Source organism: Epinephelus fuscoguttatus, linkage group LG19 (assembly GCF_011397635.1).
Source record: "Epinephelus fuscoguttatus linkage group LG19, E.fuscoguttatus.final_Chr_v1".
NCBI lineage: Eukaryota > Metazoa > Chordata > Actinopteri > Perciformes > Serranidae > Epinephelus > Epinephelus fuscoguttatus.
The window spans coordinates 26,986,487-27,126,360 of NC_064770.1; the positions used below are offsets into that span (position 1 = coordinate 26,986,487).

At 41.7% G+C, this 139,874-nt stretch overlaps 11 protein-coding genes and 2 non-coding genes across 20 annotated transcripts in view; 10 read left to right on the plus strand and 3 right to left on the minus strand.

Moving 5' to 3' along the window:
- Positions 1-479: 479 nt before the first annotated feature.
- On the minus strand, positions 480-8,694 carry LOC125879432 (GTPase IMAP family member 8-like). Its single transcript, XM_049561309.1, has 6 exons — positions 8,474-8,694; positions 5,308-6,030; positions 3,773-4,486; positions 3,569-3,690; positions 2,803-3,469; positions 480-2,725 (listed from the first exon to the last, which is right to left on the minus strand). The coding sequence occupies exons 1-6, from the start codon at positions 8,505-8,507 to the stop codon at positions 2,436-2,438; spliced, it is 2,550 nt and encodes an 849-aa protein (XP_049417266.1). The 5' UTR covers positions 8,508-8,694; the 3' UTR covers positions 480-2,435.
- Positions 8,695-10,252: 1,558 nt separating this feature from the next.
- On the plus strand, positions 10,253-21,953 carry LOC125880082 (far upstream element-binding protein 2-like). 2 transcript variants are annotated; one of them, XM_049562335.1, is made up of 18 exons: positions 10,253-10,555; positions 12,364-12,466; positions 12,595-12,654; positions 12,896-12,932; positions 13,096-13,148; positions 13,263-13,334; positions 13,446-13,503; positions 14,137-14,308; positions 14,456-14,554; positions 14,650-14,748; positions 14,883-14,985; positions 16,421-16,542; positions 16,800-17,093; positions 17,188-17,303; positions 17,680-17,768; positions 18,119-18,325; positions 19,105-19,292; positions 19,416-21,953. In XM_049562335.1, the coding sequence occupies exons 1-18, from the start codon at positions 10,427-10,429 to the stop codon at positions 19,422-19,424; spliced, it is 2,010 nt and encodes a 669-aa protein (XP_049418292.1). In that variant the 5' UTR covers positions 10,253-10,426; the 3' UTR covers positions 19,425-21,953. The 2 variants fall into 2 exon arrangements, with proteins under 2 accessions (XP_049418292.1, XP_049418293.1); XM_049562336.1 differs by lacking the exons at positions 19,105-19,292; positions 19,416-21,953 and having other exon boundaries at positions 18,041-18,257.
- Positions 21,954-24,156: 2,203 nt separating this feature from the next.
- On the minus strand, positions 24,157-40,901 carry rfx1a (regulatory factor X, 1a (influences HLA class II expression)). 3 transcript variants are annotated; one of them, XM_049562330.1, is made up of 18 exons: positions 40,756-40,901; positions 38,175-38,555; positions 36,990-37,099; positions 36,810-36,905; positions 36,018-36,115; positions 35,480-35,903; positions 34,600-34,781; positions 33,844-33,963; positions 33,457-33,590; positions 33,162-33,280; positions 32,746-32,852; positions 32,488-32,639; positions 30,512-30,609; positions 29,273-29,422; positions 28,610-28,818; positions 27,126-27,279; positions 27,002-27,047; positions 24,157-26,912 (listed from the first exon to the last, which is right to left on the minus strand). In XM_049562330.1, exons 2-18 carry the CDS (start codon positions 38,533-38,535, stop codon positions 26,752-26,754), a joined length of 2,721 nt encoding a protein of 906 aa, XP_049418287.1. In that variant the 5' UTR covers positions 38,536-38,555; positions 40,756-40,901; the 3' UTR covers positions 24,157-26,751. The 3 variants fall into 3 exon arrangements, with proteins under 3 accessions (XP_049418287.1, XP_049418288.1, XP_049418289.1); XM_049562331.1 differs by lacking the exon at positions 40,756-40,901 and adding an exon at positions 40,456-40,740; XM_049562332.1 differs by lacking the exon at positions 40,756-40,901 and adding an exon at positions 39,882-40,449.
- A 3,917-nt stretch (positions 40,902-44,818) lies between these two features.
- On the plus strand, positions 44,819-47,371 carry rln3a (relaxin 3a). Of its 2 annotated transcripts, none has more exons than XM_049562337.1 (2): positions 44,819-45,060; positions 46,646-47,371. In XM_049562337.1, the coding sequence occupies exons 1-2, from the start codon at positions 44,901-44,903 to the stop codon at positions 46,930-46,932; spliced, it is 447 nt and encodes a 148-aa protein (XP_049418294.1). In that variant the 5' UTR covers positions 44,819-44,900; the 3' UTR covers positions 46,933-47,371. The 2 variants fall into 2 exon arrangements, with proteins under 2 accessions (XP_049418294.1, XP_049418295.1); XM_049562338.1 differs by having other exon boundaries at positions 46,649-47,371.
- A 2,860-nt stretch (positions 47,372-50,231) lies between these two features.
- Positions 50,232-63,477, plus strand: il12rb2l (interleukin 12 receptor, beta 2a, like). The gene is made up of 15 exons (XM_049562334.1): positions 50,232-50,354; positions 50,779-50,874; positions 54,594-54,741; positions 54,856-55,004; positions 55,138-55,280; positions 55,485-55,620; positions 56,896-56,972; positions 57,075-57,312; positions 57,527-57,721; positions 58,323-58,427; positions 58,537-58,680; positions 61,082-61,243; positions 61,414-61,483; positions 61,877-61,973; positions 62,527-63,477. The coding sequence occupies exons 2-15, from the start codon at positions 50,805-50,807 to the stop codon at positions 62,887-62,889; spliced, it is 2,097 nt and encodes a 698-aa protein (XP_049418291.1). The 5' UTR covers positions 50,232-50,354; positions 50,779-50,804; the 3' UTR covers positions 62,890-63,477.
- Positions 63,478-64,545: 1,068 nt separating this feature from the next.
- Positions 64,546-87,251, plus strand: LOC125880080 (transportin-2-like). The gene is made up of 25 exons (XM_049562333.1): positions 64,546-64,644; positions 66,968-67,067; positions 67,461-67,536; positions 68,604-68,753; positions 69,024-69,130; positions 70,484-70,617; positions 70,971-71,052; positions 71,223-71,345; positions 72,225-72,343; positions 73,170-73,230; positions 73,800-73,971; positions 74,306-74,458; positions 76,356-76,581; positions 76,770-76,941; positions 78,390-78,476; positions 78,759-78,866; positions 78,966-79,124; positions 79,246-79,333; positions 80,128-80,226; positions 81,071-81,166; positions 81,667-81,742; positions 81,937-82,036; positions 82,226-82,300; positions 82,812-82,960; positions 84,353-87,251. Exons 2-24 carry the CDS (start codon positions 66,969-66,971, stop codon positions 82,917-82,919), a joined length of 2,670 nt encoding a protein of 889 aa, XP_049418290.1. The 5' UTR covers positions 64,546-64,644; position 66,968; the 3' UTR covers positions 82,920-82,960; positions 84,353-87,251.
- On the plus strand, positions 66,749-66,819 carry LOC125880216 (small nucleolar RNA SNORD41). The gene has a single exon (XR_007448029.1). It is a non-coding gene; the product is annotated as a small nucleolar RNA SNORD41 (small nucleolar RNA).
- LOC125880217 (small nucleolar RNA SNORD41) lies at positions 70,667-70,733 on the plus strand. Its single transcript, XR_007448030.1, has one exon. It is a non-coding gene; the product is annotated as a small nucleolar RNA SNORD41 (small nucleolar RNA).
- A 7,975-nt stretch (positions 87,252-95,226) lies between the features above and the next one.
- Positions 95,227-109,473, plus strand: LOC125879718 (deoxyhypusine synthase-like). 2 transcript variants are annotated; one of them, XM_049561735.1, is made up of 10 exons: positions 95,227-95,436; positions 97,263-97,459; positions 98,827-98,991; positions 102,216-102,337; positions 103,025-103,121; positions 103,303-103,389; positions 104,409-104,514; positions 105,251-105,354; positions 105,504-105,629; positions 107,565-109,473. In XM_049561735.1, the coding sequence occupies exons 2-10, from the start codon at positions 97,268-97,270 to the stop codon at positions 107,655-107,657; spliced, it is 1,092 nt and encodes a 363-aa protein (XP_049417692.1). In that variant the 5' UTR covers positions 95,227-95,436; positions 97,263-97,267; the 3' UTR covers positions 107,658-109,473. The 2 variants fall into 2 exon arrangements, with proteins under 2 accessions (XP_049417692.1, XP_049417693.1); XM_049561736.1 differs by lacking the exon at positions 95,227-95,436 and adding an exon at positions 97,042-97,138.
- Positions 109,474-113,078: 3,605 nt separating this feature from the next.
- Positions 113,079-123,887, plus strand: LOC125879654 (deoxyhypusine synthase-like). Its single transcript, XM_049561621.1, has 10 exons — positions 113,079-113,304; positions 115,743-115,939; positions 117,030-117,194; positions 117,968-118,089; positions 118,332-118,428; positions 120,743-120,829; positions 120,925-121,030; positions 121,109-121,212; positions 123,263-123,388; positions 123,792-123,887. Exons 2-10 carry the CDS (start codon positions 115,748-115,750, stop codon positions 123,885-123,887), a joined length of 1,095 nt encoding a protein of 364 aa, XP_049417578.1. The 5' UTR covers positions 113,079-113,304; positions 115,743-115,747.
- Positions 123,888-126,176: 2,289 nt separating this feature from the next.
- fbxw9 (F-box and WD repeat domain containing 9) lies at positions 126,177-131,430 on the plus strand. 3 transcript variants are annotated; one of them, XM_049560615.1, is made up of 8 exons: positions 126,177-126,882; positions 126,963-127,110; positions 127,838-128,864; positions 129,063-129,211; positions 129,316-129,519; positions 129,600-129,665; positions 130,080-130,215; positions 130,339-131,430. In XM_049560615.1, exons 1-8 carry the CDS (start codon positions 126,761-126,763, stop codon positions 130,419-130,421), a joined length of 1,935 nt encoding a protein of 644 aa, XP_049416572.1. In that variant the 5' UTR covers positions 126,177-126,760; the 3' UTR covers positions 130,422-131,430. The 3 variants fall into 3 exon arrangements, with proteins under 3 accessions (XP_049416572.1, XP_049416571.1, XP_049416573.1); XM_049560614.1 differs by having other exon boundaries at positions 130,080-131,430; XM_049560616.1 differs by lacking the exon at positions 130,080-130,215.
- A 136-nt stretch (positions 131,431-131,566) lies between these two features.
- Positions 131,567-134,006, minus strand: LOC125879032 (guanine nucleotide-binding protein G(I)/G(S)/G(O) subunit gamma-7-like). The gene is made up of 2 exons (XM_049560618.1): positions 133,551-134,006; positions 131,567-133,360 (listed from the first exon to the last, which is right to left on the minus strand). Exons 1-2 carry the CDS (start codon positions 133,644-133,646, stop codon positions 133,235-133,237), a joined length of 222 nt encoding a protein of 73 aa, XP_049416575.1. The 5' UTR covers positions 133,647-134,006; the 3' UTR covers positions 131,567-133,234.
- A 3,237-nt stretch (positions 134,007-137,243) lies between these two features.
- The window catches only part of LOC125879031 (deoxyhypusine synthase-like), a 10,101-nt gene continuing 7,470 nt past the window's right edge, over positions 137,244-139,874 (plus strand). Inside the window, exons 1-6 of the mRNA XM_049560617.1 lie at positions 137,244-137,392; positions 138,119-138,318; positions 138,681-138,845; positions 138,960-139,081; positions 139,274-139,370; positions 139,523-139,609. Coding sequence (XP_049416574.1) covers positions 138,124-138,318; positions 138,681-138,845; positions 138,960-139,081; positions 139,274-139,370; positions 139,523-139,609 — 666 coding nt within the window. The 5' untranslated portion in view covers positions 137,244-137,392; positions 138,119-138,123. The remainder of the gene's footprint in view (positions 137,393-138,118; positions 138,319-138,680; positions 138,846-138,959; positions 139,082-139,273; positions 139,371-139,522; positions 139,610-139,874) is intronic.

A 139,874-nucleotide genomic window follows, 5' to 3' on the forward strand; every position in this document is an offset into this window, starting at 1 on the left:
AAAAAAGAAGAAAAGAAAATATTAAAAATAAAAATAGCATAGGGGAGACCGTCACACTTTTTACTCTTGTGTGAATTACTCATCATTGAAACATCTTTCAATAGTCACTCCTACATTAAATAAAAGCTTAAGGTCTTGGCTTGAAATAGGCATCACTTCCATTTTTACAACTAATTATAACAAGATGTAATTAAATATTAAAGACACTCTGATACATTGTGACGAAACTATCAATGTTATCAATGTTAACAGTTACCAATTGGGTTCCAGGCAGCTAAAAAAGATTTTATAGTTTATAGTTTTTTAAGATAGATAGACAAAATAAGCTTTGAAATGAATACCACCTTTATAATAGTAACCATCAATGTCCCTTGTGTTTAAACCATGAGTTTAAACCAGGTGATTGTTTGTCTTTTGTAATAAGAAGTAACATGAAGGAATTTACAGTGCTGAAAATAATCAAACTTTTATTTAAGCCATTGTTTCATAACAATTTATTATGAATATAACATTAAATGACACAGTGAGATTGGAATACATCAATCACAATATAATCAGGAACCTTTGTTAAAATGTCAAACAGCCATAGGTTGAAGTATGTAACTGTTTAGTTACCGTTAGTTACTGTTTAGTTAAATGACCAGTGCAAAATGAGCAGGATGTCAGACCAACTGTTTGACATCAACATAATGTCACAGTGCCTTCTAGTGTGGCGGTAATAAGCACTGTGACAATCATCCCCGGTCTTATAACTCACACAAGATTTACTCAACAAGTACCGTAAAATTTCAATTAACAGCCCAGGCGATTATTTGCTTAAATCATTGAAACCAACGGGCCTATATTTGGGACAGGTCTTTAATTCCTTTTACACAAAACCGTTGCTCTGTAAATATAATCAAAGTGTGTATTTTAACCAGTATGAATATTAGTTGTTTAAAAATTAGGCTTCAGATAATAAATCAGTTATGATCATTCTAGCTCCGACAGACATCACATCAGAGAGTAACGGCACTTGGTGATTATGGTACCAGGCATACTGACACAACACCACTTTATCCTCTTAAAACAGTACTCACAACTTGGATTCATTTTTACAAAAATCAGTTTTGATTATTTTGGTCTTTGGACCCTTACGGACTGAAGGAATATGAATAACTTACAGCGTAATCGAGGAATGGATGCATAATGTGAGGTAGCTAATAACCTGGTTTTGTACATCTGACAAGCTTCTACTGAAAAAAAAGAAGAACTGCATGGCAACCAGACCAGGCGTCTAAGTGAGACAGGCCTTTAATTGAAGTTTTATGGTATAAGAGTGAAGTTCAGCGGTATTTCAATGGTATATTAACAGTATTTCAATGGTATTTAATGATGTAACATAAAATAGATGGTAACTTTTTAAAAAAATATATTTTATGAATGTAAAATCTGGCTAAAATAATAAGCAAATTCTTGACATATCGATTGTTCATTGCAAGAAAAATAGCATTATTGAATTTTGATAAATCATATTTGAAGTAAAAATGTCCTCACCAACATATGTTTGAAGATCCAACTGAAAAAAAGGCTCAAAACGTTGTCACATGTAACCTACACACTGAATAAACAAATAACATTACTTTGATTTTGTTGGGCAACAAATACATAGGCATTACTGATCTTGGAATAAGTTTATGATTTTCTGAGGTGTTTTTTTTTTTTTTTTCCAAAGATTGTCTAAATTATACTAGTAATCATACACATAAAAAACCTTGTCATTATATCTGTGGTGGAAGATGTAGGCCTATTTGAAGCTGTTACTTAAGTAAAATTAACAACACCACAGAGTAAAAACACTTCTAAGTCCTGTATTCAAAATCACACTTATGTAAAAGCAGCCTACACAAGTATTCGCATCAAAATATCTGCAAAGAGTACTCATTATGCAAAATGGCCCATTTTAGAATTATACATGTGTGAGTAGTATCACTAATGCAGCTGGTAAAAGTAGAGATCATTTCAGTTATTCTACAAACTACTGGGTTGCTTAATCTATAATAATATATATATATATGAAATGATTTATATTTGGTATTAATCATCTGAATCTACAAAGTAACTAGTGACTCCAATTGTCAAATAAACGTAGTGGAGTGAAGAGCAAAATATTGGCTTCCAAAATGCATATGTATAAATGCAACCTATAAAATGGATATACTTGTAGGCCACCTCATAATTGTACAGTATTTGAGTAAATGTAATTAGTTACATTTCATCACTGGTATTTAGCCTTCCATGAAAGCAATAAAACTTGACTGAAGATTTGTTTTCAGTAATATGTGGTCGGTCTACATAGAATTAGTAACAGCCTATGTTTTCTTATTTAATCACAACTGCAACTACAAATTATTTTTATAATTGATTAATCAGACAATATTTTCTCAGTTAATCGATTAAAGGGAGTGCCTGCGCCAAGCTCCTACAGCTTGTGTGGAGGCCATGCCACGGAGAGCAGTGTCCAACTTCATTTTGTCTTTTTCTGGGAAAAACATCAGTTGTTGATCGTCGTCTGTCAGAATGCTTTCATCCAACTTCTCCACATAACTGGCCGAGGCACTCATGCTGCCAACTCCAGAGGTGACGTCAGAGTGCCCAGCTCTAAAGCTCAGCCATTCAGACACCCTGGCACGTGCTCTGTCGCTCCAAAATGTGCTCCCAACTTCTGAGGGAAGACCTCCGCTCACTGAAAACAGAGGTTGAATGATAAGTCACGACAGCAATGCACATTATTCTAGATTAATGGAGGAATATCAAACTCACTGCTTGGAGTGAAGGCTCCATCGATGCTGGCTGCCATCATCACAGATGGTTCTGTTTCTTCATCGCGTTCTTGTGCTACAGCTCTCAACATCCGGTCGATCAGCTCCTGCTCCCTCTTGTTCCACTCCTCCTGCCAGGACAGCATTAGTTTCTGATTTTTCCCCGGGTAGTCTTCAGCAACGACATAGTTGTCCTTGTTTCGTATTATCATGTCAAAAACTTTCTCAAAGAGTGCAATGACTGGAAAACCATCGCCGAAACGATTGCAGTTGAGAATGTGGTATCTGTATCCACACTTCTCCACAAGCCGCTTCAGGGCTCTGCCCTCTGCAGCAATGTGCTCCTCAATGGACCTGTTGTTGAGCCAGTCTCCCCAGGTGAACAGCACCATGCAGTGTCTCCAGACTCTCTCACCGAATGGCATCAAGAGCTCAACCACTGCTTTGTAGTCAATCTCTGTGAAGGCCTTGGAGATGGGAACCACCAAGAAAAAAGCATGAGGGCCTGGAGCACACATGGAGACGCTGCGCCTAACTTCACTCTTGAGCCAGTCGGGTGTGCTCACATCTATAAACCAGCCTGGTGCCTCAACGACTGAGATGTTGACTCCTGCAACGGTTGTTTCATGTTTTACACACGTCGTGGGTCTACGCTGATCTTTGAATTCCTACGTAAAGGGGACAAACAGATTTGTCAAATCAAATCCTACCAATCCTACCAAAACCTTTTCCTGTAACATATTAGTTTAAGCAGTGTATCAGGTTACCTTCTTCATCCAAGCAGTACCAAACAGCTCTTCAAAAAGGATCCTGTTTCCTGCCATACTCTTCCCTGACTCTTTTCTGCCAAGAAGTACAACCCTCTTGTCAGTGATTGCCTGCTTCTCCCCTGGAAAACATGTTAAGCTTTTGTTTATGAATAGTGATAATGACAAAATGAATCCTAACTTATATGATCACTTTTTGATTACCTCTGAATAACTCTTTCAGTATTCTTGTTTGTCTTTGGGTCGTCCGCCAAATCCTTTTTGCCATCTTGTCTCTAGCCTCTTTCCTTGCCTCAATCTGCTCTGCACGGCCCAGGTCGACTTCATAATGAGGATCCTTGTTCCCTGCCCACATCTCTTCAACTTTCTCGAGGAGCTCCGTTACCTGTGTCTCATCACATTTTTTCGTGTTGTCCAGGACATGATACATGTTCCCACACTTTTCCACGAGCCACTGCAGACCTTCCTCGCTCTCTATACGCTCCTCCACAGTCTTCACTCCCAGCCAGTCACCTCGAGTGAATAGAACAATCGTGTGCTTCCAGATTTCATCCGTGAACAGACTCATGTGCTCCTGGACTGCTCTCTGGTATGATGCGTTGAACGCAGATGCCAGGCCGACCACGAGGAGCACCGCGTGGGGTCCAGGAGGGCACAGGTGCACGCTGTTCTCTATTTCAAGTTTATCCATCTCACAGAGGTCCTGAAGGGTGTTGTTGTAGAACCAGCCAGGAGAATCTATTACTGTGAGCTGCCTGCCTGCCGCCATGCTGTGGCTGATCTCACACTTCTCTGTTGTTCTTCTGTGACGAACAGCAAATGCATTTCTTCTCAGGATGGTGTTACCTGCTGAGCTCTTGGCTGACCACTGTGCTCCAACCATCACCATCCTTAAATGTGTCGGGGGGGCTTTGCCACCTGTGCAGGAAGTGGAACCAACAAATATTCATGCGTGTAGTTTTGTGCATCGTAATGATATTTGTCAGGTCAACTAAGAAGCTTTTCCTTTTGAAACTCACAACTAAATAAATAAGAAGGTGTTTAAGTGGAGTAAGTCACAAAGTTCTTGGTGGGTAAAAGAGCTTTACGTAATCTTTGCGGCTGTATCTGAAGTTATTTGTGTTGTAATGTTGACTTTATTTAAGGTAAGGTTTTATTCTAGTCTGAAGAAAACATAGTTAATTTAAAGGTGTTATAGGAGTCTGGGCCAGGAATGCCTGCACATGACTCTCACGTCTGACGTCACAAGCAAACATGGAGGTGGCTGAGCCAACTTTGCTGCGGCTAGTACTGCTAGCTGCACTAACAGTGCTAACAGCGCTAACAGTGTTAACCTGGGAGGGAACTGCAGGGTGGACGTTTTGCTTCCACAGCATCGGGACGGCATTATCAGCGGTAATTGCCGTATGAGCGCAGTATAGTAAAGACTCAAAAACACTGCAACATATGTGGCCGCTGAAGAATAGGAAAAATTCAGATGACAAGACACACAAAGGGAGTTTGACTTCATTCATTGCTCAAGAACCATTCCTCCACTGTATCTTTACATAGCAAATCAGTGTTTGCTGCTATTTTCATGTTCAAATCTCATGTATAGAACCTTTAAGGAATCCGAATCAAAGCTGAAGTTAATGTTATGTGTTTACACTGTTAAAAAAGTATGCTCGATATGTCATTATCAAATTTTTTGAAACCCCAAAATATCAAAATCAGGATCTGCAAAAAAGTTTGACACTCACCTTCAATCAGTGCTCTCAGTTCCCTTCTTTTGGTCTGCACCTCAGCAAATCTCTTTGATCCTCTTTCAATCACTGCTTCCTTTTTCTCCTTTAGAGCATTTCCATCAGCACTATCAGTAGAACAGTGACTGCCACCATTTTCTGCAATCAGTGCCTCTATTTTCTTGAACAGCACTATGACCTGAGTGCTATCCTGCCTGTCGCTGATGTTCAGAATATGCTTTCGCTTTCCACATCGTTTAAGGATCCACTGAAGTGCTGGCCACAGACTGATTTCATATTCTAAATCTTTATCACTGAACGGAGCATCCACAGTAAACAGCACGATGGTGTGATCCAACAGTCTTTCAGAGAAAAGTTTCAGGTGCTCCTCTAGTGATGGTCTGAAGATGTCAGGAAATGTTAAATCAACAGGAATGACTAGAAGAAAGGCGTGAGGGCCCGGAGGACACAGGTGGACGCTGTTCCTGATTTCTATCTGATCCAGCATTGGGGTGTTTTCTCGTGGGTAGTGCCACCACCAGCCTGGAGTGTCAACCACAGTGACGTGTCTTCCATGTACCTCCTGCTGCCTGGCAACACTCTGGGCAGTTCTTCTGCTGGTGTCAAAAACACTTTGACCCAGTATGATGTTGCCGGCTTCACTCTTGTTACTGGGGCCACCGTTTAGTTCTCTTCCACCTATCAACACAATCCTCAACTCTGAAGGGTGCCGACTTTGCCCTGGAAGAGGGAGGCAGTATTACTTAAAAAAAATCTGAAATTTGTGTCTGAGGACGTCGACTGTTTCACATAAATAGACAGAAATACAAACCAACATTTAACCGAATAATACAACCATACTACAAATGCTACAAATCACATCAGAGATTACAACAAATTAATCATTCCTATTACACTCAGTGTTTCACCCAGGTGCACTGAGGCTACTTAAAAGTCATACTCTGATTTAATAGGCCGACAGAATGAGGAACAAAAGAGTTCCTCAAGTGTGAGAAGGATCAGATGTAATATTTCCTGCCAAATGGTAGTGCATTACAGTATATATCACAGTGCAGTTCAATAAAGGGACCCAAATGCAGAGCAGTAGGCAGGCAGGTGAATTAAACAAACAGCGAGCTCTAATGTAGCCGGTAAAACATCCCCAAACAGGAAGGAAACAAAACTGATGATACAGGCAGACTCAAAGTACAAAACAAAGAAGAACCAAAACTGCTATGTCACGATGAACACAGGGATGAACTCAGCAAAACAATCCATTATGGTGTGTACAACCCCTGCATGCCTATATGCACTCCTGACAACATCTGGATGGCGGTGTTGGATGCACTGATACATAACATCCCATAGGTGCTCAGTTGGATTCAGGTCAGGGGAACAAGAGGGCCAATCAGTGGCATCAATGCCTTCATCATCCAGGAACTGCCTACACACTCTGGCCACATGACGCCGGGCATTGTCCTGCAGCAGGAGAAACTCAGGGCCCACTGCACCAGCGTAAGGTCTGACGGTCACTCTGAGGATTTCATCCTGGTACCTAACAGCAGTCAAGGTACCGTTGGCTATGACATGGAGGTCTGTGCGACGCTCCAAGGATATGCCTCTCCAGACCATCACTGACCCTCTGCCAATCCGGTCATGCTGGATGATGTTACAGGCAGCCTAACGTTCACCACCGTGTCTCCAGACTCTTTCACACCTGTCACATGTGCTCAGTTTGATCCTGCTCTCATCTGTGAAGAGAATGTGGCGCCAATAGTGGACCTGTCAAATCTGGTGTTCTCTGGTGAATGCCAGTCAAGCTGCACAGTGCTGGGCTGTGAGTACAGGTCTCACTTGAGGATGTGGGGCCCTCATGCTACCCTCATGGAGTCTGTTTCTGACAGTTTGGTCAGAAACATGCACACCAGTAGCCTGCTAGAGGTCAGCGCTCCTCCTGTTCCTCCTCACACAAAGGAGCAGATACCGGTCCTGCTGCTGGGTTGATACCCTTCCACGGCCCTGTCCAGCTCTCCTCATGTAATGGCCAGTCTCCTGGTGTCTCCTCCGTGCTCTTGAGACTGTGCTGGGAGACACAGCAAACCTTCTTGCAACTGTACGTATGGATGTGCCATCCTGGAGTAGCTGGACTACCTGTGCAACCTGACTGGGCTGCAGGAACCGCCCCATGTTACCAGCAGTGACAAGGACACTGGCAGAACACAAAACTAGAGAAGAAGGATAAGGAGAGAGCAGCTGTCTGTGGTCACCACATGTAAAACCATTCCCTTTTTGGAGGTTGTCTTGGTTTTGCTTCTCCATTGCACCTGTTGTCACTTTGATTTGCACCAAAGCAGGTGAAACTGATTCACAATCACTTGTGCTTCCTAAATGGACAGATTGATATCCCTGAAGTTTAACTGACTTGGTGTTACACTGAGACCATTAAGCAAACAAGACAGATGTGCAGGGAAAAATCTGGAAACAGAAAAGTACAAACAAAACTGATAGAAATCAGGTATGGGCGGGAAACAGACAAAGGTATGAAGAAACACAAGATGTGACACATAAGGAGTAACTTTCAGAACAAAACAGGAAAGAAAATACGACAAAACCTAAGATCTTGACAATATAAAACTAGAAAATTGTCCTTTATGTAGAATCAACTGATTGACTGATCCGCCTGGTAATTAATCACTAATGAGGATGTGTGCCTGTACGTGCACATGGGTCAAATTTATTGCAGGGCTGTTGTATTAGACCGCATTCATTTTAGTAGGGTGTATCTACTAAACTGGCAACTCAGCGTATGAATAAAAACAACAATGTCCATGCAACCTTATATACACTAACACAAAGAAAGATATCTGATGTCAGGATGCTGCTGTGATTAACTCTTTTATTCCAGCCTGAAGCCTCACAAACCACTGACCTGATTCCACTGACTTACAGCAACATACAGATGATGTTAACTCAGAGAAGCAGAACTTTTTATTCTGTAAAGTTAGATCAGATGAAATACATGACATTTGTTTTAAAATGAATTTTAAAGCCTGAGCAGAAACAGAGGCAAAAAAATAGCTTCATTTAGACACCTACATACATTACTCCTGTGGAAAATAAATGAAATAAACACTGTTGCAGGAGAGCATTGTTGCTCAAGGTTTATGAACAGGAGTCAACTTACCACAGGTGGACACAGCATGTACGTCAACTTCCATCGATGCTGTTGACTTCTCTGCACTCACTGGGATCCTCTACTGATAATAATCCCAACCAATTTACAACAGTCTGCATCAACACCAGATCCACAGTCTGCACATGGGAAAGCAGGTGTGGATTATAAGCTATAAGAACAGGAAACGCGACTTTTCACAACACATGACACCACTACACCCCCCCTTCTGTTTTTCATGGACATGGTTGAAGAGCGTGTAGGGTGTGGCGTGTTACTTTAGACCTGCCTCTATAACCATTTTGAAGAGTTTTGAAGGTGGTGCTTGGAGAGAAGAAATAAGTGTGCCATTGCACAAATAAATACAGATATGGCACTATTAAATCATTAAATTTTTTTTAGGGTGGGGGGGGGGGACTGTGTGTGAGTTTTGATGTGCATGGATGTGAGGAAACTGTGTAGCAGCAGGTTAAACAAACTGTGCACCTAAGTGACACATTAACCTGGTGAAGGAAGAATGTGGAGACAATCTGTGCGCAGGAGAGAATTGTGTATAGCAGATGAAATGTCTATATTTTCTTTTACGTTATTTATTCTTCTCAAATGAGAGATTACAATAACAACAGTGCCATATCTGTTTCTTATTGTGTTGTTGCATACTTTTTTTTCCCTTTCTCCAATCACCACCTTAAAAAAAGAAACACAAACAGTTACAGAGGCAGGTCTAAAGTAACACGCCACACCCTGCCTGTTCTTCAACTATGCTTATGACAGACAGAGGGGGTATAGTGGTATCACATGCTGTGAGTTACGTTTCCTGTTCTTACAGCTTTCATTCCAGACCTACTTCCTAATGTGCAAAGTGTGTATTTAGCATTGCTAGAATATAAATGTGCATAGCTTTTATGTCAACCTAACAATCTGTAATAATGATGATGAAAATTCCAATTTCATGCAGAATTGGGTCCAGCAATGTTGTGGCACTGTCTGATCCCATTCACAAGTTGCAGTTTTGATTCATTATGTCCGATAATAACATGTCCTCGCCATTAAATATCTAATAAATATCAGGCAACAACTAGCTCACAGTATGTGGTGTGCTTTGTAATGGCACTGAAAGTTATATCAGGATTTATGTAGGGGATAATCACTTAAGTTTCATAGTGACATCTACAAGTTCAGTGGTTCTCAAATGGTGCCCTGATGCAAATTGGGATTTTGTGATAACCACACATTATTATTGCAATATTCAACTGGGCCTATATCAGAAGTTATGAATGATTCTGTAATTGTATCAGTATGTTGAGCACACCCATGTCCTAATAAAGAGGCAAACTCTACCTTAAAAAATGTTTTATAATTTAATTTAATTTAATTTAATTTAATTTAATAAAACCTTGATTATAAGGGATTATAAGTGTGTGACACATCACATTATCTTACATTATCCCCCATTTAGGATTTGTTATTGGTGCTTTGATGTAATTTTAAAAAGTTAAAAATGCATTTAGCTGTCAACAATAGTTGGTTGTCAATTGTTTTTTAATATTAGTAAATAAAAACAAATATTTATGTCGTGATAAGTGTGATGACACACGTTATAAACGCTGTTGTGCAAACAAATACAGGCGCCTTGAGAGTTTGGCTTGCACTTTGGTGAGAAAAGCACTATACTAGTTAAAAAATATTTTACCCCAGTGTTTTATTATATTAAAATGTATTTTACAATGCATATCTTTGAAGTTAAATTTTTACCCTACTTACGTGGGGTGTCTCCCTTTGATATGATAACACAGAGTAGAGTGCATGGAGGAGTAAAGAGAAAAACGCGAACGCACCTTCCCGGCCGCCGTCGTGTCTCCGGCGCTTTCCTTGACCCGCTAGTTTCTCTGACTTTCCTTCCCACTCCTGCGCAGCTCCTGATTTTCTTCTCCCTCCCTTCTCCACGCCTGTCTTCTGGTCGACATGTCGGAGTACAACGCGGTGCCGCCACCCGGACCCGGAGCCCCTCTCGGCGGGCAGGCAGCTCTCGGTAATGGAGCGGGAGGCATCAAGAAAGATGCGTTCGCGGACGCGGTGCAGCGGGCCCGGCAGGTGAGGAGGGGATGTGACGGGCAGCAGCATGTCTGGAGGGAGCGCTAGCTAACTGGTTAGCTTCAGAGCTAACATTGTTGACACAGCTTGACAGATAACACGGGGACTTATACTCTGAATTAACGTTAGAGTTACGGGTTAACGGTTGTTCGTGATAGCACAGCTAAGCTAGTTTCGTTATGTCACTGCTTGTTGTGCATTAGCTAGCTAAAATACTGTGCGCGTACCCCAACAAACACAGTGTGAGCTAGGAGAAGACATTATGGGTATGACAGTAACTACCAACAGAAGATGTTTAAAGTAACTGTGGGGTGGTTGATACAGACATAATGTAGGTATGATAGCTAGCAGGTGAATGTATTAGCTACTGCATACAGTCTTACACTATGATATCCATATTGTAACAGTGGATCTCCCAGGCTAGATACATAGATACACTCACCAGCCACTTTATTAGGTACACCTTACTAGTACCAGGTTGGACCCCTTTTGCCTTCAGATCTTAATTCTTGGTGTCATAGATTCAACAAGGTGCTGAAAACATTCCTCAGAGACTTTGGTCCATATTGACATGATAGCATCACACAGTTGCTGCAGATTTGTCGGGTGCATTGAACTCATTGTCATGTTCAAGAAACCAGTTTGAGATGATTTGATCTTTGTGACATGGTGCATTACTCTGCTGGAAGTAGCCATCAGAAGATGGGTACACAGTGGTCATAAAGGGATGGACACGGTCAGCAACAATACTCAGGTAGGCTGTGGTGTTTAAACCATGCTCAGTTGGTACTAAGGGGCCCAAAGTGTGCCAAGAAAATATCCCCCACACCATTACACCACCACCACCACCACCAGCCTGAACCGTTGATACAAGGCAGGATGGATCCATGCTTTCATGTTGTTTACACCAAATTCTGATCCTACCATCTGAATGTGGCAGCAGAAATCCAGACTCATCAGACCAGGCAACATGTTTCCAACCTTCTATTGTCCAGTTTTGCTGAGCCTGTGTGAATTGTAGCCTCAGTTTCCTGTTGTTAGCTGACAGGAGTGGCACCTGGTGTGGTCTTCTGCTGCTGTAGCCCATCTGCTTCAAGGTGGGACGTGTTGTTGGTTCAGAGTTGGTCTTCTGCAGACCTTGGTTGAGTTACTGTTGCCTTTCTATCATCTTGAACCATTCTCCTCTGACCTCTGGCATCAACAAGGCATTTTCACCCAGAGAACTGCTGCTTACTGGATATTATCTCTTTGTGGGACCATCCTCTATAAACCCTAGAGATGGTTGTGTGTGAAAATCCCAGTAGATCAGCAGTTTCTGAAATACTCAGACCAGCCCATCTGGCACCAACAACCAAAGTTGTTCAAAGTCACTTAATTTACATTTCTTCCCCATTCTGATGCTCAGTTTGAACTTCAGCAGGTCGTCTTGACCATGTCTACATGCCTACATACACTGAGTTGCTGCCACGTGATTGGCTGATTAGCTACTTGCGTTAACGAGCAGTTGAACAGGTGTACCTAATAAAGTGGCCGCTAAGTGTAGATAGATAGAAAAGCTAAAAGCACTGATAAGAGACAAAAGATAGGGCCATAATATGAACTTTAATATGTACTGAATACACACTGTACAGTATTAATTATAAAGTATATTCAGGGGTGTAGTGGTAGTTGATGAGCTGGGTGCACTACTAGGTAGATGGGTAGGTTACTGAGGAGGAGGTGGGAATACTCTAATTTATATTACAGTGGCTTTTTGTTGATAGGTTGATAGCTCAGTTGTCATGATGAATTCTTGGCTTGTGTGTCAGATTGCAGCTAAGATCGGAGGTGACGCTGGACCACCCATGAACAACAACACTGCAGCAGATAGCTTTCCATTCACTGCACAGAAACGACAGCTGGAGGATGCAGGTATGATGGCACTACTCAGTGTGCAGTCTCCTTGATATAGTGCTTACAGACATGTCACCACACACACACACACACACACACACACACACACAGTTACAGTAGATATCTCTGGTTTCCTCACCTGACAGATGAACCCGAAAGCAAGAAGCTGGCTGCACAGAGTGACTTGGATTCAGCCAATGCATTGTGTGAGTTCATCCTGCTATTATATGTTCTGTTTACTTTTTGCGTTGTGATGTTTATATCTCACAGCTGACACAATTTAATATAGACTTCCAGCTGCACAGTACTTCTGTTTCAGTAGTTTGCCCATTTGCCCTTGTCTGTCCATGCTTCCCCTCCTCTGTGTCTCACAGTCCATCAGTAATCCAAAACCTCTCCCATGCTCTGTTTTTTCAACCTTTGTTTTCTGTTGTTGTCCCAACTCAGCCATTGGTGCCCAGCTAGCTGCTCTTGCACAACAAAGGTGAGAACTCAGAGCTTTCAGTTGATCGTGTATTATGAAGACGTTTTCGGTCCTTGTATCATGACAGTGGAGAAAAACATGATTGTGGTAAAAATGTGATTATAAATTTTCCTGCCTGATTTGTTGCCTCTTTTTTGTCCTCCTCGCTTGCTGATGGTGTCAGACCCACTTCCAACACAGAGGAATACAGTGTACCAGACAGCATGGTGGGACTCAGTGAGTGCAAATATTGATGCCGAACTGTGTCTGCGATTATATGGCAAGAAAACAGACGCCACTATTGAGAGTGTGACCCACCAACATCACAGTTTGCTCTCTCTTCATCCACAGTTATTGGCCGCGGAGGTGAACAGATCAATAAGATTCAACAGGAGTCAGGCTGCAAGGTTCAGATAGCTCCAGGTACTGTCTGATAAACAGATGTCCACAGTTTTCATTATAGTTTATGACGTTATTTCCCTTTTGGCTTAAACTCTTATGATACATATGTACTGTGTGTGTGTGTGTGTCCAGACAGCGGAGGACTTCCAAACAGGAGCGTGTCTCTCACAGGTTCCCAAGACTCCATAGAGTGAGTATTAGACTTTCTAGAAACAGGTTAAAATATTCCAGGTTTTGCCCTCATTCCAAAAAAGAAACTGTTTATATGGCTGATAAAAATATGAATATTCCACTAATATTGCTGTTTACATGCAGCTGTGCATACTCAGATTAACGTGCTGTGGCATGTCATTTAGTGGAACAGCTGGAGCCGCTTGTCAATTTGCTTCTTTCAATCAAAATGGGATTTTTAAAAGAAAGTTCTCGACCGGTGGTGGACTTGTTGGACCATGTAAACACAGCCTCCCTTTTTTATTCCTCTAACCACCTCCTTGAAAAGGTTGTTGTTGCGATATTAAAAACCTGTCTATGTCCAAGTCTTTCATGATGTTAAAAGTAGGCGTGTTTCTCCTTCCGACTAGAAGTGTGGGCTTTTCTTTTGGGCATGCTTCTCCACCCCGGCCTTGCAAACTGTTGGCAAGAATATATGAGATTTTTTTTAGAGTGATGTTAAGCATAATAAAAAAAATTCTAAATACCAATTCACTCTGTTTGAAGCCCCGTTCTCTCATGACCTATTGCTGAATTGCTCTGTGTCACTTTCCATTTTATCAGCTTCATTACATTTGTGAAATTTATGATGTGTAACATCTTCCTTTTGTAGGAATGCCAAAAGGCTGTTGGATGAGATAGTGTCACGAGGGAGGGGCACACCTCCTTCTTCCTATCATGAGTCCACCAACGGGCAGAACGGCACGGTGCATGAGATGATGATACCAGCTGGCAAGGCTGGGCTAGTCATTGGAAAGGGTGGAGAGACCATCAAACAGCTTCAGGTATTGGAATGTTGCAGTGTGGTACCTTTAGTTTTGTATATGAAAATGTTTCATGAATAGAGCCAGGAACCTATTGATTTTTATGCTGCAGTAGAGTCAATCACAAAGATGCACATTACCATAATCTTTGACTGTGGAACATTTCAGGAACGTGCAGGTGTGAAGATGATCCTGATCCAGGACGCCTCTCAGGGACCCAATGTCGACAAGCCCCTGCGCATTATAGGCGATCCCTACAAAGTCCAGGTGCATTCATAAAAATCATGTCAAGTTCAACATAAATGTGTGTTGCTGAGTTGCCACGTGCTGTAATCATAATGTGTTCCTTTCCTACCTTTCAGCAAGCCCAGGAGATGGTACAGGAGATTCTGAGGGAGAGAGACCACGGTGGCTTCAGTGAAAGAAATGACTTCGGTTCCCGAATGGGGGGAGGCATGGATGTGAGTGTGTGTGTGTGTGTGTGTGTGTGTGTGTGTGTGTGTGTGTGTGTGTGTGTGTGGAGGGGGATTAGTGGTGGGGTTAGTTGTCTTTGAACCAAAACCAAGTCTATAAAAAACTTCTGTTTCCCACTTAGATCCCCGTACAGAGACACTCAGTCGGTGTGGTCATCGGGCGAAACGGAGAGATGATCAAGAAAATCCAGAATGATGCTGGAGTTAGGATACAGTTCAAACAAGGTCGGACCCCTGTGTCTTTTTTAATGGGTGCATTCACACATTTTCCTCGTTTCTTTATGTAATATTTTGCATGAACAGCACATTTGGGTTCTCATTAGTGTCCAGACTTGAAAGTTTAATGTCTGAAGCCAGAGGTGTCTCTGTACCAGACATGTTTTCTGCTGTCCCCTGGACGACAGGACGCCATTAGTCTTGAGCCCTGCTTTTTTACCTACGCTAAAATTGATGTGACACAGCAGAAAAACATGAGCCACTGTCATCATTAAGTGTCGTCTTATTTGCTGATAAACTGATGGCAGTTAATGATGTAAATATCGGCCAATACCTATGCTCAATTGATAAATTAGTGCATCCCTGTATGTCACCAACTGAAACAGTTAGCAAATCCATAAAAAGTGGATTTAAATGACACTATCCTAATTGAAGATTTTGTCCTTCTTTTATAGACTTTTTTTTTGTCTTTTACCAAATGATTAGTGTAAATTAAAGATACCAAACACCAGTGTTAACCGTGTTATCAGTTTTTTTTAAATTTACAGGTAGCAGAATACACTGTTAAGTCTCATTTTGGTGGAAGTTCTCCAAATATGTGAATGCCTTTACACATGAGTTTGTGTGTGCAGAGCAAATGTTCTCTTTTTTACCTTCGAGTGGTATGCCTGCACAAATATTGGGTTCATCCCAATACCTCATCTCGCATCCATGTTTCCCTCACTTGCGTCTCTTCCTCGCGTCTTAGCTCCGCCCTTGTCAGACACGGGGGAGAAATGCAAGGAGAGAAGAAATAAGGAAATATGCCTTAAAAGAAATGACAAGTCTTTTCCTCTGAAACATCACGTGAAGCGATATCCATTTGTGATGACAGCAGCAGATGATTACAGCTTGAGTACAGACTGTGAGTTCGTTACTCAGTAACCCAGAATATGATGATGGTGTCTTTTAAACACTGGAAATGATTTATAAGGCCAAATGTTTCAGCTGCAGCGCTGCGCTGTCCAATCAATAACTTATATCCAATCAGGGGGGAGTGTCGGTCGGTAAAAGACTTCTGCGAAGGCTGCACTTGTTTATCCTCTCTTCCCTCTCCTCTGAAAGCTTCCTCGACTCCTTGACTCCTCCAAGTGCATGTAACGAATTGAGACGTCCTTCAAGATGGGGGGTGTCAATCAATTTCTGGGTCAAGTGATCGAGTATAGAGGAGTCAAGGAGGGATATTGGGATGAACCCCTAGTGTCAAGGACAGACATGACTTCTTCAGTGTGTTAAACTGAGTGATTTGTCACCACTATAAGCAGATAGCCTACACTTGGCGTGTGTGAGGTCTGGAGTTACAGGGTTTGGTGTTGATTCTCGGTACTATAAGTAACGTGATTCAAAATATCAAAACTATAGCTCGTGTGTATAATAATACAGCAGATTTTAATCTTTCTTACAGATGACGGGACTGGTCCAGATAAGATCGCCCACATCAGTGGTCCTCCTGAACGCTGCGAGCACGCTGCCCAGATCATCAATGACCTGCTGCAGAGCATCAGGGTCAGGGAGGAAGGACAGGGGGTATGGATCACTCTTTCTTACATATGCATGGGGTGTCAAAATGTCTAAAGCATGCATATGTTCACTCATAAACCAGTAGACATAATCGCTAGAGTGTAGCACAGTATCATCTTATCTGGTTGTGGAGAACAGTGTGTGGCAGCAGGCCTGGGGCAAATTTTGTAGCTTCTCCACATAGTGTTTGCATCAGCAGTAAGATGAAGTATCATGCTATATATAGACATAGCACTGAGGTGTTCTCTCTCTTCCATCCACAGGGTCCCCCAGGTCCTCCAGGCATGCCTGCAGGCAACAGGGGCCGAGGTGGGGGACAAGGCAGCTGGGGGCCCCCTGGAGGGGAAATGACTTTCTCTATTCCTGCCCACAAGTGCGGACTTGTGATTGGCCGGGGAGGAGAGAACGTCAAGTCCATCAACCAGCAGACGGGGGCCTTTGTGGAAATCTCTCGACAGCCACCTCCCAACGGAGACCCCAACTTCAAGCTGTTTATCATTCGGGGCTCACCGCAACAGATCGACCATGCCAAGCAGCTCATTGAGGAGAAGATTGAGGTATGTAGCACGATTATTTTTTAGTTACATGTAGGAAAATTGACACCTTTTTTCTTTTTCTTCATTTGATATGTGATTATATCATGTCTTACAGGGTCCTCTGTGTCCTGTGGGCCCGGGGCCAGGTGGACCAGGTCCTGCTGGTCCAATGGGTCCCTACAACCCCAACCCATACAACCCCGGACCGCCTGGGGCACCTGGACCACCACAGTGAGTAGCTGCAACTAATGTGCAGCTGTTTGTGTTGCTTTACACTCACATTTAAAGGGACAGTTCACCCCCAAAATCAAACTAGATTATTTTGTTGTGAGTTGCTGGGTGTTAGCTATAGAGATGTCTGCCTTCTCTCCAGTATAATGGAACTAGATGGCACTCAGCTTGTGGTGCTCAAAGTGCCATCTCATCGTCATGACACTCTGCAACTCACACCAAAACAATCCAGATTGATAAATAGCTCTACAGGTAAAAGGGAGAATAATTAGTTTGGATTTTGGGACAACTGTCCCTTTAAGAAGATAAACTTTCTCATCATATCAGGATGATGAATGAGAGGTTTTTGATGATAAACATTTTCTTTTCTCCTCAGCGGTGGTCCTCCAGGTCCTCACCAGTACACCCCTCAGGGCTGGAGCAACACCTACCAGCAGTGGCAACCCCAGGCACCCCACGACCCCAGTGAGTCACCTTTGACCTCACTGCCTCTCCTGGTTTTCTGGGATCAATGTTTATTTTTGCTCATCTTAGCATGTTCACATCCCACGACAGTACTTTCATCCCAGGCTGTAGGTTTTATACGCTCCCAGTCATTTCAGATGAGTAATGGCATTTTTTTTCTAAATCTGTGAAGGTCAGCAGGAGTACTGATGGAAATGTTGTGATTAGATACACTGTCTTCACTTAAAGCAGCTCTGGCTAACCCTGTCTCTGTTTCCCCCCTGGTCTCCAAGCCCGGTCTCCAGGCCAGTAGCAGGGGCTCACCCTCACCCTATGAGGACCTCACCCCCTCCACCCTGCGTCTTTTCTAGGCAAGGCAGCAGCCAATGATCCCAACGCAGCCTGGGCCGCCTACTATGCTCAGTACTACCAGCAGCCGTCGGGGGCTGTGCCAGCCCAGTACCCTGCTAACCCACCTGGAGGTGCCCAAGCATCAGGGGACCAGACTCAGCCTGCACAGACGCCGGGGGGCCAGCCGGACTACACCAAGGCCTGGGAGGAGTACTACAAGAAGATGGGTGAGACACCATCTGTAACTTTACCTGCTGTTAACTAACAAATGTTAGGTTTATTTGTGGCGAGTGAGTGTGTGGGGAAACCCTGGAAAGTCAGGTGGCTACCGTCAGAAGTTCAACACCATGAACTTTGCATAGTGGAGCAAAATCTGTGTCTGTTCACGTGGGTGGCAACCGCTTCATACCCCCACCACCGTGTTGGAAACCGCGTCCCCTCTGCTGCCTTCCACTCATCAAAATAACTTGAGGCTGTGAGTTACTGCACAGCAGGGGCTGCCCCCGACCAAGAATTTTCCTAGTCGACCAATAGTTGTCATTTAGGGCCACTAGTTGCTCGAATGTTTACGATATTAATTTAATTATTGAATTATATACACAATGGTTTGAGTTGAAGGTGTGAGAAAGACACACACTGAGCGAGCCGCCTGTTAATGACATTGTCTGCAAAGCAGTAATGATTGTGCTAAGTGGCTAATGGGCATGTAGCTACTTCCATGTTTCAGATGATGCGTCATGTTTGTAGTCGACCAATGAAGATGAGTTTACATATCACCTTAGGTTCGTCCTTCACCTTCTCAAAATGATCCCACACTTTGGATTTCCTGCCCGACGTGTTATTAACTAGCCTGTGGAATAACCACAGGTACCAGCCCTGGAAATTAGAGGCCGTACACGTGCCGTGTCTTTGACCACCTGGAAAACGTGAGGTCAGGCGCTTGTCTTAAAGTCGAAGTGAAAGCAGTAGTGTGTAGGGTCATGTCTGTTTTGTCTGTCACCTCCAGCCCAGGCAGGTGGCTCTGTCCCCGGGACAGCACCTGCAGCCCCAGGAGCAGCCGGGGGCGCATCATCAACGACAGGGGGTCAGCCGGACTACAGCGCAGCCTGGGCGGAGTACTACAGACAGCAGGCTGCGTACTATGGACAGACAGGACAGGCTCCCGGCCAGCCAGCCACTCCCCAGCAGGGACAGGTTGGTACAGAGGCTGCAGCTAGGTTTTCACCATGTTCCTGTGGTATCATAGAGGTACGACACATTTTAGAGTTTACAATAAGAAGTTGATCCTTCACAAAAGATTCCTTGTTTGTATTTTAGACGCAGTGAGAGTTCATGGCAGAAGGTCTCAGGAGAGAATCCAGGATGAAGAAGGTGACCCTGAACTTCAGGCCAGGATTTAGTCTGATTTATTTTTTTTTTTTCTTCTTCTTTTTAATTTCCTGTGAGGTGAATGAAAGCTGTCCTCAACACCACCTGGATACTTTTTAATAAAAATGTGAACTGAACAAACGTTCTAGTGCTTTGCTGCTGAGGGGAGGGAGAAGACTGATTATCCCGCCATGACAGGTAAACAGCTTCTCGATGCCTCTACATAACATTTATATACGCCATTATAAACATGGAAGCCTCGAAACGCTTTCTGAATTGTGGAGGAGTTGCCAATAAATCTATCTCATCTTCCTTTTATTAACTTCCTCAGACTTCTAAATCCCATTTTTGAAGCTCCTCATACCCCTGTGTTATATTTACTGAACAGCGCATAGCTATTAGGACTATAATCATGTTGTGTATGTGGTACAGGTAATAATAATACGTCAGAGGAATCCTTTTTGAAGCTCATTTGATTTGCTCAGTGTTTTGATTTTTTCTTTTTTATAAATTGTCACATTTCCCTCAGCCGAGGCTTGCATGGTGTTTCAACTTGTGTACACTGGGATTGTTTTTCTTTTTGCTCATGAATGTGTTCACTCGCAGCGTTTTGTAAGAGTGAGAGTTTTTCTACAGTGTTGATTCATGCATGTGGGCTGACTAACTACTGCTGAGAGCTGCTAGAGGTAGATGATACGACACTCAAAAGTAAGGCACCCAATGAAGAGCAGGACCGCCCTTCAGCTGCACAACAGTGTCAGGTTTTGGACTCAGATATTCACAAAAGAGTTCAAAGGTCTCTGTTAAAGTGGAAACAGACAACTTTTTCCCCCCAGTGTTTTTAAGTGGTATTATTGTTAGCGCTGCGGTCGCAAAGACAACCAGATCACAGCCTTTTTTAGAGGGTTTGTTACTTATTGACAGGGTGGAACCATGCCACAAGTAAGTCTCAAGTATTTGCAGCCAAGTCCCAAATCGAGACAGGTAACCTTTTTTGAGTCCCTGACAAGTCATAATGTGCTCTTCACCAAATGTATTGCCATTTTAACAAGAGAGTTATTATAAATAAAAGGTATACTATGCAGGATTTTCCTTAAACAAAACAATGTGTAGACTCTTAGGGAGGTAATCCGTATCATCACTTATGACCCATTAGAAGTGTGTGGAGGTGTGTTTTTCTGCAGAGACTCTGCCCTCTGCCTGTATTTTCTTATTTCAGTAAGGAACACTTTAGTCAAATAAAATTTTATTTCCATTTGCAGTATTATATTTGGTGATATGGCTCTGTTCTGGGGCCTCTCTGCCCTTCCTTGGGGCCTATGCAGAAAGCAAGGCAGAGAGAGCATACCTCTCCGCCCTTCCACATGAGGAAACAAGGAAAGCCTAAGGCGGAGAGCAGACCTCCCTGCCCTTCCATGCGCCTACATGGAGAGCCTAAGGCAGGGAGAGCAGCAGCAAAGCCCCGTGGGAACAGAACAGAGCCAACATCAATGACAGGCAGAATTGACATTGCTAAGTCAGACACAACATGAAAAGGAAGAGCTGGGGTGGAGACAGATTGCAAAGCAGCTTGCAGAGGAAGTAGCAACAGTAGCAGGCAGGTGTATGGGACATTGATGAGCGTGTTCCCCCCAGCACTCATGTAAGGCCAGGGCTTCATTAGAAGATCCAGATTGTAAGCAGTAGGCATCCAAGAGACAAAGTGCGGATAAAATTGTAAATATAGTGAGGCTGAGGTTGACTTGTACTTCAGCTGGTGAGCATGTTTATATACAGTAATTGTCAACCCTGCATAGTATATCTTTACATTTACAAAAGTCATGAAAGCTTTTTGAAATTTGCACTTACTTGTTAAAACAAGTTTGTTGGAAGTTGTGTCTCCATCTGGGCACATTTCACATACTACAGGTTGTTTTTTCTTGACCAGCACATAGTTTTTGTGCGTACACAGATTTGTCTTTATCGTATTTTCCACCTGGCACTCAGTAAAGTTACATTTATTCTTCTGCAACTTGACTCGATGTTGTCAAACTGATTCAAACAAAGTGGATCTGGGGAATCAAGTGTTGACTCGGTGGTTACAAATTGCATTAATGGTATCTGACTCAGGAAATGAAGGGAAATAATTGATTTGTGTTACACTTCTAAATAACTTGCTTTTAATCTTTGGGCTCGGGGGAAGGTGTCAAGTATTTCTAAGGCTAAGGACTGAAGTCCATTCAAAGTCAGGAGTCATTGGAATTGAAGTCCAAGTTGAGTTGCATGTCTTTTTTGGATTTTGTCAAGACTACCGTCATGTCTAGAGTCCAAGTCACGTGGCTTGAGTCCACCTTGACATCGGTTCCTCTCATCCTGCAGCTGTCCATTGAGTCTTTCTGCCAGAGATTTGCTCATTTTACCTCGGCTTTTATCTCTCCTTCTTCGCCTTCTTTGCCTTCTCTGTCAACAGGTCTCTTTTTCTTTTGACACGTAGAGTTTCCACAGTTACTTCAGTTGTCCCACCATCTTCCGTTTCCACTACTGTGCATAGTAACTGCAAAGAACTCACTGATACTCTTTAGTAACTGGCGAAAGCTACTGAGAGCAACCGGGAAAGCAAAGGCTCTATCCTGTTGTGTTTTGGTTGCACGTTTGACGCACTTTCTTTGTGCCATAAATCGAACATTCACTTTGCTGTGAGATCGTACTCAGTGCCAGACAGAATTAGAGTGAAAGCGAGGGGCATAGGGAACCACTCTCGACACAGATGGTGTCATTATTCTAAAGCCATTACATTGTGCAATTAATACTTACTTCACAATACAGCAAAAAACTTCTCCATTTCCACTTTAAACATTTTTTAAGACTTCTCGCAATTTTGTCACACGCCCATCTGCCGTTCAACCTCTTTGACTCCTGAAATGTCCATTCAGGAAACTGTTTTTTCACCTTAAAGTTTTTGTATCTGGGCTAGAAACACACTGACTCACTGTGCGGATGGAAGGCCAAAACAGAAAGAGAAAGGTGCGTTTTCTCTTAAATTTGGTTGGCTAAGTGTGAACAATCCTCGTTATCTCATATTGCTTGAAAAACTCAAAGAGATTGTCAGACCTTTTAAAACCAACACATACTGCTAGTGGGCATTCACCTTGACACAACTGCACATCTCTCTGTGTCATGTTGAGATCATGTCCCCCTCTGTTGTCCATACAATCTCTCCTACAATGGGGACACGTCATGTGAGGCTTCAGCCACCACACATTTGAACCATGCTGCGATTTTGTTTCATCTCAAGGTTGCACGTGATTGCTTTTTACTTTACTTTTTTTATGAATGCCAACGAGAATGTGTTGATCTTTTCTCCTTCCCACAGTCATTGTGTGTAACAGATTGAAAATTTAGTCTTCCAATGTGTCTCACTTTATTATGTACATATAATCAGCAATATAAGGCTGTTGGTTTTGACTTCCAGAGATGTATCAGGTATGAATCTTGTATTCTGAACGGCAGCTGTGAGCCTGCCTTTGGCAGCAGTGTTGATATTGTGAATAGATGACCACCAGCAGCAATACTCTGAATTAAAATGGGGCAAATGTCAATTACTTTAAAATGTGTGTTGAACATTTTGTTGTCTTTCCTGTTCTTTTACAGTGTACATAAAACAACTGTTACCAGATATAACAAAGCACAGTTGAGATAAATCACCAGTAGATGTCACTATAAGTCTTCAGATTAATCAGACAGGACTGCGCAGGTGATCCCCAGTTATTGACAAAAATATTTTTTATAGATGATCCATTTTTAAATGAATAACTGAATCAAAAATCTGAGGATGGTCCTGTGAGTTAAGTCTGAAGTGGCGACTCATGGTGGCTCAACACCCGTTTCACCTCTTGATGGATGTGACATTGAACCTTGATCATAGAAACCTATTACAGGGTTTGTACTGATAGAGACAAGTTAAATTCAAGGACTTTAAAGTACATTTTCAAGAGCTCCCTTTTTTTCCCAAGGATGAAATTGTATTCTCCACAACCGTCTTTCTTACTGTTAAAAAGCAGAAAACCTATACCAACCCATTAGTGCTCCAGGATCATACCACAAGCATTCAACAACAACTGCAAGCATGGGCAATCTCGACTTTCTACTTTAAAGCATTTATCCAATACGTTTCGTAAAATAATTTATGATTCTGTTCTCTGTTTTAATTAAGGACCAATTTTTAAAAAAAATTAAGGTCTGATTAAGGTATTCCAGTACTTTAATTCCAGAGTATCAAATTCAAATAAATTAAGCACCTTGTATAAATGCTGCTAGGTGTGCCTTAACACAGTGGTTCTCAACCAGGGGTCTGCAGACCTTCAGGGGTCCTTGACGGAGTCCCAGGGGATCCCCAGAAAATGAGGAATAGTATGTTTTCACTACTTAATTCACTACAGAGATGAGCCAAGTGTGAGTAAGAGTCGTAATCGTGACTATTTGCATCATATGTGTCACTTCTCCATGGTTATTTCCTCAAGTGTAGTTGACAACTGTAGTCTTTATCATATCTAACGAGAAATCTTTTCACAGAGGTCCCTGAAGTGAAATCTAATCAGATGGCGGTCTCTGACATAATATGTATCAATTTAGTGGTCCATGACATGAGAAAGGTTGAAAACCACTGCCTAAACATAAAAAAAAACAGGCGTACTGCACCCACAGCATGTAAAACATACTGTTCTGTGGTTTTAAACTTGTCTGTAAAGTTACTAGATACATTTAACACTCCGTACTTTTGATACAATCATATAAACTTTTACCTGTTTTTGTGTCGTGCATTCTCAGTTTTCACACTTAAAAGTGACAACACATTTGTTGGGTGACAGTTTACTGCAGAAGCCATCTTTTGGTTTCATAGAATATATGTGAAAGGATTTGTGGTTTCTGTTCCAGTGTCCTACTTTGTACATTGCAGCAGAAGTGATAACAGACAAGTGTGTATGTTTGTGTGCGAGTACAAGCCAGGAAGTCTGTTTGTTAAACCAAAGTGTCAGATTTAGTCAGACTGCGGCTGCACGTCAGACCCACACCCTGTCTATCTGTTTGCCACAATGATTAGGAACACTGATGTGCTGAGTTGTGTGACTGCACTGTTCAAAACAAACATGTCTACAAGAGTGCAATTTTAAAAATTCTTTAATTTATATCTTTAAAATTAAAAACATCTGAATTGCATTCTACCACCTCCAAAGGCACAGTCATACTTATAGTAGACCAAATTCATAAAACACTGCCACTGAACATCTTTTTTCTCAATTTGTTTTGTACATAAGAAACAATGCACTATAAAAATGACTAAACATTTTTTCTTACTGGGTAAACAATGGCCATTCTATATGCTGTAGATCGTTAAAAGACTGGAGTGATATGTACTCAGCTGTGGTAGCGTTAGACTCCATGTAAAGGATGATGTGCTGGTTTGAGGGCTGGCGATGCTTGTTGAAAACGTGTGCATCGCAGCTATTTGAAGACTTTGTATTCAAAAAATCCAAAAAATGACATGTCTACAACAACCAATCTCGACGAACAGTGTTTAAGAATATGGATGTCTGAAGCAAAACAAAGCCATTGGCAGGAGGGCGGAAACGCAGTGAGATGAAAGCACAGTGGAGGGAGATGAGTGTCGGTGGAGGACTGTGCAGAAAGAGCCATCTCGCCTCTCACCACGCAGCGGTGAGCAGGAGATGTTCACACGAAATCTGACACCTGCACCCCCACCGTTACAAAACACACCTAAGACTTCAAAGAAAATGAGAAACATTTCAGATAACTCTGTCGGAGCTTTTAAAGACAATAGTCAGTATGTGCAAAGAGGCAGGGCCTTAGCCTGTTTGTGGAAAAGTCATCAGATATGATATTAGGATTGGTAACCGAACGTACAATCACAAATCAATAATGCACACAAAGGTTGCTTACAATGTGTGACAACACAGCACCATACACTGCACAAGAGGTTCACTTAGTGACAACGAAATTCAAAATAGTGGATAAATATACAGTAGAATATAAGTATATCACGGTTCTTACTCAGGCACAGTCCTCCTTAAAACATAGATAATTTAAAGACAATGGGATCAAAGCAAACAGGTTTGGCACACACATGGAAAAATATACTGAAATAAGGCGAAAAAACGACGTCAAAGGAAAAATGAGGCCACAGAGGATTGGATGGACGGGAATGAAGCACTTTGAACGTAAAAATATGACACATACAGTACCTCCCTCGTGGAACCAGATGTTCAATAAAAGAGAGAGGATTTTTTGCAGCAACTAACGGGAGCCCCAATTCCACAGCCGTAGCTTTATCTTTACAAGTGTGTATAGCAGCTGCGACAGGCACTCCAAGAACACAAGAACGTTTTCTTAACAGGCGAATCCAATAAAACGGGAAAGCTACGCACGTCTCCCAAAATCAAAACCTGAATGCCTTACAAAATATCTACAAGAGGAAAACAGTCAACACTTGGCATGACTCACAAGCACACAACCACACACACACACACACACACTTGTACGCACGCCATCATGGGGAAAAAAAGCATGTTCGGTCAGCCTCCAGGAGTAACAGCAGAGCGGTGTGACCCCCTGTGTTCAGACAGAAAACACACACACACACAAATAAGACAAACCCACACAAAAATCCCGACCGCCTGCTGTCTCTCACAAATGTCTCTCCCCCTCTTAACGACAGTTTCCTACAATGAATTAGTGACAACTAAATCAGCAACTGTTTACTGCTGAAGGTCCACTTTGCACCCTCGTCCTGTTGAAGTTACCTCACACACATGCACGCACGCACACACACACGCACACACATCACAGTATTTTCAAGACCACTTTGATACGGCAGTGACAGTTTTAGGAGGATCGAGGGTGAGCTGAAGTTTCGAGGAGACAGCGAGGCTACAGGTTGCAATGCAATGACACAAAGAAAGAAAATAACATGCCTGGCTTCTTTTTTTTTTTTTTTTTTTACAGATCAATACAACTGAGGGTTAAAATGCTCTGTGTTTCTCTCGGGGGGGTTTCAAGCCACATCCTTCTGCAGCAGTACTCAATGTTTCGACTGTGTGTGCCTGTCAACAGGTGGGACAGTTACAGTATGCAGCGACAGTGCGCGCACACACATTTACAAGATCTATATACATGTGTCGAGTGTATAAATTAGTGTTCTTTGTACATCTGTGTGTGTGTGTGTGTGTGTATTTGTGTTTGTGTGCATAATCGATATAATCAACCCACGTCTAGTAGTGTTACTCTGTGGTTAGTTGTCAGCTGATCCGGTTGTGAAGAGGACTCTCTGGTCCATTCTGGCCAGCTTGGCAGGCGGCTCCAGAGATTCGTCTCCCAGCACGGCAGCGTCCGAGGGAAGGGACAGCTCCTGACCTTCCTCATCGCTCTCCTCCTCTTCTTCCTCTTCCTCTTCTGGTAGAGATGAGGGGTAAAGGGGTTAGTCAGAAACAATGCTTGAAACATGAATGAAGTTAGTTTGAGAAACAGAGTCCAGAGTGTACCTTTGTCAGGATCCAGCTGGTTTAAACCCCGGCCTAAACTGGCAAACTAAGAAGAGAAGGATGTGTTAGTACGGTGGATAGCTCTCCTATGATTTCGTTCATCTATGTGTGTGCGCTTTGGTACCTCTCCCATGACAGCAATGGGGGTCTCTCCTTTGGCCTGGGCCACTCTGTGCTCTATCAGGTAGTACATGTACTCATCGTACAGCAGGCGGATCAGGTGAAAGGAACCAAAACTGGCCGCACTCCTCAGGGTCAGGTCCCTGATCACCATGGAACTGCGGAGCAGAGACGGTGAGAATTAAGCAATCAGTAAACATGTATAGCGAAACTGTAACACTTCTTATTCTTGACCGTAAACAGGAAGTACTGTTTAGTGTTTCACTATGACAGAGGTAAAAGGATTTTGAGTTCTCAACTAATAGAGATTCACTAATACAGTTTCACATCAAGTTCATTATTCATTAAAGGAATACATCCCCCTCCCGATGATCTTTTGTGCATCAACAACAGCAAAACCATATCAAAACAACCGTTTACAAACTCTCACACAACACACGCAGTATAATCCAAGTCTCATTTATCCAGCTGAATGCTCAATACTTCCCAAACACACGCATTTTCACTTACACTGACATTTTTAAAATACTTTTGCATAAACAGTCTCACGTATGGACGAGTAGCACGCCTGGGCAAGCGTGTTTGAGCTCTGCTTAACTGAGAGCATGAAAAGAGCTCAAACACACGCTAGGCGTGCTACTCCACCGTATGTGAGACTGTTTATGCTCAAGTTTTTTAAATATTACAGTTATAGTGAAAATGCATGTGTTTGGGAAGTACTGATCGACTGGATAAATGAAACATGGATTATACTGCATGGGTTCATGGATGTTTTAAACAATTTTGCTGTCGTTACATGTGCCCCCCCTTTACTCCAATTCATCAAGAATTTTCTCCGTTTTTGGATTCTTCGTTCACCATGTGGGCATGTGAGAAAATTAAAGTTCTCCTAATGAATTCAGTGTAACATGGCGTGAATAATCGATATACAAGTGATGATTTTTTTGGGTGAAGTACCCTTTAGAAAGCAAATTCTGCCACCTGTTAAATAATATCTGAGTGAACGGACATAGTAATCTACACAACTGAAATAAAAGCAACTTGAAAGTGAGTGCTGGCCAGTTTATTACTCTGCTCTTTTTATAGACTGATCTGACATCTGGCTCTTTCACAGTGTTTCCTAGTTTATTAAATTGATTTTATCGTCTTTGAATCTTTGCTTGTGGCTTTAGTTCCTTGATGACCTCATGATTCACTTCACTACAGTTGAGATGCTATCTTGTTACTTGTGGTCAGGTTTTCATCACACTGATGCAAGATAACAAATTTCTACTGTTCCGTTTTTAGAATTTTTTGACATTGTTCTTGACCAGCCATGACTTCAAAGCTAAACATGCATCACAACTGTGCATTCACACTCAACAGTGATTCACTATCAGAGCATAGAATGGGCTCATTTACTGAGCAACAAAAGCTTGTAGCTAAATCTCACAGCCTCGACAAAGACAACAACGTAAAAAGGGAATGTCTGAATGTCTCCCGCCACACCTGTAAAAAGACCACTTGAGTAGGAAAAGCTTGGCGGCCTTGGGGAAGGCAGGGCTCTGCTGGTAGGGCTTTAGGACCTGGGAGACCACACCATCCAGCCACGCGGCCCACTGCTCCAGGGAGTTCTGCTGCTGGAGGGTCAGCTTGAAGTCCTGCTCCAGCCGCTGGACAACACGGTCCTCACACCGGCACACCCATGAAGCCTGCTCCTGCAAAGGGTGGACAGGACGTGGGCAACGTGTCAGTAAGAGGCAGTACCAGCAGAAGGCAGCAGTGCAACCTAATATTGAGACAGACAATCCTTCAAACAGCAGAATTAGGTTGAGGTCCCTGTGTAAAAAAAAAAACATACATTCTCTGCCAGCTTGTCTTAGAGCAAGACACTAAATCACCACCAAGTTCATGGCTCTGTATCGAACCACGTGCTCTACACTGGAGGAGAAAGACAATGAGCTTCTGAGAAAAAGAATGAGGGTTTGGTTTACATTTCCTGGGTAGGAAATTTTCAGATAAGACTGAATAACTAACACACATGAAACCTCGTCAAAACCACAAGCTACAGCAGAAATTGCTGCATATGCACAAAACTAAAACCCATGCAAGATTAAGCTGCAAAGACTGAAATTCACATGAGTGGTGCCAGTGTTCAAAGACTAAACCAACCTGGACGTTAGCAAAGTCAACACGGTTGAGGTCGGAGAGCATCTGGTTGATCTGGGCCGTGTTCTGGAGGACAGCGCGGGCTGCCTGGGCAAGGTGATTCAGACTAGTGTAGCGACGCAGTGTCTGGGCAAATGCATTGGCTGATGTTACCTGAGAGACCACAAGGAGAGCAAGATGACAGGACATCAAAAATATATTTTACATAAAGGCACGCATACATACAAATATCTCTACAAGTGACCTCCTGTTACAGAGCAGTGTACGTTCAGCTCTGGCCTTGGCCTTAAGGGGACAGTTCACCCCAAAATAAAAAACCTGTGGTGCTATTTATCAATCTAGATAGTGTTGGAGATATCAGCTGTAGAGATGTTTGCCTTCTCTTGAATATAATGAATCTAGATGGCACTCAGCTTGTGGTGCTCAAAGAAAAACTAAACAGCAATGTCTCTTTGCAGGAATCATGACCTGGTTACTCAAGATAATCCACAGACCTTGTTGTGAGCAGTTTAATGTGGGAACTATTTTATTTCTACTGAACTACACCCACCAACAGTATCACCAAGCAGTAGGTAGCATGCATCTACTGCTAGCTCACCTAGCACCACTGAGCTAGATAACCTTACAGCTCAGCCGAGGAGGACGCCATTAATGCTTCAATCCAGCTCTGTAATGAGCATGAGCCTCTCGTCCATGAGCAGGTGCCGCCTTCCTTCTGCACATTGATACAGTTGGTGGGTGTGGTTCGAAAGAAAGAAAGTAGTGCCTACATGAAACTGCTGACGACAGGGTCTGTGGTTTATCTTGTGTAACCAGGTCAGGATTTCTGGGAAGAGACTTTGCTGTTGAGTTTTTCAGATGTAAGGTCTTGGTACTTTGAACACCAAAAGCCGAGTGCCATCTGGTTTCATTATACTGTAGAGAAGGCAGACACCTCTACAGCCAGTATATCAAACACTGGACAACTCACACCAAAAAAGTCTAGACTGATAAACAGCATGACAGGTAACTGACTTTGGTGTGAACTGTTTCTCTGTTCACACCACCACAGCAAGGATAAGTCCCACAAAGGAAAATGGGTTTTAGTTTTGCAGTACATTCAAAGTATTAAACCAAACAATTTCTAAGCTTGCAGAAAAGTATGATTGTATAATATCTGATCCTGCAAGCCTACAAAGCTTCCTCCATGGCTCAGAACACATGTTTTTCCACCAACTGCAAGTTAATCCAAGGGGAGTGTACCTTGATGCGGACCATTTCCTCCGGGATGTTCATCATGGCATTGGTCAGCCAGCTCTCCAGGCTCTTGGCAAAATTGCGGATGGCTTGAGTTAAGGCACCTGGAAGCAGCAAGGGAAAAAAGGGATGAGAGACTTTAGTATTGGTCACTTGAGATTATGTTATTATTTTCTTATCCCTGACAATGTACCAGGATAAAGGACTATCAAATAACTGGTGAACATAGCTAAGTTTCTGCCAAAGAAACAGATTTCTTAGCTGTGTAGCGTAAATGCATTATCAGATTTCCAATGTGATTCCAATTTACGTGGAAGACAACAACCTAAGGCCCCGGAAAATATTTCTGTGGCAGCAATGCAGCAGAGTGCAAAGAAAGACTCTTTCTCATAGCCGTGTCAAAAATAGTTAAATTCAAAGTCTGACTAAAATTGAAACCTAAAGAAATCAGTCTAAACACCAGTGAGTCAGTTTCCACAGCAGAGCAGTAGGCATGAAACAAGGAAAAGCTTTGTGCTCTCTTACTACAGAGCCAGTTCACCAATCCAAATGTTTCGCCAAGAAAAGACAATTTTCACGGAAATGTGGGATTGTTTGTGAAATATCGAGCAGGCTGATGTTGTCATAGGCTCATTCTAAATAGTTCAATTTGGCACTGAGGTTAAAAAATAGCTCTTAATCTACATGGGCATATAATGTAGGTATGGATAAAGTGGCTTTAATGGCAACTGTAATTATTTTAGAGTAAATGGGCACATTTTAAATCTAAAAAAAATGTCAGACACAAAAAATTATCTATCCATTCATTTTCATCCGCTTGTCAGGGCCGGGTTGTGGGGGCAGCAGGCTGAGCAAGGTGCTCTAGATGTCTCTCTCCCCCAGCAACGTTTTCAAGCGCCTCCTGGGGGATCCTGAAGTGTTCCCAGGCCAGATAAGTTATATAATTAGCGCGTTCTTGGTCTGTCACAGGGCCTTCAACCAGTTGGATGTGCCCAGAACACCTCTTTACACCCTTAACACCCTGATAAGATGCCCAAACCACCTCATCTGGTTCCTTTCAACACGAAGGAGAGGCAGCTCTTTTCCAAGCTCCCTGCGGATGTATGAGCTGCTCACCTATCTCTAAAGAGGCAGACCCTTCACCATGTCAACTACACTGTTGTGAGCATTAATGCTTGTGCGGTGGTGTGTCTGTGTCACTCTGCAGTAACACCTCCAAAACATTAGTCTGTGGCGAGGTTCGTGTGGAGTGCTGTGAAGTTGAGTTGATTCAAAACAGACATTTAACATGACTTAATAGAGACAGTTTCAAACACAAGTACATAAATCAGCTTCACTATAACTCGCAGCATTCACAGACAAAGCACTTGTCTTATCTGGACACATTTTCACCACAAATACAACATGCTAATGTTATTAGCACAAGCATATGGCATTTTACATTGTATAAATTAGCCTAGCAACTAGCAATCTTTTCCTCCTCTCATATAAAACCAGGGACAATAGCAACATTTAATAAAGGTAACTATAGAATTCGGCTCCATTACAACTCACAAGGTTTACTGACAAAACAATTGTCTTATACTGAATACATTTTCCAAACAAATATAAGCCTATGGTTGAGCTCAGCCACCCTACAGAGGAAACTCATTTCAGCTGCTTGTATCCACATTCTTTCAGACACTATCCAAAGCTCATGACTACAGGTGAGGGTTGGGAATGTAGATGGACTGATAAATGGAAAGCTTTGCCTTCTGGCTCAGCTCCTTCTTCACCACAACTTTCCAGCCCAATGCCTTCATCACTGCTGACTTCATGCCAAACCAATAGTCCATCTATTGCTCCATTTTACCCACACTCACACAAGACCCCCCAAAAATATTTTGCATTTACTTTTTTGTTCAGTTTTTTTAATATATATTTTCTTATGCACATATCACTCTCTGCTTTCCTGCTTAATCATATTTCTTGTAGAGTCTTACTGGGGATGGGCCTGAGGACATCAGGGATGAGGATCTCCACCAGGCCCTGGTACAGGCTGTTGTCACAGTCCCGGCTCCAGCGCAGCACCGGATCATACTTGCACAGCAACACCAAGCAGGACTTAGGGAGGCGCTTCTCTGACTCATCATGACTGCCAACACACACACATGCCAGTTTTAACTACTACAAAATAGTGCTGTTATTGCACACAGAGAATTTTCCGACTGAATTTTGAATATCAAGTCTCGACCACTCACACAGCCAACGTGGCATCTCCAGCCTGACTCTGGCTGAACCTCCAGAAGGTCTTCCACAGAGTTTCCACCAGGGTAAACTGCAGGTTGACCATCACATCTAGTATGGCCTGACAGAACACAGAGAGAACATCTGACTTATCAACAATTGAACAGAAACAAAGAGAGGAAAACAAGGACATTATCTAAATAATGGATTTTACTCTCTAATGTTGGCTTGACTTCTTCTGAACCCATCTTCTCCCTCAGCTGTCTAACATGTCTTTTCATTTTTCAGTTAGTATTGTCCTATTCTATACTCAGCGGGTACTTTTATTTAAAGCAGTCTTCCAGTGTCCCACTAACAACTAGATAGAAAAGGGAACCTCATAAATACTGAATGGGTGCCTGCCAGCAAACTGATCCTTGCAGTCGGTTACCTCACAGTGTTCTCTGTACAGCAGCTGAAAGCTCTTTATATGCTCAAGCTCAATTCCCTCTGGCAGAGACTTCCCCTGGAGGTCGATGTCTGGGAACTCTGGGAGAGCTCTGGATGCATCTGGAACACAAGGACACTGGATAGTCAGTGAGAAATCACACTAAATGCAGATTAAATTACCTGTAAATAATATTGCATATTGTATTTTCACAATAATACCATCAGACTCATAAATCTTTTTAGCAAATCCTTCAGCATCACTTTTAAACCTGTAGGTATTTGTTCACTAGTCTCACCTAGGAACTGCTGGTACTGCTGAACCTGGGTGCTGATGTCCACCTGCCCTGACCCCTGCTGCTGTTGCTGCTGCTGACCTGCTCCTGCTGCTGTGCCATTAGTCATGCCCTCTACTTTATGCACAGGCTTCAACCTGATAGGAACAGACATAAAATACACAGGATAACATAGATGAAACATTCAGATCGACACAAAGACGATGAATAAAAAGAGGGCCCAACCGGCAATTCTGTCTTATATAGCAGTCTTATATATCACTTACATACAGTTTCTATATACAAGTGAGGGAAAATAAAAGTAAGTTCAAGCTTAATGTGTTACAGTGGTGTAATGACAAACATTAGGGGTGTGTGTGTGTGTGTGTGGGGATGTTTGTGTGTGTGTACCTCTGCTTCTGTGAGAAAGGCTGCTGCCTCATGGCCAGATGTTGCTGGTCTTCCATCAGACGGAGAAGAGAAGAGCCTGCCTTGATCCTCAGTCCGTAGTAGTGGTATTTAGAGTTACCCCTGTCAGGAGCAGATGACATGTTTTTTTACATAAAATTGTACATGTGTTGGTAAATCTGTCTCTCATAGTAAATCTATAAAGGAGAAAACAAGTAGAAGAGAGGGTTTATGTTGTCTGTATAAACTTGTGGTAAAAAATATATATCTTTCATTTCATATAATACCCTAACTAAACATATGGTATTGTTTAATTAAACCCATATTACCAAACATTTCCAAAAAGTCAATCTCACTTGCAGGCTCTCCCCTCCTTCATCAAACTCACTCACCCACACACATGCTGTCTGTCTTCATCTCTACCCACATTTCTTCCTACACTGGGCAAACGTTTTGCTCTGCTCCGAAGGACTCTATAGATTTTCCTAGAAACATCTCCATTGTTCCCCTGTAAGAAACTGTGCCTGGGTGTTCACTAATTGGGACCTATATGGACAATACTGTGTGTATAAAGAGGGGGTCTGTGCTGCTGATGTGCATCGCTCTGTGGGAGAAAGTGTTGTGTCTTTCTGTTTGCCTGCTCTTTGTGTGATGTCATGGTCGTATCTTATATTCATAAAAATACATTTGAAAACAACTGTGTCGATATACAATCCTGTCATGTAGCTGTAGTGCACCGCTATTGATGACCTGTCTTACCGTGTCCCCAGTCGCCGTGTGCGTAGCCCCATGAACACAGATCTGATGAGTTTTCCAAAAGAGGCAGCATTAACAGGCTCTAGTTTCTGCTCCTGGCAGTGCAGCAGATAATGGCAGTAGAGGGTGGAACGTGGCAGACTCACTCCTTCAGCTGTCTCATAGTTGTCCAGCAACCACTGTACCTGACACGCAGGCAATGAAAAAAGAAAATAGCTGGTGCAGTTAGCAAAGCCAGTAGATACAAGCCGGAAACACACACCTCAACATACAGTATACACACAAAAAAAATATGTTCACTTAATTGCAAACACCACATTTTTCAGTTAGTACATGCACACAATTTTTTTTAATCAATAAATTATAGAAACACAAACAAATCCATTCACATATACAGCCTGTCGATCATTTGGGAATGAAAACACAAATACGTTTGTTTGCGTGCCGTGGCATACAACTTTGGTATGCAATGAATTAATGACTTGCAATACTGATGGGATGTTTGCCAAACAGGTAGGTTGGTTACCATTATCATATGGGGTTCAATAGGATGAATTTGGGATGAACAATAAATATAGTGTTGGGGCATCTCAGGCACATTAAAAAATGCCCCTCGTCACATGCACTGTAATGATATGAAAATGATGAGGCCATGGTTTTGTTTTCTCTCGGGTGGAAACCACAGTTAAAAACACCTTATGCTACAATGAGTTTTATAAGGATCAGTACTCAAAGTGCTGTATTTTCTGGCCGTGAATCTCCACATTTTTAATTGTGCTTTCCACTGGACAAAACTATGACGTCATCAGTGTGCGCCACCAAAGGGGTTGTGTGGATGAGAACAAAACGAGAAGAAATTCCTGCGCTTGGCGCCTCTGCATACCTTCTTGTCTGCCGACGGCACGCTACTCTCCTCGCCCTCTGTAATACTCACAGTGGCTGGGGAGGCGCGGGCGGTGTGTGAGTAGTTCTGACTGTTGCCAGCTGCCCCTCCGCTGCTGCTGCCCAGCATGTAACCCCCCTGGATCACATAGCTGCCTGCTGCGCCACCGTTGGTGCCTGCCCCTTCCCCTGCCCCATTGGTGGTACCACCTGTGGTCACCACTGTGGCCCCTCCCCCTGCTGCACTGGTGGGCTGGGCAACAAACATGGACACCCCCCCCGTTGTGCCAGCAGTTACGGAGACGGTTAGAGGTGTGCCAGGGGTGGAGGGCTGTGAGCCTGAAGTTGGCTGCCCTTCGTAATACTGGGCAGCTGTGGTCTGGGTGTACAGAGGTGTGTCAGTGTAAGGAAAGGTGCTGGAACGGCTGGATGAAAGACATAACACGATGCGTTAGAACCAAAGCAAACTGTTGGAGAAAATAAACTGTAGAAAGGAAAAAGTTCTGTCTGGTGTTAGAAAATGACGGTTTTATTCTCACATGGTGCTGGTGGTGTAGTTGTTGTCTCCTCCTTCCACATACTGCACTTGATTGGTGTACACATGTTGCACTGGCACTGATGTGAGTTGCTGCTGGACCTAACGAGACACACACACACACACACACACACACACACAAATCCAATAAATCCCTGCCTGCCTAGTTAGACCACATCAACTGTATCATCTCCTAAGATCATCTTTCATGTAGTTTCTTTTAAATGATAACATAAGCATTTCTTAGCTACAGACAGACTCTCTGTTCCCTTAACTATATAGCAGCAGTCACCCTTGTGTCCCTGACCTACTTGTAAATCCGTAGTTGTAGCCTGCGGTGGTGGCTGCTCAGGGCCTGAGCTTGTGACTGCAGGGTGGGCAGGCACAGCGAGCGACTGGAGTGATTGGTTATACTGACAGAGATCCAAACAGAGGTAGATGGGCTTGCCGCAGCAGTCTCTTATGTTGTCTGTTGATGCCCAGACCTGGCACTCTGGCTGCCCTATCTCATGTTGCAGCTGGCATTCTTCTAGATTCTTATCCCTGACTAACGTTGTCACCTCAATGGGGAAGAACTGGAAGCCAGCAGTGGTAGTTTTGACCAAAGACTTGATTAGTTGGCTAATACTGTGACACAATGTAAGGCAGTTGGAAAGTTTGGTTGTCATTGTGCTGTGATGACTTGTGTGTATGTTTGTTTTCCACAAATAGGTGTGTTGGTCAGTGGCAGCACACATGACTGTAGACATCATATTTGACCGCCTGTGATGAACTATGTTACAGTGTGTTGACTTACCTCCTGGCTGATATGAACAGGCTGTAGACTGGTGACACTCAGCTGGGTGCCTGGCTCAGTCTTGGCTATCTGAGAGGTGGCCTGCACCACGGACCTCTGCAAAGATATGGATACTGTATGTTTTAACTGTCAAGGAAACATTAACTTCATGTGGTGTTTGTGGGTGGGTGCATACTTTACCTGTTGAGCCGTCTGCACCTGCTGAACAACCTGTGTCGGAACTCCTGTCTGCACCACAGCTGGAGGGGGGCTAGAGTCCGATACGCTGTCACTTGAGTGAAGGGAGCCCTCTGAGGGACAAAGATTGGCATCAGTCTCAAATTTAAGGCCACTGCACACCAAATGTGACATAGTCTGAGTGGGCGGAAGTTTGCTGCAGAGATCAGCTCATTGGGCGGAATGAGCCACCCGCTGAAGTCCCGCCCTACCACCTCCGGTTGTGTAGCAGTTTTCAACCGTTTTCAACACGTCCTTTACTAACTTTTGCGGTGTTTGATCTTGCGGGGATGTAGCCATTTTTCTGCCATGGTTCGCGTCCTGTAGGCGATATTTTTGTGGGCGTGTTACAACAAAACCTGTTCCCCCCTGCAATATTTTTGCAAGCGCACCATTGCTGTGGCACCGCCAAGAACGATTGTGATTGGTTGAAAGAAGTACAAGCAGCTGGGGCGTTTTTTCTCCAATCTCACATTGAGAGTCGGCCCAGCCAGACCTTTCTTTTCTTGAAAAAGGTCTGGTGAGCAAGACTAAATGTGACATAACCTGTGGGACTCTTACAACCGCAACAAGAGAGCGGAACAGAGCGCACAGTAACATTTCCTAACTCAGACAGCCTACTCACAACAGGTCGGAGGCAACTTTAGTTGACAGTGGGGAGCAGATGTGTCTTTCAATTTTGTATTATATTGTGAATTTCCACAATGAAAAGAACAACAAATGCATCAAACTGTGCAAGGTTTCTGTGCGCAACATTTTTTATCGGATGACTGATTTAAAAAACGCATACTTGGTGTGCAAAGGCAATTAGTTATGAAAGTCAATTGAAGGCAAGGAATTGTGTAGTGAGTTAACTCAAGTGTCCATTCATGTGAAAGTACATCTTTGTTTTACAATTACAATTCAGAAAAATGAAGTATCTTAAATAACTGACCTTAAGAACATACAGTGTTGTTACAAACTGATAAAGACAGATCTGACTCATTAAAATAAATGTGTATTAAACCATTTTTGAAAAATGAAAGACATTTAAAAATATCATCTGTAATAACCTGAATATGGATTAAGGAAAGGGCTGGTTCTACCCTAAAATGGGCTGGTCTACATTAGTGCCAGCAGCATTAATGGTACGTAATGTTTAGCCCTTACCTGTGACTGTAACAACAATGTACTGAGGAGTGCTTTGGGCATTTCCAGACTGTGTGGGGGAGCCCTGGATCTCTGCAGTCACATACTGTGTCTGAGCAGGCTGGGCCTGTGCTGTGGACTGGGCTTGACTACCATCTGCAGGCTTCGGAGTGGCAATGGAGGTGGCTTGATCAGTGGGAGTAGTTTGGCCTGTGGGTGTGACGACAGTGGGAGTGGCCACAGTCGTCTGGATCTCAGCCAGAAACTGAGGGGCAGGTGCAGGGGTAGAGCTGGCGTCAGGTTGCCCCGGTGTGACAGTAACACCGGCCCCCTGGGGTTGGGCTGCTGGCTGGATCTCACCTACGTAGCCTGAGGTGGCCATTACAAGAGCTGAGAATCACCCTAGGAAGAAGAAACAAGTGACTAGTAATGCATTTCTGGTAGATATATTAGGGATGCTGTGTATGCTCCAGGATGAACCCTGAAACTGTCTATTCCCAGGTTCAGTTTTGTTAGAATAGCCCAATGCTATTTGATCTTTCAAGCCACTGTAAAATTGTAACCGGTGGACTCCCGTGTTGTCTGCACTGCGTTGACATGAAGAGGCTTAGAGCGTGGATATGTTTGGAGGCGATATCCGTTTATCACTAACAACTCTGACAGTAAGAGGCAAAAACACAATCCTCTGTCAATTATGACCATATAAACGCAGGCCCCTACACAAATTAAGTGACACAGGAATTTGTTAGCATGTTAAACAATAAGTTCAGGCTGAAAAATGACCTTATAAACAGCTTAACAGCACCAAAACACGGAAATTACTACGAGAGCAATGTCACTTACCTCTCCCATGGAGTACAGCAGCAAAAGAGGAGAGGCAAGGCGGGTTACACCCCTTTATAGGTGGGGTACCCCCAAAGGTGAACGTTGGTGTACAGAAACTAAGAAGCAAATGTTCCACATATTGACTATGGAGGCCTAAGCCTGTCAGGTAACAACTGAAACAAATTTTGTGTAATTATAATACTTAATATACACATATTACTGCTGTACAACTGACTCTGTTGCATAATCATGCAGACAGAGAGAGGGCAGGGCATATCTAGTCAAAAGTTGTGAAGATAGAGATACAACTTCCTATTTAGGAGAATGTAGCATCACAAAGTTCAACAAACCACAGCTTCCACTTGTGAAATGACATGAGCAACACTTGGACATGATGCAAATGATGTTTTTTTTCTAATACCATGAATCTGTGGTCAACAGTTCATGTCCAGGGGATACTGGGAATATTTCCACATCCTCATTTGTTGCCTAGATGCAAATTAATAAGCAAGATGGCTGTTTCTGGAAGTACTACTGTAGCTGACCTACTGGTGGTGCAGCTGATGTGGAGGTGGGGGAGGAGCATTGACGGGAACAAGCATTTCGGTGTCTCATTACCTGTAACGTGATCACACACAGTGGCAGTACACAGTTAAGCCCATTGCACAAGTTGGGAAAATCCCCCACCACATTGCTGTGCACTACCACTGCTACGCTTTCTGTCGTAATAGATATGTCATAATCACTAACGAGGAAATTACATGTACACCCTGTCCTTAAATTAAACTTAGGTTAATTGACACAGTACACTTGATATTAAGTTAGAAGCAACGTGCCTTTGTTCATTGTTGTTTAGCTGACTGCAAAATGATAGCACAGAGGAAAGAGTTTATTGTGACTTACATCTGTGTTTGCAAAGCCAGATGAGGATGTTTAATCCTGGCGTTTATGGTCAGTTTAGCCTTATTGCAGATGTATAAACTTTTTCGTGTGGTAAATAGGTGAACAAACACGTTCAACTGAACTCAAAGCACCTGCAAAACGCCCTCCTTCGCCACGCCCCTCAAATATTAAATGTCCGCCACCTGCTTTCAACTTTACATTACCGACAACGATATTTCAGTTGCCGTTTATTGTTCCAACCCCGTTCTTTCCTGTACACTAACCCATACGCTAGCTAATTAGTTACACTTTTAACTTAGCTATCCTTATGTGAGCTCCCTTTTGGGTAGTAACCGTCATGTACTCAGGGACTTGGTTTAGAGCCGCTTGTCGAAAAAACATAACGTTTCAAACCGCCACAGAACGCCCGTTCATTGCCGTTAAAAACAAACAAATGTCCGTTACTGGTAACTCGTTTTGTTAACTGTAAGCACGAGCGAGCACAAGGCTGTCGTGACAACACTGGTGCTAGCTATCTAGCAAGGTAACACGGGCAGCAAGCTAACTGGTCTCTACAACAACCGCCATTTTGTACCTTTTGCATTTGACATCGCCATAACAACGGCCTGCTTGAGTATGCATCTGTGGCTGCGTCGTCATGGCAGGCACAATTCAGTGTCACCCGAATGAGTAGCGGGCAGAAACGACCCCATTCAAAGCGCAGACTGAGGGCTGATTATCAATACGACGGCTAGCTTGCAGGCTAACGTCAGCTAACACTAGGAGGCAGTTGCCTGTTATGGCTACTGGAACAACAAGGGGGAAAAAAGCAATAGCACAATTCAGCTGAAGCATTATTGGACATGAAATATTCCCTATATGTAAAGAGTTTCACCTCTGTATCCACGTATGTATTTCCCACCGGTAAAATGTCTTCTTTTATTTTATGGCGGATTCAGCTGTTGTTGTTGTTGATTCTCGTTGCTGGGTTCTTGTCGCCAGGGCTACCGTGGCTATGGCGCTTCGTCCTCACCAGGGCAACTGTTGCTACCCACCCGCTCCCTTCCCTCCCCCCTCTTCGCTCTGATTGGCTGAGCGCTGCCAAATTGTCTTAAAGTGACAGGAGCAGCGAATTTCTACTACAAAGCCTTCCACGCCCATTTGAGTAACATCCCCATCTATCATACACATACATTTTACAGCTGAGGCGGATGCTATGCCTGTTAGAGTAATAAGTTCATGATAGTGCTTGTCAAAATTCTGCAGTAAGTGATTTGACAGTGTCATAGTAACTATCTAAAATTTAAAACAGGGTGCTATAGACAATACAGTTTGTTTTTGGTGGTGATACATCTGGCTGGTACATCTGGCTCCACTGAAACCAAGCACACTCAGTGGATGCCCTCGAGATAGCAGCTAGTGATTTCATTCTACAAACAGTTTGTGTTCAACTAAGCCTTTACCCTTTACATTGTAGGTTTATTTTTTATAACAGTTACAAAGTGCTGTACAATAAGACTAAACATATAAACAGTAAAAGATAAAATAAGGAAGGCCAAAACTAAAATCAAGATAATAAATGGGAAGTGAAATCACTAAGACAGCAATAAAATAGACAGACAGTTCAGATGAAGTCAGGATATGCTTTCTGATAGAAGTAGGTTTTTAGGAGAGAGTTAACGAAGCCAGTGACTCACACAGCCTTATATCCTTGGGCAGGTTTTTCCAGAGCCTCGGGGCCCTGATTGCAAAACTCCGGAACAAGCAAAAGACCTCTGCCCGAGGATATCAAACTACGCAGAAGTTCATGAGGGACAAACAGGTCTGAAAGGTCTGGAGCCGGGCCATGCAGAGCCTTAAAAGTAATCAATAAGATTTTGAAATCAATCCTAAAACAAACAGTGAGCCAATGTAAAGAGGCTAAAACTGGTGTGATGTGGTGCAAATATGTTGGACACACAGTGAAACGGGAGCACCACCTGAATTAGTTATTTCAACATGTTATTTCCATGCCCTCAGAAAGTTCAATCAGTATTTATGAACATGAGCTACTGTCTATAAATGCCAAAAGAGGGCCACAGTCTCAAAGTTGTGATGTCATCAAGTATAAATTGGGGGCTCCCCCAATTACAATTAATGGGAGTCTAATTTTGTGGACCCACAGAATGTTTATTTTCCTTTTTATATCCAAAAGCTTTACTCCCTTGTAGTGTTCTCAGTTCTGAAACAGAAAATGTGCCCATACAGAGTGCTCCAGGAATGACCTTTCCCTGTAGACTAATGCAGAAGTTGGCCTCGGCCTGGTTCCCTCATCAAAAGGCCTATGGGATTTTTCCATTTGATTTAGATTGTTGCAGATAGTTTTAATATTGATGGTACTTTCATGTTTTGTTCAGAAAGATAATTTTCACAAATGAACACAATTTTTATGATTTTTGAAGCCTGAATGCAATCACCTGGAGTAAAAAGCTAATGTCAGGCTATAAACGAACACTACAGTCATATGATTTAACATCCCTACCACTGCAAGGCTGTAAAGCCGTGCTTGACATGATGTGACGTTAGCATTGGCCTTTTTTAAGACACATAAATGCTTAAAAATTCAAGAGTGGGGTACTTATAGACAAATTTTATGTCGTGGAACAAAACATGAACGTCTGTTAACCTTGTGTTAACCACCTTATTTCAGGCATCTAATTAAAAACCCATTAAAACAACCCGTTGACTTTAAGATGAGGGAACCAGAAGCGCAGAAATTAACTCATTTCAGGGTTTTAGGACTCATTTCTGGGGCACTCCATAGTCAGGACATTTTCCTGGATGCTCTAGGTGTCAGTTCAATGTCTATGAAGTAATTCTACACTTTATACCCTATGATTCCCCATGATATCACAAATTTGAGTTTTATAACTCTACATTTTGGATTTGGAAGAGAGTTGTTCATGTCTACCAATATTTTTGGACTATCTTTAACCATAGGAATAAGATATGAATTTTGAAAATGGCTGTAGTTCCGTTTTCACGTCATCTCACAAGGTTTTGTAGCTCCAGTCCCAATATTACAAAGAATCTAGTTACCAACTATTGCTAGCCCTGGATAACCTCTTGGCAATTTTATAACCCCAAGCCACTTCTTTATAGGTACGCAACAGCCGTACAGTAGAACATGTAAATGACAACATCTGCAGTATTGCAAAATAATTTATTGATAAATTACCCTTAAAACGAATTATACAGTAGGACCAATCTATATACTTTTATTTAGAATATGTCCAAGAATGATTAATTTTTTTAAAATTTTATATACTTTATTAATCCCCAATGGGAAATTCAATTTTTCACTCTGTTTGTCAATTACACACAGGTCCGAAAGACACACACATGCACAAACTGGACCTATACATGCACTAAGTGGAGAGATGTCAGAGTGGGCTGCCCATGACAGGCGCTCCGAGCGGTTGGGGGGTTCAGTGCCTTGCTTAGGGGCACTTAAGCAGTGCCCCTAAGTGGTGAACTGGCACCTCTCCAGCTACCAGTCCACGCTCCATATTTTGGTCCGGACGGGGACTTGAACAGGCAACCTTCCAGTTCCCAACCCAAGTCCCTATGGACTGAGCTACTGCTGCCCCAAACCGCACATTAATAAAAAGTATGGACCATGACACTCTCATATTGCTCCCATGACCTCCTCAGGTCACTTCTGTGACTCCGTGTTAATGAAAGTCAGGGTGGACACCCTCCCGAAAATGCCATTTTGTTTGCTTGTTATCGTCACATTAATTACATATTCATCATCCCCCATTGTAATTTCCTAAACGAGCGACCTTTGACTATGTGGATACACAGATAAAAATGTGTTTTATTTTTGTCTGACTCATAATAGGACTGCTATGTTATCTGCCTTTGAAAATGTCACTGGTCCTGTCTCTGTACTCCCAGTTCACCTTTTGGCAACGAGATGACAGAATAAGCAATTTTCAAGAGAAAAGGGAAGTGATGTATACAGAAGTCATGCAGGGTCTCGTGTGAATTAAAAATGGCAATACTGATGTAAATAATTGCGATGTTGGATACAATGGGCTATATGTCAATGTATATCCCTGTAGTGGTGTCAGTGAATGGTAAATCTTGTTAATGGGGAATTAATGACAAACTGAGTAAAGGGTTAATTTCATATGATCTGGCAATGTTTGCCAAAGGTTTTTATCTTTTTATTTTTGACAGGAATTACCTGTTGTGCAACTCTTCTTTTATTTTAGGGCTGTGTTGAGTATCCCTATACTATTAAATGGTATCAGCTGTCAAATGATAAAGAAAAATTGTTTAAATCTTACTCTTGCATCAATTTGTTTGATTAATTAGGCTAATTTATCCGGTGTAATATTCATGCCTATTACACAATAAACCACCATGGTATCTGTAGGGGACAAGATACCATGACAACCAGTGGTTTAACAATCTCTAGTGCCATATATATCATGCCATAAACCATGCCCTATGAGAAACATATTAATAGACAGAGTTGGAATTGGCCAGTACGCTATAAAAAATGTGTCACATGGTCTCAAACTTTTACCTTTAGTTGACATTATTAATGAAAATATGCTCCTCACATCCACATCCACTACATGATCCATGATTATTGATCGTTTACATATGAAACCTAAGTGGGATCTGATGACGTCATAATGTTGAGGGACATTAAAGGTGACGAAAGTGCTTCTCATGCTGAAACACAATTAGATCATCAGGGCCACTGACAAATTCGTTAATTATGCCACCTTTGGCCTGCTTTTTGTCTCCATAAAGGTCTCTGACTGTATCTCTGTTTCAAATCTGTTCTTCTTCCGGAGAAGGCCTGCGTGTGCGCAATATGCATGTCTCCCTTCCAGGGCTCTGGACCCCTTTATAAACCACGCCTGGGTCACTTACTAAGTCAAAGCGCCTACAAACAGGGAGACAGAAAGCTAAGTGCTGCCCATAGCAAACAATCTCCTGTCATTTAACAGCTTGTATTTTGCTTTATTTCCATTGGGCACTATGTGGAAAGCTGTGGTACTGGCTGTGTGTCTGCTGGTGGCCGGGGTTCAGCCCATGGACAACCCAACATATGGGGTGAAGCTGTGTGGCCGTGAGTTCATCCGGGCAGTCATCTTCACCTGTGGAGGCTCACGATGGAAACGGTCGCTCAGGAGTGCAGGTGAGAGGCTCTACATCTTCATCATTACTGACTTTGTGCTACAATCAGTGTCAGGGTTTCATGTATATGATTTATCCCATCTATTATGTGATGCCAACTTTTTTTCTATTTCTAGTGTTATGATTTCTCTGGATCTGTTGTTTGTATATTGTCTTTACCTTCCTCTGTTCAATTATGATTGTGTGCATATATGGTAATGATAACTTCAATGGAGGTACAAGAAAATCATATGTTATTTTAAGTGCACATAGACAGAAAATATTAATTATTACATTTCTATTGAACTATGGACAATCTATGCTGGAATCAGACAGCTATCATTTACATTGTCATTAGATGTTTTATGTGGAACCATTTGAATAAACAAATAAATGAACATAGCCAAACCAAAAAAGGATGAAATAATATTAATATAAATTTTAATTGTAACATATTGCAAATAAGTATGACTATGATATGATAATAAGTACAATTATCCAGTGTTTCAGGAAATTTGTTAAATATGTCACACTTATTTAGGTGTATGATTGTGTGTGGGGAGAAAGAAATATTAAAAGTAATAATATTAATAATAATAATAACCATAATAATAATACTAACAGAAATTAAATAAATAAAAAAATTTAAAAATAAAAAGTTAAATAAAATTATTACTACCCTAACCCTACTACTACTACTACTGCTACTACTACTACTACTAATGATAATAATAATAATAATAATAATGTAATAATTGTTTAAAGAAACAACTAGGTGGTAATAATATTGAGGAATGACAGATGAATAGTAGAGATATTCTGATGTACCTTTAGTGATGATAACCATGATATTTAAAAATGAAATACTGATATCATGTTAATAATACACATATTATAATATTGTATAAATAATCCAGCGCCTCTTTCCATTCTCACTTTGTCTCCCTCCCCCAACATCGTCCGGTTTTCTTTCCACTATCCATTAAGTATATTCCTCTTTTTAGGACAATTCTGAACAGTCATGGTTACAGACACTCTCCACCTCCCTACACTGGTATTTTAAGTGCAGTTTATTTGCCAAAAAAGAGACAAAATGCACAACAACAAACAGCACATTAAAGATGGATTTGACTGATAGCATTTTTTTTTTCAAAATTTTTATTATAGATATTGCAAGAATGTCATTATCATGTATTAAAATGGGATATGGTGTCAGCCCTAATGAATAGTTTGATATTAGTGTCAGCTATATTAGTATAGAGGACCCTGGCAGGGGTGTGGAGGTGGAGGCAGTGATGTCACCAGCAGTAGGGGGAGGTTGTTACCGGGGTAAGGATGTGTGCGTGTTTGTATGTGTTAAATGTATAATGTGTTGTATGTGTGAAACAGGGAGGGCAAGTGACATTAAAATTGATGAATGCGATGTAACATCTGTGAAATGAACGCTTTATTTAGACAACAGAAGAGGATGCTGAAAGATTATTTTACTGTTTGCATTTTCACCAGAAATGCAATTCTTTCAACGATAATACAGTTAATGGACAGGGACGTGTGTAAGAGGAAAGCATGAGTGCTCTTTCATTCTTCATTTGCCCATTTTACTGCAGCAGATGTGTCAGAGGACCCATTCAGCTCCCATCAGGAGGACTCCTCGGAGGGCTTGAGTCACAATCCTGTGGTAGAGAGTCTCTTTCAAAGGAACGGAGATCTGAGCTTCACAACAAGAGACAACAATGAGGCAGCGTTTAGCAGGCCAGCCCGTTCTTTCATCACTGAGGAAATCCTGGAAGCCCTACGCAAGGCTGACCGCAAGGGCCGGGATGTAGTGGTGGGCCTGTCCAACGCCTGCTGCAAGTGGGGCTGCAGCAAGAGCGAGATCAGCTCCCTTTGCTGAGAGTCAGCCTTCGCCATCTGAGTCAATACACCGGCATACATACTGTATACACGAGTACACAAGCAGACACAAACGGATGCACATCCACTTCTCTTTGTTTCTCTTCCCATTACCTTCATTTTATATGCAGTGTCTTTGAGTTAAACCGTTCTGTAAACTGTTCCTGTCTTTTAGTATCTATGAAGTGTATGAAAAGGGCTGCCATGTGTCAAGAAATGTTTATACATACTTCTTCTAGGCTTTGTAATGAACAGCCTTAATTAGTCTTGAACAAGCTGTTTTGTCCTTCCCAACCATGACCAGCTGAATTGTGTGTCTGACAATTCAAGGGAAATGAATGCTTTGTTAAACTTATTTGACAACAGCTGCATAAAAAGTCACTCACGTCTAATCTTGTTTGTAATTAGAAGTATATTGTTGGTATTTTGCATTTGTTTCACAGCACACAGAGCACTATGAGGTTCAGATACATAATAAAAATGTGTTATAAGACAAATTCTAAGTGAGCTGCATGTTGAAATCTTGTCTTTCCTCAATTGCCAAGGCTTAAAATAGTCTCACTTCACCGGAAATATGCTGTCGGGGCATATTTTGCATTTGGTGATGCATGACCATATTTCCTTAAAAACATTGACATAGTGACATCCTCAGTGATGGACAAAGTATCAAGATCCAGATCCTGCATTTAGCTCAAAGTACTGATACATCAGTGCAAAAATACTCCATTTAAAGTTAAGTACTCCATTTAAAACTGAGTAAGTACAGAAGTAGCTATTATCAACAGCATGGACTTGAAGAATTAAAAGTAAAAGTATCCACATGAAAATCACATCTGTAATACCTGATTTAACTTATATGCTACATTATTAGATATGCATCAGTTTGTATGCAGAATAGGAGACTACTTTATATACATTTTAGTGTCTAGTGTTTCCCAACCTATAGGGCCTCTCCAAAAGGTCACGAGGTAAATTTAAGGAGTCATGAGGTGATTAATGGGATAGGAAATAAGAAGAAAACAGTGTTATGCATTTATTTTGGTGACTTTTTTCTAATTTTAGCTTTGTTCTTGGGAAATAATGATCAATTTAAACTCTTCATGCCATGAAGGATTATTCAAATATGACTGATCATGCAAAAAACTTAGTGTTCAGGTGAAGCTGTTTATTATCACAAAATTGTGTTTGCTCTTTTTAAATCATAATGACAAGTGGAACCACCCAAATGGCCCTGACTAAAAGTTTACATACCCTTGAAGATTTGGGCTGATAATATACACACAAATTGACACATGCAGGTTTAAATGGCTATTAAGGGTAACTGTCCACACCTGTGACCTGTTTGCTTGTAATTAGTGTCTGTGTATAAAAGGTCAGTGAGTCTCTGGGCTCTTGACAGACCCCTGCATATTTCATCCAGTGCTGCACTGACCTTGCTGGATTCTGAGCCATGGGGAAAGCAACAAAACTGTCAAAGGACCTGTGAGAGAAGGTAGTTGAACTCTATAAAACAGGAAAATGACATAAAAAGATATCCAAAGATTTGAGAATGGCAATCAGTAGTGTAGTAACTCTGATAAAGAAGTGGAAAATAAGGTTCTGTTGATACCAAGCCATGGTCAGGTAGACCAACAAAAATTTCAGCCACAACTGCCAGATGCAAAGAAAAACCCACAAATAACTTCAGCTGACACATAGGCCTCTCTACAAAATAGTGGTCTGGTTGTTTCAAGATGAACAATAAGGAGGCACTTGAAGAAAAATGGGCTGAACAGTCGAGTTCCCAGAAGAAAGCCATTACTACGCCACTGCCACAAACCAGCCTGCTTACAATATGCCAAACAGCATCTAGACAAGCTTCAAAACTTCTGGAAAAAAGTCATTTGGAGTGATGAGACCAAAATTGAACTTTATGGTCACAACCATAAATGCTATGTTTGGAGAGGAGTCAACAAGGCCTATGATGAAAAGTACACCATCCCTACTGTGAAGCATGGAGGTGGATCTCTGATGTTTGGGTGTGTGAGCTACAGCGGCACAGGGAATTTGGTCAAAATTGATGGCAAGATGATTGCAGTATGTTATGAGAAAATACTGGAGGAGGGGCGTCAGTGGCTTAGTGGTAGCGCAGGCGCCCCATGCACAAGGCTGTTGCTGCAGCGGCCTGGGTTCAAATCCAGCCTGTGGCCTTTTGCTGCATGCCATCCCCCTTCTCTCTCTCCCCCTTTCATACTTACCTGTCCTGTGCATTTAAGGCAAAAATGACCAAAAAATATCTTTAAAAAAGAAAATACTGGAGGACAATTTGCACCCACCACCCAGAAGCTGTGCATGGGACGCACTTGGACTTTCCAACATGACAATGATCCAAAACACAAGGCCAAGGCGACCAGCCATTGGCTACAGCAGAAAAAAGTGAAGGTTCTGGAGGGGCCATCACAGTCTCCTGACCTCAATATCATTGAGCCACTTTGGGGAGATCTCAAACGTGCAGTTCAAGCAAGACAGCCCAGGAATTTACAGGACCTGGAGGCTTTTTGCCAAGAAGAGTCGGCAGCTTTATCATCAGAGAAAATAAAGTGCCTCATCCACAACTATCACAAAAGACTACAAGCTGTCATTGATGCTTAAGAGGGCAATACGCAGTATTACGAACTAAGGGTATGTAAACTTTTGAACAGGGATCACCTCACTATTTTCTTGATTGTTATGCCTCATAGTTTAATTTGAATCTCATGTGAGTGGTGCACATTTTACAAATTCTGCCAGGGTATGTAAACTTATGAGCACAACTGTATGTATGTGACAATACTATGTTTATAATAATAGTAGAAGTATGACTAACAATGATAGTAACAGCAGTAGTAGGAGGCATCAGGCAGCAACATGGCAGCAGTGTAACCACTGTGTGTGATGACAATAAAGAAATTTTATCTCAGTTTCTTATTGGATGTGACCTAAAACCCTGAATGACTACTATGCCATGAGTCAAAGCACAGATTGAGTGGACAATAAACTACTTTAACCACTAGAATTTAAGATAAATTTAAGTTTATGACCCTTAAAAAACTTCACTAGTCACTGCTTAGTCTTATCAGTAACTGCTGTATCATGTGGGACATTTTGTTTTTATCATAAGAGTCTGCTTAAGATAAAAAAAAAAGTCTGTCTCCTGTGTTGTTTGTATATGCAGATATTTGAGTTTGAACAGGAAATGTTCAAAACCGAGCTGTCTGAGGTGTGAATGTTGGCTGCGTGTGAGCGCGTGCGCCTTTTACGTCACTGGTAATTCCAGAAATGGGCGGGGCCACCCGGCAAAAGCTGTACGATGACTTGAACTCTTCACAACAAACTTTCTTTGAAAATTGTGTTTTACATCGCTGCAGAATGCACCACGGATGTCCCAGTGTGTCTCAAAATGAGGTAAATAATTTAAGGTTATTAGCTATTGATAGTTAGCTTCCACTGGAGAAGAAAAAAGCGTGTTATAAATTAAGACAAAATACTATTAACGTTAAATACGAACTCCGTTTCTTGTTACCGCGGTGCGTTCATGTGCTCTCAACAAACCACATCTGTATTAGCTAATTTACATATGAGTGCCACTAACAGGAAAGTGTGTATGACACAGAGACTGACGGTATTTAGAATATTTATGCGAAATTGCACAACATGACGTTACAGTAGTTGTCGTTTCGATGCACGTGTTGGTGACTCTTATCGCTCCCTACATTTACTGTGTCAAAAACACCATCAAAGTGCGTGAGTTTGAGGAATACAGCTGTTACAGGCTACAACTTCCGTGGTTAATACATTTTCTGTGTGCATGTATGTGTGTTATCCACAGGTACTAGAGGGCTGGGTCCAAATGTAATGGCCACACTTAGGACGAGGTGGCTTCTGTCCATCTTGCTGGTCAACCTGCCCACCTGTTCTGCTTCAGGTAGGCTTATTACTGTAAAGTGTTAGTGCACATGTTACTCAAACACTGTATGAGTTCAGTTCTGCCTTATCTCAGGTGCTTATGCTTTGCTTGTGGGCTTTTGCTTTAGTTTTGTGCTGCTTTATACTTCACCACACTGCATTTATCACCCTTTTTACTCCACCTTAAACAAACTACTTCCTTTGCTGCACAAGATTTTACATAGAAACTCTATGACCTGCTTATGAGAAATGATGTATTGCTAAAGAATAAACTACCACCATAAGCAGGTTATGACACATATGCAGAGGGCCCCACCACTTCTCCATCATAAAAAGAAGACACATGTTTATGGTGATTGTCTATTCATTATTTTGTGGTTTTGTGTCTCCTTGTGGTCATTTTGTGTCTTGGTTAGGTAATGTGTCTCTTTTGAGATAATTTGGCCTTTTCTGGTTGGTTTTTGTTGCATTGCCATCATGTGTCTCCTTCCGGTTGGTTTGTGTCTCTTTGTAGTTGTTTTGTTTCTCCCTGTAGTTGTTTTGTGTCTCTTTGGAGCCATTTTTGTCTCCTTGTGGTTGGTTTTCATCTCTTTGTAGTTGTTTTGTGTCTCTTTGTAGTCATTTTGTGTCTCTTTATAGTTGTTTTGTGTCACTTTGTAGTTGTTTTGTGTCTCTTTGTAGTCATTTTGTGTCTCTTTATAGTTGTTTTGTGTCACTTTGTAGTTGTTTTGTGTCTCCTTGTAGTCATTTTGTGTCTTACCATGGTTGATTTTCATCTCTTTGTAGTTGTTTTGTGTCTCCTTTGGTTGTTTTGTGTCTCTTTGTAGTTGTTTTGTGTCTCTTTGTAGTCATTTTGTGTCTCCCCGTGGTTGAATTGTGTCTCCTTGTAGTCATTTTGTGTCTCCCCATCGTTGTTTTGTGTCTCCTTGTGGTCATTTTGCGTCTCTGGTCGTTTTGTTTCTCTTTGTAGTTGTTTTGTGTCTCTTTGTAGTTGCTTTGTGTCTCCCCGTGGTTGTTTTGTGTCTGTTTGTAGTTGTTGTGTGTCTCACGGTGGTTGTTTTGCTTTACTTCCTTTGCTGCACAAGATCTTACATACAAAATCTATGATCTGCTTGTAAGAAGTTATGTATTGTTAAATAATAAACTACCCAGGGGAAGACATATGTAAAATTAGCTCCATTTCAACCAGCTACCACCATAGGCAGATTTATGACACAATGAGGCCCCTGGGCTCAGATGTGCTAAGGGCCCACCACCTCTCCTTCTTAGGAGCAAGACACATATGTAGTGGTGGTTTTGCATCTCTTTGTTTTCATTATGCATCTTTTTGAGGTTAGTGTCTTTATGTGGTCATTTTGTGTCTTGTTTAGATAATTTTGTGTCTCTTTGAGGTAATTTGGCCTTTTTTGCTTGTTTTATTGTTGCGTTGTAGTCACTTTGTGTCTCCCTGTGGTTGGTTTGTGTCTCCTTGTAGTTGGTTTGTGTCTCACAGTGGTTGTTTTGCCAGTTTTTATAGTTATTTAGTGTCTCTTTGCAGTTTCTTAGCATCTCCCTGTGGTCTTTTTGTGTCTCTTTGCAGTCATTTTGAGTCTCTTCATGTCAGTACGTGTTTATTTGAGTGACATTTTGCAAGTGAAGGTTAGGGGAACCCACTGACACTTTGGGTAATCCATCCATGGATACAACATTCAGGTGTTAATGCAATATAAAGGGCTTTGTCTAAGCTTTGGCATCACTGTTCAAGTAAAAGATCGAGATATAATAAGACATACAGCAGATGTTTCCTGCATTTCTATGACAGGATACTGATACTTACTGGTTATTTTTTTCAAAACTAACTATAATAAAAAATGGGGTGTTTAATGTGCTGCAAATGATTTGCCCACACTGAAGGCATTACATGTTTTTTTATGCAGGTCTCATGCCTGTTAGTTTTTTCACAGACAGACCCTACATTTTCTTGCATTACTGTCTGTATAGAAGAGGAAGTGGTGACAAGGGAGACTGCAGACTGATTATGACGCCTGCTTCCTGTTAATGTTACTGGCTGTGTGCTTCTTTGCAAAAGGCTGTGTGCAGGCATTGGATTGATCACAGTGTAGAGGCTTTCGTGAAATGGGTAAAGGTGACAGTCTTGTGATGAATAGAAAAAAAGGTGTGTGTTTCCTGGTGTGGGCGTATGCACATATGACTAAACTCTGCGTTTTTCTTGTGGCACAGATAGGTCTTCTATCTTTTGCTTCCAGCTCTTTTTTTAATCATTTCTGTCAGATATTCACTGCCTCTCCCTTTGCTTCTATGACAGTAACCTTTATCCATCTAAAGCACTAATGATTGTTAATAAAAATTTATACTTGATTTCCTCGAGTTTCCTTCCAAAGTGGACAGAAAATCACTACTCTGTGGTTTTTCTTTGTTGTTTTTATCAGTTTCCTGTCTGACAAGAATGAGCTTTGGAGAGATTTTAGAGATCACTTGCAGCAAAGTATAATATTTCCTTTGATTTCTTCAGGCCACATGCGTGCATCTGTTTTTATTTTAGCTGTATATTTCTTAAGCAACACGCACACGACTTGCTCTGTCGCCTTTCTAGTGCAGGAAATCAAATCCACCAGAGATTCTCAAAGAAAAAAGTCTTGAGAATTTGAAAGATATGTCCTGATACAGGTATTTGTGACCGAAACTTCAACACTCTTTAAAATAAATCACTGCAGAGGTGATAAGTGTGTGTGTGGGAATGCACGTTGGTCTTTGGTAAGTAGTTTTTGTGACTCAGAGTATCCTGGAAGTTTGTCACATTGGGTCAGTACCTTTGCTTGTTGTGACTCATGGTGGGAGCATTTTGGATTTGACATTTTAGTATGTGCCACTGCCACTGTTGTTTTGGCCGATGCAATAGACACGTAAAGAGCTCCTAATACTGTGTGTCAAATAGTGTTTTTCAAAAATCCAAAGCCGTATGATCTCACTGATGTCGTGGTTGGAAAACTGTGTTGCCAGTGTTCAGTACAGCTACCTAAAACTAACACAGACTAATTCAGCAGCCCTGCAAGAAATCCTGTAGTTGGAACTGTTTTTGTTCTGTGGGCTGAGATCATGCATTTGGTTGTGTGTGTGCATGTGTGTGTCTGTCTGCAGCTAACTTCGTAAAGCTCGTAAACTTTATATTTTTTTGGGCACGTTTATGAATGTAAGCTCAAGGGTTTCTCCTGGCTGCGGTGATTCACAGTTATTGAGAAATCTGTTTTATTGACTGCTCTGTTTTATATCATTATTGACTCCTCACTCCTCTTAGTCTGCCTGTAGGACCTTGAGTGATCAGCAAAATCATGTTGTAAAAGGCATTTCTGGCAATGGGCTAGGCTACAAACAAGCCTTACCTCGTCTGTTGCAGGTTGCATTTTGGCCTTTGGTCGTGGCTCATGAACCTACAATCATAGAAAAGTTTGGTCTTATTTTGAAGCAGAGCATCTGCAGATTAATTTCATACCAGATATGTAATGAGTTCCAACTCTTATATGCATATTGTCTCCCCTTTATTCCATTACTGTCATGCATACACACTGGACACACATCTCACCCTGTACCCCCTGCTCCCTCCTCACATGCCCCCAGACACACCCAGTAGAGACCAGCACTGCACTGAGCTCACTTTTCTAATTTTAAATGAGTTTTGAAGTACTGTGAAGCATTTTCTATCACTTTTGGTTTCATCCCTCGCCCTCTTTGTTTCTCCAGGCCCTCCTGCTGCTCTCTCCCCTCCTGACTGCAATATCCCCTGTGATGAGAAAGACAATTGTGCGGATATCCACTGTAGTTGGGATCCATGGCTGGACCCTCAGATCCCCACAAACTACAGCTTGCACTGGGAGCCAGCAAATAACGAGTAACACAACCAAACTTGTTCCCAGTCATATCTGACAACTTTCTTGATGACAAACATCTGATGACTTTGGGAGAAGCCCCCTGACTTCTTGTACTCCTCTTGTCTTCTCTCCAGAGAGGGGCATGTGATCAGTGGCACCGATTTGAGTGGGATTATCCTTCGTGAACACTTCAGTCATGGAGATCTGCATGTTTGGGTCCAGGCTAAGAACCAGAACGGTTCTGCCAAATCTGAGAAGGCTATGTTCAATACAGAAGATATCAGTGAGTCAGTCCTCCATATTCATGTTCATGAATACAGACACCACAACAACAAACACAACGGCAATAAAACTACTTCAAAACTGAGAACTATTGATTTCAATTGAAGTGAGATTGTTTTTCTGTCTGTTTCTAGAGAAGCCACCCACTCCCAGTGTCACATCGAGCTATCTGGAGTCCTTAGATATTGAATGGACTTTCTCCTGTGATGAGTTGCAGCTCTCTTTTGAACACTGTGATGTCCGACATCGGGCTGAGGAAGACCAAGTCTGGGTTGAGGTATCCGTTTTAGGTTTTGTCTTACACCATTTTCCTTTTCGCTCTCTCTCAGCATAGTCCACACTTTGTAATGGAACATGTTGACATTGAGGAGACAATGCTGATGCATGAATAAATTAATCAGCTGAAAAAAGAAAAGCTGTATGATTAAAGCTTAGCGACTGAATTCATGCTCGAGCTCCTTTTCCCCCCCTTTCTACACAGAACAAGACTGGAGTTCACTATACATTTGACAATCACCAGCCCTACACAGTCTATGAATTTCAAGTTCGATGTGCCTGTGACAAAAGCTTGTCAAGTGACTGGAGTGCAATCCACAGAGTACGAACTCCTGAGATGGGTGGGTCCTCATTTGTTATATGGTCTCCAAGTTTAGAGTTGGCAAAGAACGTGGAGAGGGTTGACAAAAGTTTAGTTTCTTCTGTTTGTTTTTTGCAATTTTCAACATTTACATTACACATTTACAACAGTGCTAACAACAGCAACAGTGCTGAGGTAGGAAGTTGGATGCTACGCTTCCACAACCCCGCTGTTCTGATATCAGTGGTAACCAACATATAAGCACAGTGCAGAGCGGCGGCAATAAGCTAACTCACATACAATAACGTGGACGTACAGCTGGCCCAACAGAGGTTGAGTGATTTTACTCCTCTATATCTTTACATGGTAAAGAGATGTTTGCTGCTATGTGAATGTCCTCAATGTTGTATACAGCTCCTTTAAGGAATCGTGTGACATTTTGGGAAATATACTTATTGCTGTCTTGCTGAAGGTTAGATGAGAAGATCATCTCCTCATGTGATAAATATCAAGCTGCAGCCAGTAGCTGATTAGGCTAGCTTAGCATTAAGACTTAAACTGGGGGAAACAGCCAGCCTGGCTCACTAATGCTGCATTCACATGGAGTCAAGCTAATAATGGTAGGCAGCAATATCATCTTAGTGGACGAGAGTGGGACAGTAAAGTTAGTTGAGACCAGCAGAGAATGCCAGTAACAAAAATGGCAGACAACCATTACTCTTTGCTGTCCTCCGCGATGGAATTTACCACCGGATGTTACGGAGCTCCTTCATTCAAGGTGAAAACAGAAGCTGTTTTCTGGCTGCCATCTAACGTCTGCCTGATTCCATGTGTACGCAGCATAATACACACTCCATCTTGTTTGTTAGCCGTACAAAAAACTAAATGTGGAAAAGACAGTTTGACGTTTTACAGGGGTTAGGTGCGGGACTATTTATTAGCCAGTTCCCAGGCAACCTGTGGATCCTCCAGGAAGTTAACATTCCTGACCATAAACCCTGTGAAAATTTTACACATTTTTTTGAAAGGTTTAGGGGTACTGATAGGTTGATTTTTGGATAGAGCCAGGTTAACAGTTTCCCCGTCCTCTGTCTTTATGCTAAACTGAACTAATGGGCTGCTACCTTTTTCTTTATATTCACCATGCAGATATGAACGGTTTCAACATTTACAGTGTGATAACAGAATGTGTTGTCTCCCCTAGTAAACAAAATAACCAATTTCTCTGCTAAAACTATGAACCACTGAGTTCTGATTTTGCCATTACTTCTCTAGTTTTCTCTCCTTCATGCTAATTTATTCCCCTCTTGTTCAGCCCCTGTTGGAGAGCTAGATCTATGGAGGGACTGTGGGACGTCCCAGGCAACCTCTGACTGTTTTCTGACCTGGAAGGTAGGTAAACAACCATTACTCTCTGACTGAAATAATGAACAAGAGTCTCACTTAATGCACACTCACCCCTCAGTATCCTCTCCTTTTCTCCATCCTATCCAGAGGCTTCCTACATCTCAGGCTCGTGGTCTCATTCGGGGGTATGAAGTCAGACTGACTTACAATAATGGCACTGTGGTGTTGGTGAATATGTCCACAGCGGGGTCAGAGGGCTGGTTGGTGTGTGATGAGATGCAGTGCCACTTCAGTCTCTCTCTGAAGAATGTATCATCAGCCAGTGTGTCTGCCTACAATTCACTTGGTGCCACAGTGCCTTCTTACCTCATTATGCCAATACCAGGTATCAATTGCCAGACTGCTTTGTTGCAAGCGCCGTACTCACAAAACATCCCAAAGCTAAAAGTAGCTCATAACTAGCAGAATTAGGAGAAACTAAGGGCTGCATCAAAATGACACTGCAATACTTCTACATTTGTATTATCTAATTCCTTAATTTGTATTTCTCCGATTCTTGTGGCTCATCAGAACTAACAAAGCATTTGTCTCCTACTAAGGTAAAGAGAAAAACGAGCCAGTTATTCACCTCAAGATGAACGAAGACAACCTCACCGTGTCCTGGGGTCTGCCCTCTCACCTCTCGGATAACTTGAAAGAATATGTAGTGCAATACAATCAAGCAGGGTGTCCTCCTGGCCGACAATTTGATTGGATCAAAGTGAACAAAAGCCAAACAACAGGGTTTTTTAAAGGTACGTTTGAATGCTGTACATTCGTAGCACCACAAGAAGTAAATAGAGAAGATTACTCATATGACAATGCTGCGTCAGGAATCAGGACCCAGATGCAGACTAACAGGCAGGTTGAATTTTTAACAAAACGCAAGCTTTTATGCAGCTGATAAAAGAACACCCAGAACAAGCAGGTAACTAAAACTCCAAATGAAAGCAGAGCTAAAACTAAACTTTAAACCAACCAGGATATGGGGTGTCGGTGTCTTAGTGGTAGAGCCGGCACCTCATGTACAAGGCTGTTGCCACAGGGGCCCGGGTTCGACTCCAGCCTGTGACCATTTCCTGCATGTCACTCCCCTTCTCTCTCCCCCCTTGACACTTGTCTGCCCTGTCAATTAAAGGCTAAAAAATGCCCAAAAAATATGTTAAAAAAAAAGCCCCAGAAGGTGATACAGAACATTAATTTAAAGAAAGCATCACTCAATGATAATGATAAATGAAAATTAACTTGAAGATTGAATAGTTAAAAATCATTGGAAAGGTTTTTATTTTAAGGTTGTATTTGTGCTTGCTGGTTTCAAAATGGCTGTTAAGCTCTGGTGTTTGTCTCCATCTACAGGTCAATATAAAAAATACACACCCTACCAGGTGTCGCTGTTCACTGTATCACACAGCAATGAAGTCCATCACCTCTCATCAGTTATTGGATATTCACTTGAAGGAAGTAAGTATTTATGCTGTTGTTTTTGACCTGTCTTTTTTTCTTCTATTAGCTTATTTAAATGGGATAAACTTGGAGTCATCATGTCTTGTGTGTCCCTGTCCCTCTCCAGCCCCCTCCACAGGGCCATCATTTAAGGTATCGATTGCTGAAACTCACGTGACCCTGTTTTGGGAGCCTGTTCCCCTCTGCATGCAAAATGGGGTGATCCTGTCCTACAAAGTCATAGTAGATGGCGGAGAAAACGGGCAAAAAGGTACGCAACAACAACATGTAACGCAGTTGTAATAAGTTAAGGAAATATTAACATCAGACAAACCCAGTATCAGATGGAAAGACATTTAATTTTGTTGAGAGTCCTACTGATTTTGGTGATCCCCTGAATTTTTCTTGAGCAGGTTAATGTTTTCTTTTAATAGCTGGTTGGCCCAATTTGGCATGGACATTCATGGTTCCCAGAAGTTATATCCTAATGACTCTCTAGAAAGCCTCAATTCCCAAGTCGCCAAATACTGCCGCTTCATCCGGGATTTCAGTGCTGAACACTGACGCAACAAGGCACCTTTTGCAGTGGTATGGCATGCTGCTGGGCAGATGAGTTCATAACTGGTGGCGTATCACACTGCTGAAAAAGGTGCATTAGTTTATAACGCTGCTTGATGCGTCAGTTTGAAATCCCAGCCTTTCACCCTGGAGACCGCTGTTCACTTCTTGTGAGAATATTGAGCCAAACCATGTTTTTACTAAACCTAACCAGCTGCCTTGTTTCCTAAACCTCACAATGTGCTTTTGTTGCACAAGTAAATAAACCATTATCTACTCACCCATATGCCGATGGAGGCTCAGGTGAAGTTTTAGAGTCCTCACATCACTTGCAGAGATCTAAGGGGAGCGGAGGTAGCAACACAACTCCACCTGATGGAGGCTTACGGCACCCCAGATTCAAACGTCCAAAAATTCATAATTGAAACCACAAAATATCTCCATACTGCTCGTCCGTAGTGATCCAAGTGTCCTGAAGCCCCAACATAAAAAGTTGTTTGGAAAAACATCATTTGAACTCTGTTTTCAGCCTCATTGTAGCCTGTAGCTCTGACTGCCTCTCTGTACACCATGCTCACGTGTGCACGCTTGTGCGCGAGACCAGCGAAAGCACGTGAACACACATGAATGCGGTGCCCATGTCTCATGGTCTCGCCCAAGTTTCAATGGCTTCAATTATGTGTTTTTGGATGTTTGAATTTGGGGCGCCTCCAGACAGTGTGGTTTCACGCCAGACTATCTTACTTACTGTTAAACTTAACAGTGGGTTTTTGCCTACATTAGACTGCCTGTATTAAGACGTTTTAACAGTGGTTTAATTTCACAACAGAGACAAAGAATGCCGAGGCTTAGGGCAAACACAGTTGTTACGTGGCTGTCCATGACGGCAGACAAGGGAGACCTGATGCTGCTCTGCAGGGCACTTGATTTGCGCGTTGCTACCACAAGGGAAGTTGAAGAGGGAGGGGCAGGGGCTCGACTCAAATGCCGTTATAGGTCAGACAACACATTTAATTGAGAATTGATATCATGGGCTAAATTTAAAAACTAAAATATAAACTTTTTAAAAAGAAATAGCCACACCACTACTACACGAAGAAAATAAAATGAATTTCTCAACCCAACTTCACCTGAAATAACTTCAGTCTCTGCATCGGAAACGTTTTTCTTTCTGTATCTCTCTCTTCCTTTGTTTGCTCCATGTTCACAGGTGGACAGGATGGACCCATCCATAGTAATTATCATCTATATATACGGTGGTCATTGGCTATTCATGGGCGGGGATGTAAGCTAATAGCTGGCTTGTGAGAGAGCGCTGTCAATTTACAATTGATTTGGCATTCATAAACATACACATGTGCCTATGAGTTTTCCGCAGCGTTCATGAATCTGGTGTAGGTTTTTAGTACCAAGGTTTTTATCTGCATAACATTTTGGAAAACACTGAATGCATCTAATGAGCACAATCTGTACATTTCCTGTGAAAACAGAAGTGTATTTTGAAAAGACACAATACATGTAACAACCGTAAATTGACACGGCATCCTGGAATGTCAACAACAGACGCAGGAGGATACCTACCTAATGCGTCATATGTAGACGTGAAAGTCCACTGACCAAGCAGCGATATTTGATGAGCTGGGATGAGAAGGCGTCAATGTAGATTCTCTAACTTTTCATTTAGTGCCACCATGAGCTTCATACATTCTGTGCACATTTATGTCCCTCGTAGGAACAGGACTAAACTTTGGTAAAAATGTAACTTTTCATCCAGCACCATCCTCAGGTCAGATTTGGTCAATGACTAGGCTACATAGATTGAAAACTAATGACATTCCCACTGCCTTTGGTTGTACTTTGTGTTTGGTGCTAATTAGCATAAGTTAGCATGCTAACATGCTAAAGTAAAATGGTGAAAATGCTAATGCTAAACATCACCATCATTATTGTGAGCATGGTCGTATGTTTATATTGTTATGAAATCGTGATGAATATGTAGAACAAATAAAGATAACTAGTGATAAGCAGATCAGTATACTTAGCTTGGTGTGTCTCTGTCAGCTGTTCTTTCATTACCTCACCTCACTCCACACACTTTCACTTCTCTCCTATAGTGTACAATGTGAGTGCATCCCCCCAGCAGGAAAATATGACTTTTAAGCTGCAGGACCTCAGTCCAGGACAGCAGTATGATGTTTGGATAAGAGCTGTGACTGCAGCTGGGCCTGGAGCAAACACCACCGTGAAGGTCAAAACAAAGCACCCGGAAGATTTTGGTATTGTATAACATCTTAATCAGTTGTTGTTGGATGTGATGAGCTGTGTGACAATGGGTTTTAAGTTTTAAAAGATAATTTTTGATTTCTTACAACCTAGCATGTGGATGAATTACATTACTGGTTATATTAATTTATTCTCTCATCTCTTTTCTCCCCGTCTTTTTCAGCGATCTTAAAACCGTTGCTGCTTGGAATCATTTTTGTGGTTTTTGTGTGTTTTATTGTTGCTTTATACAGGTAAGATGATCATGTTAAACAACATTTCTTATTTATTCTCCCATCACTGTCTGATCTGTGGGCACGGTGCATCACAACTGTTTCAGCCCTTTTTGTTGGTTGATACTTTGAGTCATGTAAGAATTTGGTGTCATGCATCCTCATTAATCTTTACTAACACCTGAAATACTTTCACAAGTAAAATGATATGATTATTCAGTGCTGTGGTGCTGATAAAAAGGATTCAAAATTCAAATTCTCTCTAATCTTGCTGCCTCACAAACTGTTGATGTGAACATTGATGCTGAAAATACATTTACGTACACCTTTTTTTTCTTTAAATATCATTCTGTAAGAGTTTTTGTGAATATGAGGGGTGTCTTGTATATATTTAACTCTTATGTGTCTGCACAGAGTTCATCAAGGAGAATGCCCACTGTTGCCTACATTTTTATATGAGAAAGTGCCAGATGCCCGCAACAGTCACATTTTCCGACACATGAAGCACCAGGTGAGAGTCACTTTGGGTCAGCGTTGCTTGCTTACCATGGTTGTAATATAACTTTCAGCCTGAATTCTGTTTTTTTTTTCATCGGTAATTCACAGAATAAATAAATCTTGATTATTACAGTGGCATTTTCATTGGGTGAATGCAATTACATTTAATGATAATAAATGCAACATTGAGTTTAACCGACTACTATTTCTGATATTGGCTAATGAGGGTAGCAATGTATAATCACCTAATCGACTAATCATGCACATTCCTTGTCATGTTGTGTGTGATTTATGATCATTAGCTGTTTTGGAGCCTCCTCCAGCACTTGATGTCCCACACACAGTCCATAATGTGCATGTTTGTAGAAGCGGCGCTGGTGTACACTGATTGTTGATCCTGATAAATGCCATTTTTTTGCTATTTCACTGGTAACTGCCTATTCTGTTTACTGCTACACACACTGATGTTGTCACGTCTTAGTTTAGTGTTACTGTGTATGACCAAAATCCAAACAAAAAAAGAACCCTAAAGAAAGATCTTGGCTCTATGTGTGATCTCCTTGTAGATTAACGACCCCTTGGCTTGGATCTGTATTCCCGTCTACGAGCCACATCCCATCATCTCTGTGCTGGAGGTTGTGGAAATCCAGCCCAGAGCTGATGGATTAACACAGCCAGTGGACGGAGATCAGTGTTCACAGACGGACTGCCAAGATGATCAGGGGGAGGAAGCTGTCATGGAGGAGTGTCATAGGACAGACCGCAGATATGGAAGAGAGGAATACAGCAGAATGGTTGACTCGGACGAGGAGAGGGACAGGAAGGAGGAACACAGGGAAGATAGCTGGAGCTCAGCAGAGGATGAACAGTCAACGTCAGGTTATGAGAAGCACTTCATGCCCACTGCGTTGGAAGTACTGGAAGTTTGATGTTTTTGTTCGTAATGTGCAGAAAATGTTCAATGTGAAAGTTTTTTTAGACGATGAGTCTCTCCCTGCTGGTAGGGCGGACTCAGAATATTGGAGGAATCAATCCACATAAGCTGATGACAATTATCTGGTCCTCTCTGCCCTGACTTCCACCTTTTGCATTTTTTTATTTTGGTATTTCAATTGTTTTGTTTATTTGAGTAGTATTTGTTTCACCTTGTTTGTTTTTGTATTTTTCCAATTTCAGTCACAACTCATGTGTGGTCCCTCCATTTCTGTCGTATGTTGAGACTGTTTGCAAAATGCATAGACAAAGTGACAGTTTCCTGTGTGTGCAGTAAATTGTATTTTCTTTACAATCCAGATATTGATCCAGACAGGAGCCTCAATATGAAGTAAATCGGGAATTATGTGTTACTGACATTGATAGCTACTTCTCATATTTATGATCATATGTTTGAGTATCTCAGGAAACACACTTTGAAATTGTGGCTAGAATATTAGAAGTATATAGTATGTATATAAGATGTTTAAAAGTATTTCAATCAGGTGTCATCAGGTGAATAAATGCTTTATCTTTGGACTGAAGTGTTTTTGTTGTCATTGTTGTTTTTGCTTCTTTTTTTTAAACTCCCAGATGAATGAATGAATGCGATAATGAGGGTTAGGTGTGTACAGGTGTAAAGCAGACCCTAAATAAATTAAAAAGCTACTAGAGCACTTGCTGATCAGACCGACTGAATGTAACACATCAGGTGCTATTTCATGTATTTCCCCCCTAAATAGGCAAATGATCAAGGTCCATATTTTTTTGTTTATATTGATGCACCTCAATCTTTATCTTTTGATAAATACAATGTATGTTAAGACATAAATGCAATGGTCAAATGTGATTAAATAAACAATTTTGATAATGATTTGGCTACAGAGTTTCTAACTTGATCCATTCAGTGACGACACAGCCATGCTTATGGAATATGGTACTGTAACTGTACAGTTCCCATACAGTCATCCTACAGGAATAACACACGAAGCCACAATTGCACAACATATCACTTTAACCAACAGCATATTGCAAATACAGAACAGCACAACAGCGTCAGATGGTGAACATGGATATTGAATTCATTCCTAGATAAATTGTTGAAGTGCGTACATTTACTTAAGGATCTGCCTGTCTGCTAATTGAACTGACATGATCATTTAAACCTCTTCTAAACCACAGAAATAAAAGGACAGTCTAAGTCTTTGATGATTGTCAGTCTTTCTGTGTCATAAACTACATTTAGCAGATGTCCAATTCCAACTAAAAGTAAAGAAATGCTTTTTAAATTCATGTAGTGAATGATATTGGGATAAACGTTTCAACTGATCTTTCATTTTAAAAACAGACGTGTTGAGATTTATCATATTAATTTACTTAATGAGCAACTGACCACAATGTCCTGATCAAAACCCCACCCACATCCTGTAGACACGACTGTGAGTTATAAATAAAGAAATTGAATCCTTACAATTCTTTATTTATTTGTTTGTGGCCTACTTTATTTGTGTGTTATATTTTGTGCTGAGCACTATTTTAAAAACGTGGAAATAAGGGCGCTCCTGTAATCTCGCGTAGTTAGCGAAATGTGTACTGAACGGAAGCCGCCATAGGTCAATTTCAATCGGCGTGCTCATTTGAACAAGAAGAACCGCTACGAAGCACGGGAGGAAAGCGGCCCAGTACGATAATTCAACTTTCAAGTCAATATTGTACGTATAGTAGCAGTCACTTGTACTTTAACAACACGTTTTAGACATATATTTTATCTGTCAGACCGCCTCATCGGGTAAAGTGTTCCGGTAAAGTAATATCAAAGCCAGTGTCCGTTATGTAGCTTTAGCCTGGCTAAATGCTAAAGCTAGCATTAGCGTTGCCAGTCAGAAAGTATGCTCAGGCGGCTTAGCGGCTAACGCCAGCTTGCAAAACGTGTTCACCAAGTTTGTACCTATTATTGGCTGCTAATGAGGCGTCGACGGCGATGCCTTATGTGGCTATTTATATGTTAGCGTTTTCTAAAAGGATATTTTGGTACAGGGTTGCATTTGGATAACAGATGGCGGTATTTGGCTATTTTCATGCCGGGCACATTGTGACCACCTAGCCCGGAGCTGCCCTGGCGACCAGGCCTGAGTAAGAAGGGCAGCTTTCGTAGCATCAGGTCACCTGTGTATTGGTATTTCAAATGGGACATTAATAGCCGATAAATCGATCGATAATAGACTGTATAATAAGAGGAAACCAAGCAGTGTGGTCAAATGTAGCTGAGGTTGAGGATAACCACACGGATTGCTAGCTAGGCACCGGACATGGCGGCCCTGCTACATAGCTAACTTATTCCCCGACAACTTTTCTCAGTCTGATCAAACAAAGTGACTACAACCCCTCAGGTAAATCTATATTGTGGGGTCCACGTGTACTTACGTTGCAACACGGTGTTGACATTTGATACAGAAATATTGAGACACAAATATTTCTGTAACTTAGACCGGTGGAGCGGGTGGCGTGGGGGTGGGGGGCAGGATTAACTTGGAGCGGCTAAGCCGGGTCACAGAGATTTTAGCTGGTGCTGCTGTCTAATGTCCTCATTTTTTTGTGCTGCAAGCCGATTTCTAATTATAAATTTAGGTGTTGGCATGTTGGCACTCCGAGGGCAGACGCTACTGCGTTTATCTTAATCTCTCTAACTACCCCACTAGTGGGGCCCCTGTCCGCGTTTAACCTCCACCATGTGCACCTTTATCTTCCTACATGGACCCTCAGGCTTACTTCCTTGTCTCCTTCAACCACTTGGTACACTGGTTGATTGAGTAAAAAGATACTAGCTAGTAGTGTCTGCAGAGGTTTATATAACTTAAAAAATGACAAAGCAGGGGCCTTTTTATTAGTGTGTTGCAGTGTATTAGTTGGAAAGGCGCTCAGCATAGGACCATCAAATGATGTGCACCCAGTTATTACTGAAGAAATATAGACTTTGGATCACATCCTGTATTTTTCTCTTATCTGAAGTCTCCTTTTAATCAGATTAGATTGTGAAGGTGTGAGTTGCAGAGTGTTGGAGATGTCTGCCTTCTCTCCAGTGTCATGGAACTAGATGGCGCTCGGCTTGTGATGCTCAAAGTGCCAAAAATACATCTGAAAACCTCAAAAGGCAATATAAGTTTCCAGAATTTATGGCCAGATTCATCAGGATAATCCACAGACCTTATTGTAAGCAGTTTCATTTAGGAACTTCACCCACCAGCTGTATCACTGCATAGAAGGAAGCGTGCATCTGCTCATGGACGAGATGCTCATGCTCATAAATGCCCAAGATGTAAACATTAATGGCATCTTCCTCGGTTGAGCTCTAAGCTAGCTCAGTAGTGCTATGTGAGCTACTGGTAGATTCGTTCTTCCTTCTGTGCAGGGATACAGTTGGTGGGTGTAGTTCAGTTGTAAGAAAATAGTTCCTACATGAAACTGCTCGCAACAAAGTCTGTAAATTATCTTCAGTAACCGGGTCATGATGTCTGGAAAGAGACATTGCTTTTGAGTTATTCAAACGTATTTTTTCGCACTTTGAGCACCGCAAGCCAAGTGCCATCTAGTTCCATTATATTTGAGAGAAGGCAGACATCTCTACAGCTGACACTTAGCAACTCACACCAGAACAATCTGGATTGATAAATAGCACTACGGGGAAGAGGAAAAATAATTTAATTTGCAGTCTTTACAGTGTAAGCACACTCAACTGAGCATCCAATGGAGCATCATATTGTGCTTGGAATATTTGTGTTCTTTTTACATTGCTTCACAATCATATGCTTGTGGACTTTGGAGATGATGCATCATTATAAACATCTGACTACCACTGATGGTGTTTGTATTCATACTGTCTGATCCAGAAGACCACTTGCTTATCCATCAGATCTACTTTAGTAGCCTCAGAATCTGAATCCACTTTTTATATTATAAGAATATACTGGGAAAAAAATATACAGGACTAAATTGATGTGTATTCATTTTTGTTATGCATGTGCATATGTTTTTCAGGATGGAGTGGCAGCCAGATGAGCAGGGACTTCAGCAGGTCCTCCAACTGCTCAAAGACTCACAGTCGCCCAACACAGTCACACAGAGAGCTGTCCAACAAGTATCCTACAACACTGCAGTCTGAGGATGTGCATAACGAAGCTAGTCAATAATATTTTCCCTAAATGAATTGTGCCTCTCTAATTGTCCACATGATTTTGTCCTAGGGAAAAGGGATTTTAATTAGTACCAAATTTTATTGTTTTTACTGCCAATCTGCCGTGTTATCGCTTTGACAATTGCAAATACATACTTTTAAATCTCTTCACACGTTTAACTCTGTTCATGAACAGAATTGTAACAAAGCTACAACAATTTTGGTTGATAGAAAATACATTTGGGTGAGCCACCCATAAATATACATGTGGAAAATACTGGAATATTAGAACAGATATCAAAGGATAGTTACTTTAGTGGAAACTCAAAGTGAAATGTTCCTTAACTGCCATGCTAGAAACTTGAACAACTCAACCAATTCCCCGACTTCAACAACTATCTCATCTTTGTTCTCACACGACTCAAAACTGAAGGTGAGTTGCCTGATTTTTTTTTTTCTCTCTTTCAGTGATTTATAACACGACAAGGTTATAGATCCACAATATTGAAAGTTAAACCTATTCTCCCCATAAACTTAAAAGCTGAATGAACTGTGTGTCACACTTGACTGTCGGTAGAGAAAAAGGTGGGTGTGATGAAGGACCCTCTGATTTAGTTCAGTATGTATGAGTAATACTAGAGCTGCCCCCAACTCAGAATTTCCCTTGTCAACAAACAGTTGTCATTTAGAGCCATTAGACGATTAGTCGCCCACATGTTTACGATATTATTTTGATTATTGAATGATATATTTTGGGCAGGGCAACACAATGGCTTGAGTTGAAGGTGTGAGAAAGAATAGTATCAGTAACATTGTTAACACTGTGCTACATTACAGAGAAATACAAAACCGTACTAATGAACCTTCATTAATATAGGCCTATATTTTATCTACAAGTGCACGTCACACACTGAGCGAGCCGCCTGTTAATGACGCTGTGGGCTAATGGGCATGTAGCTACTTCCATGTTTCAGATGATGCGTCATGTTTGTAGTCGACCAATGAAGATGAGTTTACATATCACCTTGGGTTCGTCCTTCACCTTCTCAAAATGATCCCACACTTTGGATTTCCTGCCCGACATGTTATTAACTAGCCTGTGGAATAACCGCAGGTACCAGCCCTGGAAATTAGGGGCCGAACACATGCCGTGTCTTTAATACATACATCTGTTAAAGAATAAAGCCAAGACAAACACTATTGTGTTGTTAACTCTTTTGTTGAGAGATTGTAGCAGCACAACTTTAGTCTTCTAGATTAATATAATAGATAAATGCACAGGCCTGAAAATACGTTGAATGAATGTCTTCTGTTTTAAAGTAATGCGTAGTTACAGGCTTGCACGACCTTTCTAAGATTATCCCGATCAGTTCCACACAGTGAAAAGATCCAAATCAACAAAATGTTGGATTTGGTGCATTTATACTGGTTATCAGGATTCATTTGTAGAGTGTAAAAAAACTTATTTGTACCTTGCTTCCATCTACTTCCTCTCCCCAGATGAGCCGACTCGCTCTCTGAGCGGTCTGATCCTGAAGAACAATGTTAAGGCCCACTACCAGAACTTCCCCTCAGCTGTGGCTGACTTCATCAAGCAGGAATGTCTCAACAACATCGGTGATCCCTCACCGCTCATCCGTGCCACCATTGGTGAGTCTGTGTGTTTTGTGGGCGTTGTGTTAGCCTGTGGTGATAATTACGTTTGTGGGCTAGTTTCCCTTCACACACCCAATATACCCACCTCCCTTTGTTTTCCTTCCCTCTGGAGATGATGCATATTTAACACCTGAGTGTCCGTGAAGGTCTTTGTATTCATACTGTCTGATCCAGAGCTGCTGTGAAGGCAACTGCTCATGAGCTCGTTAATTATAAATCACTGTCTGAAGTCTGTTATCTTTGTTTCTTCTCTCACTCCTCCAGGCATCCTGATCACTACTATTGCCTCCAAGGGAGAGCTTCAAACATGGCCTGAGCTGCTGCCTCAGCTCTGCAACTTGCTCAACTCAGAGGACTACAACACCTGCGAGGTCTGAACTCACCCTGCTCTTTTCTTTCTATGAGATAAAAGTAGTACTGTCATTACACACCCACACCTTTGCTCAGGTTATAGGTATGTGCAGCCACACTGGGAATTATGAGGTCACTAAACATTTTCATTTTCCTCAGGTTAGATGTGCTGCCCTGTCCAGCTTTGCACTTCACATTATAAACATTGCAGCAAGCGTTGTCTGCTGAGTTTTGGACAAGTGTAACCACACTTCTGAACTGTTTTGGCTAGCTATTGCCCTCTGTGTCTAGACTACAGGCAAATAAGATGCATATTTCACTTGCATGTCTAAAGCAACAGATGTGCTTTTACTTTAATCTGTGCAGCTCTCAGGCCCGCATCTTACCTGCATCTCACGGGAGTAAACACAACCTGAAGTATTTGCTTCAAGTCTAGTTTTTTTTTTTTTTTTTTTTTTGACAATATGTGCGAACTGAAGAAAAATTATATTTATCTACATTTTGTAACCTAGTGAACTGAGCCAAAGAGTAGGACACTGTGCTCGAGACAGACAGACTCAAGACACGTTAATTTCTTCTTGGATATTTAGGAGCCACAGTATTGTAACATACACTGCATTTACAACCACTACAGAACCTCACTGCTTACCATTCCTCCTCTGATCGCCAGCAGCTGTCTGCCTTGAGCACAGCCACTGTGACTCACTCCACCACACACTCGCTACCCACACACGCTGCACTCCCAGGTTCTGAAATTTGGTGCCTGTTGACTTAACATGAATCTCTACACGGTAGCACCGACATAATTCGGTACCCAACCTTGCAAGCAAGGGAGATATCAAATCAAACACACCTGCCTTGAGAAGAGGACTAATCTGAGGAGATAAGCGAAGCATGTGTGAATCTCGAATGTGTGCAGGTCTTTTTAACGAAATGGCAGACATCTATCATCTGTTTTTTATTCATAATGTTCAGCCTTATTAAAACATTTAAGTGGCACTGTATGAAACACTGGTCATTAATTATTTTTCAAACAACATTTGGGAGAACAGCAGTCTCTTGATAAGACTATCTGAAGATGGAGTTGGACTTTAACGCCATCATTAATCTGGACATGATGAAAAACCCAGCTCATTGATTTACAATGATACCTATAGTTCCTATATTTTCTGATCCAGATTTGCCAAAGCTCTGTGCCAGACTGTTGCTTGGTGGTGTTTTTCTCTCACTGTGATGAACCTGTGACGAAATGTGCGCAGTGCACTCAGGATTTTTGCTTCAGTTGAATATCTGATGCAGTCTTGCTCTCTCCTCTGTGTCCCTGTATGTTTGCGTTTGATTTGACAGCCTCTCTGTGTATGTCCGTGTCTCAGGGCTCATTTGGAGCGCTGCAGAAAATCTGCGAGGACTCGTCGGAGCTGCTGGACAGCGACGCTCTGAACAGACCCCTCAACATTATGATACCAAAATTCCTCCAGTTCTTCAAGCACTGCAGCCCCAAGATTAGGTACAGGAGAGAACAGGACTCGTTTTCCATTGTTGTTTATCATTATCGTCTGGATGTGATGCATAGTAACAACTGACTCACAGTGAAGGTGTTTGTATTCATACTGTCTGATCCAGATTACGACTGAATTAAAGAGTTGCATTAATTGCCAATAGGATTTAATTAATGTTCTTTTCACTGCAATGTTTTTCTTTCTTTTCTTGTTTTGCACACTTAGCAAAACAAGGTTGGATCGAGCCAAATGTTGCTATTTATATCTTGTTAAAGTGATACGCTTACATCACTCATCCACCTCTGACTCAGCTGTTTCCACGTTACACCGGCTTTATCAATGTTCCTGTCGGTTCCTGCAGGTCCCATGCCATCGCCTGTGTAAACCAGTTCATCATTGGCAGAGCACAGGCCCTGATGGACAACATTGACACCTTCATAGAGGTGAGCTGTGTGTTTTGAACACTGCAGTAAATCTCACTCTGTTGCTTTGTTTGAATTGAATAATTACTTTTGTCACTCATTTTCTTATTCATCTTAGTCGTGTCTTTTTTTTTTTTTACCTGTCTTATAAATAATTTGTTTCCCGTGTTATTTCTCCTCTCCCTTGTTAGAGCCTGTTTGCGCTGGCAGCAGATGAGGACTCTGAGGTTCGAAAGAACGTGTGCCGAGCCCTGGTCATGTTACTGGAGGTCCGCATTGACCGCCTCATCCCCCACATGCACAGCATCATCCAGGTAAGTGGTGGACATGTGCTCAGTCAGCTGTGGGCCTCTTGTGCGTAATAAGATGTTGATATTTAGACCACGTTCATGAGCCCTTTCCAAACATTGTCAGTGTAGTACCTTAGGAACCAAAAGGAACCTTTCAGATGGTACCTAGACCCGAGGTCTGTTTAGCGTTTCCACTGACTTTCCACTCACTCACTGCTCCATCCAGCACTTGCTGTATTTCCTCTGCCTCTATAAACCACTCCACTCAGAATCCAGTGGGGTTTTAAGTCCGTCTTGCATGTGGACGTGGTGAAACACTCAGCTCACTTGTTTATTTATGATGGGTGTTTTCGGACCAAACAGAGAACCACCCTGAGAGGAACTGCTCACAGGGAAGCTCCCTTGAGAACGACACACCTTCAGGGACATTTGTTTTTGTTGTTTGCATTCACATCGGTTTATTACTATCTGTTGTTTGTGTTTTGTCTTTACAAGTCTGTCTTTTTCTTTGTCTATACATCACTAGTGGGTTTTTAAAAATGGCAGTTGCAGGTGCGTCATTGTCTGTGTTCGACCAGTCACTGCACGCTTGCATCACTTGAGTTTCCTCTTGTGCTGGAAGAGTACCCTCTCTGAAATATAGAAAATAAAATCCCCCGAAATGGCATTCTAGGAGCTACGGTCGTTTCAAGTTCTTGCACAATACAAAAAATAACAAAATTGTAGGTTCCTAGAACTATGAAAATGTTCCTCTGGTCCAAAAATGCCTAATAATATCTGAAGTTCCTCTTTTCAGATCCAGAGTTGCTAAGGCTCTGTGCTAGACTGTTGTACGGTAGTGATGTTTTGATCAGTTCACACTTCCTGGTCTCAAACACGTCCTTCTATTCTTGTCTCCTGCAGTACATGCTGCAGAGAACCCAGGACCCCGATGAGAACGTGGCTCTGGAGGCCTGTGAGTTTTGGCTGACTTTAGCAGAGCAACCCATCTGCAAGGAGATGCTGTCAGGACACCTGGTGCAGTGAGTAGCATGTTGAACACTGTTTCAATGTGTGTTCTGTGTTGATAATGCCATCAGCATGAACCTCTGTAGATGTACTATATCCCTGTGTTTTTATACTGTGAAGATTTGGTTGTCACAGTAAAAGTTACTTGACACTAATAGGATGCTTTGCCCATTTTCAGCCAGCTCTGTATCGTAACAAAGTAGTTAGCACATGTAAATGAACTGTGGTAAACTTCCCGTCATCTTACCAGCGCTCAGATCTCCCCGCTCATGTCTCAGCTCAGATTCAATGGATGGCACATTTTGCTGGCTCTAGGGCTGTTGCTCAAAGTACAGATTGAACTTCCCACCATGCATGCTTGCCACCACAGATGCAAAGAGCATAGAAGGAGATCGAGAGAGAAGTTAGACAGTGCTGATCAAATATAAACCAAGATTCTGTTCGTCTTTCTCTTTGTCTTTCTCATCTAAAATGTTTTAATAAACATATTATAGCGTATGGTTTAACTTTAATTCAAGGTTGTTTACCAGCTGCTCACCATATTGTTTCATGTGGGAAAATGGACAAGTTTGCATTACATCATCCACCAGGGGCAGCATTTATTGGGCCGATGTGGCACGGTGCATTCTGGTAGTTGTAGGTTTTCTAGCTCTTAAGCAAAAGCAAATGCCACAGCCCTTTTCCTCTTTTTTTCCTCTGGACATATAGCACCAGTATTTGCATAGACAGCCTCTTTAAAGACTTAAATTAGAATCTGTCACTTCTTTCCAGCGTGTACATGAGATTTGTTGGCTCTTTTAACCAAGCATGTCGTCTCCTTCTCCCCCCCTTTAAATATAGACTCACCCCTATCTTGGTAAATGGGATGAAGTATTCAGAGATAGACATCATTCTATTAAAGGTAAGCTTTTTCTTTTACTTAAGTTTTAATTCTCTTACAGAAATATGCCCCTTTATTGTGAATTGATGTTTTTTGTTTTGTGAAACATTGGGAAAGTAATCATTTTTAATTTGGGAGGGCAGTCCTTTTAAGTCTGTCTTACATCTGGACATGATGAAAAACCCAGCTCATTGATTTACAATGATACCTATAGTTCCTATATTTTCTGATCCAGATTTGACAAGGCTGTGTGCTAGACTGTCAGCTCACATTTCCCAGGCTGAAACATGAACTTTTCTTACAGCTGCATCCATGTTTGACATATAAAAATACAAATTTAATCTGTCTAAAAATGCGACTGAGAAAGGTTCTGCATTTGTGACAAACATAATTTTTACAACACGTTCTCATATAGAAATACACATTTTGATTGTTCCTGGAGGTCTGTCCTCAAAATCCGAACAATGACGACAACCTTGCACCTACAGAAGAAGGATTATGATTTGGAATTGGCCCTGGGGCTGTTTAAAAAAGTTTCTGAAGACAGTACGTTAAGACGATAAAACTAAAGTCATTTTTGTGTTTTCCAGGGTGATGTGGAGGAGGACGAGGCGGTGCCAGATAGCGATCAGGACATCAAGCCCCGTTTCCACAAGTCGCGCACTGTCACTCTGCAGCACGAAGGCGGGGAGGGTGAGGAGGGCGAGGACATTGAGGAGGACGATGATGACGATGACGACACGTTGTCTGACTGGAACCTGCGTAAGTGATAAAGAAATGCAATTATAGAGACTTGGCTTTAAATGTGGAGAGGGGCAATCTGGTGACTTGAGAGGTTGTTGCACGTTTTGTCAGGCCTTCACTCTAAATCCTAAATCATCTCTAGCCTTCCATGCGTCTCTGTGTAGGTTGTACTCCTGACTCCTCAAATGTAGCATGTTCTTACAAAACAACTTGGAATGGAAACTTAGTTTGTATAGCTCAGATATTAACCACAGTTTTTAGAAATCTAGAATAGCTGCTGCTGTGAACTCACGTGTAAAACAGTGTTTGGAGTTAAGAATTATTGCAATATGTCTTTTCCTTTTTGATGTAGGGAAGTGTTCAGCCGCAGCACTGGACGTACTGGCCAACGTATTCCGGGACGAGCTGCTGCCCCACCTCCTGCCGCTACTGAAAGGCCTGCTCTTCCACCCCGACTGGGTCATCAAGGAGTCTGGCATCCTGGTGCTGGGGGCCATTGCTGAGGGTAAGACTCGCAGGACCACATTTCTGACAGAAACTGCAGATGTAGCTACAGGGTAGCTGTGTCTAATTGTTGCATCTACTTGTTGTGAATCAGGTAGAGCAGCAGTTCATCTCGCATCTGGACATGATGAAAAACCCAGCTCATTGATATACAATGATACCTATAGTTCCTATATTTCTGATCCAGATTTGCATAATTTAAACAAATCCCCACCTTTACCTGAACAAATGTTTCCACTTTGGGAATAAATAGACTTTGGTGAAGCCAGAGGAGGCTCAGTGCAGATGTTGTTGCTGGATGGTGAGTCAGGCCATAATGAGTCATCAGGAGTGACCGCTACATATTCCACTGACCTAGTCAAAACCTATTAATATGATACAGCCTAGCTGGATTAATTTTAGCAAATATAACTTTTTATAAAGCCTGTCTACGTGTGTGGTCCTCAAGGACACAAGAGTAGATGGTTATACATGACGTAAGAATAACTCAAAGCTTCCAAAAGTCAAACTCGTTGGTACTTAGGGTTATGCTCTGAAGGAAGACTAGTTTGTATAGGCAAGGCAAGGCAAGTTTACTTGTAGAGCACAATTCGTACACAAAGTAATTCAAAGTGCTTTACAGAACAAGAAAATGCATTAAAATCACAATACAAAATAAAAACATAATCATTATAAAATGAACTTTAAAAGAGAAGAGTGCAGATAAGATCCTTTCAGTCATATGCACAGTGAAATAGAGCTGTTTTGAGCCTAGATTTGAACATTGTCAGAGTAGAGGCCTGTCTCACATCTTCAGAAAGACTGTTCCAGATTTTAGCTGCATAAAACTGGAATCCTGATTCCCCATGTTTAGTCCTGACTCTGGGCACCAGCAGGAGGCCGGTCCCTGAGGTCCTCAGAGTCCGAGATGGTTCATATGGCACTAACATGTCAGAGATGTACTTTGGTGCTAGGCCGTGGAGAGACTTGTACACAAGCAGAGCTGCTTTAAAGTCTATTCTCTGAGCCACAGGAAGCCAGTGTAGAGACCTGAGCACAGGACTAATGTGCTCGTACTTCCTGGTTCTGGTCAGGACCCGAGCAGCAGCATTCTGGATGTACTGCAGCTGTCTTACAGCCCGTTTGGAGAGGCCAGTGAGCAGGCCGTTACAGTAGTCTAACCTACTAGAGACAAATGCATGGATAAGTCTCTCCAAGTCAGGTTTAGACACTATACCTTTAATTTTGGCAATGTTTTTTAGATGGTAAAAAGCTGCTGATGTTATTGATTTGATGTGGCTGTTAAAGTTCAAGTCTGAGTCCATTATTACCCCGAGATTTCTAACCTGATTTGTAGGTTTTAGAGAGAGAGACTGGAGGTGACTGCTGACACTTTCTCTTTGTTTCTATGGACCAAATACGATGACTTCGGTCTTGTCTGAATTTAGCTGGAGAAAGTGACCTGTTGGATGCAGTGACAGAGTGAATCCACTGGTCCATATTCACCTGCTGTCAGTGAGACATAGATCTGAGTGTCGTCTGCATAGTTGTGGTAGGACACATTATTACTTTGTATTAACTGGCCTAAAGGCAGCATGTAGAGATTGAACAGAAGGGGTCCCAGGATTGACCCTTGGGGCACCCCACAGGTCAAGGCCATGTGGTCTGAGACACAGTTACCAATTTCAACAAAGTACTTCCTGTCTTCTAGATAGGACTTCAACCAATTTAGGGCAGTACCAGAGATGCCCACCCAGTCCTCTAGTCTCTGTGAAAGGATCTCATGATCGACAGTGTCAAAAGCAGCACTCAGATCTAGCAGGACTAAAACTGAGACTTGTATAGTGCCTTGTCCTGTGAATATTATTTTGCAACTTATCCTTTCTTCTTTTTTATTTGCTCCTGTCTCCGTGCCTCAGGCTGCATGCAGGGCATGGTGCCCTACCTGCCAGAGCTGATCCCCCACCTCATCCAGTGTCTATGTGACAAAAAGGCCCTGGTGCGCTCCATTGCCTGCTGGACCCTGAGTCGCTATGCACACTGGGTGGTCTCCCAGCCCCCCGACTCCTACCTCAAACCCCTCATGACGGAGCTTCTTAAACGTATCCTGGATGGCAACAAGCGGGTGCAGGAGGCTGCCTGCAGGTGAGCAGCTTCACACTCCTCCTCTCGTCTGTCTGTGGACATGATGAAAATCCCAGCTTATTGATAAACAATGATACACGTTGTTCCCATATTGTTGTCTGATCCATTTCCTGTGCATGTCATTCATAGACTGGCAGAACTGTGTCTTAAGATGAAATACTGATCTGTCCATTCTGGTTTTGTCTCAGTGCGTTTGCCACCCTGGAGGAGGAGGCGTGCACGGAGCTGGTGCCCTACCTGAGCTTTATCCTCGACACACTGGTGTTCGCCTTTGGGAAGTACCAGCACAAGAATCTCCTCATTCTTTACGATGCCATAGGAACTCTGGCAGACTCAGTGGGCCACCACCTCAACCAGCCTGTAAGGAACTTTGACCTGCACTCTGTTTTACACTACATTCAAGCTCATACTTGTATATAAAGAGTTTTGATGGGGTTTTTTTATTACTCCTAATTGAGCTTTAGCTAATAGACTGATCTTTGCACACATTTAAGTGTAAAGTAATAGGTCAACATTTTTGGAAATCCATTTCTTCCAAAATTATTGATACCATTCTTTATATATATATATATATATATATATATATATAAAATATAGGTTTTTGTGCAGATTAATCAAACAAAATGCAATACTAATAAGTGAGTTTATATGTGCTGTAATGAGGCTTTTGTTAATGCTGGGCAGAACCAGGCTATCGGCTTTCCTCCCCTTTAGTCTTTGTGCTAAGCTAACTGGCTTCAGGATCTAGCTTCATCATGAACAGACAGATGGAGTGGTATTGACCTTCTCATCTCACTCTGCAAGACATTGACTTTGTTTGGTGTTTAAAACTCAAATCATATTCAACATTCAAGAAGAACTTGATTATCATTATGCAAGCCAAACCAAATTGCAAGTGTGTCAACCTCAAATGGATCATATGCTTAAACCTTCCTACATATTTACATGTTGGAATAAGGCACTAATGTAAGAGATACATTTTTAACGATGAAACCTGACCCTTATAAATACAAATTATGAGAAATACTACATATAAAACATATATAAAAGGACAACTATAAAGTGTGCAAACATTAGCAGAAAAGTCCAGTAAAGGTGCAGAACGACACATATGGGCCAGTGTCAGTGATGCTGGTAGCGCCTAAGCCTGGTCAGACTAAGGGGCCGTACACATGTCGCATCTTAACCTGCCTGGAAAACGTGAGGTCAGGCGCTGGATGCTACTCTTGTCTTGTGCCAGCTTTCAAGAGCGCGGCAGCAGGTTGCTTCTGAGGTAGCTAAGCAACCGTAATGAGCGCAGTATCATAGCCTATTTATTTGAAATCCTGAATGCAGAGCTGATCTTCTTCCAGGCGCTGTCTGTGTGTAGGCCTGTCGTCAGTGGGACGGATGTAAGGCTCTGGCAGCCCTGCACTCAAATGATCAGCTTCTCCATATTTTTTTATGGATGAAGGCAAAGATGTCTGTCAGCTGTGATTGGTTGTTACCCATCTAATGACAAGTGGTGTGCGCTGCTGTGTTCCGTAAGGTTGAACTCTGTTTATGTCAGAGTGCATCTGTCGCTCCCTGAAAAATAGGTGGTTGGGAACGTGTGCACACTGCTCTGGTGTCGCTCTGGCGTTTGAGTGTGCTTGCCGTGGGTCTACATAAAAAAACAATGAATTTGAGGGCACAAAAAACACGGCATGTGTACGGCCCCTAAGGAGATATGTCATCTAATCATGTCATCATGTGATAGCATAGGTCTTTGTCAGAGACTTAAAATGGAGAGGGGAAAGTTGATCGTACCAATCTATTTTGTTCATCAGGAGTACATTCAGAAGTTGATGCCCCCTCTTATTGCCAAGTGGAACGAGCTGAAGGATGAGGACAAGGATCTCTTCCCATTACTAGAGGTGAGAAGCTGTTCTTAAAAGCAAACTGCACAATGTGTTTTTCTAGATGAGGGACATTTTCCTGACACATTGAACCATGTTGTGTTTAGATTATGTCTGACCTCTTTCACACTGAAATGACTCAGAAAATAATCGTTGCTATAAGGAGTGTCTTTTCCCATAAATGGATGACATTGACATTGACAAAGGTGTTTGACTGCTTTTATGCTATTTTATTGGGCGTGTACCCTACACAACCAACTGTGCATATCCATTTCTTTAAATCCTCTTTGTTTCTTCCAGTGTCTGTCATCAGTAGCCACCGCCCTGCAGAGTGGGTTTCTGCCTTACTGTGAGCCTGTGTATCAGCGCTGTGTCACACTAGTCCAGAAGACACTAGCTCAGGCTATGGTGAGAATGCAAACACACAGAATAAATGTATTGTGTATTAAGTGATCGATTTTTAAACATAAAGATAAACAATGAAACGTATCTGCCCTGTCTGTTCAGATGTACAACCAGCATCCAGACCAGTATGAGGCTCCTGACAAGGATTTTATGATTGTGGCCTTGGATCTGCTGAGCGGCCTGGCTGAGGGTTTGGGGGGTCATGTGGAACAGCTGGTGGCCCGCTCGAACATCATGACCCTGCTTTTCCAGTGCATGCAGGTATGGGGGAGTGCGTTTGTATTTGTTTCCCCACAAAGAAGTGCAACCAAACATCTATCAGGACAGTTTCCTCTGAACCCTGACACACTTGTTACACTAAGCTGTCTGCTTTGTGCTGCAGGATACTATGCCTGAGGTGAGGCAAAGCTCCTTCGCTCTGCTTGGTGATCTTACCAAGGCGTGCTTCCTCCATGTTAAGCCCTGTATTGGTGAGTGTGCTTTATCAGAGAAAAGATTAAGGCTCATTTATGCCCCCTTCACATGCTAAAATAGAAGTTCATTTCAAACATTGTAACCATCACTGCCCCCATACTTCATGTGTCCCTTATGTCAGCACAGAGACATTCAGTAGTTTTAGTCTCAATGGAGAAAATGACTTCTACTCCTCAGCCCAGGCCACACTACCTGTGTAAGCAGCATGTGTAAAACAGGGAAAAACAGTATTATAATTATCATTTTCTTCCTTTTTTGTTTTCTACAAAATCTAACTTTTTTCTAACTGAAATTTTTGTTACATTTACTGAGTGCCGAGTATCTGGATATGATGAAACACCCAGCTCATTGACACAAAATGATACATTTTGTTCCTATATTTTCTGATCCAGATGAGGCACACTTCATGTTGCACCATGCGGCACAGTTGAGTGTAAATTTTCAGGTGTACATGCGTGCAAGCTCTTAAACCATTCTGCAGGTGTGTGCAAACAGCCTGGCCTTTGTTTTTTTTTCCCTGCAGCATTAGTTGTTCTTTTAGGTTGGAAATTTTCCAGTTGCCTCTTGCCAGGAAATGATGTATGGCTGACAGTTGTCTAAAGCTGTATACATATGTGTCATGTGTACCATGATTTTCATTAATAAATGTTTGTGGTTTGTCTTTTTTTTTGTTATCAGTGCATTGTTTTAACCTAACAAAGAAATTTGAACATAATGAACGACTACAACGTTGTAAAGGAATTATGTAAGTTTGTGTTGTAACCAGTGTGTGTCCGTGTCTTCCCTCCAGCTGAGTTCATGCCCATCCTAGGGCTCAACCTGAACCCAGAGTTTATCTCGGTGTGTAACAACGCCACCTGGGCTATTGGAGAGATCTCCATGCAAATGGGTGAGTGGGGCGCACTTTGGATGGTTTGTTTGTGTGTTTGTTTAATACAAATGGTTGCGTTGACCATGGGAAGCATCACCCCCTGCTAAATAAAATGGAAATCTTAATGAATTGGAGGATATATGCCAATCTTACAAGCTTGGCAGAAGATTTTTACCGCTACTTAAAAATTTGCCACTTCTTTGTACAGGAAATAGGATTCCCTGATTCTGCTAAGCTCTCAAGAATGATTGAGATACTTATATATGCCTATCATTTAAAAAACTGATGTATCTGATAAAGGGAAAAGGAAACTGATAGAGTAATATGGCTTCATGTCTAGAAAACCCAGTCTGTTCCACTTGTTTCGGAGTTGTCTGTAGCTTTAGTAAATCTTTTAACCCCATGACATGCAATTAGGAGTCTGGCAAACAGTCCCTGATTGTGTAAGTAAGTGAAGCAACGTGCTTTTCCACTTTCGTGTGCAGTAACACAGATCCAGCCGTGTGTGTGTGTGTGTGTGTGTGTGTGTGTGTGTGTGTGTGTGTGTGTGTGTGTCCGTCCGTCCGTCCCACAGAATGAGAGTGTGTGCCTGTCTCCTGCGTTGTATCGTTTTGTGTCCCCTCTCTAAATCCTGAGTTTTTTGCGGGGCTGTGGCCGTGGCCGGAGGCATTATGTTTTCAGGTTGTCTGTCCATACTGGTCTTGTGAGCGCGATATCTCAAGAATGCCTCAAGGGAGTTTGTTCAAATTTGTCACAAATGTTGTCAAATGCTTTTGAATCTGTCACGAGGTATTAGCAGTAATGAAGTCAGCATGTGTACTTGAGTATATCTGAACTGAACTGTGTTCTTGACCTTTTCCAGGTGCAGAGATGCAGCCATATGTGGGCATGGTTCTGCCGCACTTAGTGGAGATCATCAATAGACCCAACACCCCCAAGACTTTGCTGGAAAATACAGGTACACATGAGGTCACACACACACAGTATTCGTTGGGGCATGTTTCAAAGAACAGAAAGTGCCTGGGGAGTTAAGCAAAACTTGTTCCAAATGAACTGCGCCACACCTAGATTATAAATAAGATAAGTCAGCAGCAGGAGGCGGCAACAAAAAGCTGCAGTCAGGCTGAACAGTTTCCAACAAAGATGCTTTGTTTTGCGCAGACAGTCACAGAAATATTTACATCTTGTCAAGTCTGTGGGCTACCTGTAGTTCACAGACGATGTACTGTTATCAGCAGCCATGCAAGATATGTGTAACAGATGAAAGCTTCATTTCACATCATGAGACTGATAGCCTACAATCTGGCATTAAAAATTACACTTACACAGAAAATTAAAAAATTCTACAAAGTGCAGTGTTTGTATTACCCAAATGTACATGACATCAGAGGAGGTCGGGATCAAATCAGACAAATCTAACCGTCTTGTAATGTCTGTTTTTTGTCTCCCTGTGTGCAGCCATTACGATTGGCAGATTGGGTTACGTCTGCCCCCAGGAAGTGGCGCCACAGCTTCAGCAATTCATTAGACCATGGTGAGATTATCATGAAAAACCCAGTTTATTGATCTAGAATAAGACATATTGTCTCACTTATACTTTCTGGTTCCATTTCTATTTAGGAATAAACTTTCAGTAGTATAGGAAAGAGAGATTGTCTTTGTGAAAAGAAATCAAATTTTAGCTTTTAATGCTTTCCACTTTTGTGTCCTCATTGTACCTCTGTCTAGGTGCACATCTTTGAGGAACATCAGAGATAACGAGGAGAAGGACTCAGCCTTCAGGGGAATCTGTGTGATGATTGGAGTCAACCCTGCAGGAGTTGTGCAGGTTAGGTCACATGCTTTAAAGCTTACTGTAGTCCAGCAGACCACCTCTCTGGAAGTGATGAAACACCCAGCTCATTGATCTACAGTGATACATTTTGTTCCCAAATGAATTTTCTGATCCAGAATCACACTTTTAACCACATTCATATGAGCTCTGAATTTACAAGTAACAAATCCGCTCTCTGTCCAGGACTTCATTTTCTTCTGTGACGCTGTGGCTTCCTGGGTCAACCCCAAGGACGACCTGAGGGACATGTTTTATAAGGTGAGAGCCTCTTCAGAAGGAATGTCACTGATCCTGTCTTCTCAGACACTCTTTGTATAGTAGTTGTATAGTGCTGGCTTGCCACACTCCGTGATGATCACTCATCAGACATTCGAAATCTGATTACATGGTGCGGATGCTTTTTGAGTCTGAGAAGTGTGTGCAGAGTCAGCTGTTTGGGGAGAGAGAGCGTCTTAAGTAAACAGAAAACTAGGACATTTTCACATTCAGGACAACACAAGTGATAACTCAGCATCTGTCATTTAGGTTGAATGAAACTCATTAAATCGTAACACTGGTGGCGTCTATGCAAGCTAGTAAATGTGTTAACTGGACAGGCCACGGTCAAAAGATTATCTTTACAGTAAAATAAAGAAGCAGAATTCTTCAACACTTTTGTTGCCATACTGTGTGCACACCCTTAGAATCATCATCATTGTTTACACACTGTTAAAGGGTCTACAGAGAGCTTTTTCAGCCTCCATGATGATTCTCTGTTTTCTTTTCCAAGATCCTGCATGGCTTCAAGGACCAGGTCGGGGAAGAGAACTGGCAGCAGTTCTCTGAGCAGTTCCCTCCTCTGCTGAAGGAGCGCCTGTCAGCCTGCTACGGCGTCTAACCCAACCTCCCCTTTGTCCACACAGGATACCAACCTGTTAGGTATGTTCAGCAAACATGCAGCCCACCCCCTCAGACCCCCCTCTGGAGATGATGAAAACCCCAGCTCATTGATATGCAATGATACACTTTGTTCCCAAATTAATGTTCTGATCCAGAATCACACTTAAACCCCTCAACCATTTATATACACAGGCAAAGTCTGTCCCCTTCCAGTGACCCCCGTTGAACCTTATCTCAAGAAAAAAAGTAGTAATTTTAATTGTGCCATGAATCAAACGTATGATGTTTGTCAATTTAAAAGATAATTTTGCAAATCAAGAAAGTCACGGTTTGTCTTAGGTTATTGAGAAAGTTATTGCGTCACGTCACAATTTCATGTGTGTAGTATAAGACGGAATTTATACTTCTGTGTTAAATAAACGCCGTACCTATGGCGTAGGCTCTGTGTTGATGTAGAGTCTACGCCATAGCCTGACGTGCACCTCCCCAGAAATGTAACTGCATGTCGTGGTGACGCAGACCTTTATTTTTGTAAGCTGAAACCGTTTCCCTCAGTGGAAATGAAGCTTTTATTTAGTTTAATTTCACAGATAAGAAACAATAAATTGTGAAGACAATAAAGCCTCCACAAAAATAGCATTTAAGATCTTGTGTGTGATTTATCCTGGCTTCATATGAGCAGAGGAAATCTCCACTCGTTGCTAGGCTAACCTATACAGTGTAAAATGCCATAGGCTCGTGCTAATAACGTTAGCATATTGTATTTGTTTGGAAAACATGTTTAGTATAAGACAGTTGTTTTGTCAGTGAACCGTGTGAGTTGTTATGGAGCCGGATTTCGTAACGTTACCTTTGTTAAATGGTGCTGTTGTTCCTGGCTTCATGTGAGAGGAGGGAAAGTTCGCTAGCTGCTAGGCTAATTTATACAATGTAAAATGCCATAGGCTTGTGCTAATAACGTTAGCATGTTGTTTAATGTGTTTTAGGTGTGTTTGGAATCAACTAAACTCAACAGCACTTCACAGAAACCCTGCTGTCGACTTGTGTTTGAGGTGTAACTGCAGAGTGACACACCACTGCACAAATATAAATACTCACAACGGCGTAGGCTACGGCGTGGGCTTTGCTGCAATCCTGCTTTATTACGCATTTTTGCTGTCTTATCCTTCAGCAGTTTTACGACAAACTGCAGCTTTCTTCACTTGAAAAATTATCTTTTAAATTTAAGAACATGCGTTTGACTCATGGCACAAATAAAATGGGATCAATAAATTGCCTCTCACTGTGACTACTGTACATATTTTCCAAAATAAGGTCCCATGTTGGTCCACTGGAAGTGGAGGGACTCTGCCTCTCTCTGAGCTCTGCATCTACTCACATATTGTGACTTAAATCTTTTTTTTCTCTGTTCCTCTGTTTGTGTTTCCCCAGGTTAATGTAGGGGAGGGTAACTGGGGAACTCATTGCACTGCCCAGATCGTGGGGAGAAACAAGAGCTGGAGGGACGTGACTGGCCTTGAACCTCCACTCAGCGGATGGCCCCCTTTCCCCCCGCGCCCTGTGTGTCTCTCTGAGGGAGGGAGGGGTGGGAGGAGGGTGGTGGGTGTGGGAGGGTAAACTGGGGATATATACATATACCTCTCGGATTAAATGCCTCACTAAATCCAACACACTCTAAAGTGACTTTTCGCCAACAGCACCGCAGGGATCCTAGGTAGGTGAGGCTGGCTTTGACCGCCCCCTCCTCGATTTGATTATTCTGTTAAGATAGGTAACGGCTGGGAGGGGAGGGGGGGGGTGTCAGATAGGTACATAAAAAGGAATTATCTGAACCAGCATAGGGTGCCACAGTCCCAAACTCCACAATGCACCTAGTCCGTAGAATCACACAGGTAGATGTGTTTAAATAGGCTCGTGCCAGAGGCTAAACAACAAAATCAAAAGACGCTTTTACTATGTAACAATGCAGGAAACGTGCACACATTGTTTGCACCTTTTCTGGTGAAACTGCATAAACCATTTGGTGTGCATATCCATGGGTCTTTACTCTTTTCACATGTACATTTAGCTGAATTTAATTTCCTTCCTCTTCCCTCGGTTACTGAATCATCACTTGAGGCAAAAAAAAAGATGCAGTAGGTTTGTCCTCTAAGGTTTTACCACGGCAGTACCAAGTTATTGCATGGCATATGATCACCTCTTAAGTGACGCATGTTTGAGTGAATGTCTGTCTCGTTGCTCACTTGATTTATCGCATTAATTGTCAGTATGGGGAGGCTGCCATAATTTGAAGCTGTCAGGTGCTGGTTCCTTTGTCCTCCCATTCATGCATCTTGTCTAATCAATGTCCCTTTAGTTTAACGGAGGCTGTGTGCGTGAAGACCAACTTTAGGTAGATTAACGCAGGAATCAGCTTTTCGTCTGATCGTCTGGAGAATCACTCTCTGCGACGAGTTCAAATACTGTAGGTTAAGTCAAGAATCCTTTTTGCTGCTGCTGCTTTGTTTTTAGGGACTTTACAAAACGGACTTAACGAGAGCGATAAGACATCACCAAGAATGAATTAGTTCTTACTGATATAAATGCACTTTTTTTTTTCTTTTTGTAAGAAATTTAGAATTTCAAATGTAAGACATACAGTAATAATATACTGATCTTGAGACATAGTTTTTTTTGATAAGTGATTTTAGGACTGTTAATGGCTTGCTAAAGTAAGCATAATGTCTGTGTTAAGCAATGGTAAAATGACTAGGTAAGACTCGAGGCCTCTTAACATAGTTATAATGTAGCCCCTCCTGAAATGGGTTGAAATAGGATTTAAGAGGAGGGAGACACCTTAATTACAGTATTTTGGATCCACGTCCCAGTGCACCCGCCAATCCATATCTGTGTTTGAGTGTCCCCATCTCTCTCGTCGACGCTTCTTTGTGAAACAATGGCTGCCCGAGCCGTCAGGGCTTCTCCTGGTCATGAACATTGCATGCTTTTCAGTGAGTCTTGCTCTTTTTTTTTTTTTTTTAAGTCATTTTATATAACGGGTCCGTTTGGAGGGATCTACCTTATAATAAGAGCTTTGTCAATGGCAATGCAACTCGCTGCTGGACTAATAAGGTACTTCTCCAGCTTCTGATCAAACTAGTGATTGTTGTTGCCATATATTCACCCGTTGATACTGTGTAGGATTTGCCTGGGAATACACTGACTCTGAGTCCTAATAGTTTTCCCCTGACACTGGTTAGCTTACGTGAGAGAGTGGTGGTCTTTATCCAGCTTTATCTTTTAGTCATTGTCCATAGTGGACGGTTGAAATGGAAGTGTGTATGGCTGTTTGCCTGTTGGTGTTTTACTATAAAGGTGTGTACGTGAGTACTGCTTAGATGTTATGTTGCACCAGCCCTACGATAAATTCATGTCCGGGGGTGTAGTTTGACTTATGCCTGAGGTGATGTGGCTGCTGGGAGTATCAACACTTGCCTGCCAGTTTGCTCAAGTCTTCTAAAACAAACATTGTCAAAAACACTGAAATCTGTTCCTTCCTTAATCTCAGCTCACAGATTGTGTATTTTATAGAATAAGAATTCGTGTGAGGAGTTTCCTCAGCACCCCACAGGGTGGATACTGATGGCATCTTGTCCAGTTTTTAACCTGGTAGGCAAGTTTTGAGATTTAAGGCGGCTGCTCGCTGATCACAGGCCGCACAGCTGGTGAAGCATTTATTACATGAATCAATAAATCATTCAGAAGGATGCAGCTCCTGCGCCACAAAGAATTAGTTAAACAAAAAAAAAAAAAGGTTGAGGCTTTACTACTCCTCACCATTTTGTGATACACTAAGCTACATGCAGAAATAAATTTAAATGCAAGTTGTCCACAAGTTGTTTTTAATTATTTTATTTTATTTTTTTATTTTGATGCTCGTGACGGTTTTGTTTTTATTAATTTATTTTGTTTTTTGTTTATTTTTTATTTTTATTTTTTTTTTGTGCTGTAGGGCACAAATTTTGTTTGGACTTTAAAAGTTTTTTTTTTCTTTTTTTATTCTTTTTATTTAAAGAATTATTTGTTTTCGTTGTTTTATAGCGGACCATTTGATTATGTCAAATTTGATGTTGTGGTTGGACTGAAAGAGTCAGTGCTTGGTGCATACCTTGGGGAAGAATGTGGAAAAACAAATTCACACCTTTGTTTCAATCTGATATCAAGGCTGGCAATTGAATTTGATGTAGTACCTTCTTTTTTGCTCAACTGTGGTGCAGGTGGGATGTTATCTGATGTATCCCTTTTTATTTAATTTTTGTGAATAGGGGAAAATAAATTTTTTTTCTATTAAGCTTTCTGTCGTCTGAAAGTTTTGTATTCTGTGTGATCAACACCCATACTAACATACTTTTAAGTGTACTTTTCTATTAGTAGACCAGGCTATTATTTGCTTAAATCACTGAACTCAACAGGCCTATATTTGGGACATGCCTTTAATTCCTTCTACACAAAACTGTGCTTAGCAAAGAAATATGATCAAATTGTTTATTTGAACCAGTGTGAATATCACTTTTTATAAAAAAAAATAGGTTTTGAATAACATCATTTATGGGTTATAACACTTGTTTCATGGCACCTGAAGATAGCTTAGCCCCGGTACTGACTATGGAGAAGTGCCTCATGTCACCCGCTTCAAAAACATCTGAACTTCCCCTTTAAGGACACACATAATTGAATAATTACTCGCCTGTTTGGTACACGTGAAGACAGGTAGGAATTATTTGTCTGGGAAACATTCCCCTCGTCAGTTATGTAAAATATCTTCAGGGGATATCACAACAGGAAACACAACATGGGCACAGTATAATGACCAAGTTGAAGGTATTTTAAAAGCCACAAGTATTCGAGACTGGATCCCCACTCCCACCCCAATGTCCAATGTTCAGACATGTTTCAGTTTCCCTTCGGTAGACTTTTGCTTTCATGTGTTCACGACACAGTAATAAGTCGAGCATCACAACAAGCAGCTTTGTAGAGCTGTTAGAGCCATGCCTAGACCTGCAACGTGATTGTTTCATGCATCAATGCCCAATTTCTTTTTGGCTTAAAAAGGATTTTTTTTTTTTTCTTTTCATTTTTATTTAGAGATGTGTTCAGTGGACCATTTGATGTGGGAGAGTTGGTGCTTGGGTCTTACTAGTGATAACGATACTGAAACTTTTATACAGTGCCTTTTGTTCCCATGAAGAAAAGTTGACCTTAAGAGCATACAATTGATTTTGATTGATTAAAATATAAATAACAAGGCTATAACATGACAACGAAGACTTTTTTGGTTAGTAGCAGAGAACAGCAGAATAACTTTAGTCAACATTAACAATAACATAGTAAGAAAGCATAGCTGGTACTGGTGTACTGATACTACAGAGAAAATGAGCGCTGAACTCCATCCATCCATTTTCATCCGCTTATCCAGAGCTGGGTCGCAGGGGCAGCAGGCCAAGCAAAGCACCCCAGATGTCCCTCTACCCAGCAACGCTTTCCAGCTCCTCCTGGGGGACCTCAAGGTATTTCCAGGCCAGATGAGATATGTAATCCTTCCAGTGTGTTCTGGGGAGGCATCATGATGAGATGCCCGAACCACCTCAACTGACCCCTTTTGACGCGTAGGAGCAGCGGCTCTACTCCGAGCTCCCTTCGGATGTCCGAGCTCCTCACCCTATCTCTAAGGCTGAGCCCAGCCACCCATGGAGGAAACTCATTTTGGCTGCTTGTACCTACGATCTCATTCTTTCAGTCACTACCCAGAGCTCATGACCATAGGTGAGGGTTGGGATGTAGATGGACCAGTAAATCCAAATCTGATCTGTGAAGCACTGATGATAGTCAAGGACTGAAACATTTGCTGCTGTTTTTAATTTACTTTTTGTTATTTTTTTGCCCTTGGAGCACCCTTCTTTTTGTGCACAGGTGTTCTAGATAAATTGACTTTTTCTTTGGCATTAATCTCTGCTTGTGAACCTTTTTGTGGCTGTCCAGCCCAGTTGAATTGGTGTACAGGTATTTCTTCTGCCATCCTTTCTTGGTTGTCCATTGTACCAACACACCCAAGATAAACTTTTTTGTTGCCTTAAGTAGGCACAGTTTCACAGCAGTAAGATTTTACAACAGCTCTGGTGGATGTTCCTACAGTCAGCATGCCCAAGGCACACTCCCTCAAAGCCTGGGACATCTGTGGCATGGTGTTGTGTGATAACACTGCACATTTTAAAGTGGCCTGTGGCTTTTCCAAGGCACGCCTGTGTAGAAGCTGTTTGATCAGAATCCTAATATGCGACACTTGTTGGGTGGATGGATCATCTTGGAAAAGGAGAAGTGCCCACTTACAAATTTGCAACCAAAACTTGTGAGAGATCTAATTATTGAACTTAAACCTGTAAAAAATGGAAGCAAAAAAAAAAAATAATGTTGCGTTTACATTTTCTTTAGTTAAATATGGCAGCATGCCAATTCACATGGTGAAAGTGTACAAATGACACAGAAATTGGCTTGTTGCCTTCTAACTAGTCTAACTTGTTGGGTAGACTTTTAATCAACGCCCCCAGTTTGAGGAAAGTGGCAGGAGTGGTGACATGGAAGCTAAGCACTATACTCCAGTGAACTGGTGAGAACAGCAAATATACTCTAGCCACCTACAAATAAGTCCTACTTAAAAAAACTTTTTACCAGTTTAAGTGCATGCCATACTGAGAATATTTTCACCTCTTTACCTTTCTGTCAGACAGCCCATGTTGACATCTTTATTCCCCATCTATGCTGTCATCAAAGCCACCAGACTCCATTGAGAAAAATAGTAATTTTTGTCTTGCTGACCACGGGAGCTGCTGGTTTACTGCTGCCTCAATCAGTTGGCTAGTTTGTGTTACTGTCTGACTTTGGTGAATCTGAGGTAGCCCTTATAAACCCCCAAAGTCACACAATAACACAAACAAACTAACTAGGCGGTGGGCCTAAGGTCGCTATCTGCTTTTGTTTTTGAAATGATCGATGATCAGCGATAGAGTAGCTGCTTTTTTAAACATTAACTTAATATATTTTTTCTGAACAAGTTTCCGTTTGTTGGCAGTCTCAATTCGATCATATTTTTATGAAAACTAAACTTATGTTTGATAAACTAATCAGGCAAACGCTATGGCGTACTATACCGCAAACCAATCAACAACAAGTTCCAGTGTCACCTGACTTGAAGTGTGCCAATGATATTCGCCCAAATAGGAAGTAAACACGGCTCAGAGGAGTTAACCGTAAAAAGTATGTAGTCTGTGTCTTTATTCATGGTCTTTATGCTATCTAACCGACAGTATTCACCTGGACATTTTCTGCATATCTTCCGTGAGAAGCTGAAGACGTTTCTGACGTTAACTTAGTTGAAGTGTTTTGAACAGTTATTCACGTTGTGTATTAGCTCATTAGCCACCGATGTGTTTTTAGCATTCATCACTAGCAAAGTGAACGGACTTTTAGCCGCAGTACAACCTCTATGAGTACAGCTAACTCAGCTTACTAATGAGGCTGCAGTTCATAGTTTCCGATGAGGAGAACCTGAGGAATAAACGTACTGTGCTGTGGGTAACCCTCAGAGTATCAGAGTATCCTGACTGCACTGCTGTCATGGACGACATCGACGGGCCGTCTTCATCTTCGCCACTGACTGAATGAATGACTGAAAGGCTGTTACACATCGTCTGGACACATGTGTGACATCTTGATCCTCGCCTGCTGGTTCGAGAGACCATGGAGTTGACAGGAAATCAGACGCAAACTATCTAACTTTCAAACTATGTGATGACTATGGTATTAGTACTTTTACTGAAGAAAAGGATCTGAATACTTCACCACTGTATGATATATGAATAACAAAAGGATCTGAATACTTCACCACTGTATGATATATGAATAACAAAAGGATCTGAATACTTCACCACTGTATGATATATGAATATTTATGATAGAAAATTGAAATTGAATGTACTGTCCAAAGTCAAAACCACAATGTTGTACAAACCAATCTGCTGTATTGCCCTCTCTTTACTCTTGCGAGCTCTCTCAATGTTTCTTCTGTTGGCATATTGCATATAACATTCTCGGTGGTAGCCAACATTAGCTGGCACACAAAGACATTTTCCTTTAACTCATATTTTTCTACAGCTATTGCTGCAACTTGGCTTTCTTTAGTATCAAAACTGACCCACTCCAGAGAACTTCTTACAAATGCTGCCCAACTTGTGCTGCCTGCTACGTGCATACAGCACTCCATATTTTCCAGGATGCATCCTTAGCTGCAGATGTGCTAGCTAAGGTAAACATGTGTTTGGGTTGATGCAAATGAGATGACATTTAAAAAAAAAAATCAAATCAAGTGGAGAAAACGACTCAGACTCATCACTTGTTGTATATTGTAGTTTATTAGGTCATTAATTAGACTCTAGAAGCTTATAAACTAGTCAGTTTAGGGTCTATTATTAAGAAATATATACATATATATTAAAATTACTCTTTTGTATAGTATTAGAACAATATGAGAAGCAGATGAAACATGCCTCTTGCATGTTACATTAAATACATCAGTTGAGCTTTAAATGGTCACTATGTCGAATAGCAAAATCTTGTAATATAGAATATAATTTTGCCAGTAATTCTACCTTTATTTAATATTTGTAAGGTGTACATATTTGTGTTATTTTCATATTTTTATGCTGTTACCTTATATTTCAAATTTAATACTTGGCTACACAGTATCCAAGGTAACGATGCAGCTATAAAGCCCATCACTGGGGGAACAAGTCAGACCGGGCTTGTATCCCCCAGGTGAGTGTGTGACTGTTAAATGGAAACCTGTAAATATTAATGTATAGCTGATCTGAGAGAGACTTTATTACTAATTATAACTATATTGACATTCAGAGTGATTATCAATGTGTACTGGTTCATCTGTATCAATAGTGTCTTTTATGTAATTTGTAATAGGCTATAGTAAGTCTTTGACATAGCTGTCAAGTCTCCCGTTTTGGCCAGGAAACTACCGTATTTTACCCCTCTTTCCCGCTGTCCTCCCAAAGTATTTTCCCGTAAATCTCCCGTATTATAATAACATAATAACCCTGTATTATAACGTAGGAATGTTCACAGCATTTCAATGTCAACAAAGGTAGGCCTATCAGATTCTGATCACCTAATTGTAGTTAGTAAGTGGTTGACAAGTGGTTATTTTAGATTTCCTGTACACCTGTCTTAAAATGTAAGGGATACTGGAGCTTGGTTGGGGTGGTGGGACGGCTCGCGGCGGGCGCCGGAAAATTCCCCTTATTTTCAGATCCAAAACTTGACAGGTAGCCTATGATCTTTGATCCTGGTCAAAGTTAGACCGTTGACCATGTAATTTGTTATTTAACGGCTATTAAGCTCCGTCATGTTGACATCATTTATTAGTATTGTAAGTTTCCTTTGATTATGATTTTATTTATATTAAATAGTTTTACTGAGACCGGGCTTGTATCCCCCAGACCCCGACGTGCTTGTAAGCAATAAACAGTCATCATTGAATCGACATCGGAGCATCTGTGTGTCTTAGTTGGAGTCAACTGACGTTACTGTTAGCCGTTCGTCCACCGTCATTATCACAACACAACGCAGAGACTGTAGGCTGTCGCTATTACCAGCAATATAAAGAAACTTAACGGGAGCATACATAGAAAAATAAATCACAACACTGGCCATTTTTAGTACCTGCAAAGGGATTTGTGTAGACCCTAAGATTATGCAATCATGTTACATACATATATTAATGATGATGGTGATTATATACCATATATTTACATTAAATTGTTCATTTTGACACAATAATAAGTCAAAAAAAGACGGAGCTGTCAGTTTTCCCTGTTTACATTTTCGGGTCCTAAGGCCGCCTGCCATTGGTTGATATTCTCTAAACTACAATCTGATTGGTTCATCAGCTAGAGTTATCCCGCAAGTTGCCTGAGCAGAGTGACAATTAAAATACAAGTTTGTGAAAATATATGATCAAACCAGAGCTGCCAACAAAATTTCCCGGACTCTATAGAATTGTTTAATATCACACACAAAAAACTGTGTAGGCTACTCTATCGATGAAGATCGATCAACAACACGAAAAACGCGTTCGGCCCACTGTCTAAACCGTTTGAAGCAGCAGTAGACCAGCGGCTCCTGTGTTCAGTGATGTTAAATCGATGTTTTTCTCAATGAAGTCTGGCTATGAAGAAAACAATATAAGGGCTTTATTTCCCTGCTGTAAAGTAGTGAAAATATTCTAAATATAGGGTACACTTAAACTGACAGAGATTTTTTAAGTGGCTTACATGTGTTGCTGACTCCTCCACAGCAGACAAAAAAAGTGTATAGCCTGAAGTGATCCCGCGAGTTCAAGCTGAAATATGCAAGTTTGACAATGAAAAAAAAAAATCGTGGTTGTAGATTTAAAAAGAAGTGACCTTGCCAGATCTCTGTAGCACGTTCATAATCTTTGCTAGAGGCAGTCTTGTTGCATTGTGGGGCATGTAGGCATCAAGTTTTAAGACGGAGGAAGAATGTGTAACAACTCTGGTTCTGTTGCATCAGTTTTGATCCTTTATTATTTTTAAATGCCCGTCATGAGTGCACTGATCAGGTGAGCACATGGAGGTGTTTTTGGGTCTAATCTAAAGTAATCTGACAACATAAATCTGATGATGAGACACAAAACAGCACAAAGTCTTGCTTTATTCTCCAGAGGTGAAGTGTTTTCAGTCATTAAAAAGGGTTCCTTAAGGTTTTGTGGTTGAAGCAATAATTTTGGCAAGTATGTAATAAGGTTACCACAACAGGGCCCTCTACAAGTCCGTACAGCTCACTAATATTTGTCTGTGTATATCTTTAATCTTTGTACTACAAACTGGTATTTTCTGCTGAAGCCACATGAAGCCGTCAGTGACAACATCTGACCAACAATTGTGAGAAAGTACAAAAAGATTTAAGACCTAAAGATAAGTGACAGATAATAATCATGGTTATCAGAAGGAACGTTGTCTGTGCAGTTTTGTCTGGGAGGGACACTGCATATTCTAAAAACAGTAGTCTTGTGACATGAGAAAGCACCTCCACCCCCCGACACTCTCATATGAGCTGTTAAGCTCTTTTAAGTCTCGCCTTCCCTGGAATTTATTTGCCCATGCTCCATACTTGGTCCGTACGGGGACTTGAATCCTCTGCCGAGGCCGGGTCGCAGGGGCAGCAGGCTGAGCAAAGCACCCAGACATTCTTCTTCCCACCAACACTGCCCCGCTCCTCCTGGGGGACCCCATGGCATTCCCAGGCCAGATGAGATATGTAATCCCTCCAGCATTTTGTGGGTCTGCCCCGGGGCCTCCTACCGAGGGGACATGCCCGGAACACCTCTAACAGGAGGCGCCCACGAGGCATCCTGATCAGATGCCCAAACCACCTCAACTGACCCCTTTCGATGCAAAGGAACAGCAGCTCTACTCCGAGCTCCCTCCGGATGTCCGAACTCCTTACCCTATCTCTAAGGCTGCGCCCAGCCACCCTTCTGAGGAATGTCATTTCGGCCGCTTGTATCCACGACCTCATTCTTTCTGTCACTACCCAGGGCTCATGACCATAGGTGAGGGTTGGGATGTAGATGGACCAGTAAATTGAAAGCTTCGCCTTCCAGCTCAGCTCCCTCTTCACCAGAACGGTCTGGCGCAGTGGCGGCATCACTGCAAGAAGCCGCGCCAAGCCACTGATGCATCTCATGCTCCCGAGAAGTATCTTTGGGTCCAATCCAAAATCCAATGGAAAAAACCTATAGGCTTTTTGTAGAGGGAACCAGGGTGAGGCTAACTTCCGTATTGGCAAGGGTACATAACATCATATTTTTGTGACAAAACTTTCTTTTGTCTTTGCCAGCAAACCGAACAAACAAGGCAGAACATGCAGAGTGTTTCCTCCCCCTCATCCTGCCTTGCTCAACATGCAGTGTTTTGCAGTTGAGCTAGACAGAGAGAGTGATGTGTGGATGCCCTCAGAGCAGACAGCTGCGGGCAGCCGGAGCAGAGAGAAAGTTATGTGGGTGAACCTGCCTGGACGTCCACCTGCTTGCACTACCCTGCCCTCCTCCTATAACACATATAGCTTGCTCTGATACTGCAGCTATTGTCTTAGTGGCAAGGTGAGCTGAGGCACGCAATAACGTTGCCTCTAATTACTCCGTGCAGCAGATGCCATCAAACCGGTTGCAACACAAATGTTGAGGTTCTAGACAACTCAAATGTTACTTAAAGAGGCTGAGCCCAGTTTGACTCTGCTGCTTTGGACCTCCTACCTGCTCATATCACCCCACCTTCCCGATCCTATAAAGGAATGAATATAGCAGATCTCTGTCTCTTTGGTGGAAGGTGCATGGACTAAATCATACAGACCTACATCCTTAAGAGATCCTCTGCCAACAAAGTGTACAGGTAATCTACCTTCACGAAAGAGACCAGGATAGTCAATGCAAAGTGTAGATAGACTTTTCAGTGAAGAGAATCATCTTGTGTCTTCTAGTTAAACTTCCCAAAGGAATAATATTAGTACAGTTATATATTGTGGATTTTTTAATAAGAGAAAAGGAGTATGGAGCATGCATAAAGGGGATCTTAGAGCCTGTTTATACCTGGTATTAATGAGTTCTGGGTGATCAGATCACAAGTAGACAGTTTTTTGTCTGTCTGTTCACACCTCTCCACGTGTCTGTTGTGAACATGTATGACCGGATCTTACCTCCCTGCTCTATATGCAAATAAACATGAGAATCATTTAATTTGCAAAGCCCAAACGTGTTGTTGCTTTTAACTGGTGGCAGGTTTGTAGCACTATTCCCACACTTAAAGCCTTAATTATTGAAAATTAATAAAATTATATTCAATTGTTAAGCTGCACGCAGTGTGGCCCGGGACACATTGGCGTTCACACAGATGAAAAATGTGGCTATATGTGGCCCAGACCACCTTTGAATGTGGGTGATCGGATCATAATGCATCTTGGTGGTCGTTTACACTAAGTGCTGTCCACTTGTGATCAGATCAGCTGCGATGCATGTTAATACTAGTTCTTTTTTCTTGATAAAAAAAGATAACTGACAGATGATAATTGATATCACAAGTATTACAAGGAATGTTGTCTGTGTAGTCTTTGTCTGAAATCATCCAACTTGTTTCACCATTTGTTGTTGCATTTTCTTTATTAATTTATTGTAAACGTGTTACTTGTTGCCTACGCACGTGGCCTACGCCCCTGTGAGCATTTATACTTGTGCAGTGGTGTGTTGGATGGGTTTACCCTATTGGGCCATGCATGGGTAATGCTAAGGCTAACTGGGTACCACATGGGTATATGCTAAACATGGGGATCTTATCTGGAGCCCACTTTGGTAAAATCAACCATGTGAGCAATCGGCATGGGGCGATTATTGAACTCGTGAACAATCCCATATGGGGCCCGTTCTTCAGCCTATTTACAACCCACATGAGCCCCACATAGAAATGTTGGCTGGGAAGGGCCCTGACAAGGGCCTGACCAAGCCAGCCATTGGCCATTGCTCAATGTCGGGCTGTCGGTAAGTGTCAGTTGCCCTAGTTTTTGAGCTGTGTGGCACTAGTTGGCCCTTGCTGGCTGTTTTTTTTTTTTATTAAGAAATGGAAGTGAGAAAAGAAAACCTCCTCCAATCATTTGGTTGTTACCGTGTTAACTGGCTAACTAGTGTCTTCAATCCGCCCTATCAGTCTTCCTGTTTCTCTTCATTGTGGTGTGTTCAAGTGCAATTTTTTGGCCGAGACATGAGGTGAAGCAACAGTGCGTCTTCGTTACCCCTAATTCCTTGATGTTTGTTTGGAGATTTGTGTTTTGTCAGTGCTCTTCTCACGGATTTGATGTGGTTGGAGCTCAGGCGGAAAACATATCAGGTACTTCCACGTAATTATTGTGGCTGTAGGAGCTGACGTCACAGGTTGTTTTAGTTACGCTAGACAGAGCACCCAGAGTGAGTGGGTGGCACCTTTCTTCCAGTCTCTTATCAGGGGTGGCAGGGTCTGTCCTTGGCAGCCGTCCATCTGTCTACAATTCTCTGAAAATTCTCTGAGTTGCATTTATCTCTGTTAGATTCATGTGCTGTGCTGTACTGTAAGTTGTTTCATTTTACCATCTCCTTCATGGAATACAGCTCATTTACATTCAACTACAGTGGATGTTTTATAGTTTTACTTCTAGGACTTATTTTCAACAGTTTATCTTATTGTTCTTTCAGACAGTATGGCACACCATATCCACCCAATAATTGGGGATCTCTACAGACACACTGACCCCGTACCAGAGGATACACCAAAGGTCCATGGCTACGACTTCAACCAAGGAGTGGACCACCGTGCCCTGCTGCAGTCCTATCTCAACACAGGCTTCCAGGCTACTCACTTTGGCTTGGCTATCCAGGAGATCAACAACATGGTGAGACGGGTGCTACACAGGGTGAACTTAGAGAATGATAATGTTCAAATTTTTTTAGACTTTTGAATATGTCTTTAGGACCTTTGCGGCAGGTAGCGTAATTTCTTTAGGCATTGTTATGCTTTATTTGCTGCAGTGCGTGTATGTAGAAAGAGCTCAATTAGTGATCGTTAAAAAGAACCACATATTCTCCTCTGTTTAAACTGTTGAAATGCTTCCACTTGGCTCTATCATTGGTAAACTATCAGTTATCATAGCTATGCAGATGATACTCAACTTTTTGTTTCACTTTCTCTTGAAAAAATGAGCACTTATTCGCTGTTAAACTGTTCACTGCATAAATAGCTGGCTGTTTTGAAATTTCCTGCAGCTCAACAAAATACTGGCATATTACGAATTGGTGTCAAAGCTCAATGGCCACAGGTTTGTGCCTATCTGGACTTCCAATCCCTTCGGACCACTGACCAAGTAAAAAACATTACAGAAATGCTGTTTAGATTTTGCTCCGAGTCTTTAAAGCACCTAATGGTCTGGCACAAGAGTATAATACCTTATATATTTCCATTACGGTTCTCAAGCAGGTTCACTTTAGCAGACAGAAAAGACACAACAGAAAGACACGTCGTAACAGGACAGCTGTCTTCCCCAAATTCACAGAATTCAATATAAATGTCGCAATACGGCCTGACTTTTGATTTCAGTTTTGCACCTACACGATCTTTTTAAGAATAAATTCAAGACATAATTGATAATAATAAAATATATTTGATATGGCCCCTTTCACAGAAATAAAATTCAAAGTTAGAGCAAATATAAGCTACCAAGAACCCAAAAAGAAACACACCAAGAAACAAGCACTAGAAAATTTAGGGTGGGACAAAAGCCATTTTGAAAAGATGGGTCTTCATTTGTTTTTAACAGTTTAAAGGAGACTGCAGATCGTATACCTGATGGAAGAGAGTTCCATCGAGCTGGAGCCACTACTTCAAAGACACAGTCACCTTTTGTTTTAAGTCTAGATCAGTGGTGTGCACGGGGGTGGGTGGGGGGGGGGGGGTTGGGCCCAATTGTTGAAAAACGCTTGCTAAAGTGCCCTCTTGGGAGCCAAAACATGTGCTAAAGTGCCCTCTTGGGAGCCAAAATGCGCACTAAAGTGCCCACCTGGGAGCCAAAACGTGCGCTAAAGTGCCCTCTGGACATGGTTACAGTATAGCAGCAGCTAAACTAAAAAAAAAAGTTTAATTTGTTGAGTGTATTTGTGTGAGCGCATCTACTTTTTTCATTATCCTGCAAAGCATTTTAAATTGATTTTTGAGATTGTGTTCTACAAAAAATCTTGAATTTTGCAATCCACTCCACACCCACAGATTGAGAGGCGTCAGCAACCGCTGAAGAGGGTGAATGGAACGGTTGAGGAAGATCCATCAACCTGCCCCTGCCTCCAGAGCTGCACCATCTTCCTCGGTTACACTTCAAATCTCATCAGCTGTGGCATCAGGGAGACTATCCGCTACCTTGTAGAGCACAAAATGGTACGGCTATTGATATAGGTTCCCCACTGGTATGCAAACTAACGTTTTGAGGCTTAGAGTTTCCATTTTGGCCATCTTGTTTTTTAAGCCTAAATAAAATGTTAACAGGTGAAATATAAAGAGTACACCCCCAGTGTCTATGGTTAACACAGATTGGCAGCCCAGCGGGGCCAGGTACTGTCAGCACACTAAGTTATCAGCTAATGCTAGGGCTAGCTACCGTAATATTAAAAGGGATGCTAAATTTGGCTGGGGAAAAACAGGCTTAAAGTAAGTAAGTAAATCTTTATTTATATAGCACCTTTCACAGCTCAAAGTGACAAAGTGCTTCACAATGAAAATACAAATAGTTAAACAAATAAAAAACACAGCAAGTACTAACAGCGAGATACAGTGCAACAGAAACAACAATCTGTATAAAATCTATATAATTATTTACAATTGTCCAAACACCTACCTAAAAAGGTGTGTCTTTAATTGTACCTTAAAATTATGTACAGAGGCTAAGGATCTCAGGTCCAAGGGCAGGGAGTTCCAAAGCTCTGGGGCCATGGATTGATCGAGTTTTCAGCCGTGTCCGAGGCACAACCAGGAGCCCCTGGTTAGAAGACCTCAGTGACTTGCTGGTGATATAAGGGTTGAGAAGCTTGCAAACGTAAGAGGGGGCTACTTTGTGGAGAACTCTGTATGTCAGGACCAGGACCTTGAACAGGAAGCCAGTGCAGGGATGCCAGGATGGGGGTGATATGGCAAGACTTATGTGACCAAGTGAGCAACCTGGCAGCAGCATTTTGGACAAGTTGTAAACGGTCCAGAGATGTTTTACTGAAGCAGGTGAACAGTGAATTGCAATAGTCAAGCCGGGATGAAATAAATGCATGGATGGCCATTTCCAGCTCTGAGTGTGAGACGATGGACCTGAGTTTTGCAAGGTTTCTGAGGTGGAAGAAGCATGAGCGGGACAGAGAATGAACATGTTTGTCAAACAGCATGTTTTGGTCAAAAGGTTCCTTAGGTCAGACCTGATGTTACGTGCTAGTGACCCCATGTGGTTGACCACCTTAGAGAACGTAGAGTCATCAGCAGTAATGAGAACCTCGGTCTTGTCTGCGTTTAGTTAGAGGAAGTTGTTGGCCATCCAGTTCTTGATAGCAGACAGACCTTCATGGAGTATGTTAATTTCTTTGATGTTATCTGGTTTAAATGACAGGTATAGCTGGATGTGATCTACATAACAATGATAGGAAACACCTTTGAAATGACTAACGATGCGCCAAGGGGAAGCATATACAGGGAGAACAGTATAGGGGCCAGAACAGAACCCTAAGGCAGGCCACATGACAGGGGGGTGGAGTCAGACACAAAAGGGTTAACAGCTACTGAGAAGCTTCTCTCACTGAGGTAGGAGGCGTACCACTTCAAGGCACTCCCCGAGACACCCACCCACTTGTTGAGCCTGTCAAGCATGATATCGTTGTCTACAGAATCGAATGATGCACTTAGATCTAATAACACCAGTACAGAGCATCTGCCTGCATCGGCAGCCATCATGATGTCATTAGACACTCTGAGAAGGGCTGTTTCTGTAGAGTGCTGGAAACCTGACTGGAATTTATCTGACATGCCTTGGATGGTCAAGAAGGATATAAGCTGGCTTGCTACTACCTTCTCAAGGATTTTAGATATAAATGGCAGTTTGGAGATGGGTCTGTAATTTTTAGGTATGGAGGGGTCTAAGTTTCGCTTTTTGAACAGCGGCTGCACAATAGCCTATTTGAAAAATGATGGAACACAGCCTGATTTCAGGGAGGTGGTAATAATGGCGACCAAGCTAGGGCCCACAGAGCTAAAAAACTCTCTCGGCAAGGACGTTGGTAAGATGTCTAGTGGACTGGAGGAGGATTTCACGGTGCTCACTAGCTCAGTCAGATCCTGCAGAGTGATGGAGGAGAAACTGCTGAGAGAAGCCAGCCCGGGTGGACAGGTTGGAGGGGAGGCAAAGGAGGGGGTGATACTAGCCCTAACATCAGCAACCTTATTCACAAAAAACAGACAGGAAAATGGTTACAATCCTGATTGGAAGAAACAGGGACTGAGGGGCGTGGAGGACTGATAATGTTGTTAATAACCTGGAATAAGACTCTGGGGTTTCGCCTGCTGGAAGTCATTAGGTTAGCAAAATAAGTGGCCCTTGCATTCTTAATCAGCACATTGAGCTCTGTGAACAGATCTTTGAGATAGAGACGGTGGACCTGGAGTTTGGTGGATTTCCAAAGCCGTTCTTTTTTTCGACATTTGCGTTTGTGGCTGCGGATCTGGTTATTTATCCAGGGAGAAGAGTTAACAGGTCTGATGGTATGAGTAACTGTGGGGGCTATTTCATCTAAACTTGTGGAGCAGTGGGAGTTGAAAGCATGAACCAGAGAATCTACATCCGCATGAGGTGACTGAGCTTGGCCTGCACCACAGTCAAATGCAGCAGAAAATTTTTCCGCCGAGAGACTGTTAAGGATGCGTGAACTTTTTGCTTGCCTCCCTGGTGTGGGAGGCAAGCATCGAGCGATAGGTTGAATAGAACACTTCTATGGTCAGTTACAGGCAAATCCTCAGTACTGACATCCATGACATTTAAACCAAGAGAGAAAACCAAATCCAGAGCGTTACCCTTAATGTGCGTGGGACCAGATATATGTTGGTTCAGGTTAAATGACTCTGTAATATTTAGAGAGTTTGCAGTAAAGCTGTTAGTGTTATCATTTACGTGTATGTCAAAGTCACCAGCCAGGAAGATTCTTTCATAATGAATGATAGATGATAAAAACTCACTTAAGTCGGACAGAAAAGCACCATTTATGCCAGGGGGGCGATAAATTACACAGCAATAAAATGGGCTGGAGCGACTAATTTTGGTCATCAAAACTTCAAACGACGAAAAAGATCCAGTGCTCAACTTGCGGGTTGTAAATCAGTCTCTGTGAACTATGTCTTTGCTTGAAACTAGGGATTGAGACCATAAAGTCATTAGGAAAATGTTTAGTGAGGTAATAAATTACGTATAAAGGCACTTCTGCGATGGCTTCACTTTTCAGACTTGCATGCTACATCCACTTTTTTATACGTTCTAGGGGCAGACTCTCTTCAAATACATGAAACATCAGACATATAGAATTTTAATACACACTAAGTTCTTTCACTAATACAATATTTTTTCTTCCTCTGTGTAGGTGGATGTCTTGGTGACAACAGCTGGAGGTATAGAGGAGGATCTGATCAAGTGTTTGGGCCCGGTTTACATGGGAGAATTTACTCTGCCCGGCAAGGATCTGTATAAAAAAGGTCTTAACAGGTCAGAGACCATGTTGGATAACCAGAATGTGACACCTTGTAAATGTGGCTAAAAGAAATAAAGACAGGTATTGGCTTTTACAGCACTACGGCTAGTGAGGCTGTACCAAGCTAATGGTAACACTAGTATGCTAACACGCTCACACTGACAGTGCTAAGATGCTGATGTTCAGCAGGTATAATGTTTATCTTCAGGCTTGTTCATGCTTCAGTATGGACGCAGACAGCTGCAGAGTTGCATGCGGACAGCGGCCGCACATGGGCTTCTTACATGCTACAATCAGGGTCTGCATACAAAGACATAGAAACAGTAATGACCTCATGACAGCAAGGAGAAGGGCTCCTTTGTTTGTTATGCCTTCGTACCAGTGACAGCCGCGGTCTGAAATCCTACACTGACGAATGACTGACAAATTATAAAGATGCGTTTCACTTTGAAATTAGCATTAGCTGTTTTGCTTTCCTAGTGCATGCATCACCAAAGTGAGTCCCATTCATCCTGAGGGGGCCATGAATGCCTCTGCCAGTGTCTTGACAATTCATCAAGTAGTTGTTCAGATATTTCAGAAGCAAAGGGGGTAGTGACTGACCAACAGACAGAATGACGTTGCCATTCACAGAGCCACACCAAAAGTAAAGGAAATAGCAAATAAACATGACTTTCTGCTGTGTGTCACTTTGGCTACAGGCAAGGGAACGTCCTGATGCCGGATGAAAACTATGCAAAATTTGACCAATGGATGGTGCCGATCCTGAAGGAGATGTTGGTGGAGCAGAGAAATCAGGTGCGTGGACTCTATTTTAAACATTTGTCAATTTGTTTTTCTAAAATGTTCTACATTTCAGTGATGTAGTAAATGTAAAACAACAGCAATAACCAAAAAAAACAACAATACTCTGAAAATGAATTATTATTTTCATGTCTAATATTTTTGCTAAACTTTTCTGTTATGCTTTTCCACTCAGGGCGTTCGCTGGACTCCATCTAAGGTGATCCAGCGGCTGGGCAAGGAGATTGACAACCCTGAATCTGTTTACTACTGGGCCTACAAGGTGAGTCGTGGTATACATCACCCTGGCTTCTTGCCTAGTGTTGTTGCTCCCTCACATTGTTTCCAACTTTTGTTTCTTTTTCTTTAACCACGTAGTGAGGCTTATAGGTTTGTTGGAAGGGTGAATAGAGTGATAGAGAGATCATGTCTGAACCGCAGATAGTAAAAAATAAGGGACATAGCTACCATGACGTCACTTATTGGTTTGTTGACTTCCATTTTGAAGCCTCGAGTTTGGCATTTTGGTCGTCACCATCTTGTTTTTTTGAGGCCAGAGATGACCATATTTAGGCAAGAGGCTGGCCAATAACAAAAAATGTAGCTACAAATCCCTGTTAGTATGTAACGCAAGTTTTCTGGTTGAATTATAACCCAGGCCTTTTAGTGGTCTTGTGTCCTTGTCTTTGGCTAGGAAGGATGTTTTATTTCAAGACAAAAAACACTGAATCTGGGTCATGGTATTTGATGTTCTGTATATGACCACAAATAATGTAGTCTCAAACATCTAGTGACTTGTATGCCTTGATTTCTTGCTGGTCATGCAACGTTTCTCTTCCAAATATGTCTATATATCTCACCACTGAATATTGGGCCATTTGTCCTCTACCCACTCACTAACAGTACACAGATTTTGGAAATTGGTCACCATTTGTCAGAGTCAGTTTGGTTAGGTAGCATTTGCAGGTGGTAAGCGCTGTCCTTGCATAGCTTGACCACAGATTGTATAAATACCGTGACATCACCTATTGGTTTGTAGACTCCTGTTTTGAAGCCTTGTGTTTGTCAATTTGGCCATCACTATCTTGGTTTCTTGGAGCCAGCAGTGACCAAATTGGGCAAGAGGCTGGTTCTGTGGAGGAATGAGGGGTGAATCTGACTGCCGCACTTCCAGCATAGTGATGGGGTGTGTAGAGGGCAAATTTGCTCCCCTGATAGACAAAGGTTTTGGACAAACCATCATCAATGAATGTAGGTCTGGCCTCATGGCGTTACTGAGCACTGATCTGGTGTCTGTTTCAGAATAACATCCCAGTGTTCTGCCCTGCCCTGACAGACGGCGCTATAGGAGACCAATTCTATCTCTTCTCACAAGAGAACCCCGACATTATGTTGGATATAGTTGAAGGTAAGAATGTCCTGATCGAGTTTTTTTTTGCCCCTGATCCAAGTCAAATAATGTTGTGTATCGGCCGACACCAAGTCCCAACTGATATTTCTATTTTTCCTGGATAATACAGCTGCACAGTGCACACTTGAAGTACTTTAAAGTTCAAGTGTTCAAGTCAATCCAATATAAAGCCTATTCTTGATGACTGAATGGCTTTGCAATGTATTAAGAAAAAAATGTATCCAAGCTGTTCTTTTATGTCTTTTTTTAAATTATCTTTCATGTCTTTGGCCTTTTCACTGCCTCAATGGAATACCTCTCCCTTCAAGAGAGCACTCTCCACTGTTTGTTGCTTCAGTGCAGCCTGTGTCTGAGTTCCATGAATGACCTGTACTCCATTGAAAGTTTATTTAAATAAAACAGCTTTGTGACAGCTGATGTATAACAAAGGATTGGATTGCTATTTTGAGCCATAAGCCCTGTTTACACCCAGACGAACGGTTCAGTTCAGTTTGGTGCGCTTTTTTTCTTTGTTTCTAGGTACCCCAATGGAGGAGTGACCAAGAATGGGGACAGTAGGGAACAGTTCCATTGGTACCATTCACAACTTTTCACAGTGAAAATGAAAAAAAAAACAAAACGCACTGAATCGAACTGTACCAGACTTGCTCTGTGGAAACAGGGCTTATAGCTCAATATAGCCGATCCCAATGAGTTAAAAAATGCCTGTCTCATACAATGCAATTGGTTCCAGATGTTTCAAAGTTGAACAACCTTGTGGCGGCTGCCAACAGCACAGGGATTATCACCCTGGGAGGAGGTGTAGCCAAACACCACATATGCAACGCCAATTCCTGGGTTAGTACTTTTTATTTCCCATTTGAAATGTATTCAGGCAAGCCAAACAAATAGATTCACACACAGACACACAGAGTCATAACATCAAGTATACTCCTTTGGTCTTTGCTTAGTTTGCTGCTTTGAAGCACTGCTTTCTCTTCTTCCAGAGGGATGGAGCTGACTATGCGGTGTACGTGAACACGGCTCAGGAGTTTGATGGATGTGACTCAGGGGCCAGACCTGATGAGGCCGTGTCATGGGGCAAGATCACAGCAGAAGCTAAACCAGTGAAGGTATCTATTATATTAGTCTGACTCCCTGGATGTAGACTGCGGCTATAAGCCTGCCACTGGGCGGTTGATTTCAGCTGGCATTCTCCCTTCCTTCCGTGTCCATCTGTTTGTTACGTTTCCAAATCCCCCTTCTAGAGGGGAAACAACAGCAACCTCACAGCTAACAACTTACAAGCTGAAAATGGCAGGTTTTTACAAAGACTTGGATCGTGCAAAAAGCATGTGTGCTTTGTTCTTTCAGTGATTTGCTGTAAAGATCTACAGTGAATAAAGCAACTTGTAAATGCAGTGTGGGTTTTCTCAGGATACTCCGGCTTCCTCTCACATTCCAAAGACATGCAGGTTAATTGGTGACTCTAAATTGCCCATAGGTGTGAATGTGAGTGTGAATGGTTGTCTGTCTCTTTGTGTCAGCCCTGTGATAGTCTGGCAACCTGTCCAGGGTGTACCCTGCCTCTCACCCAATGTCAGCGGGGATAGGCTCCAGCCACCCAACATGAATGTGATTGGTTTAAAGTAGGGATGCACCGATATGGACTTTTTCAACTGATACCGATAACTGATAATTTCACATTTTTGTATTTTAAAAAGAAGTGTATAACCTGTAGTTTATGCACATCTGAGGGTAAGAAAGACAAAGATGCAGTGAGGAAATATGGATAATTTAATATTCTATAGCCCTGACCTAACCAAATCAAACCAAACCGACATCACTACTGCTAACACACACACACACACACAAAAAAAAAACAGTTCCGACTCTTCCATACGTGCCAATGTTAGGCTGTCGAAAACAGGGAGATTTTCTGGGGTATTGACAAATGGCCCACCCTCAAAGCCCCTGCCCCCATATCCTGTAACCCTACACTACAGCTGAACATAATGAATACAAAGTAAAATTACTTTTAATCAGTATTAGATTTATAGTTAATGGTAAGGCAGGTGTCTCTACTTACAGAGACAAACACTGACAGCTGACGGGTTGAATGTGCATCGGTAGGTCCGTGTTATATCTGGTGTATGAAATGTTTATATCATTACGCTACATTTTTATAAACACAACCAGACACCGTCTCACCATCCCACAATAGCGATGAGCTACTGATTCACCTCACACATTAACGCTCAACTCAGACAAACAAGTGGCTGTGTCTCACACACACACAGCCAGGTAGTGAACAAAGTAATTGCTAACTGTAGCATCACATGGCTAGCGGTTATTAATAAGTTTAACAACAGAGTCGAGCCTTTTAAAAGCTTGGTGTTGGATGTAAGTTGCTGCCGCTAACTAGCTCGTGCTAACACTCTGGAGACGATCCTTTAGCGCCGTGTCTAATCTGTCTCGGTGGAATGCTGTTGTCTTCCTCTGGAACTGTAAAAGACGTCCACACCGCGACTTGTTTTGCCCTCTAGACAGTGTGCTGCAGTTGTTGTTCCTCTTCTCTGTCTTTACTGGTGGCTCACAAACCAAGTTTAAAGAAATGTACCACCACCAACTGTGTCAGGTGTGTAGATGCTGCCCTTGTTAAGTCAGTGAAAGCAGTGTGGCCTTGTATTATCGGCGCTATTTCTCAACTATGATTTAAATTATCGGAATAATGCATAATAATCAAAACGTCCTATTATCTGCCGACAATTTATCGGCCCAATATCTATCGTGCATCCCTACTTTAAAGAATCACACAGACTAGAGTGTTTTTTTCCCCATAGCGGAAAGATAATCAGTGATTCCAGACTGTTCTCTCGCACTGACACAGTGCTGTGGAGATACATCTGACTATGTGAGACTACTATTATACTGACATTGAATATATTGAATATTAGATACTAATATCAAGGCTGTATTGTATTAACACATCCTAAAGACGTATATTTGCAGAAGACCTAATGAGGGCTTCTTATTTTCAAGCTCATGTTGTTTTTGTGTCTTTTCAGGTTTTCGGAGATGCTACCATAATCTTCCCGTTATTGGTGGCAGAGACCTTCGCAGTTCACGCTAACACAACTACCAGCAAGGGGAAAAAATAAAATCAAGGCCTCTTCTCATCTTTTATCAATAGATGCAATACTTTTTCATTATCTCTGTCTCTTTTTTCAGACTTTTGGCTTTACAGATGTCTTTGTTTCTCATGGTGAACTTCTCAACTTATCATTCCAGGAATATACTTTTCTCTGACCTGCTTGAGGGGCAATTTCATCTGATTGCTATGGCCTGCTCAGTTGCTCAGCTGCCATTCCCGTTTGTCTGGTTGCACGAGTCTTCAAAATGGCCACAATTAGGAACTCCTCAAGCATGAGAAATATTTACACGCATGATAACTTTGCTTGACCCGACCTGGTTTCAGTATGTTTGAGTGCAGGCAAGTTTATGGAGTCGTTAGGTTGGCACAGTCTAATAAGAGGTGTTTTGTTGAGTTGGGTCCACGGCACAGACTAGGCTCAATAGTGTCCTGGATCCACGCTCTTCTTTACCTGCACCCATAAACTCAACGCTGCCCTCCGAACCTTGCGCACACTGTTTGACTGACATCAGTCTCTGGTGCTGCATCCTTGCTTATGGTTTTGTCCTCGATTGCATAACTATTTCTCAGGTCTCTTAAATGGAGACCTTTGAAAACTCTGCTGTCCCTGCTATAGTCTGAAAACTCCAGTGTTTTGGAAACAATTACCTATGTTCGCTTTCTGATTGGGTCATATCAGTCACGACGTGTCAAGCCACATTGTGACAGCTATAGGTCGACATACCATTTCTGATTTAACAATCCTGTTTGAGTACTCCTTTCACATTGCCATGCCTTCATCTGGTGATGTGTAATGCTCCTGGTACTGCACTGATATGTTGCTGTATTTGCTTTGCAATGATTGCCATCTGTTTTCGGCCGCCTTGACCACCTTATACTTATGTGTCACTTTCAGTAGCAGTTCCACCTTACTGTTAGAGTAGACAATCTGCTTCCTATTTACACCGGCATGCCCAGTGTACGCAAATGGTCATGTGATATGTGTTTTCAGAAGTGTTGGCATGGATGGAGATTATTTCTGTACTGGTGCTGTAAAAGCTTGTGTGCAGAGATCGAGGGTGGATCATGGGAAGTACCACCAATTGGTCCAGGAGCTTCGCATCCATGAATGCCATTTACAGGCATATTTTATATGACTTGGGGGCAGTTTGACAACCTGTTGTCTATTGTTGGGCTGTATACTGTAGCTCTGGGTATCCAGCAACCACTACTACCAGTTTCTATCAGTAAACTTGTCGTGACCACTATAGAAGGTCAAATCATGCAATTGGACAATGGGAAAAATTACAATAAAAAAGAGATGATGTGGGGCGCTCTTTTGCTCCGAGGCAAGAGCAAAAACTTAATCCATAGTTAAAACAATTTCAGAAAGGTGCCTCCAGCTGTTAAAACGCTTCCTGTGTGATCAGGGCCAAAGCCATCAAGCAGTGGTAGCCAGCTGGGATGGACATAGAGGGCCAGTCTTAAATTGGTAGCTGGTAGTTGGTTGTCTCCTGGTTGGTCAGAACTGTAACCCCAGCAGGCTAGGCACAAGCCCAGGGCCCCAAAGTGTCAGCCCCCACTGCAGCTTTTATTAGTGTTATTTTTAAACCTGTGTTTGACAGGTCAACATGTCTTAATCCATACAGAACAGAACAGATCTTTGTGGTATACCATGCTGACTTCAATGGGTTATATATATTAAAATCCATAAACAGGCTGGCAGTTCGAGGCATGACCCATCAAGTAAGGCAAGGGCTAACTTTTGAAGAATTGTTGTTTTTACTTGAATCTATCTGGTTGAAGGTGCTTATTCACATGTTGATGCTATGCTAAAAAATCAATAAAAAATGAATAGATTTGAATAGATAATGACTGTTTTTTGTGAGTGTTGGGAACTATATGCATCAAAATATCAAATGTATAAATACAGACTTAAAGTCTTTAGTTGAGGTTTAGGGGTGGGGAGGTGGGGGTAACAAGGTACATTTACTTTGGTTCTGTAGTCGAGCACAATGTGGACATTCTTTTACTGTAGTATTTCCATTTTATGGTACATTATTGTAGTGCCTGTTTCAACATACCACAGTTCCTTAGTTTGTAAATACTCCGGTTTGACTCGTTTTTTTCTGTTCCTTAAGAGCCACAGTACTCACCTGAGGCAGGGAAAGAGTTTGATGAGGTTTATTTACAGTAGAATCAAAAAAAGGAAACAAAACGACAGGTCAAGTCCTTCCAAAGTTACAGCCTGTGCGGTCCACTACCGACTCAGTGTCCTACTTCTATATATTCTCACATATTACCCATCAATATACTTCAACACTTTGTGTATTCTAACACATAAATAAAGTAACATAACCTCAGTATAGTCCACTGTCATACACTATTCAAAACTGTTGTGTAAATCAAAATACCATCAGAACCTATATGATACATATGTCATATCAACACAGAAATTCTTGCCAAATATTAACACGTGCTCAGTGGCTCTTATAATTATTGTACTCCATTACAGCTCAGAGAGGAATATTGTACTTTCAGCTCCAATGCATTTATCTGACACAACAGTAACAATTAACCTTTACATATAAAAACATATGTTATGCTTATATGACACAACTACTGTAATACTAATCTACCCAGTAGTGCATGAGGTATTAAAAACTGGATATACCATATTAAAATGGTCTTATTTGTATTACAGTTTCTCTTTAGGTCTTGTTTTTGTTAGTAATAAATACAGTAAAAAAAATAATAAGCAGTAATTTAGAACATAAAAGTATAGTAAATAAAGTAAGAAAAAATTGCTCCCCCCAATCAGCAAATCCTTAACATGTTAAAGACGTTTTCAGTTGAGGGTATTCTGTTTCGTATTTCACATTTTGCCAGCTTTGGTATAAAAGATACTCTATTTTAAACAGGAAGGAGCAGGAACAGATGCATTTTATTAAATTAAATTAACAAGCCTCTATTTCAAAACATGGCTGCTCACATTAAAACACCGACCGGTTTCGACTCTGTGGTCTTCGTCAGGGTGAAAAAAAGGGTGGACAGGAGTCAAGCAAACATTTTATAAGCTTGGTAGCTTGGTAGTGGGTGTCACCCAGTCTTGATTAATAAATGAGCACTGGTGGGTGACAGCAATGGATTATAATGAGAAGCCATTTTGAAAGTGGCATGCCTCCACAACAATAGCAAGAACAGATCACTTGTCATCTTACTATATAATATCTGTGTGTCTGTTCCACGTTTTCCTCCTCACTGACTTGGTCAATCCATGTGAAATTTGGTACAGTGGTAGAGGGTCATGGGAGGATGTGAATGAAGCAATATTACATCAATTGGCCAAAGGGGGGCGCTATAGCAACTGATTGAAATTGCAAACTTTGAATGGGCATATCTCATGCCCCGTATGTCGTAGAGACATGAAACTTTGCACAGAGATGCCTCTCCTCATGAGGAACAAATGTGCCCCAAGAACCCATAACTTCCGGTTATATAGATTTTCCGCCATTTTGAATTTTTTGAAAAACACTTCAAATCGATCTCTTCCTAGGAAGTTTGACTGATCCGCATGAAACTGGGTGAACATAATCTAGGGACCAATATCTAAAGTTCCCTCTTGGCAAAAGTTGGAAAACTTACTAAAACTGAGCTTCTATAAGGCAATGAATATTGCGGAGGGCGTGGCTCATCACATAAAGGTGTATAACATCTCAAGGGTTTCACCGATCACCACGCAACTTTGTAGGCATATGACCACACATAATCTGAGGGGACCCCTCCATTATTGACCCCATCAAACAAAATGGGGGCGCTAGAGAACTAATTTCTTATCTAGGCCTAACCGCCATATCGTTTTTTACTAAACTTGGTAGATATGTAGAACAGGATGCCTCAAGGTGACTGGAGAAATTTAACTCTAATTGGCAACTGGGTGGCGCTATAACAACAGAAAAATGCTTAAAAATGGCTAAAATGTGACCGATGGCTGTGGCTCCCCCTGTGGCCCAGTGTTGTTTTTCTTCTAATTTTTGGTACCCTAACCCTAACCTGCCCCACTTTTAAGTCAGTACAACATATAAACACTTTAACTATCTGCCTTTCAACGTGCTACCTCAACCACTAATGTACAGTTTTAGCCCACTAACTATCCCACTATTGACAATGGTACTACTGTACTTTCAATAAAGCAATCGTACTATCAAACTCACAAAAACTCTGTCTGAATACATTGCTCTTCTTAATGGGTTCAGTTGACTATTTAATCTGCAATTTCCTATGAGCTGTATCCCAAACACACACCATGTGAAACTGTACGTGGGCAACTGTGCACTCAATGGGTATGGACTAGCGTAATGATATTTCTCAATTAAAGGAAACGTGTATAATCAGTTTCCTCATTTAAAACAGGATATATCGCATCCAGTTTAAAAATCCAAAATTTTTCTCTCTAGAGAAGTCGTAGATGTAAATGATCTCCATGTCTAATGGACGTCTGTATTGATTCTGAGCCTTCTATTCTCAGTAGAGAATCATTACTCTTATGTACCTTTTATTTATTTGTATTAATGTTCTGAAAGTCTGTCTTTAAGGCGTATTTTGGTGCATCCAACATACATCAATGTTCCATGTTCCCTTCTTAAACCTATGGGAACTCTTCTTCCCCCTTTACAAAGACGTCTCCAGCAACTCTCCTAATTTGTAACTGAACTATTGGTATAGTTTTACAAGTCTATTTGCTTCACTATATTTGCCTGGAGATTATGTATGTGTAATCTTTTCCTGTGGCTTTGCTCTTTGACCATGTTATTTTGTTGACTTCAGACGGCTTCCTGTTTGGCCCCCAACTCCTTTTTTTTCCCTGCCGTAGATAAACAACTACCTCACATGATACATCTTTAAAAGTTAAACTTTACAAGTCGGAAATATATGTTCACAACTTTTGACACATTCAGGGGCAGAATAAAGAAAATTAGATGGAAGCAAATGACGAAAGTATGTATGTTTGAATAAACAAGAATTAAATGCATGATGTTTTTCTTTAAATATCCAAGCTCGTGAAAGAAGTTCATCAATTTAAGATACATTTTGAAATTAATCTAATTTTTGAAAAATCATTTAAAAAATATGCTTAAATATATCTTCATTGTGGGGTGAAGGTGGATGTGGGGGCCTTCTGACACTGTGATAGGAGCCATTTTGCTGATAATACTTCTGCACTTTTAAGTAATATCTTCAATTTAAGACTTTTATTTGTCATAGATTTTTTTTTGACTATAGCATGTCTATTTTTACTTAAGTATCTGCGTACATACTCTGATAATGACAGCATGTGATACTGCTGTATCCACAGGGAGCATCACTACTATCTGTACTACAAGTCTAAATCCTACCAGTTAAAATGAACTAATTCACGAGTTGCAAGCATTTCAAGTATCATCATGGTTTAAGTTGGGGATTGTACATGTATTCATATCTCAGTGAGAGTGGGTCATAAGCGTGAAGGCAGCTCAAATGTTACTATAGGCTGAACACCTACCTGCTTACTCCTCCCTCCTTGTCCTGCACAGGTATAAAAAAAGCAGGTGTACATCTGTCCTTTGGTGAAAGGTGCACGGACATCCAAGAGACAAACTTACATCCTTAAAAGAAACCCTCCACCAGCGAACCAGGTAATGTCCTGACCTCCCTCCTCTACATAAAAAAGACTGAATGTCATGTCAGATTTTTATAGGTGTGTGCATCTATAATTATGACCTTACAATAAGGTTAATTTCACACTGTATTGTATGTCTGTAGGGAATATTTATTTGGTAGAAAGTTTACAACTGAATGGCCAGGATTTGTTGGGTGAAAGGCTGGAATGTGTGTAATATTTTTAAAAAAAATGATCCAATGAACAAGAGGTATCACCACAAAGAACCGAGGGGTGCTAAGGTCAACACACAGGAGGAGCATCTTGATGTACGGAATTGCTGGTTGGCTATTCCCTGCATCGTCAACTCCTTAGAAGGCGGTAATTTACTCACATCCGCTCTGGATCAGCACATCCTGTATGGAGCAGGTGTTGTGTGCTGTGTACTCTCTATAGACAAGCACATACCTAACTTAATTATTCTGTATGTCAACCAGTCAAAAGCAGGAACCATTTGCAGTCACTATTTGTGTGTATGAAATACTAAATATGGACCTTATTTACACATATTTCTCTTTAACAGCTCTGGGTAGAACAATGTCATGTAAAATGTGTAATACATTTGATCACTTACCTGTCTACTTCGGAGACCGAGCCACTGCAAGTCTTGCCGGATTAACCTGTTTGGGGCCCCTCAATAAAAATTTGCCATAGGGCCCCGCTGACCAACCACTCACTTTAGTTCTCTGTACATTTTTGTCACCTCCAAATTCCCACAATTGCTGCACACAGAAGACTTTACTCAGTGTTGGGAGGGTTACTTTGAAAGTACAGCTCTGCAAGCTACCACTTACTTCACACTGGAAGAAGTTGATGTACAGCAAAGCTTTAAATAAAGCTGCTTAGAAAAAGTAGGTGAAACTACTTTAATGTACATGTGACACAAGATTCTAACAAAATATAATGTGAAAAAGTCACAAGCCTCTACTTACTTTATAACAAAGTGTTTACAGGTCGTACATAGAGAAGGGAAGGAAAGAAGAGAGAAGACAAGAAGAGAAAAGAAAAAAGAAAAGACAGTAAAATGAGAAAAAAGAGAAAAGGAATGGAAAAGAGATCATTTCCTTTTCTCTTTTTTCTTTTCTTTTCTCTTTTTCTTTTCTTTTTCTCTTCTTTTCTCTTTTTCCTTTACTTTTCTCTTTTTTCTGTTCTTTTCTTTTTCTTTTCTCTTTTTTCCTCTTCTTTTTCCCTTTCTTTTCTTCTTCTTTTTTCTTTTCTCTTTTCTATTTTTCCTTTTCTTTTTTCCTTTTCTTTTCTCTTTTTTCTCTTCTTTTCTTTTTCTTTTCTCTTTTTCTTTTCTTTTCTCTTTTTCTTTTCTTTTCTCTTTTTCCTTTTCTTTTTTCTTTTCTTTTCTTTTTCTTTTCTTTTCTTTTCTCTTTTTCCTTTTCTTTTTTCTTTTCTCTTTTTTCTTTTCTTTTCTCTTTTTCCTTTTCTTTTTTCTTTTCTTTTCTTTTTCCTTTTCTTTTTTCTTTTCTTTTCTTTTTCTTTTCTTTTTTCTTTTCTCTTTTCTTTTCTTTTTTTCCCCTTTTTTTATTTCTTTATTTTCTTTTTTATTTTCACTGGTTGTTGTTGGTTGTGAACTGTTCAAATTGTGGTTACTGTACTTAGTGTTACTGTAATTTGAAGCATTCTCTGGCACAATAATTTCGTTTGGGATAAATAAAGTTCTGTTAAACTGAACTGAACTGAGTTCCCCATAATACAGCTGGCCTTTTACTGTTGAGTCCATCAGGTTTGCGATCACCTTAATGAGGACACCCATAGATAATGGGTGAGCTGCTGTATTATGGGGAACTCAGTTCAGTTCAGTTTAACAGAACTTTATTTATCCCAAATGAAATTATTGTGCCAGAAAATGCTTCAAATTACAGTAACACTAAGTACAGTAACCACAATTTGAACAGTTCACAACCAGCAACAACCAGAACAACCAGTAGGTTCCCCAGGTCAGGGCCTCTCACTGGGCCCAGTTTTAGAACAACAGAGTATTAAATATCTGGCAAAATATACAAATAAACAAGATAGAGGTGTTCCCAATGAGCAAGGCAAAAACAGTGCATAATAGAGTAACAATAGGAGTATGATGGGTAGAGTTACTGAAAATGAACTAAAATGGTGGACTGCGCCTGCTAATCAGTGTTATTGAATATAATATAACAGTGAGAAGTGGTATTGCATTTGACTGAGAAAATAATATTTCACTACACTGACAAGTGATCATGATATTGAAGGCTGACGTCGCACATGATGTTGTTAAAAACATTGCACAAGATATTGAAAAGTAGTGCTGTGCATCATATGGAGTAATAGTGCACCTGATGTAGGTAAATATTGCCATCAGTGTCCTTTGTTTCAGCTTTCCTCCCTATAGAGGAGGGAGGAGTGGTAACTCTTGCATGGCTCCTATTTTTTCAGACATCATGGCACATCATAAACACCCGTTAAGTGGGCCAGTCTACAGGCAGACCACCCCTATGCCAGAGGATACACCAAAGGTCAAGGGCTACGACTTCAACCAGGGAGTGGACCACGGTGCCCTGCTGAAGACTTACTACAACACAGGCTTGCAGGCCACTAGTGTTGGCAGGGCTATCAAGGAGATCAACAAGATGGTGAGAACTTCGATGAATACCAGTGTTCTTTCTTTCTTCTTCTTTTTTTTTGTCAAAGGGATAGTTTGGATCTTTTGAACTCGGGCTGCACAGGGTACTTACGCATTGTCAATGTATTACAAACAGTCGATGTGTGTCAGCATGCCCTCAGGCTGGAGTCCTGCGCGGAAGCTAAGCAATATAATGCTGTGGACTATACATGCATTAAATGGAGAGATGTCAGAGTGAGGGGGCTGCCTTGGACAGGCACCCTGAGCAGTAAGGGGTTAAGTGCCTTGCTCAAGGCCACCTCAGCAGTGCCCAGGAGGTGAACTGGCACCTCTCCAGCTACCAGTCCACACTCCATACTTAGTCCATACAGGGATTTAGATGGGGAACAGAGGCCATTATATCACTCTCTTCAAAGCTAGACTCTATTGAGAAAAAAAAGTGATTTAACATCCCTGAACACAGGAGCTGCTGGTCTACCGCTGCCTTGATCAGTTAGTTTGTTTGTGTTTTTGTGTGACACTGGCACTTAAAAAGGTTAGTTCAGATTCAACAAAGTCACACAGTAACAGTGATAGACCAGCAGCTCCCGTGGTCAGTGGAGTCTGGTGGCTTTGACGATGACATAGACGGGGAATTGAAGCCATTAATGGCTTTCTGTTTGAACGGGCTGTCTGACAGAAGGGTAAAGCAGTGAAAATACTCTCAATATAGTGTACGTTTCAATTGATATTGATTGTTTTAGGTGGCAAAAATATATTTTGCTGCTGCCCCCGTCCACAGCAGTACATTGCAAGCTTCTGTGTTGGCACTCCTGCTGCTTCTCCTTCTGGGGGCTGACAGACATCTTCTGTATGTAACACACTTACTATAAGTGAGTACCCCATACAACTCCACTTCATAAAGTCCGAACTATCCCTTTAAAATGTATTTTTAGCTTTGATGCTGCAAGAAGCTAATGATCAATAGACACTGTCCTGCTGTACTGACTGATGGCAGTACGTATCAAACAGTTGAATTCATGATTGCTAGCCAAGTGGATGTGTATCAATAAATAATTCCTCACGAGCTACATTATTTCTAACCCAATCCACGTCCACAGATTGAGAGGCGTCAGCAACCGCTGAAGATGGAGAACGGACATATTGAGGAAGATCCATCAAACTGCCCCTGCCTCCAGAGCTGCACCATCTTCCTCAGTTACACCTCAAACCTCATCAGCAGTGGCATCAGGGAGACTATCCGCTACCTGGCAGAACACAAAATGGTACGAACTTCCTCAACTACTATACTATTTTATACACCACATGATTAATCCATTAGTTGAGAAGGACATGTGAGTGTATTGTTAAAGGGACAGTTACTTCCAAAATCAAAAATACGTACTTTTCCTCATAATTGTGGTGCTCTTTATCAATTTAGATTGCTTTGGTGTGAGTTGCCTAGAGCTGGAGGTATCAGCCATAGAGATGTCTGCAGCAAACACTGACTTTCACTCAAGAGAGCGGTGTCCCGTAAGATTATAAAGCCAAACCCTGTCCTGTATGTAAACGGTAAATTTCCTGTGACAACGAAAGTGTATCTTTGAAGAAGACAATGGATGTAACAGGCAGAACTTGACACTGTGTCCCAGAACGGCAACAACCAACGCACCCAGGGTACCTTGCACGTTGTATGTAGACATGAAAAGTCCATGACCAAAAAGTCAATATGTGACAAGGACTGAATGTGTTGGAAAATGATGCCAAATGCCATCTAGCTTCATTATATATGAGAAGGCAGACATCTCTATGGCAGATATCTCCAACACTTGACAAGTCACACCAAAATAATCTAGACTGACAAATAGCACCACGGATAAAAAGGAAAACTATGCATTTTTAATTTTGGGGGTGAACTGTCTCTTTAAATGGACTTATTGAAACAACCCCCCAAAAAACATCTGAATAAGAGGAATGTACAGGATAATCTTCCTCTACAAAACAGCACATTACACACTGCATTTGTTCCCTAACACAATATATTTCTCTCTCTGTGTAGGTGGACATCTTGGTGACCACAGCTGGAGGTATAGAGGAGGATCTGATCAAGTGTTTAGGTCCGGTTTACGTTGGAGACTTTACTATGTCTGGCAAGGATCTGTACAAGAAAGGCCATAACAGGTCAGAGAACGCATCAGGGTAGCAGAATATGACTCCTTTTGAATCCGACTGCCAACAGAAAACAACTGGGTGTACCACATGTTAATTAAAAAGTGGATTGACAAAGAGAATGGATTCATCTTTTTAGGTTATTGATTATTCAAGCCAATCACTTTATAGTTACAGTTTCTCAATTGCAAGGATTGGCTTCCCCTCTTTGTCTTGTGCAACAGTAAACTGAACTCCTTTTTTGGCCTCTGCAGGAATGGAAACACTCTGATGCCTGAGGAAAACTATGTTAAATTTGACGAATGGATGACGCCGATCTTGAAGCAAATGATGGAGGAGCAGAACACTCAGGTGTGCTGAACGTTTTGGCTTTTTTTCCTGAAATGCTCTACAGTGCAAGGTGTGTTGCTACAATATACTAAAAATTATTCAGATACTGGTTTTTGAATATAACATTTTGTCCTGACATAAATGAAACAGAATCAAAACACTCTTGCTCTTGGCTCACAAGGCAAAATCATAAATTCCAATCATTTTTTAAGCATTATTAAAGGTCCAGACACACCAAAACAACATCAAGGAGCTAGTGAGGACAAAGGCTGAATGTTGCTTTGCTCCATAGCAGCAGTCGGCTGTAGTCTGTATTTGTCATTCAAAAAGGCAGAATGAAAATGTTGAAAAATGAAACTTACGCGGAATTACCTATAACTGCAGTTCATCGAATTGCCACTTGAGGCTGGCTCCAAAACTACACTCCTCATCATACCTCATACCTCTCTACAATCTAGCGTGTTCCCAAATCCCTTTAAGACCGCAACTGTAAAACCCATGGAACTGGGTTGGAACCATCCAATTTCTGTACCATCGCAGTACTTCAAGCCTGAAATATCACCTCAACGCAAAGCATTTAGCAATGAACCCAGAGGTCCTAGCTAGCACCGTCATGCTAGCAGCCAGCCTTGTCAAACCACACTCAACCAGGTGCTCAGAAGTCTACCTGTATTTGGCTAACTTACTCCCTTGCAAAATGGACTACAATGGACTGCAGGCAAGTTTTGGTGGTGGAGGACAGGAGGACAATTGTGTCTAGGCTGACCAAACGTCCTCTTTTGCACGGACACGTCCACTTTTCATGTCCCGTCCGGGGCGTCCGGGGCGTCCAGGGGTTTTTTATAAACTGATGATAATGTTCGGTTTTCCGTGTGTTTGTGTGTGTGTGTGTTAGAGTGCAGCATGGGCAGCATATTTCTGTCTGAACTCGAACCGAGCCCGACATTATTGAATGACCAAACCACTGAGTTTGTGTCACACACTGGTTACAGGCTATTTAACAGGCCGGGCGTGCGCCACGGGTGCTCAGCTGCGGTGAGGGAGACCTTCATGTTTGAGACGGGGATGGGAGGCGGGAGGTCCGACGCTTCCAGCGAGAGGAGAGGGAGACATAAAACAAAATAAGATAAAATAGGAAAAACTTGTCTCCCTCTTTTATTTTATTTTCAGCGTTTAATCAAGGCGGAGGCGGGCGGCTGGAGGTCCGAGACTTCCAGCGTGGGGAGAGGGAGAAACAAACAGCCAATGTGTGTCTGTGTGTGTTATGTTCAGGTGTTGTCACGTAAATAACAGTGCCCAAGCAATAAACAGGACAGACAATAGGATTTTATTTATTTTTACACTACATTTTCACTGAAAGCTGACCGAATCCGACCGGAGCCCGAATACAATTTATAGCTACATTTTTGACCAAACTGGCCTGACTCGTCGGGACCCGTCGGGACCCGTCGGGTACCGTCGGGCTCGGATCGCCACACTCTAGTGTGTGTACGTGTCCCCTATTGGGGCCTATCTGAATTTCTGTCTTGGAGAGATATTATTTTGTAATATAACTGAATTTTCTATCCATGCATATAAATTTTAAATATATTAAAATTATAAGGCATCTTAGAGTAAACTGCGAGTATCATTTAAGTAGGCTATGTCGTGGCCGGCTGAGTGTCCTCTTTTTTGGAAATCAAAATATGGTCACCCTAATTGTGTCCAAAATCCAGCAGCTTTACCACGACACATCTGCCAAAATTCATCGGAACAGAATTTTTTTTCCACAGCAAAAATTGGTGTATACGATTTGTTTAGATCAATTAATCACAAATTATGTAATTAACTAGATTATTTTTTGTAATTGCTTGACAGCCCAAGTCTTTGTAGCTAATTTTCATTCATTCATTCATTCATTCATTCATCTTCTAACCACTTCATCCTTTTGAGGGTCGCGGGGGTGCTGGAGCCTATCCCAGCTGACTGTAGCTAATTTTAAAACAAATAATAGCTGTATAGGGGGTGGCTCCCAAAACCCATGACGAAGACAGCCGATAAGCTGAACTTGAGTATTCAAAATGGCAGTCCATAAAGTCCATTATTTTATACAGTCTATGAGGCCAATTAGTGTCAATGGTGTGGGACTAAGAGGGCAAAAACTAGAACGACAAGATGCTCACCGATGGCCCAACATTGACCAACAGTTGACCATTGGCTTGATGTGTCGGGACACCTAAAGACGAATTTCTATTGCTCTTCTATCCATTATTAGAGTTGAGATGTCCTGATTCTTCCCCTGGCCCTCACATGAAAGCTTACACTCTATTTTTTTTTATACATCCATTCCTCTCAGGGCACCAACTGGACTCCATCTAGGGTGATCCATCGGCTGGGCAAGGAGATCGACAACCCTGAATCTGTTTATTACTGGGCCTACAAGGTGAGCCCTGGTACACGTACTGTAAGGCTGCAGCTCTGGGAAAAGCTGTTAAGAGACTGTGCTGTTTCTGAGCAATCGTCTGGTGTCTGTTTTAGAACAACATCCCGGTGTTCTGCCCCGCCCTGACAGACGGTGCTATTGGAGACATGTTCTACCTCTTTTCAGAAGACAACCCCGGCTTGAGAGTGGACATAGTTGAAGGTAAAAGAGTCTTGATAAGTGTTTAGTGAATGTGTCCCTGTGGTGTTAGTTTGTCTTACACAATGCATTTGATTCCAGATATCTCAAAGTTGAACAACCTTGTAGCCGCTGCCAACAGCACAGGGATTATCATCCTGGGAGGAGGTGTATCCAAACACCACGTATGCAATGCCAATGCATGGGTTAGTATTTTGCATTTTTAACCTAAAGCTTATTATTTTGGCAGCCAAATTCAGATAGATCTGTCTCCACGCAATCAGAAATATTTTCTGTACTTGTTCTGCACTGCAGATATTCACCTTTCTTTCATGCAGGTAAACTGCTGATTGTGATGTTTTGCTGATTTACTTGGGGCAACTTGATAAAAATTGTGAGGAGTGGTCATACCCATAAGAAACAAAGTACCTGTGTTATGAAACAAAGAAAATTATTTTACTTTCATTAGAATGACAGTGATAGATAGTGAGGCAGTTCTGGCTGCATTACAGGGGATCCAGGCATGTTTTATAGGGACCAGAGGCCTGAACTACGAAGCAGGATTTGGAGTTAGCGAGGTAACTTCAGGGTTAACTCTGGGTTTTCAGTACCATGAAGCTGGTTCTCTTTTTACCAGGTTAAATCACCGTGGCATCTTACGCTGAACAGCAAACTGGCTATGGAGCAGAGGCCTATACTACGGAGCCAGTTCAACTTACCCCGGATATCTTTTTGTTATTTGGTTTGACCAACCCTAACATTGTCCGTCTGGGTCAATCAACTCTGGTTTTTTCTATCTAACCACAAGCATGTTCATGTGAAAGAGGCGGGGGTGTTAATTGCAAGTAGTAAGCTACTTCATATCATATGCAAAGAAACAGTACTGAAAGTGTCTGTGACTTTAATCCATGGATACTTCTTTCTTCAGTGATCTGATTGGTCAGTTGTGGAAGTGTTGACAGGCCGTGATCTGATACTCTGAAGTTAACCTGCTCCGGAGCAGGTTAGCTGTTCAGCATTAGTCACTAAGGTGATTTATCCTGGCAAAAACAGAACCAGCTTCATAGTATTAAAAACCTTACCTGGAAATCCCGAGTTCTGGCGAGAGCACAATTTGAATTTGCTCAGCGAGTCACTCTGGCAATCAGTAATGATGCTCATTGTAGCCGAGCTGCACCAATCATATCGGTGTATCTGATATAGGCGGGCCAGAGGCGAGCTAAACAGATGACGACAGCGCTGCGACGACGAAATCCGGAATCAGTCAGTAAACATTGCAAGATGGCTACGGATGAACACCAGTTGTTTGAAACGGCTTTGGCCGCTACAATGAACGAGTTAGACTTGGCTTTTTCTCTAAAAGAGAAACAGAAGATGGCGCTCGAATCTTTCCTTTGCAAGAAGGACGTTTTTGCTGTTTTGCCGACCGGATACGGCAAGAGTCTAATCTACCAGTTAGCTCTGGATACGTCACCCCATGTATTGTTCTGATTGGTCGTAGTGTTATCCAGTTGCGTGCAGTGATATTTTCAAATGCATGCTTGGTGCGGGAGCGTATCTATGTTTCCCGGGTTCTACGTTCCCCACTTAACCCTGCAAAAAAGGTTCTATGTTCCCCGCTTACACAAAAAAGGTTCTATGTTTCCTGCTCAACCAAGCGGGAATCATAGAACCCTTTTTGGTTGAGTGGAGAACATAGAACCCGGGAAACATAGAACCCGGGAAACATAGGGATGACCCCATTTCGAGGCTACTAAAAACCCAGAGTTAACTCAGAAGTGACCTTGCTAACTACAAATCCTGCATCGTAGTACAGGCCTCCAGTTGATAACAAGCTTTGTAGTACCTGTTAACCAGACGGCCTATGTTAGGGTAAGTCGAGCCAGATAATGAAAAGAGCTGTACTGCATATTTCTTTCTTTCAAAAGGCTGTGAGGAAAAGCAGTTGAAAAAAATGGTGTGATGGCAGTTGATGAGGAGGGTGTACTACTAGGTAGATGGGAAGGTTACAGAGGAGAAAGTGAGTATACTCTGCTATATATTCCAGTGGCTTTTTGGCTGATAGGTGGGTTTACTGTAAACTGCCTGAAAAAGAGGTGCGTTACACCACACTTACCTGCCTTTACTCTCTACCACACCACTGGTTTAAAGTGTAAAAAGACTGCCTTCCATAGTAATGCCACATCGATGTGCACGTCTTCTTGCACTGGTGCATTTGCGGCAGATTCAATGACACACTCATTTGTCTCCCTCCAGAGGAACGGCGCTGACTATGCAGTGTATGTGACCACGGCTCAGGAGTTTGATGGTTGTGACTCAGGAGCCAGTCCTGACGAGGCTGTGTCCTGGGGCAAGATCAGAGCAGACGCTAAACCTGTGAAGGTATTTGATATTAAGTATTTCATGTCAAAGTTATGTTCCAGTTATTAAAGTGTGATGCACTAGTCTGTTTTTGATTTGGTGGACCAACAGGTAATAACAATTTAAATTAAATAAATTAAATTTTTGTGCAAAGCAAAAGCAGAGATTATGTAGGCTTTGCCAAACCTAAACAGGATTTATAGTTTTCAGTTTATGTTTGCCTTGTTATTTTTTAATTTTTATTTGTATTTTTCTTTATGTCTGTCCATTAGTGTATGATAATTTTGTTTTTTTACATGTTCAAAATAATCTATCTATCTATCTATCTAATTTATTTTGTCGTTAAAAAAATGTCTACAAAGGCTTCTCTCAAAACTTGCTCTCTGATGTTTTAATACACAGCTTCACTTTTCTCTCTTTCTAGGTGTTTGCAGAAGCTTCCATCATTTTCCCCTTGATGGTAGCAGAGACCTTTGCAGTCCATGCTGAGAAGAAGAAAGCTGGCGACAAAATCTGCTGAACACATGTTGCATCATATCTGTTAGAAACACTTAGCTTTAGTTGTTCTTCTATTCGCAAGTGTGGCTTTTTCTGTTGAAAATAAAACAGACCGCAGCAGAGGACTTTGTGTGTGTGTGAATTTTACTGTCTGATGAGTCATGTTTAAAAGTCTTAGTGAAAATAAATTATGAATGGAAAAAGGAGAAAAAAGTCTTAAAACCTTGGAGAGGGAAAATTCTACCCTTACAAGGAAAGACTGCATCGATAAATACTCTTGTAATTCCTCAGTTTATTTATCTCTTAATGACATTTCCCTCCCCCGAGGCATAAACCTGATATTAAAAGGCATTACATTTGTAATTCATACTGAAATGGTGGATTCGATCTAAAAAATACTAAAGCTATTAAATTATCCCTAAAAGCATCCTGGATAAATAAAATTTACCACAACAGTCTTTGTAGAATGAGTCAAAATGTATCCTCTATGTACCTATTCATTGATAGTAAAGTGTTTCCAATGTCACCACTTTGAATGGTCATTTAAAAAATACATAAGCAAATCTTTTCCCCTCCTTCAAAGATGCATTTAAGTCTTGGTCGAGCTTCCAGACACTGCAGAAGATATCCAAAACCAAATTAAATGGTTGAAGCACTGTTTATAGATGGAAGCCCTTTTTATGGGAAATACTTGAGAATAATTCAATATTTTTTATAAATGATGTACTAGATAGCACGGAGATCTGCTTTCATACCATCAGTTCTGCTGTGTGTACAGTCAGAGATTGTTTTAATTTCAACCAGCTGCTTTCAGCTATCCCAATTAACCGGAAACGGAAATGTATTAGACAACAGGTCCAGTGAGTAGCCAGAAATAGTTATCCAAAAAGCTGGGTGGCTTAAACTTTTTCCTTGTTTGTAACTATAACATTGATAAAATCCCTGTTAAAATGTCTGCCTTTCATCATCAGGCTTTCTTATCATGGTGTCTCATCTCAACATAATTTTTTACCTCATAACTACTTTATATGGAATAACAAGGACATCTTATTCAAACACAAATCTCTTTTTTTGGAAAATTGATTTCACAATAATATTGTATTGGTAAATCAGTTATTCAATAGGGATGGTCTTCTTTTGACTTATGAAGAGTTTATGTCTGAATATAATATCCCTGTAACACCTGCAGATTATGCCAAAGTCTTTGGTGCAATTCCCTCTGGAATCTGTATGCTGTTTAAATCTCAACCAAGGATTAATGCTCAGCAGATGCCCTTGTTATCCCCAGCAGACACTCTTGTAGGCAAAGTTTGTTTTTCTGGTTATTCTCGTAACAACAACAGTTCCATAAGAGCTCTGTTCCAAAGAGATACTACTACATTACTGCATGTGATTTCATATTAGAATCAATTTGTGGATGGTATTACATGGAAGAAGGCCTGCTTTTACCTAACTGATACTTGGTTACAAATAAAGTTAAGGAAATCTCTTTTAAACTCATTCACAAATTCTATCAGCTAAAAAATATATCAAAAAAAAAAAAAAAAAGATTTAAAAAGGAAATTGATGTGAGTTGTAGTTTCTGTGATGACGATCCTGATACTGTTGTTCATTTATTTTGGTATTGCCCTGTTGTTAAAAGATTCTGGCAGAGCTTATGTGATTTTGTTTGTGATAATATTGATGCTGATTTTGATTTGCTTTGGAAGAATGTAGTGTTTGGTCTCTTAAAAAATGATAATGCACAGAAAAAAAATACACACATACATGATTCATTTTATTATTATAATGGCCAAATTTCATATTCATCGATGTAAGTTGACGAATAGAAAACCTTACTTTGTTGCTTTTGACAAAGAGATCAAATGATACATTCACTCAATCCAGTACTCTCAAAACTAAAAGCAATTAGAACTGTGACTGCTTGCACTATGTTAAATATATTTTTGTAGCTCTCTTTATACTGGTTATGCCCTAGCAGTGTTCTGTGATGTTAATGAAAAAGTACTTTTTTTCATTGTACTTAATAGGCCTATTATTCTTACTATGTACTTTTTACCTGTTTTATAAATAAAATAAAAAAAAGAAAAGAAAAGAAATGGTTATCCAAAATAAAGATGAATAAAAGAATTTATAATTTTATTTTACTGCCTTCCCTCATACAATTTGTTTTTTTTTTGGGAAGATGAGCTTAACATTTCGATACTTTGGAAACAATTTTCAGAACAATTTACAAGACGAGCTCTTTGATGATGAAAGCTAATGTTGTCTTCCGGCGCTGTTTGATGACGTCACGTTTCGACACCGGAAAATGAATATTTTTGTAGTTCGGTCAGGAGTTCGCCAAGGCAACGGTCAATATTCCTGCACTACATGAGATTTCCGTCTTAATTTAGTTTATATCTTGACAGTGGCTGACCGCTTAGTCACACTGACTCACTCGACGACTTTTAACCACCGGCTATCACTGTCAACGGCTGGACTTGTTACCAGCGACCAGTATCGTTTGTACTTTAAGCTAACGTTAATCTGCTGTCCGTTAGTAAACATTACGTTAATTGTTTGTTCTGTAACGACAGTTTTTGTATTTATTCGACAGACACCTGTTGCTGACACAGTCATCCAGCGAAACCGAAAAGAAAGGGATTTTACTCTCGGGCAACGTTAACTAAAGCTTTGCAAAAATATTGTATGTCTGAATTGTAACGTTACCAATGTAGCCGACGCTAAGCTAAGTCCTTAAGAGCTAACATTTTGTCACGTTTCGTTGTCACAGTATTCAAGGTTTTATGTAATAAAACACATACATGCGACAATAGAAAATGGAGGTAGTGTAAAGTAATGTTGGCTGATAGTATATGAGTGGTGGTCTTGTGCTGAAAGGGGGAAAAGGTGATGTCTGAGGTCAGGGTTGACTTGTATGAACAGGAGGCAGGGACAAACTGTGACCAGGGTGGACCCTCTCCTGACCCTGTGAAATCCCCCACTGTGGAAGCTTCTGGGCCTGACCTGCAGGGGTGAGACTTTCTTTCACACCCAATTAACTTGCTGTATATGAAAGTATATGAGATCACATTTATGTTCATATTCCCTCCAGTCTTCTGCCTGCGGGTCCCCCATCCTCATCAGACGTCAGCCCCTCACCCTCCACTGAGACAAGTGGCTTGTTGTCATTACCATGGGAGATGGTGACCCACATTGCCTCACACCTTCCCGCTCAGTGTGTCATCACTGTGCTGCCAAAGGTTAGTTTTAAATTGCTTTTGGCTCATCGCTTCCATAAAGTTCCTCTGAAGTTGTCTTGTTGGCTAATTTTCATGCTAATTTGTTTGTTCAAACACAATATCACTAAATAACTATGTGATATATCTGTCTGTTTCACTCTGTACCCTCAAAATATATTAGGAAAACTAACAGTCTTATGGCTTTTCAGTAAAGTTTATCTCTGAAATGTATTTTTGGATGGTGGCTCGTCTGTGACGTGCCAAACAGCGTAGGAGAAACACTAATTTGTAAATTGAAAGTGCTTTATTCAGTGTTTTGACTGGTTTTAACCTTCTGGTTTGTTTGTGTTGGAGAGGATTAGACCTCTGCGGATAATTTTGCTCTCGGTAAAAACCTTCTGAACAACAAACACTGAAGGAGTTCTGACTGTCAGAAGTTTCAGCTGGTTGTAATCTGCAATCCTCACATTTATGAAGCCATTTTTTAAAAGTATTTTGAATCCTGCATTGTTTATATTCATGCTCACAAGCGCAGTTTTCCTCCTCCCTGCCTTTGTTGGCACATTGCTGTGTTTGTTGGTGTGTTACTGCCACATATTGATCAGTGGAATAGAGTGAAGCCATTGACAGGAATGTGCAGGTGTATCCAGTTCATATCGCTATTCTAGTTCAGAAACTCCACAGTGAGCCTTATGACTTTATCAATCTGTAACATATTGGACATTTTCCCTCTTCCTCCTCTTTTCAGGTCTGTCATGCACTGGGCAATGTGGGTAAGGACAACACCGCTTGGCAACTCAGGGCACGCAGACTAATAGGATCCCGAGCTGGCTTCCCAGTGGGGCCAAGGGAGGACTTTGACTGGCCTTCCGCATGCCTAGAGATGGAGCAGCTGATAACCTGCTGGACAGGACAAGCACACCTTGTGGCCAGACAGACCCAGGAGGATGCGGGTGAAAGGGACCAAGTGAGGCAGCAGCAAAGGGCAGGGCAGGATGGGGAAGCCATAGCAGAAGCGCAGGAAGATGGTAGAGAGGATGAGGTGGAAGGGGTGGGAGTGGAAGCGCAGGAGGTTGCGTATGATGTTGATGAAGGGATGGAGGTGGCAATGGAGGGTGAGGATGAGGAAATGCAGCCCATCATCGCAGGTGGAGATCAACTGGCACGATTGAGAGAGGAGTTTGAAGAGAGGCTGGAGGATGATGCAGCAGCACTAATGGAAGAAGAAAGGGACCACGCGATGGTGTTTGGTGGTAACGAGGGGCAAGATGATGCTCTTAATCACCAAGAAGACTTGGTGGACCCCAGGAATCTGGGTAATGGAAGACAGGGAGCAATGGAGCAACGTCAGACCCCCAGAAGTCCTAGCCCACCTCCAGCGCTGGAGTGCATCACCCTACCTTCAGGCCACATTGCCCAGGTCAACTCAGTGCTCCTTGTGGGGGGAGTGGGGGCAGTTTGTGCCACAGGCTCCAGAGACTGGAATGTCAAACTGTGGGATCTACAGGCAGGCCCTAGTGGCACGCTGCTGCATACACTGGGAGGACAAGGTGACTTCAGCACTCATCGGGGCTGGGTGTGGTGCCTGGCATCTCAGGGGCCTCTGTTGGCCTCAGGCGGGTTCGACAGTACGGTGAGGCTGTGGGACCTACAGGCCGGTGGTGCAGAGAGGGGCCTGATCAGGGCTGGAGCTGCTGTCCTCTGCCTGTCCTGTCAGACGGATGTATTGCTGGCTGGTACATTTGACAAGAGGGTCAGCATGTATGACACCAGAGGTGAGGGGGTTTAGCATATCACTTGCTTTTCAGTTTTAGTGTGCATGAAGTGCAAATAAAATCTAAAAATGTGATGATAGAGCGATGACGTGTGTCATAAATCTTAAATCAATACACTTCTCAATTAATCTTTGATAGCAGTTAGCTTTGTAAGAGATTATAGAAAGAAATCACTATATGACATAATTCTGTCTACAGCTGCTGAGCCCCTGGTAAAAAGCCTCCGTCTCCATGGTAACGCTGTAATGTGCCTAGCTGCAGATGACAAGTACATCATCTCTGGGAGCAAAGACTGCACTGTGGCCATCTATGACCGTAGGGCAGGCAAGGGCTTGAAGAAACTTCGGGTAGACGCAAACACACAAACACACATTGCATTGCATTTGTGTGCATATCTGCGCAGATGCACCTGTACATAAAGACTAACTCCAATCAACCACTCCATTTCTAGCTGAGCTCTTACCTGCTGTCCATGAGCTACAGTGGCTGTGAGGTATGGGCAGGAGACAACAGCGGTATGCTCCACTCCTTTTCCATGCAGGCGGGGACCCTAAAACCCCTGTCCCAGTTTGATGTGGGACACACAGCTCTGGTCACTGGCATCCACAGGTCCCCTGGGAGCCTCTACACCTGTTCATCTGATCGCACTGTCAAGGTCGGATGAGGCAGATTCATTGTTAGCTGTTAAACCAACTCCTGAACAGTCTTTATTGTAAATTCTGGTCTGTATTGCAGGTCCATATCCCTTGTGCTCCTCCGAGGACGTTATGCACACTGAATCACCAAACTGCAGTCAATGGGGTGAGTGCTTTGTGTCACAACATATAGATGATTAAAATGTGCAGTTGTTTACCTTTTGAAGATGGTATTGTTACTGTAATCATACGAAGATCATTTTTATTTAACAAGGCTTTATGTTTGTGGCCTGTGTGAGAAGATAGCCTGAGTGGATGTCACAAAGGTTTGTTAAGGGGGGAGCTGATGATCCTCTCAGCCATCTTGACAAGTAGCCACAGGTCTTTCTTTTCAGAGTCCTTAGAGAGAATATCCTTTTGCTGGGCTCTTTTGATGATGTGGGAGGTGTTCAGACTACAGGTCAGGTCCTCTGCAATGCGCACCTTCAGGAACTTTGCCTCTGCCCTGATGTCCCTGCTAAGAATACCAGGCTAGCTTTTTCTTACAGCGAGCTGTTAAAGCTTCATGCACTTCTCCTAGGAGATCTTACCCGCTCACAAAAGTCACATAGTGCAAGAACAGGTGCTCGGGGCACAGCGTGGAAATCAAACGGGCACCATTTTCCCTATTACAAATCGTTCTACCAATAGAATGATTTTGAAGCTGTTATTCCAAGGTAAAAACTTGCATAATGTTGCTTTAATACAGTTGTTAGTGTGGTTTTGCTATGTTTTTAAAGACTATTCCAGGCTCATCGTTATTTCTGAAATGTTCTTCCTCTTCTTTCTTCAACCATCAGCTCAGTGTGGAGGCTGGAGTCCTCGCCGTAGCCTCAGGGGATGTGTCTGTGGAGGTCTGGAGGCCCAGAAAATGAACACTTGAAAGCAGGTGGTGAGGCCATCTGAAGCCTATCGACACCACGCTGACATCGTTAGCATTTTGAAATTTACAACAACTACATAACTGAAACAAAGAAACAGCTCTCTTGCTCTGCAGGCTGGCTTTATCAAGACAGATGTTAGCAGTAACTGATCAAATGGACACAGGCAGGTAGGACTGGAAGTAAAGACAGTGGAGCTGTGTGTGGTACATACTGTATGGCCAAACTGATTATTTTATTTTGCAGCTCTGCCAAACTGACATGTTGGAAATAGTCACTACCAGTTGTTTAATTTAGTTGTAATGCTGATTAATTTTTAATCCATTCTTCTTTGTTCTTGTGTTTATGTATTGTTACGTGGTAGAGGTGAGGTTGGGAAGGTTCAAATCACTTGCGTATTGAGATTAACCTTTTTTTTTATTCCTTGTTTGATCCTGTTGGGAGATTTATTTATATTGTGAACACAAGAAATGTGTTTGTTGTTAATGTTTGTCTCATTCACATATGTACCATTTTGTGCCAGAACTCAAACCTTACAAAGACATTTGTGGAAGTTTGTCTCTCCTCTTTTAGATACTGTGTGTTTTTATCATGTTTACATGCTCCAAAATTCATTCAAAGTCCATTACTATAACTGACATCGTACCGAAAGCATTAGTTACTTGTCATGTACAGTGTAATACTTATATCCAGGTCCTCTGTGACATGCTGATTGTATTTGTAAAGCTATTTATTTGAACACTCTCCTCAGTGCTTTTCAATAGGTATGTCTGCCGTGTGTGTGTTAGGTTTAAAGGACTATTTAATTGCTTGTATGAATCTAACTATTAATAATTTGCACAATACTTGACTGATGCATTCATGAAAACACATTTAAAGACCATTTCCACAGAAGACGCCATCAAATGGCCTGAAAATGTAGAGTCTGACTTGTTGGCTGAACGTGTTCGCTGTTCTGTTTGGAGTTACCACTGAACAGCTTTGTGGTGAATGTTTGGACAAAGCAGTTATTAAAATTTCAAATTGTTCACTTGAATCCTGAGTCATGTGACCTCATGTGATTCCTGACTATTAAAAGGTTGCGATCAAACACTTTAAGGGACAAATATATTTATTACTCTCCTTTGTAAAGAAGCAGAAAGAAAGCCTTTCAGAAACTCTGCAAAATGCTAAACCATTACCGTAACTTTTCACATTTGTTCTTCACTTGTGGCTAGTGCTGTCTTTAAAGGTCCAGTGTGTAGGATTTGGTGGCATCTAGCACTGAGATTGCAAACAGTGGCGCCCTCTAGAGGCGGCCCCTGCTGATGAAAATAATTGGTGGCCTATGTTAGGGTTTTCAAGAGGCTGTGGTGCGCTCTTTTTTTCTTTTGTTTTAAGCTAATGCAAAGGCATCGATTGGTACCAGCCATCTTGGCAGAGCTTGTCAGGAAGGGGACTAAGTAACATAAGGTAACAACTAAAGGCCTTTGCACACTGAGTCTGTTTTTTACAGATGCGTGTCTTTATCTGTCAATATGTCAGTCCTTGCACAATGTGTTATTGATGTGTTTTTGTGTCGCAATACGTGACAAGATAAAAAAAGACATTTCCCTCTCTGCCTCTCTCCTCTGGAGTTATCTGTCTGACTGACATCACTTCCTCCATGTCTTTCATTTGGCACTGCGGCTGGTGGAGCTGGAGCTGTCCTCCCTCTCTCTCTCCACATTCTGTGTGCGGTCCACATCCTCCTCTTCATCATCACCTGCCTGAATATTACTATCTGACCTGGTGAAAGTAGCTATCTGAGTTTAGCAATGATTCTGTGCGCCCTGTTCCTCTGTCTTGTCGCGGCTGTGTCCTGCTGCCACATTTTCTTCACTGATTCTTGGTCCAGCGTTTCTAAATGCACTGACAGATGCGAAAAACACAAAATAGAACCTGTTTCGAAACTTTTAATGACGGATGAAAGTATTGGACTCAGTGTGCAAATGTAAAGTCTTATTTATCTTTAGATGTGTGACAATTCTGGACGAAAAAACAGACTCGGTGTGCAAAGGCCTCAACATGGTCATTTTCAAAGAGGGTTCCTTGGGTCCCACCTCAAGATATCCGAATGCTTTGAATACTCGTCAACTTGAGACATGTTCCTAGTAGATGTTTTTGTTCCTTTCAATCAATGTACTCCTTAAAATTAAAGCTGTATATTTGTCTTTTAAAGGAAAACCTACTTGAAGAACAGTGAATCGCCGAACACTTATATAGATACGTAACACATTAAAACAGGATTGTCCTGGAACTCAAAATATTAACTGTACCAGTACTCGTCTATGCACATCAGATAATTAGCAATGTTAACTGTAAAATAAGAAACCAATAACAGCATGACATAGCTGTAACTAGCAGATATACTTAAACAGCGGACGTGAATACCTTAAATTCAGTTATGCATTTTGGTTTTGGTGAGCCACCCCAAAATCTTCAGTGGCCTCATTTGGCCACCCCTGTGAAAAATATCTGGGGGCACCACCTGTTGCAGAACTGAAACTTCTCCTGTGTGCCAAGCATGTAGGTGAGCTACAGTAGCCAACGTGAAAACACTTTGTATGGAGATATGAACGGCTCATTCTAAGGTAACAATAACACAGTGATTCTTATTTTTAGGTGATGATAAACTAATGAAAACAGTCATGAGTATTTTATACCATTTATACCAATAAATGCAGCTAAATCCTTCACACAGGGCCTATTATGTTGTACACATTTATCAGTAGAAAATCTGAAGACATGAGTTGTCCTTATGGGAGTCCGTTATGTGGTGATAATCTCCAAACTGTCAAAGCAGCACACAGGTCTTCTTGTCTTTGAAAGGATTGGCTGAGGCAGCGATGCCGGTGAGCAGAGGGTCACTGCGCCTGTGCTCCTGACAGTACCGGACCAAGTCAGCTGCTGTCAGGGAGATCTGCTGGGACAGAGGTGGACAGGGTACTGAAATATCAATGTAAAAAACTATTTGGCATTGGATGTTTATGATAGAAACGTGGAGCATATATTCTGAGCTGTAGAAATCTTCAAACCACTGATCTCATGTGGTGCAGTTCAGGTCTATGATGAAGCTATCATGCATACAGATGATCAGATTGTTAACCTACCTTGATTCTCTCCATGCCCGCCTCCACCCGCAGCTGATCCACCAGTTTTTGTGCCTGAATAATGCTGTTGCTGCTGCTGCACATCTTTCCTGACATTACCTTCAGTATAAAAACCCTGCTATCAGGACTCGGTGTCCTTTGTCACGACCAAAAGGAGCAGCAGGAAAATGATTTCGAGCCGTATGAATCCAAAGAGCCGGCACAGGTTGTGCAGGAGTCTGGTCAGAGGAGCTCCTGACTGCCCTTTCTCACCTGTGCCCCCTTTTTATTCACTGTTGGGGCCAGTTCAAAGGCCCTGTGATATGAAAGGTCATACAGCACAGGGTTGTAAAGGTCACACACATCACACATCACTTCACAGACACTACTGATGAAAAGATTATCGGCTGGGGCATTATGCTACGCTGCAAGTGTGCTTTCTGACTTGAAGCTACTATGTGTGTGTTTGCTTTTTACTAAAGAGGCAGGCGACTCATTCAAAAGAGGAAGAGTGTGTTTATGGAACAATAGAAAGGTGGGGCATTTGAAGTCTTTGGGGAGAGAGTGAGGGCACATCTCATCAATATATTGACAATAAATAGAGAGAAAAAGAAAATGCAACGCTACAATAGGCCCCCATGCACTGCTGTCCGGAATAATCACTAGCAAATGTAATCATGACCTTAAATAAACTTAACAAATTCAAAAGTCACACAAAACAGAATAAAGGTCACAAAAGCAGCAGTTAGTTGCAGGGGGCTCTATACAGAGGCACACATCTGCTTTACCTGGCTGTAAAGTTGTCAGTGACGTCATTACGTGTCAGCTCCTGAGTGAGTTCCGCATCGGTGCTGGCGGCAGACACACCACCACATGTTCCTGTGCTGTTGTTGAACGCAGTTTTGTGTCAATGGGCTGAAGTTTCAAAGAACTTCGCTCAGCAGAGGCAACTGACAGTGCTGTAGCGACGCCCACATTTCCCATCATGCCTAGCGCTAGGCTGGGTCGTGTGTATTCTGAAGTAAAGTTTGCTGTTTTTTTGCTCCAAAACGCAAATGTCATATTTTGTTAGATTTTATAATGTGTCTGTTTTAAAGCAGTGGTTTATGCTGATTGTTGTAATTTTATCTTAGTTTATGAGTGACACCATTAGTGAGTTCGCTATTACACTTCGTTATAGCAGCTTTCGTCGGATGGGTGTTTATAGACTAAAACCAATGTTTGGGCGCTTCAGCAGATCTGCAGCAAACTCACATTGGTCTCATCTATATGTGTGAAAATTAAAATACCGTGAACAGAAACGAAGTCAATGAATCAGAGAGAATATCTGCCGAATTTGACTGTCGGAGAGAACAATAATGAAAGCGAAGTGAAGCATGGTAGCAGCGCCACCCAGTGTGTTAACGGCCGAGAGAAAGTTCAATTAAAGTTCTCAGCGTCCACTTTATTAGGTACACCTTGCTAGTACCAGGTTAGACCCATTTTACCTTCAGAACTGCCTTAATTCTTGGTGTCATAAATTCAACAAGGTGCTGGAAACATTCCTCAGAGACTTTGGTCCATATTGACATGATAGCATCACACAGTTGCTGCAGGTTTGTCGGCTGCACATCCATGATGTGAATCTCCCGTTCCACCACATCCCAAAGGTGCTCTATTGGACTGAGATCTGGTGACTGTGGAGGCCACTGGAGTACAGTGAACTCATTGTCATGTTGAGATGATTTGATCTTTGTGACATGGTGCATTATTCTGCTGGAAGTAGCCATCAGAAGATGGGTACACTGTGGTCATAAAGGGATGGACACGGTCAGCAACAATACTCAGGTAGGCTGTGGTGTTTAAACCATGCTCAGTTGGTACTAAGGGACCCAAAGTGTGCCAAGAAAATATCCCCCACACCATTACACCACCACCACCAGCCTGAACTGTTGATACAAGGCAAGAAATCCAGACTCATCAGACCAGGCAACGTTTTCCCAAACTTCTATTGTCCAGTTTTGGTGAGCCTGTGTGAACTGTAGCCTCAGTTTCCTTCAGCTTTCAATTCTAGTATGGTACTGGATAGTTTAATAAAACTGGTGCCTCGTATTTTAAGTGTTATGTTCTGTGAGGAAAGTCTCAGTCTGCAAAGTAACCAGTATAACATGTCAGATAAACTCTGTCAGGTAAAAAGTAGTAGTACAATGTTTTCCTCTGAAGTACAATCAGAAGTACACAGTAAGTGAGTAGTGGTGTTGCGTTGCATTTTTTCAAAGTGCTTTGGGGGCTTTCTGTAAGTTATTTTGGGGTACAATTAGTAAGAATAGCAACATAATTTAATATTTTTCAAATCTGAACATCATAATAAATCTGTTGCTGTCTGGGGTCCAGGTGTATTGCTTAGGAAAGTGTGGTGTCGAGTGTGAAGTTGTTTGTATGAGCGGTTCTCAAGAAAGCTGCAAACAGCAATATCACAGGCCAAGCATGTGACCTGTTCTGAACAGGCACGTTTTAAGAAGGAAGTTTCTTTCAAATGTATTAAAAAAGGGAAAACTAGAATGTACTATGACGGTTATATTCGACAGTGATTCAGCAGTATTATACAGTACTATACGAACAGTATAGTGTGTGCACTTTTCCTGCACAGCCCAGGCCCCAGGAAAGTGTGCCTGTCTTTGAAGCCAATATTCATAGTGGTCAAACAGCAGTACTGCAACTACCAGGGTCTGTCATGTGATACCAACGCCCAAAGGAAAGTTTTGCTGACAGTCACAATGCTCACAGCGGTCTAGTCTTTGTCTCGTCAAAAATAAAGAGATAAAATACTGAGAGTTGAGATCAAATTGCTGAAATTGTGCAGGCTCCTTTATGAGCCAGTCAACACTTCTTTTGGATCTTACTGTTATCTCAAGAGCTTGAATAAAGATTACTGCAGTGAGAGAGGGAAAAGAGCATTTTAAGATCTTAAATTATCTCATATTGATGTTATACTGAGCTCAGTTATGTCTGGGAGAAATAGGTTGGACAAAGAACACATTTTATTTTGACTTTTCCTTTCATCTTTGTGGCCCCAAAATACATTTTCCTTTCGACTTAAACTGGGAAAGAGATGTCTATAAGTTAGTGAATACATTCTGTTGAGTGTCACAACTTCTGCAAAGTGACTCGTTCCACTATAAAGATTTAATCCATTTACTTTAATAACATTTCCAAAGTCTAAAAGAGCTGCAAGATTAAATTATGCTATCCCCTTGAAGATAGCGGAGCACAAAACCTGAAGTCAGTTCCAATACATCCATGGTGTGCCCCTCAATCGTATGATCTAAGATTGAAACTGTTAAGGTAGAGGGTTAGCCCCCCCACATGTATAATAGTTGATTACGGCCCTGCTTCACAATATCATTTTCTTTTAGATACATACAGTAAATACAATTTACTCCATACAAGTAATACTTAATATGCTTGTGCAAATTTCAAAAGCAGCACACTGACTTTTAATGGTGTCAATCAAGTGTGGTGTTGAGAAGTTAGAGTAGCCCCAACTCATCCATCTCTGGTCAACAAAGGCTTATTTAAATGTTTGATTATTGCAAATAACTGAATCTAGTAAATATAGTAATTAAAACAAATTGTTTACTATTATATTCAGAAGACAATGTATGTATTAAAGACTGTATTTCTACTGTCGGACTTGAGCGCGAATATAGTTTTGCCCCTTTTGTCCCTTCGCGCTTTCCGTAGAGGGAGCTCTCTTGCCGCAGGGGAGACACATGCGTTGTTTACAGTAATGCACGCATTCAATAACCGTCTTTCTGGTGTCTTTCGGTGACAGACAGTTACTTCTTCACCATCTTCATCAATTGACGCCTCGTCAAGAGCTGGTATGTTTGTATTTCTGTCTTCTAATGTTTAATTAGGATTAAAGTCAGTCGAGAACCAGCTAACAGCTAGCTTGTATGCTAGCTAACATCATACCACCACACTGCCTGAAATAAAGGGTCTCAACGCTTAAATGAGGAGTTCAGTGTTTGATACAGTTGCAAACAAGTCTTAAAATGTGTTTCCACTTTGTCGTTATAGGTTATTGTGTGTAATTGAAGTTAAAAAAGTAAATTTAACCTATTTTAAATGAAGTCTGTAACACTAAGCACTTCAAGTGAAGGGGTCTGAATACTGTTCTTTCAGCAACTATATTATATATAGCAACTATACAAACACTAAAGCAAACAATTATTTGCATCAGGAATGTTCTTTTCAACCTGTTTATGCAGGCCAAATCAAGTGAGACTGGTTAAACTGGATATTCAGTTGTCTTCCATTATATAACTGAACTTGAAATTTGCCAAAAACAAACAAGACAGCCAGTCCCATCAACACCCCTGACTCCTTCCTCTGAGTCCCCTTCATCGATTAGTGTCTTTGGCCGAGGCGTGTGACCCAGAGGCTTTCTCCAGAGCCTGTACTTGAGTATGTTTCATGATTCAGTGAGCTGAGATTTTCTGTACATGTCAGGGCAGAGCTGCAACCTGTCACCACACTCTGAGCAGATAAATGATTGTTACTTTAGGACTCTACTAACCCACCAACATGCTGTTTGTGTTTTGCAGAAAACATGGCAGGCGAAGTTCCTTCTGTTGCTGCACAGGCCGTCCTGATGCCCAGTTGCGAGATCCCAGAGGACATGCTCAAGATCAGAGGCTATGACTTCAACGAGGGGGTCGACCTCCAGGCGGTGCTGAAGACCTACATTACTACTGGTTTCCAGGCCAGCAGCATGGGCTTGGCCATCCAGGAGATCAACAAGATGGTGAGGGGAATGGCTGTGTAGAGAAGGTTATCACACAGAACACTCCAACATTTTCACATTTACCTCTGTTACTCATGCAGATAGTTTTGGTGTCATTCAGCCAGGTTTTGATATATTTGCCCCCGTGATTTATTCCTTCAAGTGAGGTAAATGTGACGCGGCTCACTGCGCTAAATACTTATAAAAAAAATACAACAGCAACAGGTTGTCTTTCGAGAAACAAAGTCCTTGCTAGTCTGGAAGAAGCTAGCCTAAGCTGGCCTTTATTTTGATTGGATATTGCCCAGCCCTAGCCTGTGATCAGTCTGTCTGAGATCATTTATAATGTTGACCATTGTTGTCTGATGCCTCGACTCCCGCAGATAGAGAAGCGTCTTGAGCCAGTGGAGGAGGATGAAGGAAAACTGAAGCAAGTGCCCGATGAACACCGCAGCAGGTCAGGCTGCACCATCTTCCTGGGTTACACCTCCAACCTCATCAGCTCTGGAGTCAGAGAGACCATCCGCTACCTGGCACAGCACAAAATGGTACAAACTGATAAACCTGTCATGTTTATCCAGGTCATAGTTACATCACAGGTAACATCAAAACACTCCAGCAACTGACAGTTCATCAGAATCTGTCTTGTCACTCTGTGTTAGGTGGATGTGATTGTTACCACAGCTGGAGGCGTAGAGGAGGATTTCATAAAGTGTCTGGCTCACACATACTTGGGAGAGTTCAGCCTGCCTGGCAAGGATCTCCGCCTGAAGGGCATCAACAGGTTGGCAGCTACTAACACAATACACCTCTCACGTTGGCTTAATATCAAACTGGTTTAAAAATGTTTCACCGGCCCAACCCTACAGGCAGGTGCTCATCTTTAGCAGTCCCGGTTTATATATCAGACTCCCAAACTTGTATGTCTGGTCCTGTCCTTCATCTTTCCCTCCTCCTCTGTCCCTGCTGGGTGTAGGATTGGGAATCTGTTGGTGCCCAATGACAACTACTGTAAGTTTGAAGACTGGCTGATGCCTATTCTGGACCAGATGCTGTTGGAGCAGAAGACAGAAGTGGGTCTCTCTTATTATCATATTATTTGTCTATTGAATGCAGCACAGTTGTATGAAATAACAGAATTTGTTTGTCTGATGTCCTGAGTGTTCCAAACTCAGCTTTTATGATATTGTCTACTTCATGTAATCTTTGACCTTTGTTATTTCAGGGCACCAAGTGGACTCCCTCCAAGATGATCCATCGGCTCGGCAAGGAGATCAATAACACTGACTCTGTGTACTACTGGGCGTACAAGGTGGGTCCTGGTTTATTATTATCATTGCAGGGTATGAGCTGTTGAAAAACGACTTGTATGACTCAAGGTCAGTCTCACAGCCTTAATGGGTTAGGGAACATGTTTTGCTTCTAACCTGACCTTAACTGTCAGATGTTGCTAGGCCTTTCAACACAAAGCTTGGAGGGGATCATGTGTTTGGTTGTGTGTGTGTTTGTTTAAATGCAAATGTGTGTGTATCTGTCTGTCCACGGCTTATCTTGCCTTCTACTGGACCAATCAGCCT

What these genes read in the sequence shown, in the direction of transcription:
- LOC125879654 (XM_049561621.1), top strand. Translation starts at nt 115,748, where the DNA reads ATGGCACATCATAAACACCCGTTAAGTGGGCCAGTCTACAGGCAGACC. An exon ending in TCAAGGAGATCAACAAGATG is followed by an intron (nt 115,940 to 117,029) that starts GTGAGAACTTCG and finishes CCACGTCCACAG; the next exon opens with ATTGAGAGGCGTCAGCAACC. An exon ending in TACAAGAAAGGCCATAACAG is followed by an intron (nt 118,090 to 118,331) that starts GTCAGAGAACGC and finishes TGGCCTCTGCAG; the next exon opens with GAATGGAAACACTCTGATGC.
- LOC125880082 (XM_049562335.1), top strand. Translation starts at nt 10,427, where the DNA reads ATGTCGGAGTACAACGCGGTGCCGCCACCCGGACCCGGAGCCCCTCTC. An exon ending in GCTGCTCTTGCACAACAAAG is followed by an intron (nt 12,933 to 13,095) that starts GTGAGAACTCAG and finishes TGATGGTGTCAG; the next exon opens with ACCCACTTCCAACACAGAGG. An exon ending in CAAGGTTCAGATAGCTCCAG is followed by an intron (nt 13,335 to 13,445) that starts GTACTGTCTGAT and finishes GTGTGTGTCCAG; the next exon opens with ACAGCGGAGGACTTCCAAAC.
- il12rb2l (XM_049562334.1), top strand. Translation starts at nt 50,805, where the DNA reads ATGGCCACACTTAGGACGAGGTGGCTTCTGTCCATCTTGCTGGTCAAC. An exon ending in ACTGTTTTCTGACCTGGAAG is followed by an intron (nt 56,973 to 57,074) that starts GTAGGTAAACAA and finishes CATCCTATCCAG; the next exon opens with AGGCTTCCTACATCTCAGGC. An exon ending in TGGATATTCACTTGAAGGAA is followed by an intron (nt 58,428 to 58,536) that starts GTAAGTATTTAT and finishes GTCCCTCTCCAG; the next exon opens with CCCCCTCCACAGGGCCATCA.
- LOC125879718 (XM_049561735.1), top strand. Translation starts at nt 97,268, where the DNA reads ATGGCACACCATATCCACCCAATAATTGGGGATCTCTACAGACACACT. An exon ending in TTTACTACTGGGCCTACAAG is followed by an intron (nt 103,390 to 104,408) that starts GTGAGTCGTGGT and finishes TGTCTGTTTCAG; the next exon opens with AATAACATCCCAGTGTTCTG. An exon ending in TATGCAACGCCAATTCCTGG is followed by an intron (nt 105,355 to 105,503) that starts GTTAGTACTTTT and finishes CTCTTCTTCCAG; the next exon opens with AGGGATGGAGCTGACTATGC.
- rln3a (XM_049562337.1), top strand. Translation starts at nt 44,901, where the DNA reads ATGTGGAAAGCTGTGGTACTGGCTGTGTGTCTGCTGGTGGCCGGGGTT. An exon ending in ACGGTCGCTCAGGAGTGCAG is followed by an intron (nt 45,061 to 46,645) that starts GTGAGAGGCTCT and finishes ATTTTACTGCAG; the next exon opens with CAGATGTGTCAGAGGACCCA.
- LOC125880080 (XM_049562333.1), top strand. Translation starts at nt 66,969, where the DNA reads ATGGAGTGGCAGCCAGATGAGCAGGGACTTCAGCAGGTCCTCCAACTG. An exon ending in GCCACCACCTCAACCAGCCT is followed by an intron (nt 76,942 to 78,389) that starts GTAAGGAACTTT and finishes TTTGTTCATCAG; the next exon opens with GAGTACATTCAGAAGTTGAT. An exon ending in AGACACTAGCTCAGGCTATG is followed by an intron (nt 78,867 to 78,965) that starts GTGAGAATGCAA and finishes CTGTCTGTTCAG; the next exon opens with ATGTACAACCAGCATCCAGA.
- fbxw9 (XM_049560614.1), top strand. Translation starts at nt 126,761, where the DNA reads ATGTCTGAGGTCAGGGTTGACTTGTATGAACAGGAGGCAGGGACAAAC. An exon ending in CAGCATGTATGACACCAGAG is followed by an intron (nt 128,865 to 129,062) that starts GTGAGGGGGTTT and finishes TTCTGTCTACAG; the next exon opens with CTGCTGAGCCCCTGGTAAAA. An exon ending in CATCTGATCGCACTGTCAAG is followed by an intron (nt 129,520 to 129,599) that starts GTCGGATGAGGC and finishes TCTGTATTGCAG; the next exon opens with GTCCATATCCCTTGTGCTCC.
- LOC125879432 (XM_049561309.1), bottom strand. Translation starts at nt 8,507, where the DNA reads ATGGAAGTTGACGTACATGCTGTGTCCACCTGTG. An exon ending in ACATGCTGTGTCCACCTGTG is followed by an intron (nt 6,031 to 8,473) that starts GTAAGTTGACTC and finishes TCCCTCTTCCAG; the next exon opens with GGCAAAGTCGGCACCCTTCA. An exon ending in ACTGAGAGCACTGATTGAAG is followed by an intron (nt 4,487 to 5,307) that starts GTGAGTGTCAAA and finishes CTTCCTGCACAG; the next exon opens with GTGGCAAAGCCCCCCCGACA.
- rfx1a (XM_049562330.1), bottom strand. Translation starts at nt 38,535, where the DNA reads ATGGCCACCTCAGGCTACGTAGGTGAGATCCAGCCAGCAGCCCAACCC. An exon ending in TGTACAGAGAACACTGTGAG is followed by an intron (nt 32,853 to 33,161) that starts GTAACCGACTGC and finishes GTGTTCTGTCAG; the next exon opens with GCCATACTAGATGTGATGGT. An exon ending in TGTCCTCAGGCCCATCCCCA is followed by an intron (nt 30,610 to 32,487) that starts GTAAGACTCTAC and finishes TGCTGCTTCCAG; the next exon opens with GTGCCTTAACTCAAGCCATC.
- LOC125879032 (XM_049560618.1), bottom strand. Translation starts at nt 133,646, where the DNA reads ATGTCAGGAAAGATGTGCAGCAGCAGCAACAGCATTATTCAGGCACAA. An exon ending in CGGGCATGGAGAGAATCAAG is followed by an intron (nt 133,361 to 133,550) that starts GTAGGTTAACAA and finishes CTGTCCCAGCAG; the next exon opens with ATCTCCCTGACAGCAGCTGA.